Source organism: Salminus brasiliensis, chromosome 16 (assembly GCF_030463535.1).
Source record: "Salminus brasiliensis chromosome 16, fSalBra1.hap2, whole genome shotgun sequence".
In the NCBI taxonomy this organism is placed as follows: Eukaryota; Metazoa; Chordata; class Actinopteri; order Characiformes; family Bryconidae; genus Salminus; species Salminus brasiliensis.
The window spans coordinates 3704908-3819773 of NC_132893.1; the positions used below are offsets into that span (position 1 = coordinate 3704908).

At 44.1% G+C, this 114866-nt stretch overlaps 2 protein-coding genes and 1 long non-coding RNA gene across 4 annotated transcripts; 1 reads left to right on the top strand and 2 right to left on the bottom strand.

The window, feature by feature from the left end:
• Positions 1 to 19815: 19815 nt before the first annotated feature.
• On the top strand, positions 19816 to 44357 carry gdpd5a (glycerophosphodiester phosphodiesterase domain containing 5a). Of its 2 annotated transcripts, XM_072658964.1 has the most exons (16): positions 19816 to 19991; positions 28312 to 28415; positions 29611 to 29704; positions 30533 to 30592; positions 30812 to 30910; positions 31312 to 31405; positions 32643 to 32788; positions 34652 to 34734; positions 36655 to 36805; positions 37227 to 37448; positions 38474 to 38631; positions 39057 to 39204; positions 39498 to 39580; positions 41299 to 41313; positions 41654 to 41766; positions 42806 to 44357. In XM_072658964.1, exons 1-16 carry the CDS (start codon positions 19875 to 19877, stop codon positions 42895 to 42897), a joined length of 1779 nt encoding a protein of 592 aa, XP_072515065.1. In that variant the 5' UTR covers positions 19816 to 19874; the 3' UTR covers positions 42898 to 44357. The 2 variants fall into 2 exon arrangements, with proteins under 2 accessions (XP_072515065.1, XP_072515066.1); XM_072658965.1 differs by lacking the exon at positions 41299 to 41313.
• Positions 44358 to 47975: 3618 nt separating this feature from the next.
• samsn1b (SAM domain, SH3 domain and nuclear localisation signals 1b) lies at positions 47976 to 63421 on the bottom strand. Its single transcript, XM_072659378.1, has 8 exons — positions 63178 to 63421; positions 60340 to 60420; positions 60079 to 60207; positions 58124 to 58250; positions 56711 to 56862; positions 55271 to 55477; positions 54701 to 54851; positions 47976 to 49266 (listed from the first exon to the last, which is right to left on the bottom strand). Exons 1-8 carry the CDS (start codon positions 63229 to 63231, stop codon positions 49082 to 49084), a joined length of 1086 nt encoding a protein of 361 aa, XP_072515479.1. The 5' UTR covers positions 63232 to 63421; the 3' UTR covers positions 47976 to 49081.
• A 6263-nt stretch (positions 63422 to 69684) lies between these two features.
• Positions 69685 to 74218, bottom strand: LOC140537040 (uncharacterized). Its single transcript, XR_011977638.1, has 4 exons — positions 74196 to 74218; positions 72528 to 72589; positions 70000 to 70031; positions 69685 to 69723 (listed from the first exon to the last, which is right to left on the bottom strand). It is a non-coding gene; the product is annotated as an uncharacterized lncRNA (long non-coding RNA).
• Between the last annotated feature and the right edge of the window lie 40648 nt (positions 74219 to 114866).

Genomic DNA, 114866 nt, shown 5'->3' on the forward strand with positions numbered 1-114866 from the left:
TCAGTGTAGAGGATGGATGGGGTGTAGTTATTGGCCTGTTTACTCCAGTCTGATGACCGGGTGGATGGAGTTGTAGTTGCTGGAGTAGTTTTAAGGCCTACTTGTATTAAAGTGCTTCATATTGGCAATGTGAGACTTGATTGGACGAATCTTCGCTCTCACGCATTTCTGGACATGCTCTACATCTGCAGTCATAATATCACCATGGGAACTGGACCAATAGAAATGCTCTGAAATTGCACTAAACAATATTATCAAATGTTTATAAACAAACAAACAATCAAACAATTTGAGCATTACTAACATTTATACACAATATATATATATACATATGTATATATATAAGCTTGATTTAGTGAAATAAACACTAAGTAGGACCCTTATTTGGTCATTATTTATAAATATATTTTAAATTAACTTTAAAGATGACTAAATATTGTTGCTGTTTTACACTTTACATTTTTAAAGTTCATGGTGAACAGACCAATAGAAACGCTCCAAAATGACTTGTAATAAAACAATATTTTACATTGATTCTATAAATAGTTAAAAAGGTGTTTTCCTTCTCCTGTAAACATATCATTCAATATATTTATCTTATTTAAAGGTTTGTTATTTTATATTGGCATCTTTGGCTTCATAAGTTCATTAAAAGCTACATTTTAGTAAAAACTAAAAAAAACTTTGGTGAAAACTGAAGTCCAGTCTTTCAGTTTTGGCCTATAAATGATTTAAAAGCCTGTTCCAGCACCTTCTCAGTGTTCATTGGCTGGCTTGGTAGACTTGATTGGATATATCTTCGCTCTCGCGCATTTCTGGACATGCTCTACATCTGCAGTCACAATGTCACAAAGGGAATTGAACCAATAGAAATGCTCTGAAATTACTCCTAAATATTTGTACTTTTTTACATTAACTTTCATTGAAGCTGGTTGAGATGGTTTTGGACCTTCTCGTGTAAAAGTTGCCATTCTGGAAACATCTGGAGAATGTTCTGCATCTTTCTAAGGCAAGCACGAAGAATGAAGTGGACAAATGGATGAGTTTCCGAAGCCGAACTTTTAAAGTGGCAAACCTCATTCAAATCAAATCAGATTTATTTGTGCAGCACTTTTTACAACTAAAGTAAATCAGTAATTTACTTTCTTACTTTCAGTAATCAGTAAAAAGACAAGAAACCAACAACATAAGAAGACATCAAAAAACCCTAAGAACCCCCGGGGACCCATCTATCCTCCTCTGGTCAGAAATATTTATATACAGACATGTATAAAGTACTAGAGACCCAGACTTGAGTAGTACAGGTGCTCTATTAGAAAAAGTGACTTAAGTAGAAGTAGAAGTGTCTTTAAGCTCCATACTTAAGTAAAAGTACTGAAGTATTTAACACTTTCTGTACTTAACTACTGCAAGTAATTTATTCTAAACTTTACTAACCTAAGTACTGAAAGTAAAAGTACAGTACTGTGTTCTGTAGTTCTTACAGAAAGCAGTCAAAAGTTTGGGTATCAGTGTTTATATGATTTCAAATGCTCAGACTTTAGCACTGTCTCAGTTCCTCTGGCTGTAGTAGAAGGACGGGACTGTAGAAGACAGAGTTCATGAACTTCACGAGTCTTCAGTTCACTCTCTAAACTAACTCGCCCAAAAGAGAGAGAGAGAGAGCTGAGCAGACCTGACTCGACCCGCCACATACAAGAGCTTCATCTGTAAAACCAGTGAGGAGCAGCTCAAACCCCTGAGCTTCACTCTCTGTAAACTCAACTACAGCTGAAAGAGCTCAGGCCATTCGGACACATGCGAGTATTTGCAGGAGGTGAAGATGGAGGAGGTTCTTCTGGTGGTTCTTCTTCTTCCATCTGGAGATAAACTAACAGAGCTCTAGCGTTAGTGTCCTCACTGCAGCAGCGGAGTGAACGGAATAACGGCAGCATACATGCTCACAGCTTGGCGGCTTGATTAAACCCAGTGACAGCGCCATCTAGCGCTCTGGAGGTGATAATGTGGGTTTGAAATAATTCGTAGCATTTTTATAATTGTAACGAGTAACGATGCTGCACATAAACAATGTAACAGAGTAAAAGTATTGAACTCATCCAAACTATAATAATCCTCGAGTAGATACAGATACAGTATTTTAGTACTTAAGTACAGTAGTGAAGTAGGTCTACTTTCTTACTGTACATCTCTGTTTATATATTATATATATACCCACTGTTCCATCATAATATGATAATCACAGTAATCATGGTATAGTATAATGAGATAGTATAATGAGAGTAATGATTAATGAGTTGATGGTGGTAATGTTAGTAGTGGCATATTCAGTTAAATATGATCCATTCCATGAAACATCTGCTTTAGGTGTAAACAAAGCCACTCAGACTCAGGTTTGGTGAACAGTGGTTCATTTCCACAGCTGTGGTGATGGGAAACAGAGTCTCCCGTTGGGCAATGGGTTCGATCAATAATGGAGGAAGATGGGTTACAACTGAGGGGGGGGGGAGGATAAGTGTAGAGGCAGCCAGATTTGCATTAACCAAACACCTATTAACCAGCTTGTAGACATTTAGCCAAGTAACCTATTCACTAGAGGTGGAATATTATTATATATAAAAAAAATGTATATACATATATTATATCACAATAATTAAAGACATTTTCACGATACACCATATTAAATGCGATACATGATTTTAATATTATTATTCAAAATCTGCTGCTCTTCATCCAGTTAAACTAGACTAATTATGCTGTTTGTAATGAAGTGTGCAGTTAATCAGTGTTCTTCAAGAATTGACAATATCCTCGATCCTGTTGTGTGTCACGATAACAAAATCTATCACGATACGATCAAATATCGTCGTATTGCCTGGTCGAGTGACTTCCAGGTCTGCTAGCTTTGCTTTTTACTCAAGTTTAGCCTGCCTGTGGAGTCATCCACCACATGTTCTGTCTATATAGCTCTTGACGTCATTTTTGGGTCTAATTCCATTCTGTTGTGTTGGTTCAGCTTCTGGACTGCTTTACTCTTGTGCTCACCTCTCAGTTCGGAGCTCCAGTATTTTATTTTACACCGTAATCCTGATTTTTGATCTACAGAAGTAAAGAATTGAGGCTAACAGAAGATCCACTGTGGTTCTTTATAAGTTCTTTTGGACCTGAAGCTCTTATTTGCGTCTACGAAAGCCGCTGTTTACTTGTGCTTGGGTCATAATTTTACTAAAATAACAACGCGTTTACCTCAGTCTGCCCACCTCTGGTCTGAAAGTGGATGGTTTTAATGTGTAGTTGCCTTCTAAAAAGCTGCTGTGTACTCTTAAGCACAGTATTTCGACCCCTCAGCCATAACATTTCAAAACCAACTTCCATAATATTGTTTAGATCTCCCACGTGCCTCCAGAACAGCTCTGACTCATCTAGGCATGGACTCCACAAGACCTCTGAAGGCATCTTGTGGTATCTGGCACCGACATCAGCAACAGATCCTTTAAGTCCTGTGAGTGTTGAGGTGTGGCCTCCATGGATTGCATCAATGAGCCTTGAGCTAGAGCTGGGCAATATGGCGCTATTTTATCGTATTGTGATCAATTTTGTTATTGTGATAGACAATATGCTTTTCTAAGCAAATGGAGGAGACCGTTAGTGCTTAATAAACACTGATAAGCTGCTGGTTTCATTACTAACAGTGTAAGTCGACTGGTTTAGCAGCAGATGGTGAGTAGAAATCACTGTATTCAGTACAGGAGATGATCTGAATAGTAGTTCTGTATTGTGATAAATATCGTGTATAGTGATATAGTATTTTTACCGTATCGTCCCAGCCCTACCTTGAGCTCCCATTACCCTATTGCTGGTTCACTGGTTGCCTTTCCTTGGAGCACTTTTGGTAGGTACTATTCACACTATTCATTTCAGTGAATTGTCCTTTCAAATGCAGCCATCTACAAGAATCACCTCACATTTAGTGCTGTTTGATTGCATCCAACCATATATGAATGTACACGGTTAACTGAGATAAGGAAAGCTGTGAGTTTGGCTGCGTTTGAAAAGGAACTGCTAACAGTGCGTATATTGTTTAAAGGAAACCTATAAATAAGGAACACAATAGGACCTGTTACTGACCCTTGAGGCACACCTGAAGTAATAATCCTAAAAGCTGAGGAATGTCCACCCAAGGTTACACATTCCTTACTCCCAGTCGAATAGGAATTCAACCAATGCCTGAAATGCTTATGGGCTGCCTGTGCTGCTGAAGAATGGCATGATCAACAGTATCAAAAGCTGCGCTCAGTGGAGAATGAAGTAAAAGGACCAGAAAGAGCCGCCGATAAAATACCATTCACAACCTAACCAGTGCAGTTTCAGGACTGCTCTGAAATTCCAGACTCAGTAGCATACAGCAGAAGGTTGGAAGACATGTGACATGCTCTTGGGCTTGCAATGAACTCCTGGCCCTGGTTCAGTTGGGGCAAGTACCACAGCCAGCACTATAACCAAGTGAGTTACATACAGCAGGGTCTTGTTAGTGGCCATTTCTGTCAACCTTCAGATAACTTCAGCCAAATGCAGTGGGAAGTGCCATGACCGCCGCCTCAGGAAGCGTCCCTTAGCGGGGGGGTGGGGGGCGGACAACAGCAACATGAGAGTAGACATGGAAGTGTTGCGCAAGAGTCTGGGCATTCAAATGGAAGGATGTCGGGCCCTTTCATCTGCTCGGGACCAAAGCTGGGGGCGAGATCGCCGCCTGCGTAAATGGGCTGTGCAGTATAGCATTTGTGGGTTGATTATTATTATAGCTGCGGCTTTGGCCTTTGCATTATGGATATTGTAGTCATTCTTTCTGTGGGTGTTTTGAGGCGCTTCATTTTTTAAACCACAGCAACGATTCATTCATGTATATTTAGAGAAACCTCGATCAGCCATAACATTAAAACCGCGGCCTTATATTTTGTAGCCCCTTCCTTGTGCCACCAGATGGACAAAAGTATTGGGACACCTGCTCATTCATTGTTTTTTCCAAAATCAAGGGTATGAAAAAGAGCTAAACCTGCTTTTGTTGGAGTAACTGTCTCTACTGTCCATGGAAGAAGGCTTTCTACTAGATTTTGGAAATGCATTGCCATGAGGATTTGATTGCAGTCAGCGTCAAAAGCTGAATGCAATGAGTTGAGTGAGATGTTGAATGATCACCACCCCACCTCAGTGCTGATGGGGCTTTGTACCCCTCTAGCCCACGCCTGGCATTAGGAGGCATGGTATAGGTTCATGTTTCTCTGCTCCAGAGAGTCCTCTTCTATTGGCAGAACTTCTCCTACAGGGACTAAAAGCTCTACAAGCTGTGTGTTTGTACATTTGCACATCTGTGTCAGCAATAAGTGTCCACGAACACGTAGACATATAGTGTAGCTCTGACCCGTCGAAAACATGGACTCCACTAGATATAGCTTCAACGTCTTCAGTAGTTTGTGCTACAGTAGCTCTCCTGTGAGGTCGATCACAACAAACATCAGTGAGCCTTGGCTTGGTATACAGTGTGATGTCGGTGAGAAATTCAGGTTTTATCCATCTTCTGTGAAAATGCCTTTTTGGACAAATGACAATATGCATTAATGAATGCTAAGATTAGAATGATCATGTACTTATGGACATCAGTCATTATTGTGGTTTGGAAAAACCTCATCCTTAATTGTAGTGTAATATTCGTTAGATATGTGTCATATGTCCCATCAGTCATAATTTCTATAACTTACTGAATTTATTGCATATTAATTTATGTAGTTGCATAGAAACATGTCATTTCTGTTATGATTAACTACTTTGAATGTTTGATGTCCTCCTTTTGAATAACGTCTAACTTTTAATGTGACAAATTAAAAAGTTAAAAGTGAAAAATTGTTTTATTATATATCTTCATAAACCTTTTTTAAATGAGAGACCTGTGTTTGTCACTAGTAAATGATTAAATTAAATTCAATTAAACATTAGCCATAATTTGTGTTGCACCAATACTGTATCTTACACACAGTATCGGTATTGGCAATAGAAAGCACCGATACCATGAAGCTTACTTTTTTTACAATTTTTTTTTTTTGGTTTGCATACTTCATGAAACCAAACATTTAAACAACCAGAAAACAGCCAGTCTTAAATAGTTATTACCATTAAACAGACATTTAATGCAACTTTTAGTGCGTTTTCTTTCCATGTGGTGTTTTTTTAGTTTAAGCAGCTTGTTTTAAGACCACACACTGAAGTTTAGTATCTCTTTACATAGAGACGTGTAATTGTAATGAAATGTGAATTTTAAACACCAAATAAAAAGCTGTTTGGTCGAGCTTAGCAAGATTATGCTTCCCTACTTGCTTACTACATTTGGCGATTTTCATTGTTTCATAGCTCTGAAACGTCTCAAATGTGCAGTTACTCAACTAGTACATGCTGTTCTTTTTAAGGAGTATCAGGACTTATAGCCATCCATCGAGTATATCGGTATCGGTAGTCAGTATCGGCCGATACTTGAAAATCTGGTATCGGTATCAGAAAGGAAAAAGTGGTATCTGTGCATCCCTACCCATCATCAAATCAGCTTTGCTATAAATGCTATAATTATGTTAGAATTATAATAATCATCACTATTAGATCATGCTTGAGTTGCTGTTTATTTAGGGACCTGTTACTGCTATTGGAAAGACTTACTCGCGTATACCCTTATATACCCTTACCCTAATAATAGGATCAGAGTGGTGTTGGCTGATACTCCAGACTGCAGTATCGGTATCATGCCATCTCAAGCCCCTATAATCTATAAGACACATCTAAACCACAACTTTATGAAGTTTCTGTGGTAACAGCAAATCAACTGAGGCCGTCGTTGTGAGTTTTGGTGCAAAGATGGTGCGAAACTAGGCCAATGTGGGTGGTCTTCTTCCTTTGTTTTTCCGAGCAGGTGGGCTTGCTGAGTGTCAAAACAAAAGATCAGGTAGGCTGATATATGATGTTTACTGTGCTCTCTCTGTCTTGGGAAGAGGCCTCCACAGAGCACCCCGTCCGATACCCGACACCAAGGTTTCATTTTTAAGGATTTGGATGTCGGCTTGGTCGGGTTTACTTAAAGCCGTCTCCCAGAGCTTTCTCAAATACTTCAGCGCAAGGTTGTTTGTTCTGTCACTCAGTGTTTTGTCCTCTGTGACCACAATGAAGCAACCCGATCAGTTCCTGTCTGTGATTACACCAAGCCCATTCCTGCCTCGGCTGAGAAGATCATGCTGCGTTAAACGAATACACGACCAACCACAACATTACAACTACCTACCTAACGCTATATAGGTCTCCCTCGTGCCTCGAAAAACCGCTCTGACCCATCGAGCCATGGACTCAGACCACAACAAGACCTCAGATTCTTATCTGGCGCCAGGATGTTCGCAGCTGATCCTTTAAGTCCTGTGAGTTGTGAGGTGAGGCCTCCATGGATCGCATCAATAAGCCTTCGGCAGCCATGACCCATGTCGCTGGTTCACCGGTTGTCCTTCCTTCAACCACTTTTGGTGAGTATCCTCCACTGCATACCGGGACCATCCCAGAAGACCTGCCCAGATGTTTTGGAGATGTTCTGACCCACTTGTCTAGCCATCACTGAGACTGTTTCTTGGAAAAGTGGCTCAGATTCTTATGCTTGACCATTTTTACCACCTTCATAGCCTTCAAGAACTGACTGTTCACTTGCTGTCTAATATGCTGACTGTTCACTTGCTGTCTAATATGCTGGCTGTTCACTTGCTGCCCACCCCTTAGGAGGAGCTGCTGTAGATAAAGATAGTCAATGATATATCTCTCACCTGTCAGTGGTTTTAATGCTATGGCTGATTCCCTATACCCTAGTTGACAGTCTGGCCTAGGGTCATATACCCTATATGACCCTAGGCCAGACTGTAGTGTTTTGGGCATATACTGTAAATAGGACAGCTAATTATACGCATTTATTAAGTCTGGATTCTGCTCATACTTGTTCACGTGGTCTTTCTTTTTAGGTAATAAGACATTTTCAGTATGTGGGTACACCGTATTGCAACGATAAGAGCATTGACCTTACAGCGTTCACCGAACCCCATTGTTAAAAGTCTGGAGATACTTTATTATTATATAATTATAAGCATTATTAGTCATGTCAGTTATTTTCAGCTGCTTGAACTATGCATGAGCACACGAATAGAACGTGCTTTCATTTTTAAACTCTCATTTTTTAGCGCCGTCTCTGTGCCGGTATTAACGAGCGCTCTGTCAGACTGCTGTATTATCGGACAGCCCTGAGGGGCTAAATTGGAATTTATTAACACTGCACAGATCTGTGCATAATGAACAGTACAACTTTTCGGTTGGCTCAGGGTTTAAATGTTAGGAAGCACCGTCGGCCTCTAGTTTGGGCAGTTTAATTAACCCGTAAGCAGCCTCTGGTCCGCCGGTGGGCAGAAAGTGTTACTACAAACCTCAGAGAATAGGCCCACCAGTTTGTACAGAAGACCCTGTAGTTACTGAGTCATACACCTTAGTGTGTAACGAGCCTTGGAGTGTTAAGAGGTTAATAAGAGCTGTGGATTATGTTGTTAAGTCGGTTGACCATGCTACTGTATAGAGAAATGTCCATATATATATATATTATTTATTTATTTATTTTTTAATGACCGGTTAATCAGGTTAATCAGCAGATTCCTGTGTTAAATAGTATGTAAATATTTAGTGATGAATGGACCAATAGAAATGCTCCAGAATTCTCTTTACATTAAAGGAGAAGTTTGGCAAGAAATTTCAATGAACATGATCGATCACTGACCGCAGATTCAGTCATCCAGCCGAGACTCGTTTGGTATCCGATGTGTTTCTTTGGTTTACAACAGAAAGGTTTCCGGGCTAACGTTGTTAACAAGTACTGAAGTTGGACTGTCACCAATCTGATCTTGGTAAATACAGGCCCAAAATCTTCTGTTATTTGCTTCAGGTTTGGCAATAAGTTGTGTAAACAAGTTGCTTTTTAATAATTTAGGAAAACATGGCCAGAAATGATATAATCTTTTATCTTTTTGTAAATATTTTATTCGATATTTTAAAATAAAATAAAAAAAGGAACTAGAACGTCATCCACAAAACAGTTTTGTATTACAGTTAGTATTACACATTACATAGGCCTCATGTTTGTTAGCATGGCTAAGGCATTAGAGCTGTCAGTTAGGTAGAGGTAGAGGTTGGTAAAAGTAGAGCGATGTTTTTAGGCGTGAATTTATGGGAAGTCCAGTCTTTGTTAGCAATGTTAGCCTAGTATCTCCTGTTCTAAACTAATGAAACACACATCAGTTAGATTCAGTTCGATTTCATTTCATTTCTCTAGGATTTTTACAACAAATGGCAGCTTTACAGAGATCCGGGTCCGAACCTCTTTTGAGCTAGGGGCAACAGTGGCAAGGAAAATAAAAACAACAATAAAATAAAACTGAATTAAGGGGAAAAAATCAAACAAGCAAACAAATAAATAAATCTAAATAATATATAATAATAAAAGACATCTGAGACCAGACATGTCTTGGCTGATCGACTGCATCTGGCAAAAATGACATCATGTTAATTAGATTTTTCGTCAAACTGCTGAATCGTTACACTTTACAGTTTTGAAGATTCTCAAAGCAGGAGATGCTGATCTCGGATCTGATTCCTCTCATATTTACAACAATAAAAGTGACTGATCCTAGAGCAGCCCTCAGGTCTTTCATACAGCCTTGGCTTGATAACTTCTAGAAAATGACCTTGGCATCTGTCGGACCGTCTCTTCCCGGGCTTGATCATAATAGACAGTATCGAGTTTCATCGTCGCATGGGAGCCATTTTCAGCATCGCATTTTCACCAAGATCCTCTTTCAGTCTTCTTCTGGAAGGAGGATCTGCTTGAGTGGCGAGAAGACAATAGTGGTGGTCCAACAGGACCTATAGGCCTCTGTCATCTGTCTCTTTTAATACCTTATGGTTCTGGACTTTGTCAAAATCCTAGCAATTAAGCACGGGTGAGGGTAAGGAAGAGCTTCACTGTTCTCAGAAAATACCCTTAGCTAGTTTGTATCAGCTAGAATTCAGAAGATCCCTCTAAGCTGAGACTCTACTAAATACAGAAGTCAGTCTGGAGACCCAGTACTCTACACTTTACACTCAGCCTGAGTGCTCTCGGAGAAGGAGGGTCTTCATTCTGGGTTTGAAGGCCGTGAGCGTTGGGCTCTGCCGTTTGGACACCCGAGGGAAGTTCGTTCCACCACTTCGGTGCAGGACATACAAAATTATCGGCGCTTGTCTTCCGTGGATCTTCAAGGATAGTGGTTCGAGCCGAGCCGTACTTGAAACTCAAACTTCAGCTCTTGGTGCAGATCGGCCTGATCGACTTTTGACCGTCGCCATCAAGTACAGTTGGGTTACAGAACCAAACCCAAGAGAAAAACGTTTAGAAGAGACGTTCCAGTCAGACGGACAGAAACAAACCCAAACACAGAAGTTCTGAAGCATTTATGTCGATTTTCCTGTTGTTGAGCTGCTTTGGTAGCGTAGTCTCCACATATGGACCAAATAGGCTGGAAATGTAATGGTAATCTTTGAAACTTTACCAGTGTTTACATGAGGCAGCTTTACTCAAACATTTGACAATGGACACCAGTTGACCGCTGACCCACTGTCCCATCATACCCACTGTCAGCACTAAGCACTAAGCTGCTGAAGACCTTTCAAGAGGATAAACTGTTCTTAGCGTTCAGGCCCTAGTCGCTCTCCGTTTGCATTGTCCCCGGATGACGAGAACAGAAGAGGTCCGTAGAGTGACCCCTTGGTAAATTCCCCTCTCCTGCAGGAGGCCTGTTTAGGCCATTTCTCCCCCCAGAGCCCTGACTACTGTACTGGCCCTCAGCCAGCAGCTCGATTGCAAGGCTGCTGCTCCTTGTGTTCGCCGAAATCCATCCCAAGGGCTTACGGGTTCCTGTCAGGATGAAACAATGAATAGGCTCACTGAGCCGCACAAGCTGACGGCGCCATGGAGGTCAGGTGTCTTTGTGAATGGTCGGTGTTGATCTATAGGTTAAAGATGATTAGAAATGCAGAACTTCCATCACACACAAAGCCTGCAGTGATACTAGAGGAACCAGTTGATGAACTAACCTGGGCTGGGTGTCTGGAAAGTGGACGTCCAACACCAGTTGAGATGGTCTTAGCACTAAAGATCCGGTGGATCTTGAGGAACACATCCGATATATTTAAACATCTAGAACGTTCTTCTTCTAAAAACCTTTCTTTGAAAGGTTCCTCAACATAAACATCAACCTGTTGGAACCATGCTGCCTAATGTCAGACGTAGGCTAGAGGAGTATAACTCTGTATATAGCTGTGGCTGTGGCAATGCTGTGGGTCAGCATGGCGTCCACATACTTTTGTCATGATACTGGAATTAAACTCTTTTTAATAGCTTTGCTTTCCAAAGACGTTTTGTTCATATATGTTAACATCTAGGTGACATTATCTAGAACACCAGGACTGAGTGTGTTTATCCCAGAGCAGGTAGGAGAATCTGGAGATCATGTTGCTTTGTGTTTGATAAAGTGTAAAATTAGTGGGTTTTTGTGGGTCAGCATGGTGTCCACATACTTTTGTCTTGATACTGGAATTAAACTCTTTTTAATAGCCTTGCTTTCCGAATAAGTTTTGTTCATATACTAGAGTTGTTAACATCCAGGTGACATTATCTAGAACACTGATATGCAGCTACTATCAGCTAAAACTGGACCAGCCATGCTATCACATGCTAACTCATGTTTCTGAGGGTAATATAATGTCCTTGGTCATCAATATCAATATAATTTATAATTATAATATTTACAAACGTATAATCACCATCTGGCTCGTGTGTTTCCTACATCTTGGTTGGTTGACTATGCTATGATCCAAGCTGGGTCGCTTTGTTGGTGTAGAGCATTGGTTCTCAAACCAAACCTTAGAGGCCCTTCAGGCAGTCCATATTTTTGCCCTCTATCTAGTTCAAGCACAATGTGCACTATCTAGGGCTTTGATGGACCCAACCAACCAGCTGTCGTGACCAAAGAATATTCGGGTCAGCTGCAAAATCTCAGCGTGAACCGTATCTTCACTCGCTGACCGTTTAACGATACCCATACCGGCCCATACAGGCGGCAGGTCAGGTCGCAGTCCTGATGAAGTGGCAGAAGTTAACTGTGGAAGGCCAGTTGAGTGCTGTTAACCTGTCAGCAAAACCCAAGCAGGTGACCCTCTGTAAACCGGCCTGCACCCCCATCACCCCCCCCCACACACGCACACCCTCCCCAGCACCACCACCTCCAGTGTTCCTGCTTTTGTGAATTCTGAAAAAGCTCATAGAGAGTGCAGTGTCATGGAAATGAGCTGGATCAGGGAGCCATACACAACTGAGAGCACACACTGCTCAGCTGCTGGACATACACACACACACACACACACACACACATACATGCATATACACACACACACTGTTCAGCTGTCTCTTTGAACACCAGGACTGAGTGTGTCATCCCAGAGCAGGTAGGAGAATTGTGAGATCACGTTGCTTTGTGTTTAATAAGTGTGAAATTAGTGGGGTTTGTGTGTCAGAATGGCGTCCACTTACTATTGTCATGATACTGGAATTTCCTATTACTGGTCTTGTGTAGAGAGAATGGGTTTATATACTAAAAAGAGCCAGATTAGTTTATTACATTATAAAATTAGTTAAATTATTCCAACATTTCTTTATATATTAGAAATAAACAGACTGGAATTATTAATAATATTATTATTATTATTGTTATTGTTATTATTATTTTCCAGAACAGCCAATAGAAATGGCTAAGGTTTAATGTCAGATGCATGACCGGTAATGAACCCGTTTTTTTCCGCACAATTAGCGTAATGGAAAGTTTCCCGAAACCCAAAAAACCTTAAGCTGTAAGTCGCTGGATTTACATGGCATTGTGGGAAATGTAGTAAATTTAGGCTCTTATAATTTTATCCCTAATTTTACTCCAATTTTTACCCAGTTTGGAAGGCCTGTTACCCAATCCCCATTCGCATGAACTCCCCCATCACTAGGAGGATGAAGACTAGCACACAGCTCCTTCGACACATGTCAAGCCAGCCACCTCCTCTTTTCCAACTGCCATTGGTGCAGCATCGCTAGGTATATATGCTATTATATAAAATATAATTATCATATTATATAAAATAACTGTATATATATAACATCAAAACCTTTCTTGTCTTTTTTGGACGGTTGATCACCACCGATAGATGGAGGCAATCGAACTAAACCCCTTCAACTGACGAAATGTCCTTAAACATTATTTTTGAAATGTATTTAATAGAAATGTAATATTCCTATGGCGAAAAGGGTTAACCCCAATAAAATTAGAATCAGGTGCAGGTGATCCAAACATGGTAGGAGAGCCTTTCTTAAACCTCCAACATTTAGTTTGGTTTGACTTGTAAAGTAAGTGGGATCACCATGGCCAACTCCAAAGAGCTCCCTGAGGCCTTCAGAAAAAAAGTATTCGTACATCCAGGGGTTTTCGTCTGTTTTGGGATCCCATCCACAGAAAAACGGGGGAAAACTATAAGGAGCTGTAAGGAAACATCAAAAGGGATGCATTTTTCTGGCTGAATCTTAAATACCTCCTTATTCCCTTTATAGTGAACTACTTTATAGTGTCTACATGCAGATAGCCCTAGATTTCAGATTTCCTGGTTTTCACATATGAATAAAAGTCAATACTGTCCTGTTAAAGATATATGATGCTGTATTTATATTTAGAATCTGTAATTTCGTGACCTGCGTAGAGAGGAGTGCACTACATAGGGAGTTGTGTAATTTGGGATTAAACCTCTGTGTTTTCGTCCTTCTCTGGAGTGTTCTCTCTGTCTTTATGAGGTACTGTCACACTATACATGGCTATCATGCTCATGCATCACCGTATGTTGCCCTCTCTGTATGTTGGTCCAGTGCTTTTCAGGTAATGCAAATTTTACATACATTTAACTAACAAAACAGACCAAAGACCAAAGGCCTGCATTTAGCATGTGTGTTTAACGCCGAGCCAAAATAGTCAGTGTGTTATCTTCCTCAGACAGGGGCGCTTGTTGTGAAGGTGTGAGGATAAAACACACAAAGTCGTGTCCTGGAGAGATAACAGCCTTTTGTTACCCTTCTGTTGGTTGTTGGATCGTTTGGTGGTGTGCGCACACACTCACACACTTACACACTCACACACATATGTGCTTATCTTCGCCGTGGGATGTATTCAAATAAAAGTGACCTCATGGGCGGAGCGGTTAATTCTGCATTACATAAATCTTCACTGAACCGCTGGGAAACAGATGGTGCAGCTTGTTGTATCATAAGCAGAGAACTGAGTCACACCTGAGGAGCTCTGAGGAGCTCTTAGGCCGTTCTCAGCTATTCAGAGACTCAGACATGCTAATGATTCATTAACACACATCGTCCCACCGCCTGTATGAGCCAAGTCATTCTTCTATTATTAACACTGCTTATTACTGAACTCCGAGAGACAGTTCAGAGCCAATCAGACGCCTTACCAAGAGAGTCATGTGCATCCAGTAGCAAGCAGAGCTAACCTGTCCAGCATAACGACCTAAACCTAGCAGCATATCTAAAGACTGGTCAGCAGAGCTAACCCTACTAGCATAACCAACATTTAGCAAGAAATGCTAAACCAACTAGCATATCTAAAGGCTGGCCAGCAGAGCTAACCCTACTAGCATAACCAACATTTAGCAAGAAATGCTAAACCAACTAGCATATCTAAAGGCTGGTAAGCAGAGCTAGCCCTACTAGCATAACCAAAATTTAGCAAGTAATGCTAAACCAACTAGCATATCTAAAGGCTGGCCAGCAGAGCTAACCCTACTAGCATAACCAAAATTTAGCAAGTAATGCTAAACCAACTAGCATATCTAAAGGCTGGTAAGCAGAGCTAGCCCTACTAGCATAACCAAAATTTAGCAAGTAATGCTAAACCAACTAGCATATCTAAAGGCTGGCCAGCAGAGCTAACCCTACTAGCATAACCAAAATTTAGCAAGTAATGCTAAACCAACTAGTATATCTAAAGGCTGGTAAGCAGAGCTAGCCCTACTAGAATAACCAACATTTAGCAAGAAATGGTAACCCAACTAGCATATCTAAAGGCTGGTAAGCAGAGCTAGCCCTACTAGCATAACCAACATTTAGCAAGAAATGCTACACCAACTAGCATATCTAAAGGCTGGTAAGCAGAGCTAGCCCTACTAGAATAACCAACATTTAGCAAGAAATGGTAACCCAACTAGCATATCTAAAGGCTGGTAAGCAGAGCTAGCCCTACTAGCATAACCAAAAGCTAGTAAATAAAGCTAACCCTGGTAAGCAAAGTTAAACCTACTAGCATATCTAAAGCCTGGCAAGAAATGCTAAACGAACCAGAATATATAACCAAAACCTAGTAATGAAAGCTAACCCCACCAGCGCAAGTTAAACCTAGCAAGCAGAGCTAACACAACCAAGCCAGTGTCAGTTTGTCTGTTTATTTGCTCAGTCTTTCATTCATCCTATCTGGCGTATTCAGATAGACCTGATCTGAGATTTTGGTTGTTAAGCAGTGTTTTCTTTCTGGTTTTCGTCATTCAAACTTCAAGCTGGGTGCTAAAGCTAACACAAATTTTTATTATCATATAAAACATTTTAAAACGTTTTACTTCTGTGACTTTAAAGCGCTCTAGCTGACGTTAGCTACGTCCGCAAACAGTACAGATATATTTCCCTGGCACGTCGTCCACTGAGGGAAAAGATCTCTTTAACATCCAGTTTATCAGTTATTCCTGGTAGCTCAGTAGCTTGTCAAATACGACAGCCCCTGTTAATGTCTGTCTGTCAGCCCCTGTCTGTACATTATTTCTTCATTTTCAGTCCCGATGGCTCGTGACCCCTAGACTTATTACTCACTAACTACTAAGAATGATTCAGCGACTGCTGTGAATCTGATGTGTAAATGATTAATTTAAGAAAGTTAAGAAACTGAGGAATGGAGGTGTGGACTCACACACACGAGTTTTTAAAACTCGGATTTCTCAGTTGTTAACGTAATCCATGTTAAAGCTCTAGATCAAATGTGTGGCTGTACATTTTGAAAGGAGGCGGTGGAACGGAGGGAAGACATGCCAAAGCCGGAGCCTCGCCACCGGTGGGGGAAGTTCTTCTAGCCAAGATAATTTATGTTCCCAAGACAACCAATATTTCAGCTGTCGTGAGCTGAATAATTCATCGCGTCCCGAAGTCTTCAAGCTGCAGTTTTGCTCATTGATCTTTTTGCACTGGTTTCTTTATTTTGTTGCCAAGAATGCTCTTCACTGGAGAACATACCCAGATATGGCCTTTTGTCTCTGTGTTGAAGCACAGCAAGGTGTGATTAAGGGTTGTATGATGTATGATCGTTTGTGAGTCATTATTACAGAATCGTAAGCTGTTAGTGTTCGTGCCAAACTTCTAATAAAACTCTTTCTGCTTTACTGCGGACAAAACTCAGATGATCCTGATGAGCATTTTGATGATTTGGATGATTTGGATCCCCCAAAAGTAAAACATTTTGGTCAAAGTAATGAAGTCAGATCCTTAATGATGCCACAAAAGGATGCAATGAAATGTCATATTTTGCAATGAGTCATTTATCATTTATGATTCCTTGAAAAAGTTGTTCGAGGTTGTTATTCTTTAGCGTGTAATTCAGAGCATCATGAAATCTAATAATACAATAATCTGCAGCAGATTGTACAATCAGTTACAATACAATCAGTTCAGTTATGATTCCTTAAAAAAACATCAGGTGATCATGATTTCACAATGATTCAATTGATGATTTTTTGCGAAGAATTCAGTGCATCATGAAATTGCACTGCAAACATTCAGTAGTGATTCTTTCAAGAATGATTCAGTGCATCATAAGATCTCAGATTTGGTTCGATTGTGATTCTCACAGGAGCACTTCAGTGTTCTACTCTTTGGTTCACAAACATTCAGTTGCGATTCTTTCAGGAACGATTCAGTGCATCATGAAATTGCATTCACAGTGATTCAGTTCTATTGATTCTTTAGTGAACACCTGGATGCATGATAATCTGGTATTTCACAGTGACTCGACTGAATTATGATTCTTTAGCAAACAATTTAGTGTATCATGAAATCTTAGATTTCACAAAGATTCGATTTGATTGATTCTGGAGCGATTCAACGTGTCACTCTTACATTTTTTACAAAAAAATGTATTCTGATTCTTTCATGAATGATATTGATTGTCATGAAATATCAGATTTTACAATGATTTGATTCGATTGTCATTCTTTAGGGAACACTTGAATGCATGATAATCTGGTATTTCATAATGATTCAATTTGATTCTGATTCTTTAGGCGACAATTCTCCTCCATAACCCTTACTCTTTTTGATGATTCTCATAAGTCATTAACTGGACGTACTTCAGTATGATTCTGTTCAGTGCAGTTGAATCACCGCGTCCAGATTGATTCATTTTACCACCTTCGGATTGTTCCATTAATAACCCCGTGACTAACATGGGTAGGAAACTGGGTACATGCATCCCCTAACCAGGCTGTCTGTGCTGTGATCTCAGTGGTTCTGCAGGGGCTCATGAGCTGCACGCGGGGGGATGCTAATGACAGCGCTGGATCACACCTCCTTACAGCCCTCTAATCCAGCCTAATGACAGGAAATGACTAAGTGAGACCTTCACACTGGCTGCCTGTTTGTATGTGTGTGTGTGCATGTGTGTGTGTGTTGTGAAAGAGAGAGAGAGAGAGTACGAGTGTGTATTTAGCATGCTAATGATCGCCTGCTGTGACCTCCTGTCAGCTTGAGCCTGGGCCAGTGCCTTATGAGGTCATCAATACGGGACATGGCCTCCGTTTCCTTCTTAATTACCATTATTTGCTCCGTCCGCTCCCATGAAACCACAACCCACCCCCCCCCAAACCCCCAAATCAGCACAACATCTGTGGTTCTTACATCAGTCTCTTATCCCTTTGAGAAGAGGTGCATCACAAGACATCTTCGGAAGAGCAGTGCTAATCCCCGGAGGTCCGGGGGGGTTTGTTACGCAGTGGTATTCAGACTTTGTCCCTTAAAGAGTGACATTTTTGTCCTTTTAAAGGACTCATCTGACATTTTGCTTGTATTTTTGTGCTTTTTGTCCATGCCCACTCATATTTGTGTGGGTTTCCGCACTAAAAATAGTCATTGTTTAATGTTACATGACCGTTTTTGACCTGAAATTAAACAGGCTTTTTGTTACCGTGCCTTTAAGGGTGATCTATGTAAATTTCCTCTGTTCTCATTGGCCTGCATGTGTTGGCTGAAGCACTCCTTGTCACTTCAGTGTGAAAGGGTGTGAATAGGCGTATCCGCCGCAGGCCGAACATGGAAGTGCTTTGTTTTGTGTAAATTCAAAACAAGACGTTTTTCCATCCAATAAGCCATAACATTAGTACCACCTGTCTAATATTGAGTAGGTTCCCTCCTATCTTTGTCGTGCCGCCAAAACAGACCTGGACGTTCTAGGCATAGACTGCTGTAAGTTGCGAGGTGGGGCCTCCATGAGCATCAATGAGTCTTAGGTGACCATTCATCGGCTGTTCTGGTATGTACTGACCACTGCACACCGGGAACACCCCACAAAAGACCTACCTGATGTTTCAGAGATGTTCCGACCATCACAAGGTGTGGTTCTTGTTGAAGTTGAAGTGTCTCAGATTCTTCTTCTTGCCCATTTTTTCTGTTCACACGTCACCTTCAAGAACTGTTCATTTGCTGCCTAAAATGTAGATCCATCCCTTGACAGGAGCCACTGTTTTTTACAACACCTGTTAGTGGTGCTAATGTTATGGCAAAGCAAGAATCAGTGGATGGGATAGGATTAGAAGTTTCCAGAGCAAAGTATTCTCATTTCTGATCTCAAAGAGGTCTCCATCCTGCGCCTTTGGATTTATAATATTATGATATTATAATAATATTAAAAGTGAGTGAGAACTAATGGTGGGAGAGCGAGTTCAGGCCTCATTTAATGGGATACCTGGCTGCTCTGTATACAGGTCACTCCATTTTCAGGAATTGGTGCAAACAGTAGCTTTAGTGTTTCACTGATCAATTCGCATGCCCTTTTCTCAACTTGCGCAACGTTTGATTGCGAACCTAGCTTCTGCCGTGTAGGTGAAAGAAGTCAAATCAACCCTGGAATTTTGAATAACCAATAGGAATGCGGAACGCACATGGATATAACATTAAAAGAAAAAAAATGAAAGTATGCTACGTATCGATTTTACACCGATTCGTGAAAATGGTCTAGGCCATTATGTTGCTTAATATGGTTGAGGCCATTATGTTGCTCAACAACTGTTGCCTACTGTTAATGAACTGTATTGCCTGAGGGAAGAACTATTTGTTGTTAATAGTATATTCAATACTCATAAAAAATTTTTTTGCTTTGCTCACATTATAGAGTCAGTAAGCCTAACAGCATCTCTGAACTGTGGTGAAGTTACTGTAAATGCATTGCTGAATGATATAGTGAATATATATATATATAGCGTTATAGGGTATATGATATCGTTAGGCTTTACAACAGGCAACGGGAAGTTAGTTAAATATGGATAATTGCCTCGCTATGATGCTTTCCAAACCACCTACCATATGTAATCGTTTGTCCCCAGGCTTTCGTAATACTGAGTGGGATGCGAGCAGATTGGTGCTGGGCCGAGCGTGAAGGAGCATGGTGAAACACCAACCCTTACAGGTCTACGAGAGACAGCTGTGTTTGTCCTGCCTGACCGGGATCTATGGCTGCCGCTGGAAACGCTACCAGCGCTCCCATGACGACAGCTCCAAGGTAGGGTGGCTCCATTAGCTTTGTGTCCTCGCTTGCTATCAATCTCTGTATTATGTGCAGATAAGCCCATCTGAGGCTGAGACAATGAGCCAGATGTCTCCGATACAAAGCACCATTACTGCTGGAACACACCTGGCACAACACATACACACCTCCCTTTGATGGTGCAAATGAAGGAGCAGGGCCTTTGCCAGGGTATCTTTTCCATCTCGTAATCTGTTACAAGTCTGGATATGGCAGCCCTGGAGTAATTAGGGAATGTGTGATTAGGGATGTCACTATAGATACAGTTAGATTACTCAGATTCGTTAGTAGATTAGTACTGTGATGTGTGATGTGAGTGATGTGAAAATGACTTTAACATTTTAAAGCAACCTTATGTAACATTTCTGACTGACTGTAAAGGGGTAAGGACGTTTCTGTCGTTGCCACCCAAGGTCCGGAACGCCATATTTCCGGAGTCATATTTGTGTATAACCCTGTAATATTACTCTACCGCCTCAGTCCACATGCTTCCTTACCTTCATATGCAGCTTCTGTATCTTCCAGCTTGTCAAAAAATGCACATGTACAGATACTGACCATGAGGGGGCGCAATAAGCAAGATTTGTATTCATGACAGTGGTGGAAAAATTAATTACACTCCCCACCTGTAGGTCATGAATACCAATTTTCACATAATGCTGCTTTAATTGAGTTATAGCAACCTAAGAACAGTTAAAACAAACCTGTTAAATGTTCTGTTAAATCTCACCCACTGGCTAGGACTCCCCCTATCACACTAAGCTTCCAGTGCTGGGAGGGTAAAGGCTCCCAGATGTTTGAAGCTTGAAGGCCATCTGCTTCCTTTAGCTGATGCTGATGCAACATCTTTCAGATACAGCAGCTAACAGACGCCCACACTATCTAGCGTTGCGCTGTGTAATGGGGGAGAGGGAGGTCCCTCCTGACCATCCAGACAGAGATAGTGGGGTCAGTTATGCCCTCCCAGACAAAATCCCCCCCCCATTACTCCAGCGCAGTGCTAGATAGTGTGGGCGTCGGTTAGCTGCTGTATCTGATATTGGCAGTTAGTGATCACATGCCTTTCGCGTTAGCCTGCAGTCTCCAAACACTGGTTGCATTGTTTGATATGGGGAGTCCTAGCTCATCCTAGCTAGATTGTCCTATAGGAAGCCTATAGAAACTTCCTTAGTAGCTATTAGCAAACTAGCCATGCTGTGGACACTAGGAGGGTCAAACTGCTGCAGAATAGCTCGAGATACGAACCGGTGGTATAGTGATTAGATGGGAAATCGCCCAGAAATGGGGTTGGTTTGAATAAAGACCTGCAGCCAGATCAGCCCTTACGGCTAAAATAGGTGACCCCTGACCGTAACTGTGGGATACTGTGAATCAGTAAAATGACCCCTTTCACCCGTCTGTATGTCTGTCTGTCTGTGCGTGTCAGGTCGAGAGCAACCCAAGCAACCTGAGGTTTCAGGTTCTCCCTGAGGTCGTGTTGTAGGTCGTCCCTATCTGTATACAACACAAGGTGCAGTGCACTCCATTAGACCTCTGCCTCTTCCACTCTGCTCTGGTAACTAACACAAGCACACGTGCCAATGTTAACCACTGCGCTGAGTCAGCCAGAGGTAGGTCAGCAAGGTCAGGACATGCACTGACTTAAGTGGATACAGTTCCAGATGCGGAATCCGTGCTAGACTTGGCCTGGTGGGTGCTGGGTCAGATTTTGAGCAGCGGTGCAATGGGCCTGAGCCCTGTGGTCCACTCTGGAGTCAGCACTCTGTAGTTCTATCATTTCCAGACTGTAGCCTCGTTCACCCTGACCTTCAATGGTCAGGACCCCACAGGACTGACCACCACAGAGCAGGCTGTAGTATTTGGTTGGTGGGTCATTCTCAGTACACAGCAGCCGCAAATATCCAGCCGACAGCAGTGTCCCGCGAGCACTGATGAAGGACTCGAGGATGACCAGCACAAACTGTGCAGCAGCAGATCAGTGAGTGGACACAGCACACTAACACTCCCACCACCATGCTGAGAATGCTGACCCACCACCCAAATACTACAGTCTGCTCTGTGAGGGGTGAGACCTGTGGGCTCCTGACCATTGAAGAACAGGGTGAAAGGAGGCTAATAACGAAGTATGCAGAGAAGCAGATGCCCCGCAGTCTGAAGTCCTAGAACTAGAACTACAGAGGAGTCTTCTGAAGCAGACTGTTCTGAGATACGCATCGCAGTGACCGGTCAGGTCACTGTGTCCCAATTAGCTGCTTTTGAACAATGAAGAAAAGAGGTCACTTAGCCCTGAACTGAACCTGGAGGGCACTTCACTAGTAATTGAGCAATTTATCCATTCTGCCTCATCTTTTGTATAAGTTGTACAAACTCATAACTGGGGTGAAGACCTTTTGTGTGGCGCTCAGTTGCTCTAGATTCATAATAGAGCTTCATAATATATACAGAAACCCGTCTCATGGTAATATTACACATATAACACAGTTATGACATAAGCTACCATACATAGAAACACAGTGTGGTGGCCTATACTGCAGCCCTCTGTAATATCTCTATAAGGGAGGCAGCATTATGGCATCTGTGGGCTCGTAGAGTGGTCTGTGATGGTCATAATGTTTTGGCTCATCAGTGTATGTAGTGTTTTGAGCTGTGAAACTTGCTAACAATTTTTTTTTTATAATTTGAAAAATCTCAAGGCTACAAGTCCATCTCCAGAGGTCTTAATGTCCCTGTGTCCACTGTGGGCAGCCATCAGCAGCCAGGGCCTGGGAGAGCACAATTAGCCTTGCTCTCTCCGTTGGAGTGGAGAGGTTGCTCTCTTGCTGGGCACCCAGTGTTTTCGCATCGTCTGAGATTCAAAAATAGGCAATGGCTGATTCCTCATGTCCTCATGTCCCAGTCCTCCCAGTGTGGGGAGCATTACACATGATATGGGGGAGTAATAGGAGTAATAACTAGTGGGTTAGGTAATTGGCAATCTGAAATTGGGCAGGAAAATTGGGTAAAAATTCAGCCCATGGCACAGTAGCTAACCTCCCTGGACGTGGACGGGGAAAAACTGAAGGAATGTTTGAATGGTTTCTAAAGAACCTCTGTCAACTACAGGAGCATAAAGCCAGGTGATGGGCAACTCCGGTAGCTGGAGTACAGCAGTGTTGAGGTCAGTTAACACACTTTATGCTCATTTTCGAGGAGTGAACCGTTTTACTGTGGCTCCCTGTGTTTCTCTAGTGTACCTGTTAACGCTCTTATTCAGGCTGCTCTGCCCGTCTCAACACAAAGGCCAGCGAGGTCCGGCGCGAATTACACAATTTACGGAATGTGTTCAGTGGGCAGTACTGAAGTGCTGACCGCAGGGGAAAAAAGCGAACGGACGCAGCTACTTTACACAACTCCAGCCTAAAGGAATGCTGCCGTACATGCAGACCCAGACACACACACACATACACATACACACACACACACACACACACACACAGCTGCACATTGTAGTCCCCATCTGCTGAGTGTCAGACAGAGCTTTATCTAGGTTAAAACAATGTCTGGTAGTGGACGCAAGTGACAACCTTCTAATGCTCACGTTATTTATTTATTTCTGTCCATCTATCTAGCTCCACTATATGGACAAAAGTTTTGGGACACCTGTTTGGAGGGTGGGTATTATTAGGGTGTTGTTGGTGCCGGGGTTTGGAGGGTGGGTATTATTAGGGTGTTGTTGGTGCCGGGGTTTGGAGGGTGGGTATTATTAGGGTTTTGTTGGTGCCGGGGGTGCGGAAGGTGGGTATTATTAGGGTGTTGCTGGTGCCGGGGGTGCAGTGGGTGGGTATTATTAGGGTGTTGGTGCGAGGGGTGCGGAGGGTGGGTATTATTAGGGTGTTGTTGGTGCCGGGGGTGCGGAGGGTGGGTATTATTAGGGCGTTGTTGGTGCGGAGGGTGGGTATTATTAGGGTGTTGTTGGTGCCGGGGTTTGGAGGGTGGGTATTATTAGGGTGTTGTTGGTGCCGGAGGTGCGGAGGGTGGGTATTATTAGGGGGTTGTTGGTGCCGGGGGTGCGGAGGGTGGGTATTATTAGGGTGTTGGTGCTGGGGGTGCGGAGGGTGGGTATTATTAGGGTGTTGTTGGTGCCGGGGTTTGGAGGGTGGGTATTATTAGGGTGTTGTTGGTGCCGGGGGTGCGGAGGGTGGGTATTATTAGGGTGTTGCTGGTGCAGGGGGGGGAGTGGGTGGGTATTATTAGGGTGTTGGTGCGAGGGGTGCAGTGGGTGGGTATTATTAGGGTGTTGGTGCGAGGGGTGCGGAGGGTGGGTATTATTAGGGTGTTGTTGGTGCCGGGGGTGCGGAGGGTGGGTATTATTAGGGCGTTGTTGGTGCGGAGGGTGGGTATTATTAGGGTGTTGTTGGTGCCGGGGTTTGGAGGGTGGGTATTATTAGGGTGTTGTTGGTGCCGGGGTTTGGAGGGTGGGTATTATTAGGGCGTTGTTGGTGCCGGAGGTGCGGAGGGTGGGTATTATTAGGGTGTTGTTGGTGCCGGGGTTTGGAGGGTGGGTATTATTAGGGCGTTGTTGGTGCCGGAGGTGCGGAGGGTGGGTATTATTAGGGCGTTGTTGGTGCCGGGGGTGCGGAGGGTGGGTATTATTAGGGTGTTGGTGCTGGCGGTGCGGAGGGTGGGTATTATTAGGGTGTTGTTGGTGCCGGGGTTTGGAGGGTGGGTATTATTAGGGTGTTGTTGGTGCCGGGGGTGCGGAGGGTGGGTATTATTAGGGTGTTGCTGGTGCAGGGGGGGGAGTGGGTGGGTATTATTAGGGTGTTGGTGCGAGGGGTGCAGTGGGTGGGTATTATTAGGGTGTTGCTGGTGCCGGGGGTGCGGAGGGTGGGTATTATTAGGGTGTTGTTGGTGCCGGGGGTGCGGAGGGTGGGTATTATTAGGGTGTTGTTGGTGCCGGGGTTTGGAGGGTGGGTATTATTACAGTGCTGTTGCAGGTGAGGGTGTTCATGTGCAGCTCTGAAGAAGCTGATTGGATTGCGGGATTAGCTCCGCTCAGTGAAGTCTAGAATGTCTTGAAGACTGACACTTCATGTGTCCAGTAGATAACCACGAAGATACGAAAATAATGACAAAAATAAACAAAACATTAGAAAATAAAAGATTTATAGTTTAAAATCTGAAATAACAGCCTAATTTATAACTTACAGAAAGGAAATAGCTTTATACTGCTAATACAGGCCTCTGGTTGCATTGCTGTCGAAGCAGCTGTCTGCAGAATCCGCCTTTGCAGATTACTTCAAATGTTTTGGTTGGTTTTTCTATGGTCTGTAACTGACCACAGGTTTCTGAACCATCTGGAAACCGACATGGGACCGTTGTTCAGCCTCGCCTGGACAGACCTGGATTAGGAGAGCGAGGGAAAATCCCTACTGTATGGCCTTATTCACTTCATTTTGCTGTGTTTTTACAGGGGGGAGGGTGTTTGCAGTGATACTTAAGTGAATTAACCTCGATCCCTTTTATCCCTCTATTTATAAACCACTGATTTATAATGAAGCTCTGTGAACTGGGCGGCGAAGCGGCTTTGTGGCAGCCTTTTGTCAGCGTCCCTCCCAGTCCCTTTGCACTCGTCGGTTGTCCAGGGGAGTGTTTCGTGCTAAACACACTGAGAAATGGCCAGAAAGTTGCCAGATGAATGAACCTGAAGGCCCACACTTCACTTTCTGGCATAAATTTAATTTCATTTAATATTTTTACTAAATAATACAAAGCCTTAAGATTAATGACTGAATGATCAGTCTGGAGGTCAAGAGGGTGACCCTAGCTAGCGTTTTTTCCTCATTTATTTTTTTTTTAAATAAATAAATAATTTTACCTTGATCTTCTACCAAATTCAGAAGGCCAATTACCCAATCCCTGTTCAAGTGAATGCCCCCTATCTCTAGCAATGCCCCCAACAATGTCTCCACTGTCCAGCAACAGTTAGTGTTGTAAGCTAAAGTTAGTGAGGTCAGGAGATTGGATGATGATCAGCATCCCACTTCATCATCCCCAACTCAGCCCAAAAGTATTAGATGGAGCACCACCATCCATCATTCCAGAGACTGCAGTTCTTCCAATTCCCCACAGCTCCTCAATGCTGGGGGGCTTTATACCCCTCTAGCCCACGCCTGGCATCAGCCACCATGGTGCCAATATAGGTTCATGTTTGTTTATCCGCTCAGAGAGTCCTATTCTGTTGGCAGTACATCTCTGCAGGGTCTGGACTCGGGTGCAACTTAAAATAGCTAAATGTATTCATTAGAAGGGGTGTCCACAAACATTTGGACACACAGTGTATCATGCATCCATCTTCTTATCCGCTTATCTTTTCCTGGTCAGGATCACGGTGGGTCTGGAGCCCACCTGGAATCATTGGACATGGGGCAGAATACCTCTTGGACAGGGCAGTAGTCCATGGCAGGGTACAACATACAGCCATTAACTCACATGACACCACCCAACACTAGTTTAAGTGGTGGGAGAACTTAGGAGTACCTGGAAGAATGTCAGTACACGTAATGCCTTATAACTCTGCCTCTCCACCATGAATTATCAGCCTGGACTTCTTGTTTTAAAGGGATCATACAGGGTCAATCCACACGCAGGGCATTTACATGCACGGTCCAACCTGTGTGATCCGAACGATCAGCTTTAATTTAACTGATTCATCAGATCTGTCTACTAATTAGTCGACCCACAACATATAGCGCATCCCTCAAGCGCAGGGATTTTCCACTCCACCTTAAAAGTTGCAGAAGTTACAGGGAAAGGTTTCCGGTCCACGAAACCTCAGTGGAAAAAGGGTAGGATGGGCCCTTTAATCAGTGTTTTACCAATATAGTATTTACCAGAAGTTGGATTCTGAGGGCAAGAAAGATAAATAAGGACAAAGCCATTGATTGGTGGTGCTGGTTACACCACGTTTTGGAGCCAAATGGTCCCAGCAGACTCCTCAGGTGGCATCATTACCCCAACATCAGCCTTCATAGGACTAAAAGGTTCTTTCAGGTTCTCCTTTGGCTAACTCTTGTTACAGCCAGAGGGCTGTGGGCCAGACGAGCAGGTGAAATGAGTGCAGTCAAGGAGGTTCTTTCCTCAGTCACGTAAACTCCCCTGAGGTTACTATACTCCATCTGTTAGATAGCAACTGTTTTAGGGAGGAGGTCTGTGTCTGGTCTGGGAGCAGCAAAGCTTTGGCAGCAGTGCAGTGCCAATTGTGGCTTTGGGGGCCACCAGGGGTACCCAGTCATGATACCAACATCTTATCCCGAAAGGATTGGATGCAGCACCACCATCATTCCAGAGCACAGCTCAATGCTGGGGGACTTTATACCCCTCTTCTAGCCCACGCCTGGCATTAGGCAGCATGGTGCCAATAGGTCAATAGGTTTGTTTATCTGCTCCAGAGAGTCCTATTCTATTGGCAGTACTTTTTCTTTCTACAAAGACTAGACAAGCTGTGTGTGTGTGTGTGTATCTGTGCCAACAAAGGCAAACAAAGTGCGACTTAAAGTAGCTGAATGCATTTATTAGAATGCGTGTCCACAAACTTTTGGACATATAGTGCAAAATCAGATACAGTACCAGGTGTAGTTGGTCCGATAGTCTGAACCACCTGTCTGAACCACGGAATAGTCTGAGGGTCCCGTCCAAACATGGTAGGTGAGTCTTCTTACCAGCCTTAAGCCAAGCCTAAAAAAAAAATCTCCCGCGGAGACCCTGCCTCTTATCTCCCTGGAGACCCCTTTTTCTCCACTCTCCTTCTCCCATCGCTCCCTGAAAGGTTAGCGCTTGCTGTGCGGTATTTCAGCAGTAATTTGCTGTGTGACACCGGGCGCTGAGGTTTCTATGGAAAAGGAATTTAATTAAACTCCAGGCCGCCGCTCACTTGGCTTTGAAGAAGGGCGTCTTTAGAGGTCCGCCATGTTGCCCTAAGGTCCTCCGAAAATACAGCAGTCTACCAGCCAGTCCTCTCCCAGTGTTTTCATCCGCCTTTTAATATGTGTGCCAGAAAGAGACAGCGAGTGAAAGCCCTCTGAGACGCGCTGAGTGGCAGCTTTGCCAGCTGTGGTTTGATAGTAACAGACAGGCTCGACGCTCGCCTGATTTGATCAAAGTGCTTACGCAGAGAGAGTAAAGACTGTGGTGACGGGGTTGACAGCCGACCCCTGTCCCAGCGCTTAGCATAGCATTTCTGCTTGAAGGCCCCGTCAGCCGTGCCTGAGATTGACAGGTAGCGTCTTTCTCTTTTTCTTTTTTTTTTTTGTTGCAGTGGGAGTGCTCCTGGTTCCTCATCCTGTGCTCTTCCTTCCTGCTGCTCCTCGTCTGGTCCTACTTCTGGTTGGAGGCCCACAACGACTACAATGAGTTTAACTGGTAAGTTCCTGTTCCTTTAACCCACCTGTAGAGAACTCCTCTCCTCTTCTTCCTTGGAAAGCTTGGTGCCAGGTATGTTCCTGGGTGCTCCCAGCCAGCACGGCCTGAGGAAATAAACAGTTACTGCTCAGATAAGCAGCTTTTCATGCTCATTATCACAGTGGATTAAAACCTTTGCGCAGTATCTACCTGTTTAGGCTACAGCAGTTAGTTAGGGGCAGTGGTGGATCCACGGTTATCGATGACAGGGTTGTGGGTTCGATTCCCGGGCTCGGCAAGATGCCACTGTTGGGCCCTTAAGCAAGGCCCTTTACCCTCTCTGCTCCCTGGGCGCTGGAGTTGGCTGCCCACCACTCTGTGTGTGTGTGTGTGTACTCACTGCCCCTAGTTCACTAGTGTGTGTGTGAGTGTGTGTTCACTACCACAGATGGGTTAAATGCAGAGGACACATTTCGCTGTACACAGTACAGCTCGGCCAAAATGTGCTGATGTCATAAGGGGTGGGTGTTTCAGCGTGGGCTGCTTAGGTCATTTAGACATATCATCTTAAAGGTACAATAAACAAAAAAAGCAGCTGATTTCATTATAAGGGGATATAGAGAGGTTTAGGAAAGGTCCAATTAAGTCTAATATTAATTATGACTTGTTTATGGTTTCTTGTTTATGTTTTTGGACCTCTAAGTGGTCCCTTTAAGTTTTCGGATCTAGTTGCAGTGTTAAGCTTTAATCTGTACACAGCAGCTTATGAATCGCACCACGTCCATAGACAACGCTTCATTCGCATAGAATGATGTCATCATTTACGTAGTCCTCTGATATGTATACATTTGAGGTCCGCGTCAGCCTGTTATTAGCTCAGATTATCTCCGGGACATGTTGTGTTTTTTTTTTTTTCTCTCTCTCTCTCTCTTCTCTCCACATGTCGACTCAAAACAGTGTTTACTCGACAGCCCAGCCGAGTCACAAATGACCGTTTTGGGTTGCGTTCATCAAACTGTTTAATTGCAGGGTGGCGTAAGGCTGCAAACATGCGACCGTCAGCCTGTGTAGGAGCCATAGGGGTCAATTAGAGCAAACCTGCAGTGCAGTCACAGCCACAGCGCTGTGTGTTGGAATGTTAAATGTGTGTGTGTGTGTGTGTAGGTTTGTGTGTAGGTGTGTGAACCCCTCATGCTGACTCGAATGTCTCTTCCAGGTTGTTGTATAACCGCTCGGGCGAATGGAGCGACGGCACGGTCCCCATTCTCGCAACCACACTGGTGGGATTCTCTTACACTGCATTTTTAATGGTGAGCATTCTATACACTCTCTCACACACACACACACATAAATGCACTTTCTCACGTACCAGTTTCACCATCGGTTCCCTCTTTTAAAGTGATGGTTTGTAAAATAATAAAATAATGAAGTTTAAATTAAACACATTTGGGTCATTTCTATAGTTTTAAACTAGCGCCTCGAGGCTAATGTAGCTAACAAGAAATGACCGCTTACACCCAGTCAATAAGCATCACATGCTTACTGCTTACCCAGTGCCAAGTGGACACCACATGACTTTCAGCATCTCTGAATGACTGTACGATGTTCGCATGAACAGTGTTGGGCTGATGCTCATATTATAGGCTTGCCCAAGGACTCAAGGAATTGGTGTAGAGTGGTGAGCTTGTCCAGCTAGGGAATCGAACCCTAGTCTATCACAGGAAAGGCGGTTTTGTGACCCTATTTAATCCACCAATTGTCTGCGATTTGTTATGTAAACATGCCCCATCGGTTTCCTGGGTCCATACACTGCCAGATAAATGCCCCCTGAAGATTCACTCAGAGGCCCAGGTGTCGAGGTGTCTACAGCCTCATGTTTTCTCCAAGAACCCCGTTTATAACCTTTTGACTGCTTGTGCCGCTTTCCCTAAAGGTTTTGTCTCGTGCTCTGACTGGATGCTGCTCCTCATTGAGGAGGGCCTATTGTGCTCTTGGGGCTCCTGATTACGGATGGCTGTGGCATCCCTGGTGATCGAACTTACAGTCTTCCAATGATCGTGCCAACGCTTAGACAGCTGCGCCGGTCAGGAGCCCAGCATCTTTTTTTAGCATTTGCACTTTTCTGTCTCCACTTTCAGATCTTAGCCCTTTGCCATGTTGCACTGGGACAGCAGCTTAACCTGTACTGGATCCATAAGGTAAGTACACACCTATCACACCTATCTGTAACATACAAAGTAAATAAGTACTGTTTTCTCACGTATGTCGTTGTTAAGATGAACTTTATTGATCTGAATAATTGGACATTTGAACACTGTTAAACTCCTCGGAGCTGAAAGTGGTTCAATAGTCCCATTTTTCACTTTAAAAAATCTAGTCGTTGTTTAATACCATGTATACTCTTATCTCCTGCTCAGATTGGAGTGCTGGCTGTTCTCCTCACCACCATCACTGGGGTGGTGTCCATTGATGACTTATGGAGGGACGAGTGGGACATCGTCCTCATCTCCCTTCAGGTCTGAACGCACTCTTTGTTCTCAATAGTCTCAGCAAAGTCTCACTTCACGTTATATAAGCCCTTTATTAACACCCGATATATGGTTAGAGCATTGGGTTATTGATCACAGGGTTGTGGGTTCAATACCTGGGCCTGCTAAGCTGCCATTGTAGGGCACTTGAGGAAGGCCCTTAACCTTCTCTGCTTCAGGGGTGCTATTTTATAAATATATATAATGTTTCATGTATGAGTAGTATCCACTAGTAACTATAAGCTATTTATGAATTAATAAGCCGTTTTCTTAAGGGTTTTTACTGTTAATAATAAGTCAGTATATTAATATATATCACAATATGGACCTCAATTCAGTGTTCATTTGATTTTCTCTCTCTCTATCTTTCTCTCTTTCTCTCTCTCTAGTCAACGGGACCGTTTTTGCACATAGGAGCAGTTGCTGCAGTGACAGCATTGGGGTGGCTAGTGGCCGGGCAGATTGTGCGCGGAGACCGAACGAGTGAGTTTGACCTCGTGCTTGAACGCAGTCGAGTGAATGAACGATTAGAGCTGTGCCTGTGGGCAGGCCATGGCAGGTCACCACACTGACACGCGGACAGGAGGGACGCTGTCGTCATTTCACGCTGATGCACTCAGAGCAGGTCCCAATAAGTCCTCGCAGTATAGTACAGAAATAACCTTGCTCTAAAAAATAACCTTGAGGATTGCATATATATAATACATATGGGTCATATTGTTATTACATATAGGTAGTTACATATATGTAAAACATACGGGCCATATTATTACATATAGGTATTTTCATATGTAATACATATGGGTCAAATTACTATTATATATAGGTATTTTCATATATTTAATACATATGGGTCATATTATTACATATAGTTATTTCCATATATGTAAAACATACGGGCCATATTATTAGATATAGGTATTTACATAAATGTAATACATATGGGTCATATTATTATTACATAGGTACTTATATATAACATATATGTAATACATACAAGTTATTTATATAAATGACAGGTCATCTGTATAAAGCTGCAATTTTGTTTGACTTTCATAATTTTTTTTTATAATAATCATATTATTACATTCAGGTACTTACAAATATATAATACATATGGGCCACATTATTGTTACATATAAGTACTTACATATAAGCACAACATACACTATATGTCCAAATATTTGTGGACACCCCTTCTTATAAATGCTTTCACCTACTTACACTCATCGCTGCTGACACAGAGTTGCCAATGCACACACACAACTGGTCTAGTCCCTGTAGAGAAGTACTGCCAATAGAATAGGACTCTCTGGAGCAGATAAACATGAACCTATTAGCACCATGCTGCCTAATGCCAGGCGTGGGCTAGAGGGGTATAAAGACCCCAGCATTGAGCTGTGGAATGACGGTTGGTGCAAACACAGCTCTACTGCTCCACGGCTCAAAGCTGGGGGGCTTTATACCCCTCTAGCCCATGCCTGGCATTAGGCACGGTGCCAGTAGGTTAACAATGACTGTCTCTGTTACAATGACCATCTCTGTTAATCTCAGTAGCTGAATCCATTCATTAGAAGGGGTGTCCACAAACATTTGGACATATAGTGTGTGTGTAGGACATATGTATGACCCCACATATTGACGTGGAATGAAGAAAAGCATTGCAGTATGTACAGTGTGTGTGTGTGTGTGTGTGTGTGTGTGTGTGTGTGTTGTGCAGGATTTCAGATAGTGCTGCTCCTGTTGTACGTCTGTGTTCTCCTGGCCCTCTATCTTGCCCCCCTCACCATCTCGTCCCCCTGCATCATGGACCGGGCCGACCTGAAGCAGAGGCCTGCTGTCATCGGCCGCCGAGGAGCTCCGATGGTAAAGTGTTACACTTTTACTGTGGCAGGGGTGGTTGAGATGTCAACATAGTCAATCAGAGTCCTACTTAGTCAAAGCTACCTAGTTCACAGTGGTGGTGAATGGTGAATGGTGAAACCTGAGGCCTGAGACGTTGTTTAACCATAGTTTTGAGAAGGTTCAGCCTAAAATCTCTTTTTAAATCCCATCATGGCGGAGGGATCTAGAATGTCCTACAGAAAAATAGTCCCTAATAAAAAAACATACCTTTGTTGGATTTAGCGTTTCTATTTTTTACCATTAATATTTAAAGTTTTTTATATCCGATTTATATTCCCCCATTTTTTTTGCCCCATTTGGACCGCCAATTATCCAACCAGTACATAAGCCCCCAAACACCCCCCCCCCCCCCCCTAATCATGCGCAGTCAAGTCGAGCAACAAACGTGCCTAGAGGGAAGCGCCGCATACCCGGCTCAAACGCACCAGTCTGCAGACGCAGCACTGCATCGTAGCGGTGAGGGGTGGAAGATCGCCATCTACTCACCCTGGAGAGAGCGACGCCAATTGTGCTCTCTCAGGCCTCGGCTGCCGATGGCTAGCAGCATGAGCAGCATTCAAACCAGTGATTCTCTGATCATAGTGACAGAGCCTTAGTTCGCTGGACTGCCTGGCCCACCCTGGACCAAGACATGTGTAGGTTGACTGGTGGGTTTGAATAGTCACAGTCACAGTGAATTCTGGTTCCATTCACCTTCACTTTAAAGACATCCGAGTCGATATGTTTCTCTACGATGAAGCACAATTTCACAACAAACTCCACCGTGAAGGACTCCGTTTACATCCCAGAAACTGATACCTAATTATGCTGATATTTTAAAATCATCAAAGAGTTTCCCTTTAACTCCTCGAGATCTTCAGTACATGGTGTACTGCTGCATCTGAAACAGACGCTCATGTTTGGCTGGGTGAGAGAGAGCGAGAGAGAGAGCCTCTGATGTCAGAAGCCATGTGCACTGGAAGCATTGATCGGAAAGGAACGGAAGGATCAATATATTTAGATTGCCAGGTTACATGGCTGCTCCCGTGGCAGATGGTGCAGTGTAGCTGGGGTAGCACTGGCAGCTTGGTTCTGGCTGTAATGGTACGCAGAAGTCACAGCTCGGCTCACGCCACGGTTTGGATGCTTAAGGATAGGCCTTCTGTTGTTATTATTATTTTTTTTTATTTAATGTTTTTACATTTTCATTTCAGCCAGCTTGAGCTAAGCATAGCATGGCTAATGGCTTACAGCTTAAGGCAGCGATTCCCAAACTTTTCCATTACAAGACCCACAAGCTCAGCGTTTACTCAGTGTACTGTTCTTTTACTCAACAGTAAATTAATTAAAAAAAGAATAAAATAATGACTCTTAGTTATTTTGTATCTAGGTGGGATCAAATCTTCAGTATGGAGGCGGTGGGGGTTCAGTGGTCAGAGCACCAGGCTATTGACAACAAGGTTTTGGGTTCGATACCCAGGCTCGGCAAGCTGCAACTGTTGGGTGCTTGAGCAAAATGGGCTAGGCCCTTAATTTTCTCTGCTCAGCGGCCATTGCAGCGATGGATGCCCACATGTCCGGGCACTGTACTAGGTTAACTGTACTAGGAGGCCAAATTCCATCTGTATCCAACACAAATGGTGAAAATGGTTGTCCGGAAATGTTTCAACAACAACAACAACGACAGGTTAACAATAAGCCAAGTGCAAATATGCTTCCTTCTGTAAGCAGACCCTTCTCAGTAACACTCTCCAAGCTAAGTCAATGAGTTTATTAGCAGCAGACGCTGCCTCTCTCACCCCTGCTGGCGATACTGACTGTGCACTGCTGTCGTCTGTCTCGTAGCTCGCTCCAGAGAACACCGGCATGTCCTTCAACAAGGCCTTGCAGCAGAAGGTCAGCGCCTTCGAGGTGGACGTCGCAGTCAGGTACTCCCGTCCAGCTTCCTGCCTTCTCACTACATTCACACGCTTCGCTTCCAGGCAAGAATTGCTTGTAGAAGTCGGTGCAGGTCCTTCACCACCAATTTCTAGCTGTCCCCCTGCGATAGTCTTGTCTTTCAAGCCACAATTCTGAGGATAATCTGCTATAGACTGGGGTTTCTGCCACTGCTGGTAGACCCGTATGACCGTATGCTTTAGCTACTTCCTTCACACTTCACACGCCCAAATGCAGTCACTCCTTTTAGCCAATCATTAACTGTATCTGCTTTGCAACCCATTTTTCACACATCCAACGAGACTCTCACTGCACTGTACTGCACTATTCTCAAAGTCTGAGTTCCGCCACACACCCCACATGTATTTATAGCTCCATCATCACCTTCATCATTTTTTTTTCTGGGGAGCTTAGTGCATTCCTCGAAGTAAATAAGGGTAGTCATTAATGCATTAAAGTTTTGCCACAAAAATATATAATAACAGGGTTGTTTGTATTAGAAACCTAAGCTAGATGTCCCCTAACGAGCAGTGTGTCTCGTTTCTGGAACACAGGGCGACACAGTTGCTGCTAATCATGTGTGAGAAGTTCAGATCAAACTCTGGAAGCCAGTCGGTTCTTTTCATTTGCCCCAGTCGGTGATTCATCTTCTTCTTCTTCAGCCTTTCCACGCCTTCCAGACCCTCAGTAGAACCACTAATGACTCTCCGGCTGTAGCTGCAGTGGCGCTGGTCCACGTGGCGTCCTGCCTGCTGCTGATAGTGGTATTGAGCTGAGGAGCTCTCTGGAGGCTGGTTTATTGACTCGGTTGATGAAGTGCGGGTGCGATAATGAGCCGATCTCTGTCACTCTCTGCTCTCTGCTACTCTCTGGATTAATAAGGGACTGCCATTAGCCTGCCTGTCTGCTTGCCCTGAGTAGGCCTGATGACCATCATTGGAGCGGACCCAGCTTAACCTGGGCTGATTTCTCCTGCCTCACAGGCTGTTGCTGTAATGCTACAGATGTGAGACAGCTACATTCCACACACACTAATAAAACAGTATGTAAAGCTGTTTATCTGGGCAACAAGTAGATGTTTATTTGAGGATTAGGATAATATAATGTGGACATAAGAAAAAAGCTATAGCTAGTTTAGAAATCCCTGCCATTAAAGCAGCATTATGTAACTTTGTCATGCTCCACTGACTTGTAATAGGTAGAATAGCACCTCTATCATTGCTACTCCTGACTCGGCACATGTAACTTTGGTAAAGCGGACAGGATAATGCTTGTAAAAACTTAAAAAATACTCTGCTACTTCAGTCCACATGCTTCTTTCACTTTAAGTGCAGGTTTTTTATCTCTTAAAAGTCCAAAGCGGGTCCTACGAATTCTACTTTCTCATTGTAGGGGGGGCAGCACCAAGAAATACCAATTCTCACATAATGCTGCTTTAAATGGTCTAATTTTGCGCATGTTTGTACTGTAAGGAGAATAGCTGTGAGAAGGGAGTGCTGCAGCATATCTAATCAAATTTACACTTACTGTCGATTTTGAATATGGCAAATTGATCAAAATAATTAAAAATAAATAGTGTCTGAAATGTAAAACAACTGACATTTCAGTTTGTTTTATGTAAAGGATTTGTTCATTTGTTCAAAATCACACATTCTGTGTCTCTCAGCAACTGTCAACAAATGCACTTGTCCAGCTGTATTAGCCGATTTGCATTTGCTGCAGAAGTTCATACGTGGATTACCCTCCCCACCTGTAGGGGGAGCCCAGTAAAAACTACCAACTCTCACATAATGATGCTCTAAGTCTGTGTTATCCGGAGTGACGTTTCAGTGTTGGTACTGGGTCCCTTGGAAAAGAGAAAGTGGTCTCATGCCATCTCTGATTGACCCTTGTTCCACCTCTCTCTGCAGTACGGACGGGGTTCCCTTCCTAATGCGGGACCAGACCCTGCGCCGGACCACCAACGTGGCCAGTGTCTTTCCTCAGCGGCAGCACGACGACGCCTCACTCTTCAACTGGACGGAAATCCGCTCTCTGAACGCTGGCCTGTGGTTTCTGAGGGTACACACACACACACACACACACAATATACACACACTAATTCTCCTGAGTGTGTCACTCACACACACACACATCTGCTCTTGTGGTTTATAAAGGAATAGCAAGCAAGTTTACACCCCTGCATCAATCACACAGTCAGCACTAGCGTTTCAAGGTAATATGTAATATGTGTATATCCAGTAACACATTAATACCCAGAATTCCATGTGTAGTACAATTGCTGGAGACTCACTGTATGAGTTATTCTAATAAATTAATCAGCAATAGGAATTCATGTGACGAGTGACTCCATACGTTTGAGCACTTCATTATTCTTGCTGTTAACTGAGACTGGCATCTTCACAAATACACTTGCCGCCGATATGCGTTTCCTGGACGTACCAAAATGTTGTCTCCCTGTCGTGTGTTTCATGTCTCTTAGGATGACCCTTACTGGACCGTCCAGTTCATGTCCGCGAAAGACCGCAGCAGAGCAGGCAACCAGACGGTGTGCAGCTTGCTGGAGCTGCTCCGTCTGGCGTCCAGGACAAACCGCACTGTCATCTTCAGCCTGCGCAGACCACCACCCCAACACCCCCGCTACCAGCTCTGGATCAAAGACACCCTAAAGGCTGTGCAGCGCTCTGGCATCCAGTCAGAACAGGTGCGGACTGTAACAACAACAAAAATGAATGAATTATATATATATATATGTGTGTGTGTGTGTGTGTGTGTGTGTATATATATATATATATATATATATATATATATATATATATATATATATATATATATTTCTAGCAAAAGTTTGGACACCCCTGGTCAACTTATTGCATTTAAATAGTAATAGTGTAAATAATCACATCCTCTATAGCGACATTCCCCTGCACATTCTAAAGCATCAGTAATATGAAATAAATGGAAACTGTGTCTAAATTATGCAGATATTTTAGTATTCAAGTCCATTCTCTTAGGATTTGTGAACTTATTTGCACTTAAAAATTAGCAACATGTGTGATTTGAACAGGGATGCACAAACTTTTGCATATATACAGCACTATGTCTGATGCCAGGTGCGGGCTAGAGGGGTATAAAGGTTAAGCCCCCTGCAGTGGAGCAGTGGAACGGTGTTCTCTGGTGCTCCGTCCAATACTTTTGGAATGAGTTGGGGATGAGGTGGGGATGAAGCTCACTGAGTCACTGAGTGCAAACAACACCTCACAGCAATGCTCTGCTCCAAAATCTAGGACAGTAGAGACAGCTACTTCAAGAAAAGCAGCTCTTTTAAATACCATTGATGCCAGAAATCAGATTTACATTATGTCAAATAGTGAGAAACAGCGAATATGGAGACTTAAGGGGGGCGGAGGACGTTTCTGGTAGGACCAGCTAAAAATGATCCTGGAAAATCCATCGTCACCCATTGTGTTTGTTGTGCCACCTTTCCTTGAGAGATCCTCCCAGTCCTGTTTAGCTGCAAAGGCCAGCGGCCATGAAGCTTTTCCATATAAACAGCCTGCTGTGGCATCTGCTGTTTAGCGTCAAGCAGAGGACATGCTGGTGGTTGTTTTGGACACATTGGTGACTAAGTGTCTCTGGCTGTCTTTGGTCAGCATTGTTATGCGGAAGTTACAATATGTGTGTGTTTGTTATGTATATATGTGTGTGTGTGTGTGTGTGTGTGTGTAGGTAATGTGGACCCCAGACTGGTACAGGAAGACGGTTCGAGCTGCTGTGCCTCTGCTGCAGGCGACGTCCACAGAGAAGCTTCCGGTGGAGGAGGTGAGAGAGAGAGGCACCCGCACCCTCAGCTTACACTACAGCCAAGCTACAGTGCGGGAAATCAGGTACACAGTGCCAACACACACACACACACACACACACACCAGTGCATATTTCATCAGCACTAATGTGAAGAATTTCAGCTTAAAGTCAATGGGTAATCAACAATGAGTAATTGAAGCTGTGTTTTGTGGCTTTGCCATGATTGTGTGCAGTTTAGCTACAGTTAGGGTCATAAATATTTGGACGGCTTCCCTTTTTATTACTTTTTTATTTAGTTTATGAGCTTAATAGATTTTAAAAGAGGTAATCAAGACAGTTAATGTAGTTAATGAAGGCACCAGTGTTCGTTTTCAGCTGTAGTTCCTGAAGTCTGATCCGATCGGATCGGATTTTGAAGAAAAAAAAAAAATAATCAGATTCAGATAAGAATTGATATCAGCCTATTTTTTTTGTGTGTGTGTGTGTGTATGTGTGTGTGTGTGAGCAGGCGCCTCAGCAGTAGCAACGTGAGCCTGAACGTGTACCCGGTGAACGAGCCATGGCTGTACTCAGTGCTGTGGTGCAGCGGGGTCCAATCCGTCTCCTCGGACGCCCCCCACATCCTCCGTAAAGTGCCTTACCCCATCTGGCTCATGGTGAGGGAGCATTACCCAGGCTGGCTATCTCGGCCTCTATTTATTCTCTGTCATTCTGTTGCTCCCCTCTCCTTCTACCTCTGGTTCTTACAGGATCCTTCTGGGAAACGGTTCTTAATCCTGGTCCTGGTCCTGCTAGTTAACTTTATTGAAGTTAATTAAGTTAACGCGGGTATTTCACAGCAGGGGAAGTAATAAAATGTGTAAGGCAAAGGAATTCCAGGGCCAGAATTGGGAACCACACTGCCATCTTGTGGTGAAACACTGCAATAATGGATGATCTTATCTTTCAGAGTCCAGATGAATACTGCTTGATTTGGATCACGTCTGATCTGATATCTGCAGCGATTGTCATAGGAATATTCATATTCCAGAAGTAAGTATGCCATTCAGCAACATTACTGTCTTTTATTGTCTTCTACGTTAATTAAAGAGAGTGGGTCATCTCCTCCCCAGCTCGAGACACTTAGCATTTGCTGTAGCTACGGCTCTGTAACAGTATACCGGTCAGACTTTCTGCTGTGACAGTTCCTTCTCCAGCTGCCTGGACCTGGAAAATGCATGTCGTACTGTAGACAAATGTACATTTGCACAGAGACAGTAAGGACTCTTTCTGCCACATTTGTAGTGTACAGTCGGTTACCACTGCCGAGTCTTTGGGGTGTAAGGCCGAGTCAGGTCTCGACTCTTTGGGGTATAAGTCTGAGTCAAGTTTTTGGTGTGATTCCAAGTTGAGTCCAGAGTCTTTGGGATGTGGGCCCGAGTCAAGTCTCAAGTCTTTGGGATGTGGGCCCGAGTCAAGTCTCAAGTCTTTGGGATGTGGGCCCGAGTCAAGTCTCAAGTCTTTGGGATGTGGGCCCGAGTCAAGTCTCAAGTCTTTGGGGTTTAAAGCCGAGTCAGTTCTTGAGTATTTGGGGTGTGAGGCTGAATCAAGTCTCGAGTCTTTGGGGTGTAAGTCCGAGTCAAGTCTCAAATCTTTGGGGTGTAAAGCTGAGTCAGGTCTCGAGTCTTTGGGGTGTAAGTCTGAGTCAAGTCTCAAATCTTTGGGGTGTAAAGCCGAGTCAGGTCTTGAGTCTTTGGGGTGTGAGGCTGAGTCAAGTCTCGAGTTTTTGGGGTGTAAAGCCGAGTCAGGTCTTGAGTATTTGGGGTGTGAGGCTGAGTCAAGTCTCGAGTCTTTGGGGTGTAAAGCCGAGTCAGGTCTTGAGTATTTGGGGTGTAAAGCTGAGTCAATTCTTAAATTCTTGGGGTGTAAAGCCGAGTGAGTTTTTGAGAATTGGGGGTGTGATTGAGTCAAGTCTCGAGTCTTTGGGGTGTGAGTCCTAGTCAAGTCTCGAGTCTTTGGGGTGTAAGTCTGAGTCAAGTCTCAAATCTTTGGGGTGTAAAGCCGAGTCAGGTCTTGAGTCTTTGGGGTGTGAGGCTGAGTCAAGTCTCGAGTCTTTGGGGTGTAAAGCTGAGTCAGGTCTCGAGTCTTTGGGGTGTAAGTCTGAGTCAAGTCTCAAATCTTTGGGGTGTAAAGCCGAGTCAATTCTTAAGTTCTTGGGGTGTAAAGCCGAGTCAGGTCTTGAGTATTTGGGGTGTAAAGCTGAGTCAATTCTTAAGTTCTTGGGGTGTAAAGCCGAGTGAGTTTTTGAGAATTGGGGGTGTGATTGAGTCAAGTCTCGAGTCAAGTCTCGAGTCTTTGGGGTGTAAGTCCTAGTCAAGTCTTGAGTCTTTGGGGTAAATACAAGTTGGCTCCCAAGTCTTTGGGGTGCAAATCTGAGTTAAGTCCCTAGTCTTTCAGGTGTGAGTCCAAGTTGAGTCCCAAGTCTTTGATGGTAATGGTAATCCGCGCTGGTCGACTGTACGCTACAGACGCAGCAGATGGAGGTTAGGTGGATGAACTGTGGAGAACTCTGTGCGCAGTGTGAGGATGCTTGCTGTATCTGACCTGTAAGACTTGCCGCTTCTGAACTGATTGCCATGCTCTGTTTTCCTTCTCTTCCTTCCACCTTCCTCTCTCTCTCTCTCTCTCTCTCTCTCTGTCTTTTCCTTCCTGTCTTCTGCTGCCTGCTCTCTGCATGCCACCTCTCTCCGCTGCTTTCTGCAATCTTTCAGCTATCACATAATCAGGTAACCAGGATTGCACCAGGGTCCAGAGCTGCTTTGCATTGACCTTAAACTTCAGATGGTCGTTCTAGACCGTTCCTGTCCACGTCCTCTGTTTGTTAATCCTTTCCTTCTCGTGCTTGTGTCACTGTTACCCTCACGTGCCCCATAGGCTTCATTTCCCTGTCCTGTGTTTGACCTCCGTGCCTATGGTCTTTATCATAGACAGTCCCAGACAGAAGCCTGTGCTCAGGTTTAGAGGCTCCGTAAGTCAGAGCCAGATTAGTGAAGCGTGCACTGTGAAGTATGGACGGTGTCGGTGGTCTCTCTGCTGTTTAACGGAGTGTTTCGTGCTGCTGTGCAGGTGGAAGATGAGTGGGATGAGGAGCTATAACCCAGAGCAGATCATGCTCAGCGCCGTGGTGCGCAGGCCCAGCCGAGACGTCAACATCATGAAGGAGAAACTCATCTTCTCAGGTGAGACGAAGGGCCGCACGATCCCACGTGACTTCTTTAAAGCCGACAACCTCAAATGAGCCGGTTTATTAGAAGCACCTGCTTTGATCCTTTATCCATTGGTCAGTTTATCAGAAACGGCAACGCTACCATTTATAAGTATGGACCAGTATGGACCAGCTGGCCATGCTTGTCAACAAGCATACTGGTTGAGTTGGTCATGCTGATGGACCAGTATGGACTAGCAGGTCATGCTGGTCTGCAAGCTTACTAGTTGAATAGTCTGGTCCGGTTGGCCATGCTGGTCAACCACTGAGGTCATGCTGGTGGACTAGCTTGGTCATGCTGGTCGACCGTCTTGGTAAAGCTGGTCATACTGGCAGACCAGTATGGACTAGCTAGTCATGCTGGTTATCAGGCTTACTAATTGAATAGCTTGGTCAAGTTGGTCATGCTGGATGACCAGTTTCATCATGCTGGTCAACCAGCTAGGTCATGCTGGACAAACCGCTTGGTCAAGCTGGTCATACTGGTGGACCAGTATGGCAGTATGGCACAGCTGGTCTTGCTTGTCAAAAAGCATGCGGATTGACTAGCTTGGTCAGTTTGGTCATGCTGGTCATCCGCCTTAATCATGCTGGTCAACCAGCTAGGTCATGCTGGACAAACAGCTTGGTCAAGCTGGTCATACTGGTGGACCAGTATGGACTAGCTGGTCAGCAAGCTTTCTAGTTGAATAGCTTGGTCAGGTTGGTCATGCTGGTCAACCACTGTTGCCATCCTGGTGGACTAGCTTGGTCATGCTAGTCAACTGGCTTGGTCATACTGGTTGATTAGCATGGTCAGGTTGGTCACCCTATGCTGCTCAAAAGCTAAGCTGGTCAACAATTAGCTTAACCAGTTTGACCAACCTGAGCTGGCCAGTCTGTTTATTATTCCAGCAGGATGGCAGGCGTGCCCAGTAAGAGCCCAGTAACAGGTGCATAGTGAATAGCACTGTTGACCTCTCAACAGCAGCTCCACCCTAATCATGCTAACACTGTTTTCCTCCTACTTTCAGAAATCAACAATGGAGTCAGCAGCACGGACGAGCTGTCTATATACACTGAACATGGATATGAGGGATACACACGCGATGGTATTTCCCGTTGACCGGGGTGCTTTGGGTTGTAGTTGTTTGTTTGTTTATTTGGCAACCCTCTGCCCTTTTAACCTTCTGGTGTGGTGGACGTTTACGGATTGGAAGGCTGGACTATTGTGCCGAGTTTTTTTTTTTCCTGACTCGAGAGGCACTGGTGTGCGTTTTTCTTTTTCTTTTTGGGCTGAATCATATTTTAATATGAAGTCCCATCTTATCTGCTGGGTTTTCCAGAGGACCAATGAAGGACTGGTCAGCGTGCACTCATGTGAACTCATGGCTATTTGAACGATGATGAGCACATTGCAAATCATGTCTCTTTCTTGTTGTTGTTGTTGTTGTTGATGTTGTTTTAGGACTTTTCTGAATCCAGCTGGGTTCCAGCAGCACCACTCCTTGCCCTTAGATTGTCTGTATTTGTCTTAAGCGCATAAGACTGAACCACCCCCCCCTGCTTGTGCTCCACCGATGCAGCCATTTTTTTGCTGTATGTTGCATTTGTGTTGACTATTTATGTATAACCTCCGGACCCTCACTTTGATGCCTTATGTCCTGTCTCTGTATTAAAGTGTATATAAGAGGACACAGAGTTTTTGCCACAACAGTAGTGTGTATAGTGTGAGTTTTATGAAGGACGTACAAATTTAAAATAAATACAAGTGGCTTATTCTTATGATCTGTAGATTGTAACCTCTCGTATCCTCATCATCACCTCACCAAGCAGCCGATACATGTTGAAATGAAGATTGTGTGGATCAGGAGTAAGTATGTACTGTGGGCTCGGTTCAGTTCGGTTGGTATACACAGGACTGCGCAGAAGAGAGTTAGGCCGTCACTACAGTCGTTTAACACTGTCTGTCTATATATTAGCAGTGAGTGTGTTTAAGCCCCTTGGACCCTTCACTTTCATAACTACATTATTGGCGTAATTAACATCAGTTTTATGGGCCCTAACATAGAACCCTGTGGGACTTCTTCTAAAGATATGCTGCATCAAACTGTTACAAGACATCTACAGCTGTGTCTGCATAAGGATTAATAGCTGAATATTAAACAGAGGGCTCACGGGGTTAATCTGTTAAATACGTATGATATTAGAGTATACCCAAATTGACATGGTCAGTGGTCAGTGGTCAGAATGTGCTATTTTTTAATTATGTATATCATCACTGTTATGCAAAAACAGTGTATCTCCATGTACTTGCCATTTTCACTTTTTGATATATTTTGAATTTGGTGGTTGTTCCTTACATTGTGTCATTTAATGATGAATGGACCAATAGAAATGCTCTGAAATGACTAAAACTGGGACGAATGGGCTTCCTTCTGAAGAGCACTGGAAATGGTTAAGCTAACACTCTCACACTCTCTCTCTCTCACACACACACACACACATCAACATACTATGAATATACAGTATACTGTGAATTTGTTAATTTATTACATTATATTAAAGGTATTATCATGGACAAAAGTATTGGGACACTTGCTCATTCATTGTTTCTCCTGAAACCGAGGGTCAACTGCTTTTGTTGGAGTAGCTGTATCTGCTGTCCAGGGAAGAGGGCTTTCTAATAGCATGATGATTTTGCAGGCGCACCGCTGTGAGGATTGGATCGCATTCAGCGACAAGAGTGCCTGTGAGGTCAGGATGTTGGATGATCACCACCCCACCTCATCCTCAACTCCCCAACTCAATCCAGAAGTATTGGATGGAGCACCAACCATCATTTTAGAGAACACAGTTCTTCCACTGCTCCACAGCTCAGTGCTGGGGGGCTTTATACCTCCCCTCTACTAGCCCACGCCTGGCGTTAGGCAGCATGGAGCCAATAGGTTCATGATTATCTGCTTCAGAGAGAGTCCTATTCTATTGGCAGTGCTCTAGACAAGCTGTGTGTGTGTGTGTGTGTGTGTGTTTGCACATCTGTGTCGGCAATAGGTGCAACTTAAACTATCTGAATGCAGTCATGAGAAGGGTCGTCCACAAACATTTGAGAAGAGGTGTCCACAAACATAAAGTGAGTACACTGGTTCCAACACTAGAGGGCGACAGGAAATTACAAATGCACTTTACGGTCCTGTTAAAGCGTCTGTGCCACTGAAGGCCAGCGGTTGGAGGGTACCTAAGAGGTACATAACTAAACAGTTCTGTATAATAGCTGTAGATTATTTCATTAATTAACACATTTATCTGACATATTTTGATAAATATAATATTTTCTATTATTTATTTGATGAGTTGTCGGGTTGGTAGGGCCTCTTGGGTCTTTTGCTCTCAAACCAGCCTCAACTGTTTATGACATGGATTCCTCAAGATGTGGGAAACGTTCCTTTAAGAGTCTGGTCCATGCTGACTGGATTGCATCACCCAATTCCTGCAAATTCAGGAGCTCCTTCATGCTGTGAATCTCCCGTTCTACCACTTTCAAAGGTGTCCTCCTGGATTAAGATCTGGGGACTAAGAAGAAGCACCACTGAAGACCACTGACCTCATGGTCATGTTCCTGAAACCACTTCAAGACAACCTTTGCTTTGTGAGACGTGGTGCATCATCATGCTGGAGGTATCCATCAGACGATGGGAAATTGATGACTGATTAGTATTTACAGGCCCAAGCTGTGCCAGAACAACACCCCCACACACCATTACACCACCTCTACCAGCCCGGACTGTTCACACCAGGCAAATTCTGACCCTACCATCTGTGTGAGGAGCTTCAGCAGAAGTCGAGATCCATCAGACCAGGCTACGTTTCTCCAGTCCTTGACTGTCCAGTGTTGGTGAGCCTGTGCTTGAGCCGCTGCAGCCTCAGCTTTCTGGTCTTGGCGGACAGAATCGGAACCCGACGTGGTCTTCTGCTGCTGTAGCCCATCATCCTCCTTGAGGTTGGATGTGGTGTTGTTGTTGTTGTGCATTCTGGGATGCTGCTCTGCTCTCCACAACTGTACAGAGTGGTTCTCTGAGCTACCGTAGCCTTTCTGTCAGCTCTGACCACTTTGACCATTCTCTGCTAATCTCTGATCTTTCTAGATGTTTTCTTAATCACACCATTCTGAGTAAGCTCTAAAGGCAGTTCTCAAAACACTCAAACCATCATCAAGCCATGCTCTCATTTCCTCCCACCCTGATGGTCGATGTGGTTGATACCACACGATTGGTTGACTGGATAACTGCATGAATGTACAGCTGCATGGAAGTGTATATACACAGCATATAGCTGTAAGCAAAGGTTGGACTGTCCTGATTAAATGCTCTCAAATGTTCTGCTGATGTTGCTGCACATCCTCTACAGAAAACACACTGCACCAGTTCTCCTGAGGGGCATCCCAGCAACTTTATCTACTAACCAGTAACTGCATTACCTTAGAGACCTTATCTGTGCTCCAGTAGGAATGTCAGAATTGGCTCTCAGAAGCAACAGGAGCTTACTGCGTCCTCAATCCTCGGCTATTTCAGTGGTGTAAAGCGTGGGGGGGTGTACGAGCGTCGGGCTGCACGTGCCTGTGTTGACAATTCACTGCCGAGAGAGCAACGTACGAACGTCTGACTGTTGACGAATGTCTGCCTAGGCTGTTTTCAGTCAGTGGAGCTCCTGAAATTGACCTCAACCTGAACACACCTCATTTCAAGACCACCACAGCCGATAACATCTAGCTAACATGAACTAGGACAGGAATCCTCTAGCTAACATCAGTCAGAATAGTTAGCAACTAGCTTAACATCAGCTAGAGCTGTTAACATCTAGCTAACATCAGCGGCGTCAACATCTAGCTAACTTGAGCCATAGCAGGGATCCTTAACTAGCTTAACATCAGCTAGAGCATTTAACATCTATCTTAACATCTAGCTAACATGAACTACGACAGGAATATCGTCTAGCTAACATCAGTCAGAATAGTTAGCAACTAGCTTAACCTGAACACGCCTCATTTCGAGACCAACACAGCCGTTAACGTCTAGCTAACATGAACTACGACAGAAATCATCTAGCTAACATCAGCTACAGCCGTTAACATCTAGCTAACATGAACTAGGACAGGAATCCTCTAGCTAACATCAGTCAGAATAGTTAGCAACTAGCTTAACATCAGCTAGAGCTGTTAACATCTAGCTAACATCAGCGGCATCAACATCTAGCTAACATCAGCCACAGCAGGGATCCTCAACTAGCTTAACATCAGCTAGAGCATTTAACATCTATCTTAACATCAGCTACAGCCGCTAACATCTAGCTAACATGAACTACGACAGGAATATCGTCTAGCTAACATCAGTCAGAATAGTTAGCAACTAGCTTAACATCGGGTAGAGCTGTTAACATCTAGCTAACATGAGCCACAGCAGGAATCCTCAACTAGCTTAACATCAGCTAGAGCATTTAACATCTATCTTAACATCAGCTACAGCCGCTAACATCTAGCTAACATGAACTACGACAGGAATATCGGCTAGCTAACATCAGTCAGAATAGTTAGCAACTAGCTTAACCTGAACACGCCTCATTTCGAGACCAACACAGCCGTTAACATCTAGCTAACATGAACTAGGACAGGAATCCTCTAGCTAACATCAGTCAGAATAGTTAGCAACTAGCTTAACATCAGCTAGAGCTGTTAACATCTAGCTAACATCAGCGGCATCAACATCTAGCTAACATCAGCCACAGCAGGGATCCTCAACTAGCTTAACATCAGCTAGAGCATTTAACATCTATCTTAACATCTAGCTAACATGAACTACGACAGGAATATCGTCTAGCTAACATCAGTCAGAATAGTTAGCAACTAGCTTAACATCGGGTAGAGCTGTTAACATCTAGCTAACATCAGCGGCGTCAACATCTAGCTAACATCAGCCACAGCAAAATTGGCCACTGAGTGTTGACTGTTGGCGGGGTGTAGGATAGCAGTGAGCATCGCGTCGCCCCTTACGCAGGGTGTAAATTAGGGCCCCTTGTGTATGATGATGTTTGTCTGTGCTTATGTGCTTTTCAGGAAAATCAATTGACTGATGAGAAGTGTGTGGGTCTGTTCTTTGAGCTTCCTCCAAACAATGATGATGATGATGATGATGATGATGATCAAACCTCTGTATTTTGCTCTTTTATTGAAGAAAATATACAGCAGTTCATTCAGCAGGTTTTCCACTTGATCTACCTCCTACCAAGCAGGGCCTAAACATCATAGATCTCGGTCACAGTAGTATTTTTTTATTTACAGTATATTTACAGCAATACTCTTCAAGTTTCCCATTTTACTGACTTTTATATGTATATATTTATTGATATATAAAATATATAATATATGACAACAATTGAAAAGGCTGCGCTGAACCAAAGTCCTTATAGGCAAGTCCATGTAGTTCCTGGAGAGACCAACATTCTGGAAACCGAAGGTCACGTGACCATTTCAAACACATATTTTCAATGGCTGATAAAATCGTACACAAACCCAGTGAGTAGTTTGTAGCATCCGGCTCAATAATGCACAAAAACCTACTGCGCTCAAGCTAGTGGACACGTCTCCGCTCGCGCCGTCTCCAGTAAGCTGATTTGTCTCTCTTTGTTGAAGAGAAAACGTCCTTTCGTATTTCAGCCAGGGGGCGCTCTCCTCATTTTGGACAGTTCTGTGGTTCTATACCTCAAAAGCTGAGATTTACCGTAGGTACCTCAACAGGTACCCTAACCAACCTGCACTTAGTCGGCCCTGGTGTCCTGGAGTTGTTAGCGCTCATTCGTCGTGGAACTACTTTTTTGGCGGAAGGATCTGAAGCCTATTCAGTGTGAAATTCAGGGCTTCTGTAATTGTATTGCGGTTTATTATTTTCTATATATTACGTTACATAATAAATATATATATATATATTATTTAGTATAAAAGCAATAGAATTGCGTGTTATCGCGAGTAACATCACCTTCTGGCTCGTGCCCTGATGTTATTCGCGATTACACACTTCCTCTCGCGACCTATTTATATACACACCTGACATTTACCACCTTCACTACCTTCTTAATCTTAATTCAGGAATTTACGCACGCATCTTGAAAGGGAACAAAGGCTTCGGATTCACAGTCAAAAAAGACACAAGTAGCGCCCGACTTGCAGAGGCGACGACCCAAAAGACTGTGTTTTAGGCCAGTGGCCGGACGTGCAAATGGGCGGTTTGAAGGGTATGCAGGGCTGAAACTGAATGTGGTTAGACCTCAGTTGGCGTTGGGTCGAGAGACGGCAGATGGCTCTCTGCATCCTCTTTGCTGTTGTCGGAGCAGTCCGAAGCGATGTAGCAGCCCGAGTCTCTGGGACAGTCGTTCAGCTCCACTTTGACTGGGTCAGTGGGGGATTTGGGCTCGTCCTCGCCTTCACCTTCCTTCTGACTGTTTGCTGTAAAAGAGAGACAGCAGTTAGGCCCTGGAGTCGTTACTGGTCTTTCCCTCCACGTAAACACAAAAAAGGCCCTGAACGAATTACGCTCGCCTACAAAAGACTACGTGAAAGACCATGGATACCGAAAAAAGAGGCCCTACTTAGGTTTCACACTGTTCGCAAAACACACCTGTACTCAATGTACTTTTTACACACTGAGGGAAACGGCTAGTTCTGCAGTAGGTCTGAGGCAGAGCGTCAGATCTTGTGAAACATGATGATAGATAGCGCCTTAACCGCAGCAAACTCACCCCTGAGTTCATTTCCTGCCAGTATCTGAGCGCTTGCATCACGGCCTGCGTGTCCTCACTGACTCCACTCGCTGTTTTTCTCACATCGTTTTCTTCGCTGTGTGTTTTTTCGTCTTTACTTCTCCAGAACGACAGCTTTAAAAAACCCAGGGGCTACGCGGCATGAAGGGGGATTCCTGTGTTAGCACAGCCTCGAGCTGAACCCCGGGGAAATTTGTTCAGCTGACCTCGAAGCACGGCTTCATGCTGAGTCCAGAAACGAGCTTGCTAACCCTAACCCGTTAAGCCATGTTTTCACTGAGGTTTTGAGAATTCTTCCAGAGAGCAGTTCGCTACAGTGCAGTAATGGGCTAATCAAAGGACAGTTATAAGCTAACTGAGGGGTTGTAGTGTAGACTGCTGGCTAAATGACTGCCCTGTCCTGGGCTAATTACAGGGGTGGTGTTGTGTACTGTGGTTGGCCAACAGTGGCATTTACTGTGTAGTACAGAATGCTAGCTAAGCACTGTGGTAGGCTAACTAGTTGATGGTATGGTATCGGTTTGGTGTGCTGTGGTAAGCTAACTACAGGGTTATTATTGTATACTATAGCTAGCTAATTAATTAGCACTGTACTATAGTAGTCCTAAAGTTATTTGGGTAGTATAGAAAGTGAACTCAAGGGAAGCTATTGTGAGCTAGAGTAGGCTAAATGAGGGTTAGCTATTATGTGGCCTAGAAAGCTAGCTAATTAAACTGTACTGTAGTAGTAGCTAAAGCTAGCTGAATGGACGTTACTGTACACTGTTGACTGACTACTGTAAGTAAGGTTATGTACTATAGTAAGCTAAATAAATGTTAGAGATGCTAAGGATATTATTATTTTAAGGTAAACTAAGGGTAGTGACTATAGTAGGCTAGCTTAAAAAGCAGCTACGTTGTACTACAGTGAGCTAGTAGAAGGCTAGTCACTGTGTACAATAGTAGGCTAGTTGAAGGCTAGCTGTTGTGTTCTGGATTAGGTTAATTTGGATATTGATGTAATGTAGTACAGTAAGGTAATTAAGGATATCTAAATGTACTACAGTGAGCTAGTTGATGGCTAGTTACTGTGTACTATAGTAGGCTAGTTGAAGGCTGGTCACTGTGTACTATAGTAAGCTAGTTGATGCTAGTCACTGTGTACTATAGTAGGTTAGTTGATGGCTAGTTACTGTGTACTATAGTAAGCTAGTTGATGCTAGTCACTGTGTACTATAGTAGGCTAGTTGATGGCTAGTCACTGTGTACTATAGCAGGCTAGTTGAAGGCTGGTCACTGTGTACTATAGTAGGCTAATTGATGGCTAGTTACTGTGTACTATAGTAGGCTAGTTGATGGCTAGTTACTGTGTACTATAGTAGGCTAGTTGAAGGCTAGTGACTGTGTACTATAGTAGGCTAGTTGAAGGCTGGTCACTGTGTACTATAGTAGGCTAGTTGATGCTAGTTACTGTGTACTATAGTAGGCTAGTTGAAGGCTAGTCACTGTGTACTATAGTAGGCTAGTTGATGGCTAGTTACTGTGTACTATAGTAGGCTAGTTGATGGCTAGTCACTGTGTACTATAGTAGGCTAGTTTAAGGCTGGTCACTGTGTACTATAGTAAGCTAGTTGATGCTAGTTACTGTGTACTATAGTAGGCTAATTGATGGCTAGTTACTGTGTACTATAGTAGGCTAATTGATGGCTAGTTACTGTGTACTATAGTAGGCTAGTTGAAGGCTGGTCACTGTGTACTATAGTAAGCTAGTTGATGCTAGTCACTGTGTACTATAGTAGGCTAGTTGATGGCTAGTTACTGTGTACTATAGTAAGCTAGTTGATGGCTAGTCACTGTATACTATAGTAGGCTCAAGGCTCAAGTGAACTCAAGGGAAGCTATTGTGTGCTAGAGTAGGCTAAATGAGGGTTAGCTATTATGGGGCCTAGAAAGCTAGCTAATTAAAATGTACTGTAGTAGCTAAAGCTAGCTGAATGGACGCTACTGTACACTTTTGTTGACCGACTACTATAAGTAATGAGCTAAATAAAGTTTAGAGATGTTAAGGATATTATTATTTTAAGATAAACTAAGGGTAGTGACTATAGTAGGCTAGCTTAAAAAGCAGCTACGTTGTACTACAGTGAGCTAGTAGAAGGCTAGTCACTGTGTACAATAGTAGGCTAGTTGAAGGCTAGCTGTTGTGTTGTGGATTAGGTTAATTTGGATATTGATGTAATGTAGTACAGTAAGGTAATTAAGGATATCTAAATGTACTACAGTGAGCTAGTTGATGGCTAGTTACTGTGTACTATAGTAGGCTAGTTGAAGGCTGCTCACTGTGTACTATAGTTAGCTAGTTGATGCTAGTTACTGTGTACTATAGTAGGCTAGTTGAAGGCTAGTCACTGTGTACTATAGCAGGCTAGTTGAAGGCTAGTCACTGTGTACTATAGTAGGCTAGTTGATGTTTAGTCACTGTGTACTATAGTAGGCTAGTTGATGGCTAGTCACTGTGTACTATAGTAGGCTAGTTGATGGCTAGTCACTGTGTACTATAGTAGGCTAATTGATGGCTAGTCACTGTGTACTATAGTAGGCTAGTTGATGGCTAGTTACTGTGTACTATAGTAGGCTAGTTGAAGGCTAGTCCCTGTGTACTATAGTAGGCTAGTTGATGGTAGTTACTGTGTACTATAGCAGGCTAATTGAAGGCTGGTCACTGTGTACTATAGTAAGCTAGTTGATGGCTAGTCACTGTGTACTATAGTAGGCTAATTGATGGCTGGTCACTGTGTACTATAGTTAGCTAGTTGATGGCTAGTTACTGTGTACTATAGTAGGCTAGTTGAAGGCTAGTCCCTGTGTACTATAGTAGGCTAGTTGATGGTAGTTACTGTGTACTATAGTAGGCTAGTTGATGGTAGTTACTGTGTACTATAGCAGGCTAATTGAAGGCTGGTCACTGTGTACTATAGTAAGCTAGTTGATGGCTAGTCACTGTGTACTATAGTAGGCTAATTGATGGCTAGTCACTGTGTACTATAGTAGGCTAGTTGATGGCTAGTCACTGTGTACTATAGTAGGCTAGTTGATGGCTGGTCACTGTGTACTATAGTAGGTTAGTTGATGGCTAGTTACTGTGTACTATAGTAGGCTAGTTGAAGGCTGGTCACTGTGTACTATAGTAGGCTAGTTGAAGGCTGGTCACTGTGTACTATAGTAGGTTAGTTGATGGCTAGTTACTGTGTACTATAGTAGGCTAGTTGAAGGCTGGTCACTGTGTACTATAGTAGGCTAGTTGATGGCTAGTTACTGTGTACTATAGTAGGCTAGTTGAAGGCTGGTCACTGTGTACTATAGTAGGCTAGTTGATGGCTAGTTACTGTGTACTATAGTAGGCTAGTTGAAGGCTGGTCACTGTGTACTATAGTAGGCTAGTTGATGGCTAGTTACTGTGTACTATAGTAGGCTAGTTGATGGCTGGTCACTGTGTACTATAGTAGGCTAGTTGAAGGCTGGTCACTGTGTACTATAGTAGGCTAGTTGATGGCTAGTTACTGTGTACTATAGTACTATAGTACTGTGTAATATAGCATTGAGCTGTGGAGCAGTGGAAGAATTGTGTCCTCCGGAATAAGGGATGGTGCTAGGTTCAATACTTTCGGATGGGATGAGTTGGAAAGTTGGGGATGAGGAGGGGTGGTGATCATCATTCAGCATCCTGACCTCACTAACACTCGATCAAATCCTCAGAGCAATGCTCCTCTAAAATCTAGCAGGAAGCCTTCTTCCCTGGACAGTAGAGACAGCTACTCCTACAAAAGCAAGATCACCTCACTTGTTTTCACAAGAAACAATGAATGAGCAGGTGTCCCAATACTTTTGTCCATTAGCGCGGGTTACTGATGTATGTTTAAATGTCGCCGCCTTCCGACTGGGCTCTGGGTTGGACTGCTGCACACAGCAGGATGTAGCACGTCCATAGTGTCATCCTGTTATCTTCAGCCTCTTAGCTGCAGCCCTTACGCTGCGGCTAGGTCACTCTCTGCACTGCATACTTTCAAGGCCGCAATACCAGAGCGCCCTGTCCCTTCCTTATCTCTGTCATTGTGCTGATGAACGTGGCTCTAATTAGGCCACATCTCTGATTAGCCTCAGCATTAGCCTTAGCCTTTCGCTAGCTTGCCTAAGAAAAGTTGCACGGCTCAAGGCTGACCTTTAGCGCAGGATTTGGAGCACTGAAAAAGTAACAGAGTAAATCCGGTGACTCTGCAAAACTGCTCCAGTTCTAACAGGTGTGTGTGTGTGAGCTGTGGTTGGCATGGTCTACTTTGTGTGTTTATAGCTTTGACTCAGCCTAGATTGGACTTTCTTTTCCTTCACACTGGCTGAATATCATGCTGTACCTTTATAAGCCTATACACCCTGCAGTGTAAACTACATGTCCAAAAAAAAAAGTTTGTGGACACCCTTTCCAACAAATGCATTCAGCTTGACCCTGACTACCACGTCTTGCTCAACGTCCGATAATTCACAATGCCCTGCCTCAAGCACACTGGCCAGTCTTCAGCCTCTTCCACAAGGTGACACCTCACAACGTCTACAAATGTGGGTGTTCCCAAGCCATCCCCTGAGGGAACACCCTCAAATGAGTGCCATGTTGGCCTCACTTATGGATGCCCACCAGGGTCCCACTAGGGTCAGAGGGGTTAATCATGGGCCCATCTAGGTTGTACACTGCACATGACGCCTAGATGGGACCATTGTGAGATTAGGGTGGACTGTAACGAACGAAGGGCCCCAGTTTGAAAGCCCAACTGGGTCCCAGTAACCACAGATAGACCTGGAACCTATATTCCACCATTGTGAGCCCCATTAGAGCATGTTGGCTGGGACTTCTTGATCAATGCTTCTATCCTGTCAATGTCAGTAGTCATGAAGGGCTTATGCATGCGTCATGTAGCCTTATGAACGACCTTTGTTAAGAACATCAATCAATTCATAATTATTTTTAAAATCATATTAATCAGCTTTTTAATGTGGTTGATGTTCTCAGTTTTTCATCTCTGGTCCATTGCTGGATTTTTCCAGTGGCCATTCTGTGGACCACCCTGCGTCTGAAGATTACGATTACTCACATTCTGCATCCTGTAGACACTCAGTAGCCGCCAGCAGTCTCTGCCTGTGATCAGGGTCAGTCACATTCAGCTCAATCAGGTGCTGCTCTTTCAGGTCCTTCAGATCTTCCACTGTCTGATAACCGTTAAGCAGCAAGGAGGAAACGTGCTCCTGCAGTGAGAACAGGTCATTTTCATGGTCATTTTCATGGTCAACACTCAGGGTACGGCACATGTACTCCACATTTATCTGAGCTGGAGGTCAAATGTCATTATCAAAGGTTGGATAATGAGTCAGATGAGTCTAAAAACAGCAGCAGGTTTTTTGCTGAGTATCATCTTTTTTTTTACACTGATCTTGATTGTCCCTCACTGATATGCTGAAGGCGTCTAGTCCTGTGACGTTCATCAAGATAGAGGACTCGTCTTTCCTGCTCTTGACTCATCCCGACTCGCCGAAACGCATCATCTGGTGAGCCTGATAGCGCATCATGTGGCTCGTTTGGCTAATAAAGCAGATCACTGCCTGGATAATCAAGGCCAAGTGTGATGATAAGCTAAGGTTTTAGGCATCTGTGAAAGAAACATCACCTCTAGGTTGAGTCTCTCAAGGAGCTCCTGGAGGGTTTTGGGTCGTGGCCTCCTGCTCTTCCTGTTGTTTCGCATCCTCTGGATGGGCGCAGGCTCCTCTGCCAGGACGTCCACGTAGATGAACTTGAAGTTCCCCACTTTGCCATTCAGCAGGCCTGCCCATATGCCATTGGGGGACTTACTGATGATGTCAATCGTATCTCCGACCTGAGTGAAGAGAACATTCGGCACCCTGAGCATTGGTTCTAAAACTCAATCCAGGGAGAGTGCTGGAACCCCATTATTCCAAAAACACACCAACATATTAAGGTTGGCACCTGCTTTAAAAGAACTCTGAATAGTGCAGAACATTCTAGAACAGGACACATGAGAGAGAGAGAAGAAGAAGAACTTTCTCAACAGTCTAAACAGGAGGAGAACATCCCTACTAGAACTAGAACAACATGGACAGAGGAGAACTGTTCTCCATTCCTGATTCTAGAACAGTGTAAAATGCCACTCTAAATTCTGGAGGAGGGAAAGCAGGAGAACCTTCTAGAATACTAAGAAGAACATTCTACGTTCTAGCACAGTGTGAACTGTTGAGAACATTTTAGGAGAGTGAACGGAAGAGAACATTCGGCACCCTGTGCATTGGTTCTAAAACTCAATCTAGGGAGAGCGCTGGAACCCCATTATTCCAAAAACACACCAACATATTAAGGTTGGCACGTGCTTTTATACTGACTGGAAGCTTAATAAAGTGATTGGGAGAACGTCCCAGAAACCTGTGAAGAGGCAGAATGTTCTAGATCAGTATAGTAAAAGAACTTTAAATAGTGCAGAACATTTTAGAACAGGATGCATGAGAGAGAGAGAGAGAGAGAAAGAGATAAGAAGAAGAAGAAGAACATTCTCAATAGTCTAAACAGGAGAAGAACATCCCTACTAGAACTAGAACAACATGGACAGAGGAGAACTGTTCTCCATTTCTGATTCTAGAACAGTGTAAAATGAAGGATGCCACTCTAAATTCTGGAGGAGGGAAAGCAGGAGAACCTTCTATACTGCAGGACAGTGTGGAGGGTGGAGAACATTTCAGCTTCTAGAACAGTGTGAGTGGAGCAGAACCTTCTATACTGCAGGACAGTGTGAAGAGTGGAGAACATTACAGCTTCTAGAACAGTGTGAGTGGAGCAGAACCCTCTATACTGCAGGACAGTGTGGAGGGTGGAGAACATTTCAGCTTCTAGAACAGTTTGAGTGGAGCAGAACCTTCTATATTGCAGGACAGTGAGGAGGGTGAAGAACATTTCAGTGGAGCAGAACCTTGAATGGAGAGGAATGTTCTACATTCTAGAACAGTGAGAATGGAGGAGAACATTCTCTATAAGCACAACAGACAAACACCAGCCAAACACTGGCGTATGTCGGAGAACGTGGGCTGTATGTGGTCACTACCTTGAGTTTGAGGGACTCTGTGTCGTATGGGCTCGGGACGAAGTCGGTGTGGACCTTCGCTCGGCCACAGAACTGCCCGGTGTAGGGGAGCTCTTCTTCCAGCCTCAGGCTGTCTCTGTTACTGGAGCCATCAGAGCCACTGGTGACACCACCTAATGAATAGGAACAGTGTAAGAGTGTAAATGGTGGCCAACGTTCTAGATTCCAGAACCATGTGAATGGAGCAAAACAATGTGAGTAAAAGAGAATATTCTAGAACAGTGAGAACCTCCTAGATTCTAGACCAATCTAAATAGAATAATCTAAATTCTAGAACAGTTAATGGATGAGAACAGTCTAGATTCCAGGACAGTGTGAGCTGTGCAGAATATTGTAAAGCAGTGTGAATGGAGAACATTTTAGAACAGTGTAAGGGGAGTATTCTAGTTTTCAGAACAAAGTGAATGGAGGAGAATATTCTAGAACAATATGAGTGGATACATACTCTGCATTCTAGAACAGTGTAAATGGAGAAGAATATTCTAGAACCATGTGAATGGAGGAGAACATCCCCAAACATTCTAGAACAGTGTGAGTGGAGGAAAACATTTTAGAACGATATGAGTGGTTGAGCATATTCTAGATTCTGGAGCAGTGTGGGTGGAGATTAATGTTCTACGTAGATTCTAGAATTTAGAGGAGAACATAGAAAAGTGAGAGTGGAGAAATACACATTCTAGAACCATGTGTATTCTAGATTTTTTGAACAGTGCGAGTGGAGATGAATATTCTAGATTCTAGAAGCTTGAGGAGAACATTATAGAACAGTGTTAAAAGAGAAGAATATTGAATATAGAACCATGTGAATGAAGGAGATCATCCCAGAACATTCTAGAACATTGTGAGTGGAGGAAAGCATTCTAGAACAGTGTGAGTGGAACTGAATATTCTAGATTCTAGAATTTGTAGGAGAACATCCTAGAACAATGTGAGTAGAGATGAATGTTCTAGATTCTAGAAGTTTGAGGAGAACATCCTAGAACAATGTGAGTAGAGATAAACGTTCTAGATTCTAGAAGTTTGAGGAGAACATCCTAGAACAATGTGAGTAGAGATAAATGTTCTAGATTCTGGAAGTTTGAGGAGAACATTATAGAACAGTGTGTGAATGGAGAATAATAGTATAGAGTAATAATGGTGGAGAACCTCCCAGGTTCCAGAACAGGGTGAATGTAGGAGAACATTCTAGATCGTTCAGCAGTGTTAATGGACAAGACCAATCTGGAATCCAGTTTAGAGTTAATGGAGGAGAGACGTTCTAGGAAATGTGAATAGACCACTAATACGTCTAGAACTTGTGAACTAGACACTGCTGACCCGTATGAGGGTCAACCTCAGAGTTCATCAGAGGCGCTGTGTGAAGCAGAAGCTTACTGGAGGTGCTTTGGCCGCTGTGGAGACTGTAGAGGCTTTCCGCTGAGTTACTGGACCTTCTGCAGGCTTTACCCAAAGCCCTGCTCGCGGTGGTCTCTCCTTCGTGGTCCCTCTCCAGGTCCTCTCCCTGCCCGAAGCAAACACATGCACAGCTTGACCAATGAGAAATCGCCCTTTTATCATTAGCTGGCCTGTTAAACACTGCAGGTGAATCGAACAGCTACCTGCTAGTGCTGTTAGGAGGAGGCGGAGGAAGAGGAAGAGGAGGCGGAGGAGGAGGCGGAGGAAGAGAAGGAGGAGGAGGAGGAGGAGGAGGCCGAGCTAAAGTCATTGCATGTTTAATTCCACAGGTGCCAAAGCGGCTCAGGGTGGCAGGTTACGCAAGGACGTGGCCTCAGGCTGGCACGCAAAGTCTTTAATCCACAGGAGCTGCCTTGCCATATATAACTCAGACATTAGCTGTGTGTGTAATCCACCTATGTGTGCTCCTGAGCTGCTGTTTATAGTAAATAAGCGCTGTGTTTCCTGTGTGTCGGTAAAACACACCCTGCGTACCCTCAAACTAGGCCTTTAGGACACGGATGCAGCGTAAAAGGGGAATTCCACCAAATTGTTCAGAATATCTGCCAAATACACTGATCAGCCATAACATTAAAACCACAGACAGGCGAAGGCAGCAAGGTGATGAGCTGGACGCAGGATGAGATCCTGAGACACTCTGAAACTGTATCAGAACCTCTCCAAAACATCAGGCGGGTCTTACAGGACTTAAAGGATCTGCAGCTAACACCTAGGAGGTCACAGGACACCTTCAGAGGTCTTGTGGATGTCCATGCCTTGAGGGGTCAGAGCTGTTGTGGGGTGACCTATACAATAATAGGCAGAACAGGACCGCTGGGCATGAGCCTTAGGTTTAACCCCCACCCCCACCCCCACCCCCCTGAGCATTGAGCTGTGGAGGAGTGGAGCTGTGTTCTCTGCAGTGATGATGGAGCTCCATCCAATTCATTTGGGATGAGCTGGATACTGATGCTCTTGTGAGGCTGAATGCAATCACATCCTTCTCACAGCAGTGTTCCAGCATCTAGTGGGAAGGCTTTCCAGACGACTGGAGGCTGCTGCTTGTAACTGCAGCCGAGGGGAACAAACTCCTTATTAATTCCCTTGATTACTATATGGACAAAAGTATTTGGACACCTGCTTATTTATCGTTTCTTCTGAAATCAAGGTATTAAATAGAGCTCATCCTGCTTTTGTTGGAGTTGTCCAAGGAAAATGGCTTTCTACTAGATTTTGGAGGAGCACTGCTGTGAGGATTTGATTGCATTCAGCAATCAGGTTGGGATGTTGGATGATGATCACCACCCCAAAAGTACTGGATGGAGCTCCACCATCCATCATTCCAGAGAGCACGCTTAGTTCCACTGCTCCACAGCTCCTCAATGCTGGGGGGCTTTATACCCCTCTACTAGCCCACGCCTGACATTAGACGGCAGCATGGTTCCAATATAGGTTCATGTTTGTTGATCTGCTCCAGAGAGAGTCCTATTTTATTGGCAGCACTTCTTCTCTACAGGGACTAGTTCTGAGAAGCTCTGTGTCAGTCAGCAATGGGCACAACTTTAAAGTAGCTGAATGTGTTCATAAGAAGGGGTGTCCACAAACATTTGGACAGTTTGCTGGCTGTTACTGTCAGTCAGCAGTATTTTGTGTTTGCAAAAATCATTATAAATACCAATGAGAAAAAAAAAAGCCCATCCTTGGTTTCCTGGTTGTGACCACGTACACCTGTTTTTTTCACATCAGCGGTTGGAAAGTGGAGATATTCTTCAGCGATAGGTTCAAACGAAACGGCGCAAAAAAAGCAGACGCTGCAAAAAAAAAAAAAAACAGAGAGAAAAAACACACAAGCTCTCGCTTTCATCTTCAGCGTCTTCAGCACCTTTAACACTCACCGCTTCCTCTGACAGAGCCTTCACATACTTTCTCCCCATCTTCTTGCGCATGGTCAGCGAGATGGCCTTCATCTTCTTCCCGATCCCTCCCTTGCTGTGCTCTCCCTCGGGAGACTCTCCGTCGGCACCCTGCCCACACCAAACCCCAGCTTTAGTAACAGTTCTGCGGTGAGAGGCTACAGAAGCTGGGCACAGCGTATCACCTCAATAACATCAGTGTGCTAGAATCATTGAGTCAGTCCTCCAGAGTGGAAGACTTACCAGCGTTTCTTCATGTTCCTCGGGCTTGGTTAGAGGAGAGTGGTGCTTAGAACTGTCGAATCTTCCAAAGCTGGAGGAGCGCTGTGTACGAGAGAAGATAACCAAGAGACAGGACATGATTACAAAGTGAAAAGTGGTCAGTGAGGCCCTGAAGCACTCGTCCACCTCTGTTCCGGCCCAGTTTTTCTCTAAAATGGCATGGAAGTGAACTATGGAGACCCGGTAATGCAACTAGTGTTTGATGGCACTTCAATAAAGTGTCATTCAGTATCAGCAGGGTTTGACGTGAGCGTAGACGACTTTGACGTTGTGGTACTTTTTTTCCGCACTGCCACTGTAAAAAAAATGACCAGGCCAGGATTCTGACCTATAAACTGTCCTGACTGACCTGAATGTGCTGTTGAACGACTGCAACCCTTTAAACAAACCAAACAGAACAGAACATTTTACATGGTTGGAAATTTGCTTGACCAAAAAGGAAGAGTTGTGGAGTTGTAAAGCCACTCGAACTACAGCTCAGTACCTACACCCACACTGAGCTGGTATTCAGATGGTGAAGTTCCTGCAGAAGTGTAAGGAAGCTGGTAATTTGAGTGTAGTACCATTACACTCCCCTCCTTGTACTGGTTTCGGCACTGTGGTAGTTTAGTTTTTTTTAATGGCTCCAGAACCATTCGATTTTTAGCCTAACTGGTTCAGACAGTAAACGGTGTTCTTCTAAGTGGATTATATTAGACAGAACGCTGGCAGTACCAAAATAATATAATATATAAATATATAGTAAGAATAAAGAGGATATATAGGCTGAGTAGAGTTGGTATTGGTACTCAGTAACGGCAGTATCACATTTTGGGTAGGCAGTCGTGATTAACCACATTATTCTGGGTAGTAATTTGTGAGTAATCACATTATTTTAGGTTGTAAATCACAATTAATCACATAGGGTAATTAGTCGTGATTAATCACAATATTTTAGGTAGTAAATCATTAATCACATTATTCTGGGTAGTTATTCACAATTAATCACATTATTCTGGGTAGTTAGTCACAATTAATCACATTATTCTGGGTAGTTAGTCATGATTAATCACATTATTCTGGGTAGTTAGTCATGATTAATCACATTATTCTAGGTAGTTAGTTGTGTTTAATCACAATATTTTAGGTAGTAAAGCATGATTAATCACATTATTTTGGGTAGTTAGTCATGATTAATTACATTAAATAGTAGTAAATAGTGATTACTCCTATAATCTTGGCTAGATAGTTAGACTATTCTGGGCAGAAATGTGTGATTAATCACATTATTTTAGTTAAGTTAGTTTAGTTAAGTTAGCTGTGATTTATCACAATATTTTAGCTTGTAAATCATGATTAATCATGTATCTTTGGGAGGTTAATAGTGAGCAATTACACTTTGGGTAGCCAATCATGATTGATCAAATTATTTTGGTTAGTTCATTGTGATTAATCATGTTCCTTTGGATGCCATATGAGTAAGTAGTGAGTCTTGATTAATCACATTGTTTTTTGAGTAGATTCATAATGAATCACATTTTAGGTAGTTGGTTGTGATTAATCACATTATTTTGTTTAATTGCATGTTTAATTCCATGAAATAGTAGTGAACAGTGATTAATCCCATGATCTTGGCTACATAGTTGTGATTAATCACATTCTTTTAGGCAACTAATTGTGATGAATCACATTTTGGGAAGTCCAGTTCTAATCATTAAATATTATTTTGATTAGTTGTGATTACTTAGTCATTAGTTGTGATTAATGACATTATTTTGGGAGGATAGCTGTGATTAGTCACGTCCGTTTAGAAAGTAAATTGCAATTAATCACATAAGCTTGGCTCAGTCATGTTTAATTACACTGTTTTAGTAAGTTAATCATGATTAATCACATTAATCACATTGTTGGTTCATAATCACATTATTTTGTGTAGTTAATTCTGATTAACAACATTTTATTTGAGTGGTAAAGCAAGATTGACCATATTATGTTAGTACAGTTCATCAGGAACAATGACATTCATTTTGGTGGTTATTAATCACAGTTAATCACACTGTTTTATGGAACTAAGTATGATTAATCACATTTGTCCAAACAAACTTTTTTTTTTAGTTTTACTTTACATTTAAAAGCAATGCACAATGCAGCGCAACCGAGTTACATCTGTTATAAATATTTATCATCACATTTCTTTTTGTAGTTAGTTGTGATTATTCACATGTAATGATGCCTAATCACTTTATACTTTATATAGATCATCATGACTAATCAAGGGCACAGTAATTCACATTATTTTGTGTATTTAACACTTGATACTTGAGGAATCATGTTTTGGCATCAGACGGGAAAAGTGGAATCGGTGCGTCCATACTAATAATTCTATTAAAAGTCCTGAGAATGCCAGAACTGCAGGGGTGCAGTTCCCTTGGTATGCAAAATATCACATCTAGCAATCTATATATAAAACTACATGAACAAGAATTAACCATATTTTCATGAAATCCAATGCTTGCCAATATTATTAGCATAAACGTCTAAAATATGCATATTTTCCATCATCTTTTAGAGCAGTATTAGTTAAGTTTGCATGCTGCTGTAAATATGTTTTGCAAACCACCTCAATAATAAAGAACGTCATGTTAATAAACTACCCCACACCCCTCAAAAGTGAAAAGTCAATGGGTCATGCCGCCCCCAAAACCCCCTAAAACTGCACCAGTGGTGCCACTATAATTACTGTTGTAAACTGTACCATTTTATTAAGGCATATAGACAGAATTATACTTCAATATGTCATGTTATGTTAATAATCCATACCTTTGGCTTACTCTTTGGTTTCTCCGAGGCATTTGAAGCTCTCCTTTGCAGCATGGCTCTCAAAACCCTTTTTAAGTTTTTTGCTTTAGAGGCAAACTTTCCTGCACATGACCTGAAACACTGTGCGCTGTTTTCGAGCAACTTGCAGAGCACACACTCTCTCTCGAGGGCAGAACCTAAACTTCCTCATCTGCACACAGGATGTGAATAGCCCTGAGTTCTACAGGCGTCTGATCGGCGAGGTTATTGCCTCCAAATGCCTCTGTGGGTGTCGGAGCATCATTATTATGACATTCGGATGGCCAGTTCCAGCGTATTTCAGTATACAGGAAAAGGTTGACCACATGTGTGTGTGTGTGTGTGTGTGTGTGTGTGTGTGTGTGTGTCATTGCATCATCTTAACTGCAAGGCCTTCATAAGCTGTTATCCATTTACGCTTATTCATACTCATACCCAGTAAGTGAGGCCCCTCAGCTGATTCGTTAAGATTCTACTCATTACAGTCCCTTTATTAACCACATTAATTACATTCATTTATGAGCTGAAGTGCCAGTGTTTCTCCCCTGTGGTTTGCCATTAAAAAGCTCATGTGTAATTATGGCCAACGTATTTGTACAGGCAGCAGGGTTTAAGGAATGCACCCAGTAATGGCAATTATAAAGCTTAATGGAAAATGGTAGGAACCAATTAGTGTAACGATGAGATCAGGCTAAGTGGTTTCTTTGGATTTTAGCCATCATGAAGCTGGATGATTTTTTTCTCAGCATATTGAGGCATTTCAGGAATACTGTGTGTTGCAGTTACTTGACAAAATACAGCAATAAGGGTTGTCAATCAATAAAAAAAAAGATTTAACCGTGATTGATCAGCAGTTTGTTTGATAAATAATCACATTATCATTTTGCGTTGTTAATACACATCATTAATTGATTAATCACATTATTTTGTGTAGTTAATTTGGTAGCAAACATGATTAATCATATTATTTTGTGATGTTTCTCATGACCAATCACATTTTTTTATGTTATTCTTGATTCACCATCTAATTATAATAATGATTACTCACAGTATTTTGAGTATTTAATTGTGATTAAGCACTTTTGAGTTTTGAGTATTTTGTCTAACAATTGTGATTAATTACATGTTTTCTGCAGTTAATTTACAATTACTCAGTATTTTAAGTAATCCATTGGGATTAGACACTTTACTTTGTGTAGTGATTAATCACATGGTTTTATATAGATAGTTGGGATTAATCACATGTATAACAACCACAATGTCCTCTGTGAAATGTGTCACGATTAATCACATTATTTTGTCTGGTTAATCATGATTATTCCATATTATTAGGAGTAGTTCATCAGAATTAGTCACTTTATTCTGTGTTGTTAATCACAATGAATCACAGTATTTTGAGCAGTTAACTGTGATAATCACATTGTTTTTAGGTAGTGAATCATGATTAATTACATTATTATTGTAGTTCCTTATGAATATAGCCTAAGCAGAATTAGTCACATTACTTTGTGCAGTTCATTGCAATCAGTAACATCTGTAACAACCGCATTTGTCAAATCCAGCTTGAAATATTTATTTTATTTAAAAGCAGTGAAATGTACTGTAGCTATATAAGCTTTATCATGTATTCAAAATCCAATAATTCCATAACATTATTTTCAGCTTTTGAACACAGCTCAGTACTTTTTTTAGTGAATAATTAAATACTCTAACTTCCAAAAAAAATTGATCTGTGTTTGAGTTATTTTTTGATAAAAAAAGATTAAATTAAAAACAAATTAAGATGTAAAAATCTGAAGATATTTCTGTGTTCAATTCAATAAACATTTGGTGTTCAGACAATAATTTCCACAGAATGAAGTTTCTGATTGGCATCACTGATGTCCAGCAATAGTATTATATATATATAATACTATACACATATACACACTACCAGTCAAAAGTTTTCATAGTTTTTATTGACATTTAAGTCCGTTGAATAAATTGCAATGGTATAAAGTCCGGTGACCTCAAATGGTACAAAGTCTGGCAGCAAACTGCTGGGGCTTTCGAGTGAAATGAACTAAAAAACATTTTGGGGAAGTCATTGGTTAACACCTCACAGCTAGTCTGTTGCAGTATAAGTGAATTTGGTTTTGTCAGATAATGTAAACAATTTATAATTTACAACCCTGTTATCTACATAAAATCAGTGTAGCAACTGTGTTACAGCACTCTGCACCTAACGATTACGACTGGAAGAAGACACTTGATAAAGGAAGGCCTAAAAGTGTTGCTCTGTCCTTACAGATTAAAACAGAATGTGTGTGTATATATATATATATATATACTCATTTTATATATATATATATATATATATATACATTTTATATGTATCAATATTTATATATATTTACATTACATTGCTATAATGGGCAATCTTATCAGCGCAACATACCCCACCTGATCAGCTGAGCTTCAGCCTGCAGTACTGGAAACTTCTGCACCACTACTGTTGTACTGAAACGGCACTTAAAAACCAATGTACTCAAATCACTATATTTATTTCAAGGCAAAAAAGACTCACCATGGGGTCCGTCAACTCCAGGTCAGGTGACGGGTCCCTCTTGAGGTGGTCCAGACAGTGGAACAGCTCCTCAAACCTGTCCCGCTCAGTTCCACAGGCCAAAGGGAAGTCGAAGGCGTACAAGTGCAGGTCAGCTGTGGGTCTGTGGCAGGTATGATGGAATGCTTCCCATGCTGGGGAAGCATCCATGCTAGTCCAGGGTTGGAAAGGCCCTGGGCTCCAGGGACCCTCCATGTCCATTATGTCGATCTCCTTTGCTGGTTCAGGATGCTGCTGCTGCTGCTGCTGCTGTTGGAGGAGCTCTTTCCCATGCTTCCTCTCAGGCTTTTTGGCCAGCCCTATGCAGGTTATGACTGGGCTGCCCTCTTTGGACTGAGTCTGTGTCTGAGTCGAGTGGCCTGAAAGGATTCATGGGTTTTAGTTTGATATTCTTTATCCATCCATAGAGAAGCATAGAACATAGCTAATATTTTCAGTGCCGTCCTGCATAATGCATATGACAAAGACACAGCCCTCCTCTATTAGTGCAGGCAGTGCTGTAGTTGCCATTGTTCAACATGATGACAGTAGATATGCTGAGAAAGGGCAATAGGAGCTATAATGAGGCTGAAAAACAAGAATAAGACCATTAGAGACATCAGTCAAACCTTGCCCGCCCAGCACCAGACCTCATATGGATGTTGGTTTTTGGGCTAAATCTGGTTTGGACTTCATTTAGGACAGAAAGGGATGTGTGTACAAACCCAAACTAGTCTTTCTGAATATAAGCACAATATAAGTCTTTTTAACAAGTATTTGCTGGGTGGGTGGGGTTACCAAAATCAACAGTGTGGAATATCATTATAAAGACTGAATGCGCTGGTGAGCTCATTCATCGCAAAGGGACTGGTAGGCCAAGAAAGCCCTCCTCTGCTGATGCCAGAACAACCCTCACTGTTTTTTCAGAATCCTCCAAAAATCCTCAAATGTCTGTCTGGTAGGTCAGACAGAGCCTTTTGGAGGCAGGTGTGTATTTTTCTATTACTTTTGACCATAATTTGCAGAGGCTACCCTGCAAGATGCAAAGCACAAAGCCTGAATGGCCAGATCACATTTGAATTAGGACCTGCAGAAGAACATAATAATAATAATAATAATAATAATAATTGGACTCATGTCTCCAACATCTCACCGCTTGTGTCCGACGTTTTCCTGCTCTCCTCCGTGCCGGTCTGGCCGCTCTTTTTTACCCGGACCAGCTTCTGGATCTTTTTCAGTGTGCCCTGTATCTCCACCTCGCTCTCACACTCGCCGCCCTGCAGGCCACATGCAGTTTGATCATCATAGCAGTAGAACGTGGTTAGTGAGGGTGATCAGGGTGAGGGTAAGTATGATATGGCCTATGGCTGGGCCCAGATGACTTCTTTCAGGCTTGGGTGATGGCCTGCCTCATCCCCTTCACTGTCCCCAGCTCCTGTGTTCAGGGTCATAGGGTCAAGGCTCTTTGATGCGATCCATGGAGGCAGATAGATACACAGCAGCTACACAGGACACCTTCAGAGGTCTTGTGTAGTCCATGCCACCACAGGTCAGAGGTGTTTTGGTGGCATGAGGTGGATCTATACAATATAAGTCATTAGTTTACATGTATTTTTACATAGCTAGTCAGTTCTGAGGTCAGCAGGTACTGACTGTGGTCTTCTACTAACATCTAGCTGACCAGTCAATGAACCAACTGGTGTTCGAAAGCTTGTGTAGGGTCTAACCAACACTCATTTGTTGAAATCTACAAAATCTACAAATGATACAGGCTGATCGACCCTTTATGGCCATCAAGAAACTGAGCCTCTGGCTGCATGACCATGCCTGGCATGCGCTAAAGGGATTTCACAGGCCACACAAAGCCATCTGTGCAGCGTTACTAATAATGAGCATGTGTGCAAGCACTGGCAGCACTGTTCAGCTGGCAGTTGGATTTAAGGCTTCTGTAAGTGGCTGGTGAGGTGAAATTTCTCACCGGCTCTTGTTGTTTGCTCTCGCAGGTCTCTCTGTTAGGATTCCAGGCCTCGAAATTGACCCCCTGTAAGACAAACACCCAGAGTTTGCAGAACAGACACGAGTTACTGTTTAATTTAGCCTAAATTACAATCGTGGAAGTGAGTGAGAAGCAAATGGGTGGTGCCGAAATGAGGTTTGCTCTCTCTCTTCGAGCAGAGGTGACTCGCCCGACACTGAAGGATTGCTAACACGGGGAAATTATGCTCAGTAGAATGGGCTGCATTAAGCAGATGGAGATTTTAATCAGGAAAAGATTATACCACACGGTGACACACGGTTTTCCGATCAGCCCGTTCATTTATCTAATGTTTGATGGAGTGTTTCTACTTGAGTGCTCAACGGATCATCTGCTCTGTGCAGGTCTACGGGACATTTTCGCCCCTCTCCCCTTGACCATCCGCCAGCTTTAGATGCAAAGATTCCTTATCGGCTGTAGAGATTTACTGATACTTTTAACTCATCACCTGTGGTGGTGTACCTGAACGGGGTGATCTTTTTCTCTTGTTTCTGACTTCATCTTCATTCCCTCTTCTTGACCCAAGGACTTTGGGATGTAGAGGTCTTCAGCCGCACCTAATGAGAAACGGCACAAATACATATACAGTCACAATAGCAGAATATCATGATGACCACCTGCCACCCTAATAGTGGGAATATCCACCCTTGCCTCGGATGACACTAGCAAGACGCCATGGCATGGACTGCTTTAGGTGATGGAAGGTGGAAGGTGTTCATTATAGAGGTTTGCTGATCCACTCTGTACCACTCGCCGGAGTCGTCCTTCCCTTCTGGCATCAATTGTCTATGGGGCACCACTGTTATGCCATTGGGAGGCACTCGCTCAATGTGGGAGACGTCCATAACTCAGCACACCCTCACTATGGCAGCTGTAGAACATCCCTAGAAGTTATAATGGTGTCCCAGATGCTACCACCCTTCGCCCGGTACCCTATTATCATACCGCTCCCACAAATAGGTCCTTTTTGAAGCTTATTATTTAATGCCACCGGGCAGTTATTTCCAGTCACAAGTCAAATCACACCAGGCTCCCATCTCTCAAAAATATGGAGAGCGAAATACACTGACACTAAGGCCTCCTGGGGCTCGTGAGTTCAAACCCCGAGTCATGCTGCTTTGCCATCAGCAGCCAGAGCCAGGGAGAGCACAAGCATGCTCTTTTCGGGTGGGTAGATGATAGATGCTTGTGTGGATAGATGATAGAGTGCATCTATCATCTACCCACCCAAAAAGAGCATGCTTGTGCTCTCCCTGGCTCTGGCTGCTGATGGCAAAGCAGCATGACTCGGGATGATAGATGCTCTCTCCCTTCATTCCTCATCACCCTTACTGTGACGCTGTTGGCTGATGTATCAGAGCTGGGGATCCGGCTCTTTCCTCTGAGCCTGCTGGTTGGTCGGAGGAGGCAAGTGATTGGATTGAGTCCTAGTGTGTGGGTGGGTTAATTGGCAGTATTGCACTATATTGAATTTAGTGAATGGTATCGGTCCTGTATTGTGGTGGGTACCGCATTGCCCGGTTCTTGTCAATACACAGCAATAGAGCATGGCTGGGTCAGTTTCCCTCACGATGCTGCTGGGAATGCCTCAAAGACACGGCTGCCGCAGTGTAATGAGCGTGTACTCTCATTGTGCAGCGAATCAGCCTCCCCACAAATCCCTCACAGAAGCAGCACCGGCATTAGAATTGCTTTTGTGTCGTCATTGGCCTAATCCAAAGAGACTATGAGGCACATGGCTTCTCAATTCATCATCGCATCACTCCCTGACCCGCCCTCCCCCTTCCCCCTAACCACCACACACATGTCCTGGTAGACCAATTACCTTCACTTTGATGGTTCTTGCTGTGAACAGACTCGTCTGTCTTCCTGGAGCATGGCCAGTAAGCGGTACTGGACGCTGCATTGTCTGTACAGAGACGGAAAAAGCCTTTATCTTAATAAAATATGTGGACACCAGAATTAATCACTGGCAACAGCAACTACAGCCAAGTGTAGGGTAGCAGGGGAGAGCCTCTTGGGAGGCTGGGCTTAATTTAGGAGGCCAGAAGTACAGTGATGAAGGACCTGGCTGCTGGTGAGCGGGAAATGCATGTAACTAAAGGTTTAGCCACAGTAAGAGTATTTACTATCCTAAATGAAGGATTTGCTCCAGGAAACACCGGTGCGGACGGATCGGACGTACCGTTGTCAGATGCTGCCACTGATGGCTGGGATCTGTTACATGACACAATAAAAAAAAAAGAAGAATTTTAGTGTTTGAGAAATGAAATCAGTTCCTCAAAATACAAAATGTGACAAAAGTATTGGGACACTTGCTCTTTCATTACTTTTTCTGAAATCAAGGCTATATAAAAGCTTATGCAGCTTTTGTTGGAGTAACTGTCTCTACTGTACAGGGAAGAAGGCTTTCTATTAGATTTTGGAGTGAGCATTTGGAGTGAGGATTTGATTGTATTCAGCAACAAAAGTGTTAGTAAGGTCAGGATGTTGGATGATGATCACCACCACACCTCATCATCCCCAACTCCCCAACTCATCCCAAAAGTACTGGATGGTGCGTCATCCATCATTCCAGAAAACACAGAACCACTGCTCCACAGCTCAGTGATGGGGGGGCTTTCTAGCCCTCTAGCCCAAACCTTGGCAATACTAAATTTACACATCTAACTTAGCAATGGATGCGACTTAAAGTAGCTGGGTGCATTCTTTAGAAGGGGTGTCCACAAACATTTGACATTTAGTGTATGTAAACACCCACTTAAAAACAAGGTGCCAAGGTTGTGTACCCGGGCAAAAGGGCCGACCAGCACTGCGGTGGAGCGATGTGGGGAGAGAGCGTCATCTACCCACCCTGGAGAGAGCAAGGCCAATTGTGCTCTCTCTGGGCTCCGGCTGCCGATGGCTAGCAGCATGACGGGGATAGTGTCAGCGCTTTATTCACTTCCCATCCGACCATGATAACCATGCCGTGACCTTTCCTGGAGGAACTCGCTCCAGTTGACAGTTTGGTGGTAATTCAGCATGGGCTGCTTTGCCAGGGGCACTCAGTTTCTGCGCTGTCCTTGCTTTTTTTGGGGATCAGGCTGAACAGAGCTTTAATCTCAACACTTGTCCTAATTAATCTAATCCTAATCCAGTGCTTTCTCTCTCTCTCTCTCTCTCTCTCTCTCTCTCTCTTTCTCTCTCTCTCGCTCTCTCTCTCGCTCTCTCTCTCGCTCTGTCCCATGTAAAAAGCTCAAAAGAGTACAGCACCATCACGGCCTGATGTCACAGGCTGAGATGGCTGCACCTACAGGAGATAGACGGGGTGGTGCACCACTAGCTGTTGGCATCTTGGGAAAGAAAGAAGTCTGTAATTGTTTATTATGAATTTTTATGGGGGGGGGGGGGTAAAAATGTAGTGACTGAGTATTCTTGTAGAATTTCTGGAAGTTGTAGGGCGCAGTGTCATATTTTGGGGGGCCGAAATCCCTGGTAGCCCCCCTGGCTTTATGCAAATGTCAATGAAGTACACTGATCAGATGTAAATTATCAATGATATTAATTATCTGGTTCCAGTGGCACTCGTCAAGGGAGGAATGTACATATTAGGCAGCAAGTGAACAGGACAAGCAGTGAACTGGCAAAAGGGTCATAGGTGACCGAGGCTCACTGATGATCATGGAGGCCCCACCTCACAACTTACAGGGCTCATTACAGGATCTGCTGCTAATGTCTTGGTGTGAGATCCCACAGGGCACTTTCAGAGGTCTTGTGAAACTGTGCCTTGAGGGGTCAGAGCTGTTTGGGTGGGACTACACAATAACAGTGTGAAGGCTGATCTGCATATGTAAATAATGCAGTAAAACCGGGAGGTTTTCATTTCCCTGTTTTTGTGATGTCAAACACCAATGCACTTACATATATCCCATCAATCCAGCCTGCAGCAGTGTAGTTCTGCCTATTCCTGGCGAGGTTATAAGGGATGTTTCAGGCCTGATTGCTTTTTGAATGCGGCACAATGCAGGGCAGCTAATCAGATGACTGCTAATTTACCTACATACCAGACGTGGAAACACCTAGAGTAACTTTATGTGTTTAATAATAATTAGAATGGATTAAGAGAGGTTAAATTAGGGCGTGTCAGTGTGTCTTTGCTATCATGGGTGTGTTTTTTTGGGCGTAACGTGCAATAAATCAATCAACATGTCGCTCGCCATTCCCTTTAAGAGCCAGGTAGGCAAAATAGGGCCCCAATTATGATTGCTCTAGCTAAAGTGGACTTTAGGGGCTAAAATTTAGGACCTTTAAAAGAATAACAAGCCCTGAGCAGGTTTCGGTTCAGAACTGACTGACCTACCCAGCACTTGTGTCCATTTAAATAACATTGGAATCACAGTACACATAAACAGATGTGTGTGTTTGGCCTGGGGTCGCTGGATTACATGCAAAAACGCAGCAAACCCTGTTTCCAAAAGAGCTTTGTTCAGCGGCCACAGCACAAACAGACAGCTGCAGAGGGGCTTAGCTCCTGCTGTGGTCGTAAAACACGCAGGCCGAAGTGTTACCCGCGACCAGGCTAAAAGCTTCCACTTAAAGAATTAGCTCCCTGAAGGTTAGCTGAACTTGGCGTTGCATTCCATGGACTGAACTGCGTCCAGCACTTTCACTCGGACTTAGCGCGAGGTAGCTGTAATAGGCTCGGACAGTGGAACCGACACAAGCACTTACTTTCTCTTTGCTTTCTTCGAATCGGCCTTGTTAAGCTGCGCTCTGGGCGTCTGGGGGCGATCCTGAAATGAGGGGGGAGGGGAGGACAAGACCTGTTACAGACTTTTTATGTGCTTTGACTTTATCTGAAATTAATTTAGGCCAAAATGTAAATTATGGGATGGCCCAATGTCCCTGTGTTGCCTTGCTGGTATACTGATATCACTTGCTCCCTCTGATATTGGGACCTGATCTGCAAATACAGGCCTCTTTTCCACTACAGGGTGGAGGGTCCCCGTTCTGGTGGCTTTGGCTCTTCCACACGGACACGGACTGGGCCTGGTTTTCTCAGCATCATTAGCTAACCATACTTGGGGCCACAGAACCATTCAGTGGGAGGGCTTAAAGGCGTGGGATCCGCTAATTGGCTCCATATTTGCGTTGCCTTTGTGCTACAGGATCCTTGGTCTTTAAATTTCCAGTACAGAAATGGTGGAGGCTCTACTAGTGTGGGGACTAGTACACTTTAGTGTTTCAGCGTTTTAGTTTAGCATAGTCGGCTAACATTGCTACCATGGCGCTAGCACAGCCTGGCTACCTTCTGCAGACATATTAGGTGACTATTTTAGACTAAATATCAATAATTATTAGACGGAAATGAATAAATAATCAAATGAAACAGTTGTAATTGATTAAAAATATATATTTAATTTAATTTAATTGACATTTTAAAATAGAAAAAAAAGAAAATGTTGGGCTTCAGTCTGTTTTTCCTGCTATCAGCTAATAGGTCTAATACCAAAGACTGGCCTGGCCTATAAAAATCATGAGGTAGATACGTAGCCATACTTTCCTGGCAGAGATATACAGACCCCAGCCTGTAAATAAAATCACTGCCTGCAGTAAATCTGTCCAGATCATTGGAGAATGGCGGCCTATAGCAGCTTACTCGTTTCAGTGGTTTGCCGTGTTGGACGTTGTTGAATGATGGGCGAATTCTTGCAGACAGAGCTTGCATTAAAGCTTGTTAGGATTCTTCTTCACAAATGCCTCCATACTTTAGACCTGATACATCGTTATTGCTAGCCTAATTTACCACACTCCCACCTGCAGCTCCTCTGCTGCAGCTTGCTGCTAAGCCCAACTAGGATTAAAACATGAATTTACGATTCCTATTATTGATGAATTCTTAATTAAAATATCATTATTGTGCATTTTTGTAAAATGTCTGTTTTGCATTAAAAAACTCGACCCCTCGACTTGAATAATCTCAGGCGACTGACGGGTCTCCGACTGATGATTTCTACCTTAGCCTTGTAGCTCCTTGTAGCTTTGGCCTGTACTTCCGGTGTCTTAACTAGGGTCTTAATTAGGGGACTCAGATCAAACCTCTGAATGTACCACTATCTGAAAGTGATGCAGTACGGTAATGGATGGTAGATGCTGCTCATTTTCCCAGTGAATGTGCCTCGGATGAAGCATGAGTACTAGTTCGCTCAATAGATTAATCATGCCTTGTGCAGATGGTAGACACTTATGCTTATTAATGTCCTCTCAGCAGTGTCACGATCCTTTTTCCATCCAGCACAAGCGCTCCTGGAACGTGACTCGCGCGTGAAATAGTGTGACTGCACGTGAACGCAGGCACTGAAGCGATCCGGATGCAGGAAGACCGGTGGGGGTGCTTACCAAAGCAATGCACGGCTCAGATCCGCCCCACTTGCCGCTGTCCACAAGACACTTCGGGCTGCACGGCCTCCTCCTGGGCACTGGACTCAGCTCACCATGCCCACCATGGCACCTCTGGGGTAGCTCATACAGGCTGTCTGTAGAGCCCTCCTGCAGCAGAAAGCAGAAAACGGTCACTGGCCACTTCATTAGAAACCCCTACACCTTATACTTCCACTCTCTGGCCACTTTATTAGAAACACCTACACATTGTGCTTCCACTCACTGGCCACTTTATTAGAAACCCCTACCTTGTGCTTCCACTCACTGGCCACTTTATTAGAAACCCCTTCCTGGTGCTTCCACTCACTGGCCACTTTATTAGAAACCCCTACCTGGTGCTTCCACTCGCTGGCCACTTTATTAGAAACCCCTACACCTTATACTTCCACTCTCTGGCCACTTTATTAGAAACACCTACACATTGTGCTTCCACTCACTGGCCACTTTATTAGAAACACCTACACATTGTGCTTCCACTCACTGGCCACTTTATTAGAAACCCCTACCTTCTGCTTCCACTCGCTGGCCACTTTATTAGAAACCCTGACATTATGCTTCCACTCACTGGCCACTTTATTAGAAACACCTACACATTGTGCTTCCACTCACTGGCCACTTTATTAGAAACACCTACACATTGTGCTTCCACTCACTGGCCACTTTATTAGAAACCCCTACCTTCTGCTTCCACTCGCTGGCCACTTTATTAGAAACCCTGACATTATGCTTCCACTCACTGGCCACTTTATTAGAAACCCCTACCTGGTGCCTCCACTCTCTGGCCACTTTATTAGAAACACCTACACATTGTGCTTCCACTCACTGGCCACTTTATTAGAAACCCCTACCTTCTGCTTCCACTCGCTGGCCACTTTATTAGAAACCCTGACATTATGCTTCCACTCACTGGCCACTTTATTAGAAACCCCTACCTGGTGCTTCCACTCACTGGCCACTTTATTAGAAACCCTGACATTATGCTTCCACTCGCTGGCCACTTTATTAGAAACCCTGACATTATGCTTCCACTCACTGGCCACTGCCACTGCCACTGTTGGGCCCTTGAGCAAGGCCCTTTACCCTCTCTGCTCCCCGGGCGCTGGAGTTGGCTGCCCACCGCTCTGGGTGTGTGTGTGTACTCACTGCCCCTAACACATGTGTGTGTGTGAGTGTGTGTTCACTACCAGATGGGTTAAATGCGGAGGACACATTTCGCTGTACAGTCCACACTGTACAGTGACAAGTACGTGCACCTTTAAACCTTTTTTACCTTTTTATTAGAAACCCCTACACAGAGTAAACAGAAACCAGGTTGGTTGAACCTCAAATGCATCACCTTGACATCCAACACCTCTGTCAGGTGACTTCAGATATAATCTAGCTCACACCTGCACAGAACACACTGAGCTGCTGCTGTCTGATCATGCAGCGTTCCAGTCGTGCAGTGCAGGGAGCTGATTACCTGCTAATCCATCAACAGGACACGTTCCTCTCAGCATAGCCTGACCATCCGTGATCTCCTATAAGGAGCTCTCATGCACACTGCTCCTCATGAATCTGCAGCTCGTGTTGGATTGTTTATTTTTCCATCCACTTTCAACTTTTCACACCTCTTTGCAAAGTGTGAGTCGTAATTCGCACCTCTTCATGTGTGAAAGGCAAAGAGCCACAGTGTGTGGCCAAGAAGCAAACCCTAGACCTTTTACCCGCAAACACAAACAGAGGCACTCGGTTCCCAAAAAGGCAACATCCATATAACCATTCATCCTGAGACACACCTACAAGACAGAGACCCCCCTCTAGCAGTTATGATGTAAACAAACATCATATTTGTTACATAGGAATACATAATTCCATACAGGGAAACCCAGGTCCTATAGGCACAACATGCCGTATAGACAGAGACGTATATATTCATAATATGGGTACTAAATATTATGTAAACAAAAAGCCATTACTATTATATTTGACAGCATTATATGTATCCTATAGGCACTATATGTTAACTAGAGCAGTGTAGGCATTGTACTATATTTGTCCTATAGGCACTACCTGTCATATAGAGCATCTCAGGCATTATACCGCTGTTGTCCTATATTTACTATTTCACATAGAGCAAAGCAGACAATATAATTGGCTATAGGTGCTACTTGTCATATAGACCAATGTAAGCAGTATATGTGTACTAAAAACACTTCATGTTAAATAGAGCAATGTAGGCGTTGTACTGTATATGCCCTATAGGTAATATAGGTATTACTTGTCATATAGAGCAATACAGACATTGTATTTAACTGTCATATAAAGCAATGATGGCACCATACTGTATTTGTCCTATAGGTACTAATTTACATATAAAGCAATTGCCGCATTATACTGTATTTGTCCTATAGGCACTACCTGTTATATAGAGCAATGCAGGTGTTATATTTGTCCTATAGGCACTACCTGTCATATAAAGCAATTCAGGTGTTATATTTGTCCTATAGGCACTACCTGCCATATAGAGCAATTCAGGTGTTATATTTGTCCATAGGCACTATTTGCCATATAGACCAATGCTGCCAGTATATTTCTACTATAGTTAATATATGTTAAATAGAGCAATGTAAACATTGTACTGTATTTGCAACATAGGTACTACTTGTCATATAGACAAATGCAGGCAGTGTTTTTGTCTATAGGCACTACTTTTCATGTACACCAATGCAGACAGTGTATTTGTATGATAGACAGTATATATATATATTAAATAAAGTAATGTAGGGATTGTAATGTATGTGTCCTATAGTCACTACCTATCCTATTGACCAATGTAGGCATTATATTTGTCATATATTTTTATGCATATTGTACATATACATTTTACTGTATTTGCCCTATAGGTACTACTGGTCATATAGGTAGATATAGGCACTATATTTGTCTATAGGCACTATTTGCCAAATAGATCAATGCTGGCAGTGTATTTCTGCTAAAGACAATATATGTTAAATAGAGCAATGTAAACATACTGTATTTGCCCTATAGGTACTACTGGTCATATAGGTAAATATAGGCACTACATTTGTCTATAGGCACTATTTGCCATATAGACCAACGCTGGCAGTGTAAATCTACCATAGGCATTATATGTTAAATAGAGCAATGTAAACATACTGTATTTGCCCTATAGGTACTACTGGTCATATAGGTAAATATAGGCACTACATTTGTCTATAGGCACTATTTGCCATATAGACCAACGCTGGCAGTGTAAATCTACCATAGGCATTATATGTTAAATAGAGCAATGTAAACATACTGTATTTGCTCTATAGGTACTACTGGTCATATAGGTAGATATAGATACAGATTCTGCCTTACAAAGAAATCCTATAGGCATTACCCAGCATACAGAGGCACGACTATAATCATACAGAGAAACTCAGATGTTATGTTTGTCATATAGACACTACCTGTCACACAAACAACCTGTCCTACAGCCGCCAAAAACACACTTTCTCTTACCAGAGTGAAGCAGAAGAGGTTCATTTTGAAGTGACCTGTCTCTCCCTGTCTACCTCCAGGCACTCACACTGAAGCCCAGCACTGTGTGTGTGTGTGTGTGTACATGCGCAAGTATGGTCCGTTAGTGTGAATATGTGTGTGTGTGTGTGTGTGTGTGTGTGTGTGTGTGTGTGTGTGTGTGTGGGACGCAGTAAGCATCCAGTGTCTCGGCGGCTGGCTGACTTGTCTGCAGCCCCACAGCTTAATGCCATTCAAAATCCCTCCCATAATCCAATAGATGCAGTGAGCCATTACTAGTCCCCACACAGCAACACCTCCAACAGCCGGACGCGCTGATCAATCCGCACACAACAACAGCAACAGCACACACAACACAGGACTGTCAGCCTCATCTGCTGGAGAGAACAGGCAACACTGGATGGATGGAGCTGGAGCTGTAATTTCCTGAAAGATGGATGTTCCTCACTTTGGTTTGATGGATTACTCACTGGCCACTTTATTAGAAACCCCTATCTTCTGCTTCCATTCCCTGGACACTTTATTGGAAACCCCCACCTTGTGCTTCCACTCACTGGCCACTTTATTAGAAACCCTTACCTTGTGTTTCCACTCACTGGCCACTTTATTAGAAACCCTTACCTTGTGCTTCCACTCACTGGCCACTTTATTAGAAACCCTTACCTTGTGCTTCCACTCACTGGCCACTTTATTAGAAACCCTTACCTTGTGCTTCCACTCCTTGGACACTTTATTAGAAACCCCTACCTTCTGCTTCCATTATCTGGACACCTTATTGGAAACCCTGACCTTCTGCTTCCACTCACTGGCCACTTTATTAGAAACACCTACCGTGTGACCTCACTAACGGTCATTTTGCTGAAAGCAATCAAATCCTCCTTGCAATGCTCCAAAATCCACTAATACCCTTGATTTTGACAACAATAAATATGCTGGTGTCCCAATACTTCTGTCTGTATAGCATGACTAGCTTGATCAAACCAGCTCAATCAAGTTGGGCACACTGGTAGACCAGCTGAACCATCAAATGCAGTCAAAATCCCAGCAGTCTAACACTGGTCAGCAACCTAAACCTGATCCATTAGTCTCACCGGCTGGCTTACCAGCATAGGGTAGCAATGTTTTTTACCACCTTGCCCATCAAAGTCCGAAGACCATCTAAAATTGGCTGCAAGGCCGGTCTTAGCTGGATTTTAAACTAGGTAAATGCTACAAGGCTTACAACGACAATACATAAGTAAAGATGATTCAGTTCTACGCTAAAACCTCTGGCCAGACAAAGAAATTATTCAGCAATTTGTTTTCCGTTTTGCTGTGTAGCTTCCCAGGAGTGAGCTGGACAGATTTTACCGTTAGTAATGTTAGCATGTGACAATCAGAGGACTCTGCTGCCTTTTGGCACATGCAGCCTGGAAAGTGTTAAGGCCGTCAGGTCAGCCCACCCACACAAAGCAACTGCATCTCTCTCTCTCTCTCTCTCTCTCTCTCTCTCTCTCTCTCTCTCTCTCTCTCGCTCTCTCTCTCGTTATTCTCCTCAATTCTCAACCTTTCTGTATCTCTATATCTCGAGCAATAACGCTGTTACGATAAACTGCAGCCGTAGTGGGACAGGATGGGGTGTTTGGGTGATAGGTAAAGATAGACAGATAGAGAGAGAGAAAGAGCAAAAAAGAGAGAGTGATTTGTGGCACGTCTCTGATCTGATTCATAGAAAAATCTGCATAATCTGCAGTACACACACACACACACACTCACACAGATAAACAAGATTGGGGGTAGCATCATGCAAAACTCTCTCTCTCTCTCTCTCTCTCCACATTACTGTATGTGCTCTGCCTAATTCAGTAAGGAGTTCATTGCTTGTCTTATTAGTGCCCATAGTCCGATAGTGACCCCTGCTGGTCACCCAGCGACTGTGCACTCAACAGCCCTGCAATTAGTCCACTAGTCCACCTACACCACCAGTTTCCTCCACCCATAAGCTGATAATCAAGTACGTCTGGAGCTGAATGGGTTACGATAGGAGACTACAGAATAAGGCCTACCGAGTTACTTTACATTGGGTCAGGCTTTTATGATGAATGGACCAATTTAAATGCTCCAAAATTATTTGGAATATGTTTTTGGAGATACAAGGTTTTTGCATGACAGTGAAGATATACTAAGAAGAGCTATAGTAAATAAATGAATGCTTAGTTTGTTTGTGATTTTAAAAAGAATTGGAAACACAGTGAGAATCGCTGTTTAAAGCAACGATATGGAAAATTGGCATTTTCTGCTCCTGGGCTCCCCCTACAGTTTGAAAGATACAGCGTCGTCACTGAAAGTCAAAGAAGAGCAAATCCATCAGCAGTGTAAATGTAATGAGTGATGCTAGTCAGTGTGTTGCTAGCCGATCCATAAGGGGGCGTTGGTTGCCCAGTGACGTTGTATCTGAGGCATGCTTCCAAGAGGGGGTTGTGAATGGACCGGTCTTAAATTGGGGAGGAAAATTAAGTAAAGTTAAATATGATTCTTGTCAAGATTAGAGATTCATTTAGATTAGAGATAAAATTAGATTTTATTTGTTGGTACATCAACTTCTACCACATGTCTCTCATTTATGCTTCCAGTGGCTAAACTAGTAGTGTAGCTGAATCCATGGAAAATCCTGCATTTTTTGATGTGCTTTGCCAAATATTGCCTTTTTTACGTGTCTTTTGCACTCCTGCCCACACGATGGCGCTGCTGCCATTTGCCCAAGTTGGTCCATGTGTTGTGAGGCACAGAAACTCTAACAGAGCTAATAGAGCTTGTGCTATTAGCCCTGTGAAGATAATCACAGTATTGATCATGATATCCCCCCTGTTCCCGAGCAGGTCATGAATGCTTTTGGCAAAAATCTGCTCTTGTTGTATTTTTTAATGCGTATCTGGATAATTCTGTGCTTCGCTGATGGCTGAACTGAGTCTCCAGCTCAGCGGCTGACAGCACTCTGAGGAGAATTACAGGTGAAAAGTGTCTGAAGAGGTCAGGCAGAGGAGAACGAAGTCCTGATCTGTGATCTATGTGCACAGCCATAAAGGCCCAAATCCGCAGATGATGTGGAGGGCTGCGGTGTCATTGATTTTTCTGTGCCCTTGTTTGGGGGGTGGGGGGTTCGTAAATTGTCCGAGCTGTTGGCCTTCGCATTTCTCATCAGGCTGTAGCCTTGAGCGCTGGAGCCAAGTTTAGACGGCTAGCTGTGTGTTTAGATAATCATCAGTGACTTTATGAGCTGTGCGGACAAAAGTATCTGGACACCTGCTTGTTCATTGTTTCTTCCGAAACTGAGGGGATTAAAAAGAGTTGATGAGTAACTGTAACTATACTGTCCAGGGAAGAAAGCTTTCTGCTAGATTTTGGAAGAGCATTGTTGTGAGGATTTGATTGCACTTGGGATAATCACCACCACACCTCATCCCCAACTCCCCAACTCATTCCGAAAGTATTGGATGGAGCACCAATACTGGAATCACCATTCTTCATTCCAGAGAATGCAGTTCTTCCACTGCTCCACAGCTCAATGCTAAATTGTCATACAAGGTATTCCATTATAGTGGAAGGACACATGTAGATGGTTGTAAAGCAAAATAGCCCCATAGAAAACTTAGTTTACCCCTATTTTACCATCAACAACACCACATATAGAACCCACTGGTGGTTCTGGATAGCAAATGTCGGTCAGTTGTTCTCCAATGAGCCGTTTCACCCCAAAACCCCACTCTAAATGACTTAGCTTATGTCTTACTGGCTGAATTACGCATACATTTAGAAAAATTGGTGGAATTCCCCTTTCAGTTCCCCTCGGAGCTTAGAAATCATTGCTATTAACACATGCTTGAAGTTCAGCTATCTGTAAAAGCTAGCATCACATGTTACCTCGACATTGGTGCTATTACTAGCGTAATGTAAACCCGGCCCGCAACATCAGCTCTGGCTCGCAAAGGCAACAGTTTGCTTGAGTGCGCCCTCATGACTAAGCAAGTTCAGGGTGGCTCGAAGAACAGACAGGGACCGATTTTTGATCTGCCCTGATGTCAAAAAGATGCATGACCAGAGATGATTTGAGCTGTCGCTTGTGCGCCAGGCTCCCAGAGAGAAAGAAAAAACATCAATCCATCATCAATATCTTTGAGAAACAGCATCGTACATCACGGCCCAAGGGCATCGCCGTACGCCGCTATTTCTTTTAGGGAAGAAGATTTAGAGTGTCTTGAAGGCCGACAACCCGATAACCTTAAGAAAGGGAAGCGAAGGCAGAAGCACGAGTGAGAACGGGAGGGGTGGTGCTGGTTTTCTCCTCTGGCACCCGCCCCCCTCCGCATCTTCCCCCCCGACTGCTCGCATGCCTGAGTTGACCTCCGCGCCCTCTGTGTGCTCGGAATCTGAACCTGCGGGTCGCGACCTCCTGACCTCTTGGGTGACCTTCTGAACGCCGGACGCCCTTTAGTCAAAAAGTGAAACAGTTTGCCCCCGCGGTGGGTGACCTCTTATTCCCTGCTCCCGCAAAGGTATGTGAGTGTGATGACCCCGCGTGACCTTTCATTAGCTCTTCCTTTTATTGCTCTGCCTGGTCCCAGCTGCCTCGTCAGCACATCAGAGAGAGAGAGAGAGAGAGAGAGAGAGAGAGAGAGAGAGAGAGTCTTAACTCCTGCTTCACTTGCGTGTCTTGCTTTTTGAACTGCAGTGCCCTCACACCTTCGTTCTTATGTCTAAACATGGTCTTCAGAAGCTTCTTCGGATAAGTGCCAGGCTTAGGAAAAAATCCACCTTACCAGATTACCAGCCATTTCAATGGTACTAATATAGTCATTACACTGGTACTGGACCTAATATAGTCATTACACTGGTACTGGACCTAATATAGTCATTACATTGGTACTTGACCTAATATAGTCATTATACTGGTACTGGACCTAATATAGTCATTACATTGGTACTTGACCTAATATAGTCATTATACTGGTACTGGACCTAATATAGTCATTACACCGGTACCGGACCTAATATAGTCATTACACCGGTACCGGACCTAATATAGTCATTATACTGGTACTGGACCTAATATAGTCATTACACTGGTACTGGACCTAATATAATCATTACACTGGTACTTGACCTAATATAGTCATTATACTGGTACTTGACCTAATATAGTCATTATACTGGTACTGGACCTAATATAGTCATTACACTGATACTGGACCTAATATAGTCATTATACTGGTACTGGACCTAATATAGTCATTACACTGGTACTGGACCTAATATAGTCATTACACTGGTACTGGACCTAATATAGTCATTATACTGGTACTGGACCTAATATAGTCATTATACTGGTACTGGACCTAATATAGTCATTACACTGATACTGGACCTAATATAGTCATTATACTGGTAATGGACCTAATATACTCATTACACTGGTACTGGACCTAATATAGTCATTATACTGGTACTGGACCTAATATAGTCATTACACTGGTACTGGACCTAATATAGTCATTATACTGGTACTGGACCTAATATAGTCATTATACTGGTACTGGACCTAATATACTCATTACACTGGTACCGGACCTAATATAGTCATTATACTGGTACTGGACCTAATATAGTCATTACACTGGTACTGGACCTAATATAGTCATTATACTGGTACTGGACCTAATATAGTCATTATACTGGTACCGGACCTAATATAGTCATTACACTGGTACCGGACCTAATATAGTCATTATACTGGTACTGGACCTAATATAGTCATTACACGTGCAGTCTATAATCCAGCAGGCTGTCATACTGCAGTGCAGTGGATGAAGTAAGCTCGAGATCGGGAGTGCAGACAGTCAGGCGTGCGTCAGACGGAGCTCTGCGTGTCTCGCTGCAGCTTGTGGAGCTCAACACACATCAGGCCGGTCCAGCCGCCATGGGGCCAGACATGCCCTCCGCAGCACCACTCCGAAATGTCAGTCACACACAGCCGGCCCCAGGCCCACATTCACCCTTCAACCTGACCCAGGATAGGAAAAAACACAGAGGACAGCCATTAGCTTGTGACCGGCTAGTCTCGCACTCCATTTCATTTTCACCAGAGCCTTTCTGATGTTTTGCTTTATACAAGGGTCAGACTTTTGCGTTTTTTTTTAAAATGCCGTCCAGACTCGTCCTCAAAATATCCACACCCTTAGCCCACGAGCTAGCTTGAGGGTTAACGCAACGGCTACTTCAGGAGAATATGGTACTGAGGCTAAAAAGGCCACTCAGGTCCGAGCGGTACATCACAACGGCCTGAGGTTACTTACCACTAAGGGACCAAAGGAGCCGCGGCAGAAGCCGAGAGAGCGGCTAAAAGGCTAAAAGCTAACGCTAGGCTGGCCAGAGAAAAGAAAAGGGCCGACAGGGCATAATCTCTTCAGCTAGCTGACCGCACACTGTGCTGACAGGACACAGAGAAGACCAAGAGTGGACAGCAAAACTATTAAGGAAGATTTGGGAAAAATTACAGAGAAATATGTGAATATTTTTGCTTGTGGTTACAGTGCTAAGCCAGACAATCGGGGCTAGAATCTGTACTGTAACCCTGGCTTTAGCCATAGTTGTTTACAGACTGCATGACTGTAAAAGCAGTCGGCACGTTTATCAAAAGATGAGAGTGAATTGTTGGGGGGAGTGGGACCACCTACGGGGAACTGCCCATTGACTTCTATTGTAAGAGAGTTTCCAGTGTTTATTCAGTGTATTTTAGGCTCTATTTTTAAGGGCAGGGGAACTACGGCAAAGTTGCTTTCAACGGTAGTCAACATTATGGCTCAGATACAGCAAATAGAGATACGTTTGAAAAATTCGGACGTATTCCTTTAATGAAGGCCCACAGTGGTCACTAGTGTGTACTCAATAATATAGCTGCATTACAAGTGTTCATTTAGCCTTAATGATTTTGCTGTGTGCTCATGGGTGTCCTTGTGTGTGTGTGTGTGTATTTATGAGTGTGTGCTCATGCACTCACACTTACCAGGTTTTCTCACTGCCCCCTCGGTGCTCTTTGACCCCCACTGACCTTACATCACGAGCTGGCCTTTCATTGCCAGTGGGTGGGAGACAGTGGGGCTAATTACACAGAGAGCACAAGCAAACGCCATAAAAGTGTTCATGCTTAATGATGACAAAGCACTCGCAACGCTTGTTCCCTTTTAATTGGTCTATTTTTGCCTGTTGTTACTCTTTTTACAAGACCGCGATGGCGCGAGTGCCTCCAGGCCTTTCCTGTGATACGCTCCTCTGGTTGTGTGGGCTTACTATTCCAGGAGCTGAGGCCTCGCTTTTAGAGCCGCCTCTTTTTTCGGCGGTTCATTTAATCATAGTTTGTACAGCTGAGTGGAGTTTCCACTGCGCCGACGCCACGCCGAGCGTGCTGATCTGACACATGCATTAACACCTTCTATTAAACATTTACCATTGCAACAGGTTGCGAATCTTTACAGGGCCCACAGCCTACATTTTTCAAGCGTTTTCTTTCCCCTGAGGTGCACTTGTGTGGGTTTATGAACCAAAACAGTCATAATTTATTTTTGCATGGCCATTTTTCAACGTGTATTTGCTTATTGCCTTTGGTAATAGTAGCAATATAGCAATGCAAATTGTGTCCTGAATGCGTGGAAGCTGTGGACACGCTCAGGAAGCATTGCAGGGCATCCAACAATAAGGACAGCATTTTTATGCAGTGGTAGAATACACAGTACGGTAAAGATCCGATACCCCACGCTGACCCATTTCGCTCTGACCAGCAGAAGTTTGCACACACACAAACACAAACACACACTCCTCGGTGGGCGGATTTTAATGAAAGGACCTCAGAATGTAACAATAATGCTTTTATGACCTGTTTGAGTCTCCACAGGAGTTCCATTTGTAGAAAATAAAAAAACCGTGTCCATTTCCCTCCAGACGTGTGAGTATCTTTAGAGCTCGATACACCTATAAAGGGCCACTTACCAGCCACTGAGACAGGACTATTGAACAGGACGCTCGGCTCCCCAGCAAAACTAAGTGGTATTTGTTTTTCCCAGCCTCGATCCCCGGCCTAATTCCCACCCTGCTTGTGTACTGTGAAGCGCCGCTTCTTGTTATTCCTCCACGGCCGCTCTCCGGCTGCGCGCCGTAATTGTCCCCATGTATACTTTAATAGGATAGCGCAATAAACCCGTTTTCTGGTCAGCAATTATGCATTCTTCCCATACAGCGTGAATTAGGGAAAGCTGCAGAAAAGAGGCTTTAGGGCCGTGAGGGGGGAATACGACGCCGGAGCTCCAAATGAAGAGTTATGCCTGCTTTTACTCCTCTGACATATGTGGCCTTGGCTCCGCATTCCCCAGACCCCTAACGTGAGAGATACTCATTTGCAGCTTTTGTGTTGGGCTCAGGCGGCTCCGTCAGTCCAGACAGGGAAGCTGAAGAGCACCTTTGCACAGACCGCTGAGCGGATAGGGGATGTCCCGTCCTATTCTGACTCATGGGATGACTGCTGGTGCCCCTCAGCAGTCTCTTTCTGCTCTTGAGGGAGTACCTGCTCCCAGTTTCCCCTCTCTAAATTACACTATATGGACAAAAGTTTTGGGACATTAGACGGGGTGTCCGCAAACATTTGGCATATACATATGCATTTGGCTTATATGGACTCGTAACTATCTGCCACTATTAATATCACCATTATTAACTATCTGCTGTATCTGGTTCGGTCATGTTCAAATAGTTCTGACCAGAGGCGGATGGGTCGGGTCCCCCTTGTAAGTCTTGGTTCCTCCCAAGGTTTCTTCCTCCAGCTCTGAGGGAGGTTCTCCTTGCCACTGTCGCTGTTGGCTGCTCACTGGGGGTCTTTGATCCTTCATGCCTTACGTCACTCCTCTTTTGTTTCTGTCTTTTACTAATTACTAATTATGTAAAGCTGCTTTGTGACGACAACAGTTGTAAAAAGCGCTATACAAATAAATTTGACTTGACTTGACTTATTTGACATATAGTGTACTATTAGGTGAGCACTAGATACTATTTGCATCTGGTGCTCACCTAATAGTACACTATATGTCCAAATGTTTGTGGACACCCCTTCTAGTGTCCCAATGCCTTTGTATTACAAAGAGTATCAGAGAGCTTTTACCCAACAAAATGCCTCTTCTTATCTGGTGCTCACCTAATACTATCTGGTGCTCACCTTAGAGAATCTGGTGTTTACCTAATACTATATATTGCTCACCTTATACTATTTGGTGCTCACATTATAGTATCTGGAGCTCACCTAATACTATCTGGTGCTCACCTAATACTATCTGCTGCTCACCTTATAGTACCAGGTGCTCAACTAATACTATCTGGGGCTCACCTTATACTATCTGTTGCTCACCTTATAGTATTTGGTGCTCCCCTTATAATATCTGGTGCTCACCTTATACTATCTGGTGCTCACCTTATAGTGCCTGGTGCTCATCTAATACTATTTGGTGCTCACTTAATACTATCTGGAGCTCACCTAATACATTCTGTTGCTCACCTTATAGTATTTGGTGCTCACCTAATACTATTTGGTGCTCACCTTATAGTACCTGCTGTGTAACGTGTAAATTTTGTAAATTTGATATTTGGCCCAACTACAACTTCAGTGGTATACAGTTGGATAAGTGCTACTTTAATGGTACTGCTTTTCATTTCATGGTAAATCTATGGACCATCCAAGTACTGTATGTTGTTGAGCATGTTGTTGGTCAGAGGAGCTGGCATTAGCGGAGGGTGTTTATTTGGCTGTACTGTCACATCAGTTCATTTATTAAAGGATGAGGCACTGCAGAGCCTGTGGCCTTCTTTGACCTTTGTGAACAGGCTCAGCCACCTCTGCGTGTGAGCGGGGCAAAGCTTTCACTATTACAAATGGATTTAACTCACAATACTCAAGGAGTGTGAACTGCGGGTAATGCAGACAGAAGGCCCGTGGCATGTCCAGATGAAATCTGACCCCAGAACCAAGCATGGGCGATTCTGAGCAGGGGCTCTGAGAGGGATCAAGTCCCGTTTGGCTTGTACCGTGTTGCTGGAGAGTAAACTGGAACGCCACTCTGGTACAAATATAATGGTCCCTGGATGCGACATTCGCCACCCGCTGTTCGTTTCTGTGGATACTGATTAGAAGGAAATCACTGAACAGCTGTGTTGCAGTGCTGGCTCGACCCGAAGTCTATCAGACCTCTCAACTAACTGAGCACCTTTCCTCTTTTATACACTATATGTCCAAATGTTTGTGAAGACCCCTGTTTAGAATAGGACTCTCTGGAGCAGATGAACAAACATGAACCTACTGGCACCATGCTGCCGCCCTAATACCAGGCGTGGGCTTATAGAGAGTTATAAAGCCCCCCAGCATTAAGCTGTGGAGCAGTGGAAGAACTGCGCTGTCTGGAATGATGAATGATGCTCCATCTAATTCTTTTGGATGGGATGAGTTGGGAAGTAGGGGATGATGAGGTGAGGTGGTGATCATCATCCAAAATCCTGACCTCACTAACAATCTTGTCACTGAATGCAATCAAATCCTCACAGCAACGCTCCCTCCAAGTCTAGCAGAAAGCCTTCTTATCTGGACAGTAGAGACAGTTGTAGGCATATGCCCAATCCTCAACAAACACCATGTCAACAGTGAAGTATGGTATCCAATACTGTGGCCGTGTCCGATTGTGCTCTCTCAGGCTCCGGCTGCTGATGGCAAAGCAGCATGACCTGGGGTTTAAATTCGGCCATCCTCGGGCCACAATCTGCTGAGCCACTCGGAGCTCACTCGAAGCCATCATCCTTTTACACATTTAATCCGGTCTGAGCTACGTTGAATTCCATTCTTGGCATTTCTACGTTCTGGAATCTACGTTCAGTGCGAAAGAACAAGCCTGTCGCAGTGAATTCATCTGAAATGAAGGTGTTTGTGGACAACCTCGAGTGTCTGCTGAAAACGTAAACGTGTGGGTAGCCATCAGGCCAGATGAGTAGTGACAGTTTCCAAGAGAAAATCACATTTCCCTGAAGCCCTAACGAAAGGTCACGGGGCTGGTATCGCTAGGCAAGTGAGTCACTGCGGAGCGTTATTCAGCACCAGGACCACCAGGAGAGGAGACATGCACGTGTGTGTTGTAGCTTATAGGAAAGCATGAGATGGGAGATTGAGGTGGAAGTGGTGGAGGAGAGGGAGTCGTGGGAGCCGTGGGCCCTTGTGGCACCCTGTTCCCTGATCCTGCTGCAGTTTGCAGTTTGTCTTCCCAAACTTCCACTGGCCTTTTTCCACTCCATGCCAGTTGGCCCCTGGGCGCTCGGCGCGATCACAGAGTTCCTGAAGCCAGTTCCGCTCTTTAGTTAAGATGTCAATGGTGCGTGCTCTTCCTCAAGGTCAACACGCCCTAATGAGAATTCACAGAGGACCGCAGTAATTATCGGCGAGCAACGCAATGGCGGAGGGGGTGGGGAAAAAAAAAATCCTAATTATTCCAGGGCATGTATTAGATAAAGGGTCTCATTGCCGGCATCCGGAGAGGAACAGTTTGAAAGGGATTAGATTTCCCCAAATACCTCTTTGTTTGCTTCTTCCACGTGTTAATTGCACTTTTGCTCTGCCGCCTACCTGTTCCCCGGCTAAAGTTGCGAGACGTCTTTCATATCGGCCTTCCTAGCATGTGTTCTTGGTAAACATCCAATTTAGCCGTCCTCTGTGGAATATCTAATAGCTGTTTAAACTCAAAGCTCCTGTTTTGGAGCGAGGCTTGAGGCCTGGCACTGCCGGGTTGAGAGACACTGTGTCTTTCTCTCTCTCTCTCTTTTTTTTTTCGCTGTCTGTTCGGCTGATCTGAAGGTCATCGGTAGCAAAGCCAAAAGGGTGCATCAATTTTTAGAGCTCTCCCGAGGAACGCCACGCTCAAAAACCCCCATCGCCCCCACCACCCGCCCGTCCCTCCACCAGCAGCTCCTCACACCTCCCTCAATCACCTTGCCTCCTGCCGAGAGTTGACTTTCATTGTTCCTCAAGGTGTTGATTTGTGTGATGTCCGATCAAGCATGCCAAACACAGAAGAAGAAGCAGAAGAAGAAGAAGAAGAAAAACTAAAGAGAGAGAGAGAGAGAGAGAGAGAGAGAGAACAATTTCCTGGACGTAACTTTTATAAATGAGTGACAGCTCCACGGTTTCCCTGGAGCCATCATTCCAGAAATGCTCCCTTCATCCACGTATAAAGAAAAGGTGTTTACAGAGCCCCGTAACTGATCGTCAATAAGTGCGAAGCGGGGGGTCACGCGGGCCGCCACGTGGCTCATTTATCCGTTGGCTGGTTTCGCCGAGCACGCTCGCGATTTTCTCACATTCCCTTCGCTCCCCGCGGAGAGAGAGGGAAAAAAGCAGCACAAGCCGAATGATTGGCAACGATCCTCTGTTATCAAACCAAGTTTGTTGGTGTCCTACTTTCTGCCGTTTGCTTTTGCAAACAGTTAAATGTGCCAGGCGGCGCTTCTTTCCCCGTCCACCTTCCACCGGTTTTCTGGTGCTGTCACAAGGACAAAACAATGGCAGCGTTCAGTCAGGGACCGCTTCGGGGAGTAGCGCGAGGGAGATAAGATAAGATAACGCCGCGTAAACACAGCGGAACGGAAAAGGACAGGAGGAAGAGGAGGAGGAAGAGTGAGTCACCGCTCGTCAGGGTGACCCTGTGCTGCAAAAAATGAGAAAACTAAACTTGTAAAAGCTGGAGAAATGGCCACTTTATTAGAAACACCTACCTTGTGCTTCCACTCACTGGCCACTTTATTAGAAACCCCTACCTTGTGCTTCCACTCACTGGCCACTTTATTAGAAACACCTACCTTGTGCTTCCACTCACTGGCCACTTTATTAGAAACCCCTACTGCATGCTTCCTTTCACTGGCCACTTTATTAGAAACCTTTACCTTGTGCTTCCACTCCCTGGCCACTTTATTAGAAACCCCTACCTTATGCATCCACTCACTGGCCACTTTATTAGAAACCCCTACCTTGTGCTTCCACTGACTGGCCACTTTATTAGAAACCCCTACCTTGTGCTTCCTCGACTGGCCACTTTATTAGAAACCCCTACCTTGTGCTTCCACTCACTGGCCAATTTCCCTCCCCAATTACCCAACCCACTCTCCAATGCAATGCTCCCAACACTGGAGGGGCAAAGACTAACACATGCCACCTCCGACAACATGCACAACAGCGTCACCAGGGAACATCAGCACCGGCCAGCAGACGCCCGTGCCACTCAGTATCACACTGAAGTGATCTGGGGAGAGAGAGAGAGAGAGAGAGAGAGAGAGAGAGAGAGACACCTATCCACCCGGAGAGAGCGAGGCCAATTGTGCTCTCTCAGGCTCCGGCTGCTGATGGCAGGACGCATGAAGTGTCGCTGCTTAGTTTCAGCGCTTGGTTGCTGCAATGTCATCAGACCTGACCAGCGACTGACAACTGCCTCCTGAACCTGTGTTGAGGAATGTGTTCCAATGTCCACACCTCTAAAATCAGATGAGACCTTTAGGAGGCTTTCTGGAGCTCCAAACCTGCTGTTAGAGCTGCAAAGGAGGGCCAACCCCATATAAATGCCTATGGGTTTAGAATGGGATGAGGTTATAAGAGTTCCTGTAGGTGTAATGTGTAGGTGTCCCAATACTTTTGTCCATCTAGTGTAAATTGTAGAATACCAGAACCACTCTAAATGACTTTTATTTTGCTGTTTAAATGATTTTATTAGCTAAAAGAGACAAACCAGGCCTATCAAATAAAGACTTTCATAATGAACCCTGTTTGGCACTCCATGGCCCTTTGATAAGTAAATCCTGTGCCTTTGACAGGACTCTTTAGCCAGACACTCGTGAAAAACCCTGAACCCTTCCCAGAACAGGGATTAAAGACACATGGTGCTTGTAACAGTCGTCTGCCCTGACCTAAAAAAACATTGGTGCTGTCAGGTCGAGAAGGTGTCTTACTCTGCTTTTAGAGCACTGGATTACACAGGCCACTTTATTAGAAACCCCTACCTTGTGCTTCTACTGACTGGCCACTTTATTAGAAACCCCTACCTTGTGCTTCCACTCACTGGCCACTTTATTAGAAACACCCACCTTGTGCTTCCACTCACTGGCCACTTTATTAGAAACACCCACCTTGTGCTTCCACTCCCTGGCCACTTTATTAGAAACCCCTACCTTGTGCTTCCACTCACTGGCCACTTTATTAGAAACCCCTACCTTGTGCTTCCACTCACTGGCCACTTTATTAGAAACCCCTACCTTGTGCTTCCACTCATTGGCCACTTTATTAGAAACCCCTACCTTGTGCTTCCACTCACTGGCCACTTTATTAGAAACACCCACCTTGTGCTTCCACTCCCTGGCCACTTTATTAGAAACCCCTACCTTGTGCTTCCACTCACTGGCCACTTTATTAGAAACTTTAGATTAGAAACTTTTATTAGAAACTGCATTCTGGGATGTTTGTTGTCTAAACAGAGGCTGTTGTGCTGAGAATTCCTGAAGATCAGCAAACTCCAAGCTCTGCTTCTGACACCAACAGTCATGCCACACTCATGGAGCTCCCATTTTTCTACCATTCTGACGTTTATGCTCTGCCTGTCCATCTGGGAGCTACTGTATCTCCACTCCCCACGTATTGACACTTGACCTCTGGCCTTTTGTTAGAGTTGAGTCCCAGTGGCTTGAGCACACCATGATTTGCATTTTACAATTGTTTAACAAATAGCCACCCATGGTTAGGCCTTCCCTCCCACTGGGACACTCCTCGTTCCGTTCCCATGAGGCGAGTGAGGGGTTTAACCCTTCAAAGCTGGGACAAACAGCAGCCGTCTCCATTTTGCAGGGCCAGGCCAGGCCAGGCCAGACCATGCCAACAACCTATGGCTGGAGGATGAGGAGTGGAAGCTTGGGGGCTTGGAGGCTTGGAGTTCCGGGCAAGTTCGGCTTGAAACGAGGATGCTGGACCCCCCCGTGATAGCGTGAAATGAGACAAGCAAGAATGCTCTGGGTGTATCTGTGTCACTGTGGACACACTAGCTATGATAGAGTCAACCATGGGGCACCGGAGACGGACGGTTGCCCCTGTTGGTTTTAGACTGCTTGGAAAATTAACATCATTGGAATAATGAGCTGCTTATGGAAAGTAGTAGCGTGGTTCAGCCAGACTGGGTGAAAGAATAAAAGAGCATGGTGTAAATAAATACATAAATAAATAAATAAATAAATAAACAAACACAAAGGCTAACATGTCAAGGAGTATTATACACTGATTGTCCAACCCAGGAGTGTTTTATTGGTCAGCTTGTTGAGTCATTGCGATGGGAAGTTATTTGTTGTATTTATCTAATCAAGCTAAAGGCCCTCTCAATGCCGCTCGCGCCGAGCGGACAGCAGTAAAAGTGCTGCGCCTGACTTTATACGGTGGGTGTTATGGGGGTTACGTATATGTTGGGGTGTTGGGGGGAGTGTAAGGGGTTAATCTCCGCCAGGCTTTCTCCATGGCTCTCATTATTTGGACACTTTTATTGCCGCTGTCTCCTTGACTTCCTGTCTAATCTCTGCCCATGACATTGTAAATATGATGTATGGATTGCCGGTGATGTCATCATCGCAGACATAGAGAAGTCGCAGGCTGGAGTCGCGGGCCTGTTGCCGGAGTGTTGCTGAATGTTGCAGCATTCGGCGGAGTTGAGCTCGGGCCTGGCCATCGAGAAAGCAGCCGGTGCAGGTGTGTTGTGTTGTGTGTTTGTGTGTGCTCGGTTTCATACAGTGTCCAGACTGAAACACACACGCACACACACAGGCCTCGTGACAGTACTTTTTAGAGTGTGCCCTCAGCAACTTCCACTCACCGCTGCGAGTGGCCACTCTACAGTACGAGCGGAGGTACGGAGAACCAGGACCAGGGTTTTCAATCAGAACGTTCTCCTGGCTCGTATCATAGCAACACACGGAGGACGAGCAGCTGCAATTAGAAAAATATGTTTTGCATGCATTATTTACATAATTACACAATTACATATGAATAATTGTTAGACATGCATATTACACATGAGTAAAGCATACGGGACATACTATTACAACATATAATAGGTCGATTTTATATATAGATTTATATATAGGTTTTTATATCTATATATTATATATATTTTAGATAAAGTATTAGATGTGGGTCCTACTATATATATATATATATCACATATGGGACAAGGGTCAATATAGGCACTATATATAATAAAATTACATTACAATTAGGCACCTAAATATATACAATAAAAATGTAGGACATATTACTGCATGCAGTAATAATATGTATAATATTTAAAATACAAATATATATATAATATTTAAAATACATAAGGGATGCATGATTATTAAACATAGGTTCCTAAATATATAATACATATAAAACATATAGCAAATATACAGCAAATTATTACATATAGACACTTGCTCACAGTATGTAACACCCATAGAATACATGATTAGTACTACTACATATAGGTACCTATGTATATTATACATATGGGATACATTATTGCATTATGGTACATGCATATGTAAGAAATAATACAAGTAATGTAGTACTTGTGCTTATGATAATGTATATATATATATATATATATATATATATATATAAACATAGTGGTACTTACATATATATGGAGTAAGTTAATTCATGCACGTACTTGCATATATAACACATATGAATGATGGCTGTACATATACATTTGGGATACATTATTACATACAGGTACTATTTATCATATATATGGGGGTTATTACATATAGGTACTTACAGTAAATATGGTATGCTATTAATATTTCATTTAGGTACTTGCATATATAATACATATGGGATATCCTATTAATATTACATACAGGTACTTTACTTACACATATAATACATTTTGGACGCAGGATTACATATAAACATTTTGTGCGTATATACTGTATAATACACAAGGGATAGATTTTTATAACATATAGCTACTTGCATTTAATACATAAGGGACATTCGGTATTATATAGTACATATGGGGTACATTATTACATATAGGTATTTCCATGTATACATATGAGACATACTATTAATATTACATACAGGTACTTATATAACTAATACATATGGGATACATTATTATTATATACAGGCATATAGTATTAGTACATATAGGCGCATACATACCTCTTGGCATTGTATAAAATCATGAGACATGAGAGTGTGTGTGTGTGTGTGTGTGTGTGTGTGTGTAGCAGGTAGCAGCAGATCAATGTTCTTCCAGCTGCTGCAGAATGTTCTGGGAGATTCCTCAGGGGAAGAGGGGGGTCACGGGAGTAGAGAACACAGCCAGTGTTGTCAGGATGTACTGACAGTTTGTGTGCTCGTTCGTGTGTATGCGTATGTGTATATATGTGTGTGTGTGTGTGTGTGTGTGTGTGTGTGTGTGTGTGTGTGTGTGTGTGTGTGTGTCCGCACGCTCTGTTTGTGTTGCGTCTGCTGATGCATGAAATAGAACTCAGGTAAGTGCGCTGGCCTCAGGCTCTCCCGTGTCTTCCACCCAGTGATTACTTTAGCACATTGATTTGGTTTCTCTCCAGCACTCGGCCCACAGACGGGATCAGTTGATTGACCAGCTTCTGAAGTTCAGCGGTTCACGTTGGAACCCTTGGTAGTGCTGTAAAAAAACTAACAGAGCAAATCCAGTACAGTCTTCTGCTCCACTCCAATACGACCCAACCCGAGCTGCAGGGCGCTGAGCTTCTGGATAGTGCGGTGCTGAAAAGCAGCTGTGCAGCTATGACACACTCTGAGCAAAAAGGCTCTGTGTAGTTCTGTAAAAGGGCTCCTTGACTCGTAATGATAGTGGAAGCCTTTTTGGTGATATCTAGAACCCAAGAGGGATGTCCACCAACCCATTGACCACATTTAAACTGATGCAGTAACTGATTACAGGGCCTTTTTTGAGTTAACTCAACTTAGTCTGGACAAAAACTGTACTAACTCACATGTTTTACCTCTGCATTGTGTATGATTTTAGTCTGTAGCTCCTCCCCCTCGATCTGTTTAGCGTTTTTTTCCCATCTGCAGGTTAGAACCCCCTTTAATAACGCAACTTCCCAGACTGGGTGGCATTTAACAATGGAGCTCTGAGCTCTCGATGGGATTTGGCATTCCTCGTGATGTCCTCACACTTGATGATGAGCAGCAGTTAGACCGTAGGGCCGGTCCAGAGCTGTGAAATTACACTACATACAAACACAGTTCTGAGTAAATTTACCTTCCCGTCTTGAATAACTTGAACCAGCGAGAGCGAGAAGGCCATGGGTGCTCAACGATCCCCAAGAAACCCCACCTCACATCTTACGGGACTTGAAGGATCTTCTGCTAACTGCGAATGTCTGTGCCGTGTCCACGGCAGGACACCTTCAGAGGTCTTGTGGAGTCCATACTTCAACGGGTCAGAGCGGTTTCGGCTGCACAAGGGGGAACCCACGCAATGTTAGGCAGTGGTTCTAATGTTATGGCTAATTAACTACAGCTAATACGCAAAGGTTAAGAATTTAAGGTTGAGTATTCTCAGAATAGTCAGTGCCATCAGACAGCAGACAGCTTGGGGGAACTGGCAGCTATCGTCATGCCTTCCGAGCAGCCACACACACACACACACACACACACACACACTCACTCACCCGCACACACAAACACGAGGCCAGTTCATTTCCATGCTGTTTTTACTGTGCACTAAAACTCTTTGAGTGTTGTCCTCTCACCTCCCTCCTCTGAAAGGTCAGAGCAGACAGCGTTATTGGGGCATTACCCACGGATGAGTGCTGTAAAGGCCGCGCTAATAAGTAAGACCTAGCCGCAGAGCGTTTCGGAGCCTCTGAATGATAAGTGCTTGAGCCTGATCAATGGGAGGCACCACACTGTTAGTGGCAAAATCAATATTGTTTTATTTGCTATTACAATGGTGTGTCTGGTTGCAAATGAGAGGCGGAACAGAGTCGGTTTGGAAGTCGTGCTTTACCACAGCAGCCCCCCGGTGTCACTTTTAATCAAGAGGTCAGGCAGGCTGGCAGCTAGCAGGTCCTGTTGCCTTCAGGGAAAGTGGACGCTGCTTATAGGCCAGCACTGCCACAAGACCTGTAGACTTAGGGCCCCTCCTTTCAGGCCACCATCAGTTGCAGTCCAAGTACTACTACATTAAAAAGTCCACATCTAGCCCAGTACAGTCCGAATTCTCAGATGTGTTCTTGTTCCGCCTGTGGAATCGAGGATGCATTAGCATGTGACTTGTGTGTATCCCAGAATGCATTACACACCATACTGCTGTTCCAATTGCAAAATTACCGAAAGCGTCCTCCCATCCTCAGGAGTTTGAACTCTCAAGTTGAACTTGCCCAGTCAGCACTACCAAGTACTACCACAAGGAAATGTAGCCTATGGGCCCTTTAATGAGTTAAAGCAGCAGTATGCGAATTATGAGAATTGGTATTTCTTGCTCCTGGGCGCCGCTAAAGGCCGCACTCTGTACATGCATTTCTGGACAAGCGTGTGGACTGAGGCGGTAGAGTATAACACTACAGGATTTGACACAAATATGACTCGGGATACGAAGCACTAAGTAGTTCTCTTGTGCGTTGTCCTGTGCACCTCTCCAAAGTCACATAGTGCAGTTTGCAGCGTTCCCAGCCCAGAACGGCAACGGCAGAGAGACTATTCTCCCTATTACAGGTCAGTGGAGCATCACAGCGATTCTGAAGCTGCTATTTTAATGTAGAAATTCTACATAGTGCTGCTTTAAAGGAAGCATTGTTATCAGGTTCTGCATATTTCCGGGGTTAACGTACGCAGCGGAGATAAAAGAGGCGTCGGCTCCCAGTGAAATAAAGTGAAGTATCTATCTGTCACCCAGTTCAGAGATGGCAGACGGTCAGTGAGTGGAGAGTCGGTCCAGCGCTCAGTGACAGTCCCTCCACGGGGCTCCTGACCTTTTCCTTTCAGGCTTCACTGAGACTGGATCAATCTCCCCCAAGGAGATCCACACACATGCAGACGCACGCACACACACACACACACACACACACTTACTGCAGTGCTGTGAAGTCTGCCGGAAGAGAATATACAGCGCCTGCCTGTGCATGTGTGTGTGCGTGTGTGTGCGTGTCAGTTAGGATGAAAACAGCAGGCAGACGTGTGTATGTGTGTGTGTGTACATGTGTGTGTGTGTGTGTAGGTGTGTTTGTGAAAGACTTGCGTCTCATGTGAGAATCCAGAGAAAGACAAAACAAGACCCTGACCCTGAAAACGCTCTCCTCTCCAGCTGCAGCCCGTCTGCAAGGCCGGGCCTGACATCAGCGAGCTTCATCTTTACAGCAGTAATATTTGGAGTGAAAATCTATATTTAATCTGTTTGATGTTGTTCCACCGGCATCAAACAATAATGGCTGATTGGTTCGTTTGCCGCGTGTGGGGGTTTAATCAGCCGCTTGTTAAGCACAGGCCCTGCAGACGAAACCGGCTACAAGCAATCCTGAGAGGTTGAGCAGCTTAATGGGTTCCTACTTCCAGGCAGTTGCTAGACTGTTGCCATGTGGTTGTTAAGGTATTCCGAGTGGTTGCGATGGTGTTGCTAGGTGGTTGCTATGGTGTTGCTAGGTGGTTGCTATGGTGTTGCTAAGTTGATGCTAGGTGGTTGCTATGGTGTTTTGTAAGCAGTTGCCATGGTACCCCAGGTGGTTGCTTTGGTGTTGGTAGGTGCTTGCTAATTGTGTTTGCTATGGTATTCCAGGCGGTTGCTATGGTGTTGATTGGTGGTTGCTTTGGTGTTTCTAAGCGGTTGCTGTAGCATCCCAGGTAGTTGCTTTGGTGTTGGCAGGTGCTTGCTATGAGATTGCTAAATGGTGCTTGCTATGGTATTGCATGTGGTTGCTATGATGTTGCTAAGTGGCTGCTATAGTGTTACATTTGGAGATTTGGAGATGGTGTTTTGGGTGTGGCTATATGACAGGATTGTGGTATTTCAAGTGGTTACTATAATGTTGCTTAGTGGTTCCTAGGGTGATGCTGGGTGGTTGCTAGGAATTTGCTCCGTTATCCCAGCTGATTGCTATGGCATCTCAGGTGGTTGCTGTGGTACTCCATGTGGTTGACCGGGTGTCGTCATGACATTTGAAGGGTGCACAAACCTTTGCAAGTTCGAATCCCGAGCCATGCAGCTTTGCCATCAGTCCCCGCAGTCCGAGAGTGCACAATAGGCCGCGCTCTCTCTGAGTGGGTAGATGGCGCTCTCTCCCCTCGTCACTCTTAAGCGATGTTGGCAGACACAGGGGTGTGTTAGCTGAGGAGCCGTGGATTTCCTCAGACAGTGTCGGCTGCCTGGCGATGGTGTATCAGCGGCAGTTTATTAAAAAAAGGGCGGTGGCTGGCTTTGCTTGAAGGCCTGTTAAGCCCTTACCCTCCTAGTGTCGGGAGCATTGCTAGTGCTAGGGTTAGCTACGAACGGGTGTGTAAATAATGAGAACTGGAGATTTTTGGAATGGCCCTCACAATCTCCTGACTAGCTAACTATCCAGGAATCACGCTGAACTAGAGGCCTTCCTAGAGGTGGGAAAAAATTCCAACCTCAAGACCTCAAAGACCTTCGAGATTCCTGACCAGCTCGACGCGATTTAACCCAAGTGTGTGTGATGATCTGGGGGCATAGTTAGCACCATGCTAACTGCTGTGGTGTGACAGTTAGCTGCCACTGCTTGTACATTAGGGTACCTGTTGAAGCACACTGCTCCTTTAAGGCCAGCACGGTAGCTCTCCAGGCAGGTAGACACCAGTAGTGGTGTCATATAGAGTGTGTGTGTGTGTTTGTGTGTACGTAAGCCTGATCCTCAGTGTGACACGCACCGTTAAAGATCCCCCTGCCATAACATCACCTTACCCCCCCACCACCACCTCCGCCTGTAATGCAGATCATCTCCATCAGCGCAAGCATGAAGGACAAACAGGACGTGACCCGCCCCGGTGGTGTCGTTTCTCCGTCAGCCCACACCGCAAAGGTTTTCCATTATCAGTGTGTTTAATATAATGAAATCAATAATGTAGCACTTTGCTCCCGAATGGCCTTAAAGATTTAAGCCCTCTATTACGCCACCCCCTTATCCTCCACCCCCGTCGCACCAACCTAATTACAATACAGGGTTGCAAAATATTTGCTAACCTGCCATAATGCCGCTTTTTCCCTTCCTCCCTCGCATCCATTATTCATCCGGGCTTTCTTTCCAAGAAGCTGCACCTTCTCGCTCCAAAACGGCGGTGTTAATAAGGCTCAATAGCTCTCATAGATGATTATCTGTGACAGCTTGGTCAGGAATTAGCCCCGCTCTCACCCCTGTGGGGGAGCGCGCCCATGACACTTCCAAGCGGAGGCGCTCCTGGGGCCCGCGCCCATGTGTTTGTTCAGCAGACACTTTAACCTTCATCTCGGAACAATAAAAAAACAAGAACGGGGGGAGTGAGAGAGCGAGAGAGTGAGCGAGCGAGAGAGTGAGAAGGGGGTGGGGGAGGGATTGGGGGGGCATTTGACACATCTCCTTAAGCCACCGTCTACTTTATCATCTTTGGCAGGCCTTATTGGTCGCCGCTAATCAAGTGGAAGCAAGGCGCGCCACCCTAATATACAGCGGGTGACAAATATATTATTAACCGAGGGGTGAGGTGGGAAGTGTGTGTGTGTTCGGGGGGGGGGGGGTGGTGACCTTGCCCGTGTCACCTGAGGACCCGCTGGCACCAGCTCCGCCAGCAGGAAACAACCTTCATATTAAATCCCTGCAGAGGTCAATAAACTAAATAATTCACAAAGGGCATTCGCTTTACGCTGAAATCTGCTAAAAGAAAAAAGAGACAAGTGATAGATAGATATACACCAAACACACACACACACACACACAGACCTTTAACCCTTCAGCAGGACGCTTTACCCCTTTAACACGCTCAACCTCGGGTTTGTTAGACAGTTATTAATCCTAATGCGGAAATCATTGTGAATTATTGTATTTTTTACCCCCTAATTGGCGACATGATTTAATAGGCCAGGTTAACGGGTCCAGTGGTTCAATTTTATTTTAAAAATATTTTTTAAGATTTTCTTTCCAAAATAAAAAGTCCCCCCCCCCTCCCAAATTGGCGACATTATTTAGTAGGCCAGGATTATTTTTTTAAAGATTAATATTTTATTTATTTTATTTATTTATTTATTTATTTTTACTCTAATTGTCAACATGATTTAATAATTATTACATTTTTAAGAAAAAGATTTTTATTTATCTATCAATTTATTTATTTATTTTTACCCTAATTGGCAGGATGAATTAATAGGCCAGGTTTAAGCATCCAGTGGTTTGATTAAAAAAATGTTAAAAGAATTTTTTTTCTTACTCAAATTGGCCACATGATTTAATAATTATTAATTTTTTTTAGAGAAAGACTTGTATTTATCTATTTATTTATTTATTTTTACTCTAAATGGCAACATGATTTAATTTTTTTTTTCTAAAAAAATATTTTTATTTAATCTATTTATTTATTTATTATTACCCGAATTGGCAGCAGTAATTAATTATTATTATTTTTTAAATACAAAAATATTTTTTATTTATTTATTTATTTATTTTTGCACTAATTTGTGACATGATTTAATGGGCCAGGTTTAGGGGTCCAAAGGTCCAATTTTATTTTTAAATAATTTTTGAAATGAAGTTTTTCTTTCCAATTTTTTTTTTTTACGTTTTTTTTCTCCAAATTTTGGTTCGATTGCAAATATGTCAGTATGAACACAAAGCAAACCAGGACTGAAATCTAACAATGTATAATTTTCTTGCTTGGTCCAGACTAAGAGAACCCAACTACCAGTACAAACACCTGAACCCCAAAATACAAGTAAACTGCAATTTGTAATCTGCCAATCAAAACCTGGAGCCTACGCAGTCCAGCAAAACAGAAAAGTAGAACAGTGCACCTCCTCGTTTCTGTATTTCTGTTTAGAACCAATTATCCGTTCATTCCAGCTAAACAGTCATTCGTAGAACCAGTAGAAGTTACTGAAAGATCAGGTTTTAAGACCCTGAATAATAATAATAATAATAAGCCTGCAGTATAAAGACCTGGTTCATGCAGTTTTCAGTCTGGCTGCTTCAAGATCACAGCTCTTTTACCCCTGTTCTAGAAAGGCCGCCCACCAACGGCATCTGTTTAGGTCGCGGAAAAACAACACGGAGGTGCCGTCCTCTAATTGCATCCTACACTACGCAACCTTCTGAAGCGTATGAGTGCAGAAGCTGGCGGTAATTATTCAGTAAGAGCAGCAGTACAGTACTGTGTGTAAGGGGAGGCGAGCAGAAGCGCTGCCTTTAAACTTTGATTTGTGTGGGCTATAATCAAAATCCTGACCCTGTGGCTTCGGGCTGTTAATAATGTATGAAGTCAAATATTAATGAAGTGCATCTCTAAGCGGAGAAGCTTTGCAGCCCACATGCTAGCCCCGCCTGCGTGAGGTAGAGCCAGCAGCGTGCCCTGAAAGGCCGCGGCTAAGGAAAGGAACGTCAGCGCGGGCAACAGGGGAGAGGATATGAAAGGGCTGGTGTTCTGGGGCCGCACTCTGTATCCTAATAGTTGTGCCTGAGGGGTCTTGTGATGCCTTCTGATGCACGTGTTGGTATTCTGATCAGTGACTGTTATTACTATAGGCAAGCTATGCTAGAAGCACAGGGCCCCTCACCTACAGATGGAGCCCCGGTCTGAGAAGGCATAGAGAAGGAATAACAGCCTCTAACCGCACACCAATGAAGTCGGGGTGTCTAATAAAGTGTCCGGTGAGTGGATAATCCCCCACCACCCAAAGCAGTTTTTCTACGGTAGCGATTGCAGGGATTAACCATTGCAAAGCATGTTTACCCTTTCTGTCTAAACTCGTTAGTTGTGTCTACAGCAACGCACACTAATGTCATTGCTTCGCCCCGGCCGACCACAGCAGGTGTGTCTGGCCTGGAGATTAGAGGACACACGCTGTAATCCATATGGCAAAGAAACGCAGTAAAACCCAGATATGCTTATTTACCCTTGAAGAAGGCCGGACCTAGCTAATATGTTTACAGGAGCAGACTAGACAGTGTCTACGTCTACGACATGCTACATACACACATTCAGTGTGCATGAAATATGAAAGATTGCAGCTCATGTGTTTAGACTGTGGTCAGAGCTGGCAACATCTAATTATTGCATGTTGGTCCTATCAGGCCTTTAATCAGGTCCAAACACAGATGTGGCCCAAGACCATTCTGCCCGAATGCCCTCTCCACTCCACTCCACAGCTCCAGCACCAAGCTTGAATTCAAACCTAAATAGAACCAGACAAAGCCTGACCCAACTCAGCCTGAACCAGACAGAGTTCAGTCTGAATCCGATTAGGCCCGATACAAGTCTAAACCTGAGTGTGGCTCCATGACATTCTGTCCAATCTCAACTATAGTCTGACAGAATTCTGTCCACATCCGAACTGACTGAGAAGTTTATCTGAATCTGATGTGGTCCGAGAAAATCGTATACAAGGACTAACCAAATTCTGTCCAAGTCTGACTATGAACTAAATACAAAATTCTGTCCAAGAATTCTGTTGATTGTAGCTGAACAATATTCTGTCTAAATCAGACTGTAGCTCAATAAAATTCTGATTAAATCCAACTGCAGTCCGACAAAATTCTGTCTAAATCCGACAGCAATCCAACAAAATTCTGTCTAAATCTGATGTCAATCCAACAAAATTCTGTCTAAATCCGACAGCAATCTGACAAAATTCTGTCTAAATCCGACTGCAATCCAACAAAATTCTGTCTAAATCCGACTGCAGTCCAATAAAATTCTGTCTAAATCTGATGTCAGTCCAACAAAATTCTGTCTAAATCTGATGTCAGTCCAACAAAATTCTGTCTAAATCTGATATCAATCCAACAAAATTCTGTCTAAATCCGACAGCAATCCAACAAAATTCTGTCTAAATCTGATATCAATCCAACAAAATTCTGTCTAACACAGACTGTCGTCCAAAAATCGGACACAAATCACACAGTAAGTTAGCTTAGCACCTCCTAGTGACAAAAACAGCTGTGATCAGATCATCGAAAATCAGAATCATGAACATTACTATCATTATCTATTTATAGTTAATCATTAATGATTTGACTTCCACTTTCCGTCATTATCCAGTGTCTTTAAGCATCTCTTAGCCTTCTTTGCGTTCTAATACCTGGTTGAGGATCAGATCCAGGAGCTGGCGGCTCAGAGTCAAATAAAGAGCACATGTCCGAGGAATGATCTGAGATCGGAGACCTGAGACCTGACCAGACCCAGGTATGAATCGGCAGGTTCCTCTGCATGAAATATTTCAAGCCGTGTGACACACTGTTCAGCTGGGTCGCTTCTTTTTAAGACGGATGCGGGTTCCCGCAAGCGCATCGCCAACTGTCGCCCAAAGTTGTCACACCCATTCCTCCGGCTGTTGTGCCGGCCTGTAATTAGACATTGCGTAACTGACACTGCTGACACCTTGCTGTTTTTCAGCCAAGGCAGCAAGTCTTGAGGCATCGTATACATCCAGGGCTCGGCTCACCTGGCAACATGCTGCACGCTGTTTTGCATAAAGCGTTTCACAGCTCGCTGGAGCTGGTGGGACTGCAATAACTGCCGCACACAACTGGATCGCCGAGCGGCCTGCAGTAAACGTTTATGTAGCAGCATCTGCCGAGGGCTTCTGAACGGGCACAGAAAGGAACGAGCTGGAGTTTAGGACTCGCTCTGTTGACGAGCCGAGCAGCAGCGGAAGCAGTTCTGGGCAGTTCTTGGGAAATGTCCGAGCAAGGCGGGGTGGCAGTGGTGGAGGCCGCAGTGGTGGGAGGGGGGGAGTTGCTGCTTAGAGGAGATAGACTCTAATTGTGCGAAGGACGAAGTTACTGACCCGCAGAGCATTCAGAGGATTGTATTTCAGCTCCATCTCAAGGTCAGAGGGCTTATTTTACCTCTCTGCTTTCCATACTGCGCTTTCTGTCAGGAACTTCAGAGCAGATAGAGGATGTTCAGGACCAGGCCAGGATGTTCTGGACCTAAGAGCAGGGTGGGCAGAAGATACCAGGTCAAAAAGTAACAGCTGGTATTGCTAATGTTCTCCAGAATGCCGTTCCAGAGTTTTGAAGCTATGGATGGAGCTGGAAGTGACCCCAAGAGGTCGAATGGGGGGTGCCTAGGGTGGTCCTGGCTTTCCCAGCAATGGGATTGGCCCATCTTTGACCCAGAGTTTTCGTCAGCGAGTCTTTACCACAGCCCCGCCCCTCACAAACTAAAACTCCACCCCTCTCAACACAGCCCCACCCAGAGTTTTTGGCAGCGAGTCTTTACGACAGCCCCGCCCCTCACAAACTAAAACTCCACCCCTCTCAACACAACCCAACCAAGAGTTGTTTGGCAGCGAGTCTTCACCACAGCCCCGCCCCTCACAAACGAAAACTCCACCCCTCTCAACACAGCCCCACCCAGAGTTGTTTGTCAGCGAGTCTTTACCACAGCCCCGCCCCTCTCAAACTAAAGCTCCACCCCTCTCAACACAGCCCCACCCAGAGTTTTCGTCAGCGAGTCTTTACCACAGCCCCGCCCCTCTCAAACTAAAGCTCCACCCCTCTCAACACAGCCCCACCCAGATTTTTCGGCAGCGAGTCTTTACGACAGCCCCGCCCCTCACAAACTAAAACCTTTGTTTCACTTTCCTCTCTAAGTCATGCTCTCTCGTTGATCATGGCTGATATCTTCAGTACCAGTCAAAAGTTTGGACACCCCCTGGTTGTATCTTTAAGAGAGAAAAAAACAAACATTTGATGCAAATGCTGGAGTTTTTCAAAGAGGCCGCAGACCTGGATGGGATGGGAGTCCATGCAGAGTAGTTAGCATATCGTGGACCATGGGGTTGAACGTCAGCGGAACTGTCTGATCACCAGTGTCCTCCTCCTGTTCGTTTGGCTCAGAGAGGCTAAGTGAGGTAAACGTTGCTTGGGAAGGAGAAGGAGCCTGGATCTGAGCTGAGCTGAGCTGGCTGCAGAGGGCCCTTTCATCATTGACACACTTTATGAAACGTTCTGCCCGTCGCCTCGCTCCAGCGCGAGGGATAAATATGCTAAATCTGCTCCCAGGACGGAGATAAGAGTGGGGCAACTCAGAGATCCAAGGGCATCTCTCCCTGGCTAATGCGGGTCAGGACTGCTATCGACTGGTGCATGGCAAGGCTGATGTCTCCAATTTAAACTCCATTTGTATCTGTAATGTCACTCCAGCCACTCCTCACGTTACAGGACGGCTCTGCTAATATGTTAACCGTGCTCAGACGATGTGTGTGTATACATATGAATGCACACCATGGACATTGGTGTACTGGTGACATGGAAATCCTGTAGTCAGCACTTATTGATCTGCTGTCTGTATGGTATACAGTACATACTACATCAGCGTCCTTCAGTACGGGATGGGGTACAGCATAATATCTAGGGTCAGATGGGAAGAACTGGACAGTGAGGGGAACCTTGCGATGGACTGGTGCCCCGTCCAGGGGGTCTTCTTGACTGGCATCCAGTGATTTTGGGGTGAGACTACAGACCCACCCCGACCCTAAACTGGAGGAAAGGGATTTTGCATGTTTGTTTTTGCCCTGTTTGTTTTCAGTGGGCGGGACTTTACTGGAAGACACTGACTTCCACTGAAGTAATTTCTCAACCAATCAGAATTAGAGCAGATTGTTTTCATCTATGGCTACTTACCACAGCCACACCCCCGCAAACTAAAGCTCCGCCCTTCTCAACACAGCCCCACCCAGATTTTTTGTCAGTGGTTTTTCACCACAGCCCCACCCCTCACAAATTAAAGCTCCACCCCTCTCAACACAGCCCCACCCAGAGTTTCGTCAGCAAGTCTTTTCCACAGCCCCGCCCCTCTCAAACTAAAGCTCCACCCCTCTCAACACAGCCCCACCCACATGTTTTTGTCAGTGGCTTTTCACCACAGCCCCGGCCCTCACAAACTAAAGCCCCACCCCTTTTAACACAGCCCCACCCAGAGTTTTTTGTCAGCGAGTCCTTACCACAGCCCCGCACCTCACAAACTAAAGCTCCACCCCTCTCAACACAGCCCCACCCACATTTTCTGTCAGCGAGTTGTGACCTTGCGCAACACTGCAGCGAATATGGATCATATGATCTGACCAGCTCTCAGGATTGGCTAAATTATCTGCCAATCACATATTTGGGCAGAAAAATCGTCAAATACCAATACCTAGCTAAACGAGCCCTCCATCTCTACACAGCGCTGTACCTTAGCAATTGCTAACGTAGACGGTGTTGGCACAACCGATCCTATTTCTACCCACCCTGGCCTCCAACATTCACCACCACAGGTGCCATAGTGACCTCTTGTTGACCTTCGTAACTTTACCTCTGAAGTCCAGAGTCCACCTTCTGCCAGAAAATAAAAGCTTCAAAAAACAGGGAAAAGCCTGCTGCCGTGGGACTGTTTCACATTGTCATGGCTACACTACTGTCAATCATCATGCTGTCTGAAACGGCCATTAAGAGAGTTGGAATGTTTCCGGTCGAGCTTACGGCCCTTTGGAAGGTCTGATACGTGTGTTTGATAACCCTGCCCACTCTGAATAACTAAGCGTCCTGAATGTATGTCCGTTTAATTATCCTTTATAGATCATCTCCAGTGCCTGGGAGGCTTCGGAAGCACAGCTGGGACTGCAGTCCTGCCCTCTCCTGTGGCTTAGCCCGAACTGATGGTGTTTCGAGCTGCAGACTGTCGCTGAGGTCCCGTCCTGCACCCCCTACACCCCCCCACCCCCAGCCCCTCTTCTCAAACAGCGGGTTTTATCAGTGCGTCGTACGGCCTGTTAAAACGCCTCGGACTGTTCCATGCTGATCTGATAATGAGTAAACAGGGGCGATTGAATGTCAATGGCCCCGTGGGAACTGAGGGAACGTGCCTGGGGGCCAGGGACGCCCCCGCACCACAGACACACACACACACACACATATACATACCCCTCCTTCCTTCCTCTAGTGTGCCAGCCCATAGAGAGAGAGTGAGAGAGAAGCAGCCAGAGAGTGTATAACCTTGTGGAGCTGTCTTTTTGTCCTCCAATCGGATCGCTACGTGCTGGGTGAGGGGGGACTTGCTGACATCTGAGTGTCCCCCACAGGTAGGCCTCAGTCACACAATGCAGATAGAGTTGCTGTAAGGGGATATGCAGCATTTTGCTCCCACAATCACTGCTCGACAGCAGCGATGGATTATTGAGGCTATGATATATGTATGACAGCCATATGTGGCCTCACCAGCTGTAGACCCCGGTCTTGACCAAGACCAGCTGAAATGCTGTTGGTCAGTATTTGCTTTCTCCTGGATCTGTCCGTGTTGGATTTAGCCAACTATTTCTGGAAATGGCCACTGGTTGATTTATTGATTTACTCGGAGCAGGATGTTTTAACAGTCTGTTTGGTAGGGTTGTAGACAACACCAAGTTTGTTGGACAAGTCCAAGCAGAGCCGACCCAAGGCATACTCGAATTACACGGCCGCTTAGGGTCCCAACGCCACCAGGGGGCCCCCAAGAGCACCAAGATAGCATAATAAAAATGAAATATTCTAAAAATAACATTGAATAATAAAACTAAATAATATTATCCAGGTAACAGCAATTTTTATATTAATTATTTTCATAGTTGGTACACCGATACTAGGCTAATCAATTTCTGTTGCTGTTGGGCAAATGCAGATATGCGCCGCTTGGGTGGTGGATAAAGGCCCAGGTGCTTCAGTGTATTGCGCAATATCCATCTCCTTATGGAATGATGAAGCATCTGGTGCTGAAGTGGTGGTATGATAGGGGCCCTAAAAGAAAATCTGCTTAGGGCCCCATTAATTAATTGGATTTGGTCTTTACACTGTCTCGTTCTCATTTAGGCTCCATTTTGACTCTCATTTTGGACTCCATCTTAAGTCGGCCTCACTCTCATTCAGTTTTGATTTAGTCCGGCTCTAATTTTGGAATCATCTGCAGTTGGTCTCACTTTTATTTGGATTTGGTTTTGACTCCTGCTCCCATTTTTGACTTAATCTTGAGTCAGCCTCGCTCTTGGATTTGGACTTGACCTGATCTTGCTTTCATTTTGGACTCCATCTTAAGTCTGCCTCACTCTCATTTGGACGTGGTTTTGGCTTGATCTTGCTCTCATTTGGACTCCATCTTGAGTCGGACTCAGTTTTGACTCTAATCTAATCATTTTGAATTGGTCTCACTTTCATTTGGATTTGGTTTAGACTCCTGCTCCCGTCTTAAGTCTGTCTCACTCTCATTTGGACATGGTTTGACTCTGCCTAGCTCTCATTTGGACTCCATCTTGAGTCTGTCTCATTTCTTTCGGACTTGTTTTTGACTTGGTCTTACTCTCATGTGGACTTGGTCTTAAGTCTGTCTCACTCTTATTTGGACTCAGTTTTGACTCTCATTTTGAACTCATCACTTTTGAACATGGTCTTGACTTGGTCTTACTCTCATGTTGACTCCATCTTGAGTCTGTCTCACTCTCAGTTGGACTTGGTCTTAACTCTGTCTCACTCTCATTAAGCCTCAGTTTTGACTCTCATTTTGGACTTCTTCTTGAGTCTGCCTCATCACTTTTGGACATGGTTTTGCCTCCATCTTGCTCTCTTTTGGACTCCATCTAGAGTCTGTCTCACTCATATTTGGACTCAGTTTTAAATAATCTTTAGTTGGTCTCACTCTCATTTGGACTTGGCCTCAGTCTCAGCTGGACTCCACCTTTACTCTGCCTCACTCTGGACTCGATCTCACTCTGACTTGGTCTTCTTTACAACTGATCTTGATAAATTCTCAACTAGTAATTTTATTTCATCTGATTTATTAAAAATTCAATTTTAATTGGTATTAGTTTTTTTCTGCTTCTTCCTTTGTTATAATGCTAATGATGATTGGCGGAAGGGCTTGTTCCGTATAATCTCATTGTTGTGGACATTGGTCAGCATGCTAAAGGCACACAGGAATGGCATTTGCATATTGCGGCTGTATGCAATATCAACACGGCAAAGGTTAATATCACAATAGCAATTACCAAATGACATACTCTGCAGTTCCAGACCACATCCTTTCCTCCCCCCTTTCCCCGGCTCCAACTAGAACATGTGAACGTACTCCACGTTTTACATGCATTTCCATTTAAAACTCTCCCCTGGGGGGAAAGATCTTGTAATACATGCAGTATTATACGTGCATTATGGATAAATGAGTAATGTGTTGGTCATAACGCTAGCAATTTGGCAGGGATGACTAGGCCAGGAGGCCGTAAAACACACTCGCAGAGTGAGTTAGTAACGGTATGGCTCCGACATTCGTAATAAAATCTCACCCAAGACACTTCCTCAACTGTGTCAATTAGAAAACCCTATTGTTCTTGTAAGCCGACACTGTATATTTTATAGCTGGTTTATCTAGACTGGGATCTGAAGGTTGTGATGCGTGACAAGCTCCACAAGGAAGGACTGCTGGTACAAAAGCTGGCCTACAAAAAGGGGAGGGAAGAAAAAAAAAAACACAAAAAAAAAACACAACAGTGTCTCAAGAGAGTGGCATGTGAAGCTAGAAACAAGGCCAGCGAGAAGCACGGCGGGAAAGCAAGCCGCAGTTTGTTTAGTCACCTCCAGTGAACCGAGCTTCCAGTAACAGTAGCAGCCGAGCTCCACTTGAGGGAGGACTAGTTTCAGGGGGTCATGTGACCGGCGCCGTGGCTACATGGGGTCCGGAGGAGAAAGAATAACAACAGGCCGGGACGTTGCGATGGGAGGACGCTCGCCATTCAAATCTCCTCTGCGGGCGGACGGTGTTTTTTCAAGCGTCTGCGTCCTCGCAATCTGATATTCAAATGATACAGTGTGAACGAGTGGAGTGGTGGATGGTGGTGCCGGTGCTGGTGGTGGTGGTGGTGGGAGGGGGGCTTCTCCCCAGACCACCCGCTGAAAAACTCAGGGATTAGTCAAAGAGCATGAAGTAGGTCAACAAGATGCACTGGCAAAGCACATGGACGAATCCACCGCAACCCACTTTAGTCCGTAGCAGGCCCAAGCCTACCGCTCCGCTTTCACGTAGCATGCTAGCTGCCGTCGGGGAGCTATTCATGTCCCACTGATGTCATTTAGTAAATTATGCATGTAAAGTAAAGGAAACGGGACATTGTAAACATGTGTAAAGTGTGCAGGACATTGACCCTGGTGCCATGGGTTCTAGGCATGGGCCCTGGATTTAAAAAATGTACATGGAAGTGACATACACTATATTGACAAAAGTATTGGGACACTGGTGATTCACTGTTAGTTCCAAAATCAAGGGTATGAAAAAGAGCTGAGAGCTTTTGTTGGAGAACTGTCTCTACTGTCCAGGGAAGAAGGCTTTCTACTAGATTTTGGAGGAGGAGCGCTGCTAGTGAGGTCAGGACGTTGGATGATAACCACCCCACCTCACCCATCCCCAACTCCCCAACTCATCCCAAAAAAAAATATTGGATGGAGCTCCACCATCCATCATTCCAGAGAGCACAGTTCTTCAACTGCTCCACAGCTCAATGCTGGACGTGCTTTATTCCCCTCTACCCTACACCTGGTCCTATTCTTTTGGCAGTACTTCTCTATAGGGACTAGACCAGCTGTGTATTTTTTGGACAATCCTGTTTCATGGTGTTTTAAGGCAAATCTAACCAAAATATGTCACACTTTTTATGTCCGAGCTTAGCACTGTTAGCATTGTCCATGGTTAGCACTGTTAGCATTGTCCCAGGTTAGCATAAATATCAAACCCCATTGCTAATAAACTGTTGCTGTGCGGCCATCTTGGATGACTCGGGATTGACGAGGCTCTCCCCACTTTCTGAGTAGGAAATTCGACTTGTGGGGGCGCTACTGTTGAAATCCTAGGCTAATGTAGCTAATAATACAGCTAATTCCAGCAGCAGTTAGCATCATGTAACTACGATGCCTACATCCTCACACACTTGCTCCAAACCCCAACTCCAACAGTCTTGCTCAGGAGGTCTCTGACCCTGCATGACACACTTTTTATAAATGCTAAAAACAGACGAGGGCCCAGAGCGGTCCAGCGGAATAAGGCACTGTCCCTATGACTATGCTGGTTTGAAACCCGGTCATGCTGCTAGCCATCGGCAGCCGGGTCCCGATAGAGCACAATTGGCCTTGCTCTCTCCAGGGTTAGTAGATGGCGGCCTCTCCCCCCATCCCTGGCGTCTGCAGGCTGATGGCCGAAGCCGGGAATACGGTGATGTTGCATTGGCGGCACGTAGGGGCGTGCGTTGGTCCACTCCTCACTAGTGTCCATATGGGTTGGGTAACTGACGGAGGAAATGGACGAAAAATCTGATGAAATAATAATTTGAAGTTCTTCGCGTGGCTAAAAACAATGCTAGCAGCGGGTTTTGGATAACACTCAGTCTTACAGTGTCAGAAAGCACATGAGCAAGTCTACGCACTGGTAAAACTAGATGCTTGGATTGCAGTGGGGATCGGCTCCAACCCAGATTTCACGTTTGAGCACAGATGCGGATGTGACATGTGAAGTGTTTCAGAAGCTGGAGAATGAGTCCTAAATGGCGGAGATGTGAGGAGGCTAAAGGGAATGTAAATATTCCCTCCGCTGTCGCTCGCCAGGGAGGTTTTAGACTTGTTTAATTTATTCATGAGGCGACGCGCTCAAGCCACTCGTCACTTTTGATTAACGCGGGAGCGTCGTTTTCAAGAAGCCATGCTTATGACATGAATGCACTGGAGAGATGAGCGACGGTGGGATTGCGTCTCTTCAGTCGGACCGCTTTCTTTTCGCCGGCCTCAATAAAATGCTTTCACGTTTGACGGCCGCGGGCCTGCAGTCGGTGGCGCCTCGTGGCTCGCTTCTCGTTCCCATTCTGAAGCGTCTGCAGAAAGAACCACATAACAGATGAAGCGGCAAACAATGGGGGGGAAATGCGACACCTGCTCATTATGAGACACATTAGCGGGCTGAATACGGGCTTACAACTGCACAAGGGATCTTTCTCCCCCCAACCCCCCCCCCCCAACCCCCAGCCCGACTGAAAAGTTCATACCTGGAGCGGTTGGCTTGCTTGGGAGATTCTGTTTCGAGATACACTATGTGTCCAAATGTTTGTGGACACCCTTTCTAAAGAATGCATTTAGCTAGTTTAACTACTTCAAGTTGCACCCATTACTGCATTAACAGTATTACCAATAGAATAGGACTCCTCCGGAGCAGATAAACAAACATCAACCTATTGACACTATGCTGCCTAATGCCAGGCATGGGCTAGAGGGGTATAAAGCCCCCCAGCATTGAGCTGTGGAGCTCCGACTGTTCTCTGGAATGATGGATGGATGGTGATTTTGGGAGTTGGGGATGAGGTGGCCTGGTGATGGTGGATTGATTGATATTAACGTGGGGAAGCTTGCAGATGGGATGGGGCAGCCGTCGTCCAGTCCACTCTTATATACATGGGTCCGTGTGATGGGTACGATGGCCCTCCCTCTCCCCAGTCTTTCAATGCGGTAGCAGAAGTAGCGCAGTTGAGCAATTCGGCGACGTCGCATTTGCGGCGGAGTGTTCGAAAGGGTGGTAGCAGTGTCTCAGGGGAGGCCTAGGCCAAGGCTAGCTGGTGGAATTTGGCAATGACTAAATTGGGAAATTGGGTGGAGGGATCCATGCAGGGTGTCGTATGGCAACATAGTCCCCAAAGTGAGCCTTTTACCATCATCAGAATTACTTATACATTTATAAAAAATAACATATATGTAAAAGTAGGTTCACTGGTGGGTTTGGGTAGTAAATAAAGTGGCTATATTTTTTTGAGGTCGTGGCGACCCCTAGTTCCCATCGCCACCACTGTAAATGAACGAGTTGGTAAGTTTCTCTCACAATTTCCCTCAAATCTCAACTCTGAATTACTGGTTATCAGAGTTTTCCTTGAGAAAATGAAGTTAAGGGCCTCTATAGATGCTGAGTAGGCCTAGTTATCAGCAAAGGCTTCATTTAGGGTCATGTTTTCCCTCAGCAGAAGTGTTGGTGACCTGTGTCATTGAGGGCTTATATGACAGGGAGGAGATTGGATTCGGTTTAGTCCATTTCTCGGCCCATATGCCTCATTATGCACGAAAACAGCATTGATTCCCACTGCAGTTTCAGGATGTATTGACAGTGGTCTTAAGCCGCTGATTGTGACACTGATCAACCTTTGCCTTTTACAATAACCTGACCTGATTTATTGACTGAAAAGCCATTGAATTGTACCTCTCACTAGCACACAAACTTCAAACCAGTTTCCCTCTGAAATGCGGGGTCATCCTCCGTTACCCACGTCCATTATAACAGTCAAGCCCTGTCCAGCTTTCGGATTGCCTTCCTTTGCTTTCCTCGCTGTTTGTAGAGACGTCCATCATTAATGGATGAGAAATAATTTGTCGAGGTGGTAAATGTGTAATCCAATCCTCGGAGGATCCTGGAACCACTGGTTAACTGGGCTAAGGAACATCCCTGGAGTGTGTGTGTGTGTGTGGGGGGGGGTTGCTTGTAAAATAAAAAAAAATAATAAAATAAAATAAAATAAAATAAAATTATTTAAAAATGAACAAATAAAATAAAATAAAATAAAATAAAAATTATTAAAAAATGAACAAATAAAATAAAATAAAATAAAATAAAAATTATTTAAAAATGAACAAATAAAATAAAATAAAAAATAAATAAATTAAAAAAAAATTAACAAATATAATATAAATATATTTATATTAAAAATATATTAATAAAAATAATACATATAAATTATAAGAAAATAAAATACAATCAAACAAAAT

What these genes read in the sequence shown, in the direction of transcription:
- gdpd5a (XM_072658964.1), top strand. Translation starts at nt 19,875, where the DNA reads ATGGTGAAACACCAACCCTTACAGGTCTACGAGAGACAGCTGTGTTTG. An exon ending in TCGTCCTCATCTCCCTTCAG is followed by an intron (nt 30,911 to 31,311) that starts GTCTGAACGCAC and finishes CTCTCTCTCTAG; the next exon opens with TCAACGGGACCGTTTTTGCA. An exon ending in TGTGCGCGGAGACCGAACGA is followed by an intron (nt 31,406 to 32,642) that starts GTGAGTTTGACC and finishes TGTGTTGTGCAG; the next exon opens with GATTTCAGATAGTGCTGCTC.
- samsn1b (XM_072659378.1), bottom strand. Translation starts at nt 63,231, where the DNA reads ATGCTGCAAAGGAGAGCTTCAAATGCCTCGGAGAAACCAAAGAGTAAG. An exon ending in AACCAAAGAGTAAGCCAAAG is followed by an intron (nt 60,421 to 63,177) that starts GTATGGATTATT and finishes TCTCGTACACAG; the next exon opens with CGCTCCTCCAGCTTTGGAAG. An exon ending in AGGAACATGAAGAAACGCTG is followed by an intron (nt 60,208 to 60,339) that starts GTAAGTCTTCCA and finishes TGGTGTGGGCAG; the next exon opens with GGTGCCGACGGAGAGTCTCC.